Here is a 144179-nt window from a genome sequence, read left to right as displayed (position 1 = left end):
TCAAATATTCGCCATCGGCTTCCACGCACTTTGTCATTCTTCTTGACCATGCCCCTGAATGATCGCACAGACTCAGACAATGTGGCGATGCGTCTATTCAAAGATTGATTAATGTCTGCATGTGAGGAAAGACTGCGTGGACCCTGTACGACGGCATCGTCGCCGCTTGAAATTTTGATGATTTCATCTGCACGGCGCGCTAACGTCTCCAAATCATCACCTGCATGTGCGGCTAGGATGCGCCTGACTTCGGTCGGCAACTTGCCCAAAAACAATTCACGCAACAAGGATGTATTTTCTCCAGCAGCATTACCCAATAATTAATCGTCTTATTTTAGCTAAATGAGTCGAAGGCCTTTCAGCTCCCAGAGGAGTCCTGTGGAACTGGGCACTCACCCGGTCCCCCTTAGGTGAAATCAAATTCGCGCAGGAGGGCCCGTTTGAGCGTGGCATAGGGGTCGTTACAATCGACTACGTCGTCGGCGACTCTATGCAATTGTCGTTTGTTTAGTGCCTGTATAACTAAGTCATACCGTTCGTCGGAATCATCAATGGTCCTATTTCTAAAGAAATTCTCGACTAACTCGATCCAAAGGGGTACGTTCGTCTCAAAGAATTTCGGCAGTGACATGCCGCAGGGCCTAGAATGCCTACAGGTACCACAGTCCAGTGTCTGGAGGGAGTCGTCCAGACGGGGACGAAACACGTTGTCGTCACTGCTATCAAGACGCCCCCATCGCAAGCCACATGTGAGGCGACGACCAAAGACGGCGACAACGAGAAACTTGAGGAGGCTTATGGCCGCTACAACAACGTAAAAATAATACTCAAACATCATGAATTGATGTCACTTAACTTGAATCCAACGGTGTCGTCGTTGAATGGCATCCGATAAAAGACAGACTGTTGTAATCCGTGAGGTAATTCAGAGTAATCCAGTGCAACCAATGATCAGTTCACAGTTAGTCAATTCGCAGTTGACGTCACGTTGTTAATTCATAGTTAAATCACGTCGTTATAATTCACAGTTAGTAGATCACGTTAGGGTCACCGGAAATATGTAGCGGACTCAGCTTTTCAGCATACACGCTCATACGTAGCCATCAGTAGGATGGCGACATTCCTGGGCGAAGTCGGCAAGGAATGATCGGTCACGAGGTCAACTTTGCTGCTGTATATCCACTGACTCAAATCCAACCAAGTATATTCACCAGTATATTTGTTTATGATTTTAATCTTTGACTAATCTTCGATCTAGTAACACAAAAAGTAAGAAAAGAAAACACCCAAATGGTTAATGTTCCACCACCCAAAACTGGACATAAAGTATTGTCGCTTCTACATTATTAACAGTCTTGAGTCAGAAATCATAGCTGCTGCACCAAAATCATAGCATACAGAGTCTGAATATAATACTAAGCTAATTCAAACGTTATACTAGTGGCAGCAGAAGTAGAAGCAGTAGCGACAATAAAACTGATACATTGATATCTGACCTCTAGTATACTGACATACTGATATCCTGATTCTCATATCCAGATTTTTGATACTGGTGTCGCGATACTGGTTTTTTAATCATGATTTAAGCTTCTTTAAGAAAGGTTCTAGTTTGGAATAGCAAATTTTACATAGATCATACAACGCAACATGACCGCAAATCTTCATAACAATGAACCATGGTTGGAATTCGGCATAGCGCCTTACAAAAGGTTGATTACTGTATTGAATGTTCGAGACGTGCAAAGCAATTCGCAGTATGTGCTCAAAGGCCAGAACTTCCTGGAACAATTCTAATGACGTGGAACGTGGCGTCAGAGACAGAGCTCTCTGGCGCTACGTTGTGCTACAAACCGACGTTTATAGATTTTGCATTTTTTAAACAGCGCCATTAATGTTTTCAGGTTCCATATATGTGATTGCTTGACTCATTATAGCATTGCGGTAATAACTTGTCAGCTTGTCCAACATACTTTTTGTTAGCTATATTTTTCTAATATAGGGAGAAATTTTTAACAAATTTCTTAGACCTGTTCCTAGCCTTTTGTGCACATGGTTAATGCAGTCAAGCTTTTCAATTGCAACATCTGTACCATAGGGTTGTATTAGGTTGAGAGCACTCAGCGTTTTCTTATCACCATCACAAACATATACAACCAAGCACCTCCACACGGCATTTAACATAATCCATTAAAATTGAACATAAACTATAAGCTACAAACATATACATTTAGATGATTGAACATAAACATTTAGATCAGTTATTCATTTTCATTGTAGATATGATAAGCAGTTATTTTTTTGTTACTTGATAAGGGCTAACGTGTGTATGGCCGAAAACGTTTGTAGCTTATAGTTTATGTTCAATTTTAATGGATTATGTTAAATGCCGTGTGGTTGCTTGGTTGTATATGTCTGTGGTTGAAGAATGTGACCTCTTTACCAAAGTTGTACCATCACAAAGTATGCTAGTGTAACCCATCTTATGGATTCCACTAGATCTTAGCTACTTCTGTTTCCACAGATGTGCCTGGACTTTTAAAGTTTTGCAGACATTTCCCAGTACTTTTGTGTTCCAATTGCCAAATTTTCGCACACAAAACAATTTTTCGTCAGAATCACAGAATCTAAAACTCCTCCAGTATGGACACACATGACATTTTATTTGATTGCGTGTACTAGATTAAAATTACTAAAATATTTAATTTTTAAGCAATTCCTCAGTCTTGTTTTCTAACAATCCCCCTACTCACTACCACCACCTTACCTGAAACGAAAAAACAAAGTCAGACAATTGCGTAAAAAGATATTCTGGAATAGTTAACGAAACTCACTTAAGTGAATTCTATCCTCATGCCTCATGCTTCTGGAATGACTTGGGCAAACGTTTTGTCACAAAACTGTCATGTTTCTAGTTTCAATGCTTCTGCATGTGCAACCATCTCTCACTCTTTGACTTGAATGCAACACCACAGATTTCAATCAAAGTTGAATCCAACCCCTAATTACTCAAAACAAACAAATGTCATTGAAAGTACAAGTCACAAATCAAACTATCACAGAAAAATCACATCACAAACAACAAATAAACAAAAAAACAAATCACACAAAACAAAAAATTAAAAACAATCAATCGTAACAAAAGCAATACCGTAGGTAGCCCAGTTATAGTAAGTTATTTCTAATGAATCATCCGTTGGTACTGGATCTCCATGCGGAAGATTTTTTTCAGTGTGGATGGTGATGCTGTTGGCAGAGCTTGGAGCTCTTCCACTTTTGTAATTAGATCCTCATGTCCCTTACATTGATCCACCGGGTGGTTGAGGAAATCTCTATCTCTCCTGCTCTTTTTAATGCGTTCCTTCAGTTTAGTTTTCATCAATTCTTTTTGTGTTTCTGTCCATGCAATCTCGATTTCATCTTACCTCTTCATCACTTTGCTGGATGCTAGCTCACTGTCAATTGGTGCATCTTTAGCAAACATTAGATCATATCTTATTGGTTTTGCTTTATAGCGCTAAACTAAAAAAAAAAATTAAATGTGAGAAAGTTTTCCTTCAACTATTTTCAAATTGTTCTTAGATATAGAAATACTTGACGATTTCGCTTCCTCACTCGCCCAATCACTAGCTGCGTTTTTAATTGCAGTTGCTTTTGTGTAGGCGGCTTTAGCTTCAAATAGTTGGTTGGTGTTTGAAAGTTATTCCCATATTATTATGGCACTTTCCATTAATTGAAAACTGTGAGGAATTTAATTGCTTGACGAAAACAACTCGTTGGCTAATAGGTATCACTTACAGTTAAATAAATCTTGCCAGTCACAATGCATTTATCTCATCATAGCGTTTATCATTGCGCCAAACCATAGGGATTCCAATTCTCATAGATTTGACTTTGCCTTTAGTCCATAAACGCAAAGTTTCAGTGCAATGCTTGCAGACCATGTAAGGTGCCCAGCATTTATCTTGATCTAACTTCGTGCCAAAGTGCACTTTGTAAGCTCTCTTGGTGAAATCTCGCACATTGAGTCGCTGCTTCTTCATCGTGTACTCGCCACAGATGTAGCAAAACACATCTGGGTCATTACGACACTTTCTCCGTCTAGCTGTACTACTCATTTTTATAACATATACTTAAAACACCCATGAATTAAAAGTTCTGAAAATATTAAAGCATAAATGAAAGTCATGGCTTAAGGTACACTATCTATATCTTGACTATAAAAACATGTTAACTTTGAGCCTACTAATGGTCGGTGATGAGATACCTGTCATTTGACATAATTCTTCATAGTGAATTGCCTCCCCTCGCAGCGTCGTTTTGCAGGACATTGCGAAAGGTGACCGAAGGTATTTCGTTTTTCCATGGACTTCTTATACCATAACGTTGCTAGCTTATATCGAGTACAAGTAACCTAATCCTCACCTAAATCTAACTTCAATTTAACCATAATTAACTAAAATCAGCTTTCAGAAATCAGAAATTAAACTCCTCGCACCTCGTGGCCAATCGTTGAGCGGTGACAGGTGTCTGTGACGTAACAATGCAACGAAGATTGCGCCATCAGTAGAAATCGAGGCAAATCGTTACAAATTGTATAACAATGCACTAGGACTCGGTGTTTGTTAAAAAAAAATTACTTTTACAAATGTACTCAGTACACATAGAACAACAAACCCAATTTCAAATTACCCACTTGAAATCCTCAAATTCCCCGCTAGTGGGTAATTACCCACAGGTTAAGAACCCCTGCATTAGATGAACAGTTGATTAACATGGAGCGGGCCTCAGACTTCTTCTTATACGTGTTCGCCCAATTTTGAAGGACGACTTTTAGTTTGGTGAAATTTGAGACCTCTTCCAAGAAGAGGTCTTCATTTTGTAAAGCAAAGAAATATGTTTTTTTGTTTAAAACTAGATTCTTGTTAAAAAACTAGTTTTGTTTAAAACTAGTTTCTTAAAACTAGTTAAAACTTGTTACCGCACACTAAATGCATTTCTAATGTGCCCCACTGCTTCCTTAGATTAGGCATCAGTGGGACACTTTAGTGCGACATTTAAAACTACAAATAAATATTGAAATATCAATTTTTTGTTTGAAATGTTTTGAAAATGTGAACAATGGGTGGCACTTTATTAAAAGTGTGGTTCGGTACACATTGTTCGTGAATTATTTTAGTGATTAAACAAAAGGCTATTTTTGTCCAACTGCTATCTGATCTCCCCTATGCACTCACTAGTACATGCAGTACAACGTGGCGTAAAATGCAGCACTACTTTCTAAGACTAACTGAAAGTTTAACTACCGTACTGTTTTTTTATTTTATTTTTTTGATGATTGCATCACATGTTTGGCTGCATTGTCGTTTATGAAAACTGAACTGACCAATTACATTTCATTACCATTTACCACCAGATACAAGGTATGCTGCAAGTGCATTGAACAATGCATATCAACTTACATTTAGCTTGTGATATCTCTGGAGGTGTTGCGAAACCCTCCCCACTAGTTTGGCACATAGTGGGCATTGCCTTAGTGCCTTCTTTTTGTGGTCGATGCGCGACATGGCGCACAGCTTCCGCCTCTCCTCGCCATTGTTAATTTTGTCGGCTTTTATGAGGTGCTGCGCGATGTTTCTTGTAATCTGAACACGTTCAATCAGTGTTTGAAAAAACTAACACTGTTCAATCAGTGAGACACTGTCAGGCATTGTCGGCTGCGTGGCCGAGTGGTGAGAACGTCTGCGTGACGTTCGAAAGGACGTAGGTTCGACACCGCTCCAGAGCACTGAGCTGTGCCGCGGCGAAAGACACTTAAATAGCATGCTAAAACAAGCGGAATGGCCCGTTTCGGTGAGTCCGATCCCTTAACGGGGATTTTTTCAATTTTTTTTTTAAATTATTGGGTACCGTAGCCTAATTATCATTGACGTTTTAGGGTTAGGGGTTAGAGGTTTGGAACTCACCAAATCGGACTCACCGAATCAGACTCACCGAATAGTAGCAGACCCAAAACAAGGGGGGCAGCGACATGTTCTTTCGCTGCTTCCTGTTGTATCGCAGTGCGCTGTATGTTGTCGCAATCAGCGCAAAATAAAACAAGATTACTATTAGGCTGCATGCGTCTTTTATGCCAATAATGACTTAACAAATTACAAAGAAAGGCAATTTTGCAACGGACATAAATAATGAACAATGTTGGTTACATACTTTTCTCTTACACAGGCAGCATTTACCTTTTCCCTCCTCATTCACATTCTGTATAACTTCAGCGAATGTAAACATTCGCTTTCGTTTTTGCTTTATCGGTGACCTTCCTAAAAAAAAGCAGCATCTATTAGCCCATACGTAGAACTAATCAGACCACCACATTATCAAACTCAGTCAAACATCGTCAGAGTACAAAGCAACGCAATGCCCATCGCAATACCAATTTCTAAATTGGCAATTTTCTAAATTAAAAAATTCATAAATTTTTCCATTTTCATGCTTTAATATGAAAAAAAGTGTTTAACTCTTGGTAATTGTTTCGCAAAGTTGTAAATATTCTTTTGCTTTGAGCTATAACAGTGCAAATGTTGAGTACGGTAGACAAAGGGATAAAGGAAAGTGATGAAAACTTCAAGCTCATAGGAGAAGATTTAGTGAAATATGTCAAGAATGAGGGGGGTTTCCCGTTTCTTAAACAATAGCAGTGACAAAAAATGCGATCACAACAAAGACAGACTTCTTTGATTCTAAACCAGTGCTCTTCAACCTTTTTGTCAACGCGGAACCCCTCATGTACTTTCGCGTTTGTCACGGAACCCCACTAAAAAAATTTACAAATTACGAATTGCTTGGTCAGAAAATTAAATATTTCGTTATTACACTGTTACACTTCAAAAAATAATTAGACATTTCAAAACATAGACAGTTATTACAAAAGTTATAAAGTCAGACATTTAATGACTCTGTTGTTGCTTATCTTTTATAATCTTTTTAAATCGTGGTTCAACGTTGTCCCAATGCGTCGTACCATTTTCTAACCTTGACAATTGAATTACATTTGGTCCGCTTTGGCGGAGGTGTCTCTGTTACAACTGAACTACAAGGCTCATTTCCGCCCACACCTTCGCTGTTGCTATTCTTTGGCTTCATATAAGAAAATATGCTATTTTGTTTCATCTGGCTTGACTAAACAATAAAAATTTGGTTAAAAACTGTTTTTACTTTATTCTCACAAAGGATCAACAGCAGCTCAAGTCTCTACTCAGTCTGCTTGTACTTCTGTGATCTGTACACCGGCTACATCCTATGACTGTGATGCAACAATAACGTTATTGTTAATAGAATAACAATGAACAGCCAGTGACGCAACAATTATAGCAATGTTTTATTCGGTTGGTGACTGCAGTCAACCCCTCGTTTAACAAACTGGCCTACTTGAAGTGTGAATGCGGTGCAGTGATGTAAAAAATCGGAATGACGCATCAAAATGCTGAAGCAAAAAATCAATTTCCCTAAATAAAACGAGGAACCCTTGCGGAACCCTTAAAACTCACGGAACCCCACTGCATGTTCCGCGGAACCCCTGTTGAAGAGCACTGTTCTAAACCAAACCAATGGCAAGACAACATTCAGTCATAGACCGGACTCATGGACCGATGGATGCTGGCTTACTGTCGATTGGTGCATCTTTAGCGAACATTAGATCATATCTTATTCGTTTCGCTTAATAGTGCTAAACTAAAAAAAAAGAATTAAATTTTAGAAAGTTTTCCTTCAACTATTTTCAAATTGTTCTTAGATAAAGAAATACTCGACAATTTATCTTCCTCACTCGCCCAATCACTGGCTGCGTTTTCAATTGCAGTTGCTTTTGTGTAGGCGGCTTTTGCTTCAAATAGTTGGTTGGTGTTTGAAAGTTATTCCCATATTATTATGGCACTTTCCATTAATTGAAAACTGTGAGGAATTTAATTGCTTGACGAAAACAACTCATTGGCGAATAGTTATCACTTACAATTAGATAAATCTTGCCAGTCACAATGCATTTATCATAATTAGACACAGTATGAAAAGTAACAAACACTCTAAAAGAAATACTCGACGATTTCTCTTCCTCACTCGCCCAATCACTGGCTGCGTTTTTAATTGCAGTTGCTTTTGTGTAGGTGGCTTTTGCTTCAAATAGTTGGTTGGTGTTTGAAAGTTATTCCCATATTATTATGGCACTTTCCATTAATTGAAAACTGTGAGGAATTTAATTGCTTGACGAAAACAACTCGTTGGCGAATAGTTATCACTTACAATTAGATAAATCTTGCCAGTCACAATGCATTTATCATAATTAGACACAGTATGAAAAGTAACAAACACTCTAATAGAAATACTCGACGATTTCTCTTCCTCACTCGCCCAATCACTGGCTGCGTTTTTAATTGCAGTTGCTTTTGTGTAGGTGGCTTTTGCTTCAAATAGTTGGTTGGTGTTTGAAAGTTATTCCCATATTATTATGGCACTTTCCATTAATTGAAAACTGTGAGGAATTTAATTGCTTGACGAAAACAACTCGTTGGCGAATAGTTATCACTTACAATTAGATAAATCTTGCCAGTCTCAATGCATTTATCATAATAAGACACATTATGAAAAGTAACAAACACTCTAAAAGAAATACTCGACGATTTATCTTCCTCACTTGCCCAATCACTGGCTGCGTTTTTAATGCAGTTGCTTTTGTGTAGGTGGCTTTTGCTTCAAATAGTTGGTTGGTATTTGAAAGTTATTCCCATATTATTATGGCACTTTCCATTAAGTGAAAACTGTGAGGAATTTAATTGCTTGACGAAAACAACTCGTTGGCGAATAGTTATCACTTACATTTAGATAAGTCTTGCCAGTCACAATGCATTTATCATACTTAGACACAATATGAAAAGTAACAAACACTCTAAAAGAAATACTCGACGATTTCTCTTCCTCACTCGCCCAATCACTGGCTGCGTTTTTAATTGCAGTTGCTTTTGTGTAGGCGGCTTTTGCTTCAAATAGTTGGTTGGTATCTGAAAGTTATTCCCATATTATTATGGCACTTTCCATTAATTGAAAACTGTGAGGAATTTAATTGCTTGACGAAAACAACTCGTTGGCCAATAGTTATCATTTACAATTACCGTAGATAAATCTTGCCAGTCACAATGCATTTATCATAATTAGGCACAATATGAAAAGTAACAAAGATTTTCCCAAAGAACACCTTTCAACTTGCTCAACCGTATGTCAACGAAAAGAAATTGGCAGCAGAAACTGAAGTACTTGCCGAAAAGTTAGAGTTCGGACGAAACACGGACGTCTTCTTGTTTTAGTTTCAACCTGACATGTTATTCATGCAAAAATAGCAATCATCATTGGGATTCTTAGGCTTGCGCCAAACCATAGGGATTCTAAATCTCATAGATTTGACTTTACCTTGAGTCCATAAACGCAAAGTTTCAGTGCAATGCTTGCAGACCATGTAAGGTGCCCAGCATTTATCTTGATCTCCTAACTTCGTGCCAAAGTGCACTTTGTAAGCTCTCTTGGTGAAATCTCGCACATTGAGTCGCTGCTTCTTCATCGTGTACTCGCCACAGATGTAGCAAAACACATCTGGGTCATTATGACACTTTCTCCGTCTAGCTGTACTACTCATTTTTATAACATACACTTAAAACACCCATGAATCAAAAGTTCTGAAAATATTAAAGCATAAATGAAAGTCATGGCTTAAGGTACACTATCTATATCCTGACTTCAAAAACATGTTAACTTTGAGCCTACTAATCGTCGGTGATTGCCTTAATGCTATTGCCTTAATGCTGAAGTTCAGTGCGGTATAATGCTGATGTTGGTGCTTGGTGGGAGATGATGTAAGCTAATCTAAGGCCTTATTTACCTCCCAAGCGAGAAATTTGTGGCAGACAACTCAGCATTAGGGCAAAACTAAATAGCTGCTTCTTATGGCTTCAGTTTTTATTAATCCATGTTACTCACTAGCATACATTTCTAACTTTGCATTGTATATGTAGGAAGAAGCAATATCTCAAAAACTAAAGCCAATTCAGCAAAAGTGATGGCATTTTCGGATTCAGCGTCCCTTGATATACCCCTAAATCGTTCTAACATATCATGTCTTTTGAAACATGTCGATAAATCTATTTTGAATTGGAGCTTGACATTTGACAAGTTGATAAGACATAGCCTACAGAGATTTATTATATACAGTATTCAAAATTGTCTGTCAATCAATTTTAAAAGTGGTTTTCAACCTAGTATTGTAAATAATCAAACACATTTCAACTAACAACATCCATCTAATATGTTTCAAATACCCGCAAATGCTTTTGAGAATGAAAACGTACTGTCATGTAGCCACTAAACCAGGCACGGTAATATAACTTTCTCTGATTTTTGAAGTAAGATGGTGCCTGCAGTTAATTCAGACTAAAGGATTTTCACTTATGGCTCTAGAGTCTAGATCATTATGTTAGAAGATATTTTCCAACAAACTCCAGTTTTAGCCCAAAGCTTAAAAATCAGAAAAACTTATACCATTTTAACACATGGGTCATTTCATTATAATTTTAAGAGAGAAAATACAGGGTCCTCAAAAATTTCTCTTTTTTATATATGCTAATCAGTGTAAAAAATGATGAACAATAAAAAAAATTTTTTTGAAATTTGTTGAGTGGTTTTCGAGATATAGTCGTTGGAAGTTTTCACCACTAGGTGGCGATTTTATGACCGAGCGAGGTGGTCCAGCAAGTCTTTTTGTTAATATATGATATGTTAGTGACATTTTGAAGTGTAAATATATGTATCTCCCTATTTTTGGGGTCATGGAATCCAATTCTGAGGTCTAAAATGCATTTAGATCAACCTAAGTGGGTCTAAATAGCATTTCAAAATCAATTTCCAGACTTTGCATATGCCAAACTTCTGGAGCCCTTTTTGGCATGTTTGGAAAAGTTTGGGAATTTATTTTTTTTTTAATCATGATCTATTAATCCTATTCTATTAGGAAATACATGATTTATAATTTAGTATTGACCATAGAGAAAGTTAAGAGTCTTACAAGTAATCTTGTAAATTTCATGCAAAATTTATACAAGTATCATACTGTATAATTAACAGATGGATTACTTTTTAACATTGTTAAGAAATGTGAAGAAAGGCGTTCTTCCCGGCTATCAGCACAAGGCTGATTACTCACTAGCACAGCGAGCTGCAGTGACGCTTCGCTAACCAGAACGGTGTAGCTTCCACGCCAGCCATTGAGACCTCCAATTAAACGTTGAAGTTATTTTGGCAGCCGATTGTAGCATTGAATAGACAGCGATAGACACGTGTTTCGCCCATGAGGCTGGGCTCATCAGTATCGCACCGTATTCTTGCCACTTGAGTAATCGACCGCCGCTTTACCAGTCAGTTTAACTCAGTTTAAGTCAGTTTAACTTAAATTGTTAAGAAATAATTTTTTTTTTATTAACTCATCAAATTTATAGGCTATTGCATGAATGATGTATATACCTGATGCCTTATTCACTATTTAATCATTAATTAAATTATTGTGACAGTATATATTCACTATTTAATGCCTTATATGCCTTATGTATGCACTATATGCTTTATTCACTATTTAATCATTAATTAAATTATTGTGATAATACCAAGGTTTTGTGTAAATAGCGGTCATCAAATACTAACCGAAAATACAAATAATGTCTTATTTTCATTTCTGCTATCTTAAAAAGCACACAGCTGAATATGAAATGTTAAAACATTTTACTATTGTCATAATGAGTTTCATACCTGTAGCTGTAAGCCACTGTAAATCAATGATCTTGAAACAAATAACTAATACAAGGTCCCGGTTCAAGCAGACAAATGAAGAAATTGTTATTATTTTGACAAGGTGCAAATTAATCAAAATTAGCAACAATGTTACTCCGGTCACTGTCACTGATTCGAAAGGTACGTCCTGTTGAAGTTGCTGCAAATGGTATTGAAATTATGCAGATAATTTCTGTAAATGGAACCCAACATTGGTCTTTATCAGTCGGCCATTTGAAATCTAAACTTGGTCCAGGTGGATGCATGAACATAACGTGTGCATCCATTTCTTCTTGATTAATTTCGTCAACAAGACCTATCCACCATTGACCATCAAACTTACAAGCAACATAATCATTGACATTTGTATCCAATATATTAATAACATTTGGTACAGCATTAAATGTGTGCACTCCAGCAAAATGTTCATCCTCACTTGTTCTCTTGTATCCAATAGAACAGTGGTCTCCAACCTGTGGGTCGCGACCCCAAGTGGGGTCGCCTTAACTTTTCCTGGGGTCGCCACAACTCACCATATTCAATTTGTTACCGTTTCAATTCATTACCGAAAAAAAATACCGATACTTTTTGTTGTAGTTCGCATCCTTTGCCGGTGTTTTGGAGTACAGCTTGCCTTCTCATGTCACAAATAAACCATTGTGGTGCAATAATCAAAAACAGAATAGTTGCGACAAGTAGGACAGAGCAAAAGCATTCGCGATGCTAGTTTAGACTAACTTGTTATTATTCAAGGCATGATTCAAGTTGACTCCAGAACGAGCGAATAGGTATTTATGCACGTGCAGTGTGCAGACATTTCATCGGCTGCTTACGGTTTGCTTTGCAGGTAGTAATAGTAATTTGTAGCTGGTAAGTATAGCTAAATATTATACAAAAATAGCAGCAAAAAATACCAGAAAAAGAACTTATGACGAGGCTTTTTCAAAACTTGGTTTCACTGAATTTAATGGCAAACCAAAGTGTGTAATCTGTCTTAAAGTTTAGCGGGTTTAACATAATGTATTAAACACAAAACAAAATGTATAACATAATAACTCAAACGTTTTCGACACGTACGTGTGTCCTCACCAGGGATTCAATCTGCAATAATATACATAAATGAAAAATTGTAAGATAAACTTGACTTTGCACTACAACTGTAAGGACACTCTGGACTGAAAAGCACCTTTTCAGTCCAGAGTGTCGTTACAGTTACAAACAGTGCAAAGTCAAATTTATCTTACAATTTTGGGAAAAACAAAATGGGGTCGCAAGTAAATGTTGAAAAACATTTTCATTTAAATTGGGGTCGCTTCTTAAAAAGGTTGGAGACCACTGCAATAGAAGAACAAGAAAGGGGTTGAAAATGATGAAAGGAACGGGTACCAGGAATTGTTGATCCAAGTTCAAAACGCTTGGCCATTACAATACGTTGTTTTTTCAAAGTAAAATGCTCAAAGAAAAAGAAAGTTATTCCTGTCATGTGTGATTTGCAGTATTTAAACAATGATTCTGCAGTTAAAATTTGGTTATGACATGGACGTTGTAAACTTGCTCTGGCGGCCGTACGCTTAACAGTACCTCCTATCCCATCACAAGGAGATTTGCCGTGACTTGTGGCAAAAAAGCTCCAAGTTGCCTCAACTTTGAAATCTGATTTGTGAAAACAGAGATTCATCATATTTTTATAGTTTTTGTACTGTCCACCACATCCATCAGAGAAATATTTCAGAACTTTGACCTTGTTATGAAATTGCGTGGCAACATAAGTTGACAATTTCTCCATCAATTGATACACAAATACGACATCATGATCCAAATCATCAGATATAATACACAGGGATTGTTGTTTAATCTCACCATTTTCCAAATAATACATAGCCACCGGATGTAGTGTACACTGACTTTGATTCCAGTGATACGATTGTATTTCATCTTGTATCACAAATTGATAATTTTCAGCAAAATCTAACAAAAGAATTGCAGATTTGTCATCAAGTTCCTCCTTCTGTTTTTTGAGAAATCTTGCTTGGCATTTTGCCAGAAACGAATGGGAAGTTAAGTCATCTATTGCAGTCACTAATGAATCAAGGAAGTTAGAACGAGGCAGAATTAGTGTATCAAGGCTACATCTGTCTGTTGATTGCCACCTTTGGAACTTAATCTCTTGTTCTTCATCAGAATCTTTGGCAAGTGGTGTGACCTGTTCCAAATATTCTCGAAGACATTCCTTTCCAGGGCAGTTGTCACACCGATGCATCATGCAAACTCTATTATCAACATTACACACTATCTTTGCCATTAAGGACTTGTAGTCATCGTTACCTGATGTGTGTGCAGCATTAGCTAATAGCAAAGCATTCTGATGATGTACACATACACATACTGAATGCGTTCCACTGGACGAAACATTAACACACCACTTTGGTCTCAGGGAAAAAAATTTGGTAATTCCTATTTGTTTGAAGGGATGCTTTTCCAAAAATTTGGCATGCAGTTCCTTCACATTGCAAAGAAGCAAACGTTTTTGTTCATAGATATTTTTACCAATGCTAACACAGTCTTTTTTTCCAGGCATTATCCTGCTATTCTCATCATCTTGGTAAAACTTCAATACAGCTTTCACCGTTTCATCATCAATTCCAAACCTTGTTTTGCATGTTGGATGTCCCAGTATGCCATGCTCTTTTCGTAATAAATTTGCTTCTCTGATTAGATATTCAGAAACTTTAAAATAAATTGCAGCTTCAGAAATTGTCCAGTTTTCCGGTATTAATGTGAGAATGTGTTTTTGCTCATTGTAAGATTTGGTGGCTTGTAATTTATCTCTTATCAGTTCATTTAATCTATCATGTGCAGCAGCCTTTTTCTTCAACAGGGCAAGTTCTTTCATGTTAATGACACTATCTTCCTTCATTGAAATCTCTTCTACCTCAAGCAATCCACTGTACAAATCCCCTAGCTTCTTCTTAACTGTGTTTATTTTTTCTATCCCTTGATCTGTTCTACGGCGTTTTGAGAGACCATGTGAGCTATGCATTGGTGATAAGTCAAGTGCATCCAACGTATTGTTAACCTTAGCCTTACTGACTATCTTTTTCAATTCACTGGAGTATTCAGCATCCACTGAATCGTCTGAGGTTATGCTCTTGTCATCATCTGATGAAGCTACACGTGGTATTTCCAGTGCTGAAATGGTCTTGTAACAAGACGCACACATTCTCCATCCTGGTATGACAAATAAGTTTTTCTGTTCCATTTTTTCAGCAATTTTTATTGATATTTTGTGGGTTCCTTTTGCTTTGTTTTTGTGTGCATTAAGTATTACAACATTTAGAAAACTTTCTTTCGAAGACAATTCCAAGAAATAATTTTTCATGATGGAGACAAATTGTTGATAGGTCTGACTCTTTGTGAGTGTATCTGAGTTCAGATCTCCACAAAATTAATTTTTTGTCACTATCCCCATACTCGGCAAATGCTTTTAATTCCATTTTCCTCACATAGCTCATTTTGTGACAATTTTCATCGTCCAATATAACTCCAAGACTGCAGGGTTCCATCTTCCTCAAACTGACGTTTGCAACACAATTTAATACAGAATAACAGAATATATATTATATATAAATTAATTCATGTATCATGTAAGACTTAAATTCTAGAAAAATACAATATTATATAATACTGTCACAATAATTTAATTAATGATTAAATAGTGAATAAGGCATCAGGTACATTATTCATGCAATAGCCTATAAATTTGATAAGTTAATAAAAAAAAAATTATTTCTTAACAATGTTAAAAAGTAATCCATCTGTTAATTATACAGTATGATACTTGTATAAATTTTGCATGAAATTTACAAGATTACTTGTAAGACTCTTAACTTTCTCTATGGTCAATACTAAATTATAAATCATGTATTTCCTAATAGAATAGGATTAATAGATCATGATTAAAAAAAAAATAAATTCCCAAACTTTTCCAAACATGCCAAAAAGGGCTCCAGAAGTTTGGCATATGCAAAGTCTGGAAATTGATTTTGAAATGCTATTTAGACCCACTTGGGTTGATCTAAATGCATTTTAGACCTCAGAATTGGATTCCATGACCCCAAAAATAGGGGGATACATATATTTACACTTTAAAATGTCACTAACATATCATATATTAACAAAAAGACTTGCTGGACCACCTCGCTCGGTCATAAAATCGCCACCTAGTGGTGAAAACTTCCAACGACTATATCTCGAAAACCACTCAACAAATTTCAAAAAATTTTTTTTTATTGTTCATCATTTTTTGCACTGATTAACATATAAAAAAATAATGAATATTAAAGAACCCTGTGGAAAAAATCATGAATTCTCTTAAAATTATAATGAAATGACCCACATCTGCTCTGAACCCAATGTGGCATGCCATCATTATCAATCGCTAAGAGGCAGTAAGATACTAACCCGGTGTTTCAACAAATTCTGGTCTTCCACCTTAGAAGTGACCCCACTCTTGTTTAACAAAGTGTTACATTTGTTACTACTAGCAATCCAACCTTTTATTTCCGTTTTTCTTTTTTTTTAGTAATAAAATGATAATCTGCTATTCATCACAAAGTACAAGCTGAAATTCATAGCCATTTTCCAAGATGTTACATTGAAAAGCTTCGCATATACACTCTTATTTTTTGTTTTACTCTTGATAAATAAGTAATCTATTGCCCAGTTGGAGCCCTCGTGCAAACATCTAATATGCCCCCCCATTTTTTCTGTATCTACATTTCATGATAATATAAGTAGCAGGGTTGACAGGAAATACGATTCATTCAAACATGCATGGTGAATAACATACCGTAACTAACATCTTCATAATTTTAGACCTGATTGTGTTAGGCTATACTGTAATAGAATGTGTAATACTGTTGAAAACGTAATACGTATAGTCGTATAGTCGTATATGTGAAACGTATATGTAATATGTATATGTAATACATACTTCGTTGCCTGGTTACAAAATAATTGAGTATCATTTTATCAGAGCCTGTTTTTGTAATACATATACGTAAATCAAATATAGTTATTACTATCTAAACCCTTGACAGCCTGTTTCACCTAAACGGATTGTCAGAAGGTTCTTGAAACAGGCTGTCAACGGTTTAGATAGTAATAGCTATATTTGATTTAATTCGCTCTGCTTTGCTTTTTTGCTTAGCATTGGACACTTTTTGTAGTAATAATAGTTTTCATTGTTTTAATACATATACGTATATCAGGGATTCCCTGACGTATCTGTGTAATACGTTGAAAACGAACGATGAAAGCGTAAGAGGGGGTGGATCGCCCCTCAAACACAGAAAAATGACTTTATTCACAGTGTACTTGACGTTTTATTCGGTATCAATAATTTGCATCAGAGCGAAATGAGTCAAGCCAACATTAAATGGCTAGAGTGGGACCCTTCGTAAGCTACGACAAACACCTCAAGTAATAAACAAAAACTCTGCACAAAAAGTGTTATGGACTACTTGTAGATTCATAACAATACAACAGGTTTGTTTACTCTTGTTTTTAACATAAATATTTCACAATAAAATTCATCAATGCGGCACCTTGCTCTGATGCACTGGTATGTAACGATTGTAATTACGGTCCTGCAATTGTTCCATAACACCGGATTTTGTCCTACGCATTCTACAAATTTGTGCAGTGCTAAGAAATAATTTTTGTATTTATGGAAGATTGTATCTATTGAATTTTTGTATGTAGGGTAGGTGCGGGACTCATGGGACAGGTTTTTTCATTTGTTAATAACGACTCCAATATAAATGCTACGTCTTCCATTTTTTCATAGTTTGTAGATCCAGAGACTTACGAGGTATTATGCAAAAATTATTGAAATGTTATAATTAGTTGTTGAGTTATTCGAAATTTTATCAATGTTGTTGGTTGTCCCATGGGTCCCATACCGATGGGACAGTGTTATGGGACCGATGGGACACATCTATAATTGCACAAAAGAAGTACAAAAAAATGATTGTAAGAACTGAAATTGGTTTATTTACATTAAAAGTGAAAGATCAACATGAAAGGTCAAGTTCTTTTGTTATTGTTCTCAAGCAATTGCAATATCCATGTGTAGATTGTCTATACAGACGAAACATTCTCTGAGAAACGTAGAATGCCGCTTAGGCGTGTTGTTGTAGAAACTGGTTGTGGCAAGGATAATTTTTTTACTATATCTTTTTGAGAAATTGAAGCAACATCCTCATTGTTTGGAAAGACAAAACCGTTTTTGATCTTTCGCGACCTCTCCAAAAAACTTATTTTCCAGTCATTGTCATCGTCTGGACCATTACATATTTTTCCAATAAAATGTTTTGGCTTGCCATTTCGGCCTGTAGCATGAACTTTGGCAATCACAAAATCACCAACATGCACTTCTGAGACTGACTCTTCACAAACCGAATCTGACGAGTCAGTAAACACTTCACTGGAATCATCCTCAGAGTCCATGAGCTTCACTTCCTCTTCTTCTGAGCTTGACGAAATATCACTAATAAGTCTTCGTCTAGGAAAAAGCCGTTGCTTTTGCGGTGTGTCTGTGATCACCGCCGAAATAACCTTTTTTCTATTAGATGGTTGTCTCGGCTTAGCTTTCGGCAAAGAGCGAACAGCTTCTAACAACATGGTATCAGATTGTGGTGTTGAAGAGCAAGGGTTGACGCTGGTGGGGCATTCACTTGGAACATCAAGTGGTTCAGTATCGGTAAATGCACTATGCTAAGTGAGTGGCAAATCTTTTTGTGAAGAATTTTCTGCACTGATGCCGGTCGAAGGGCTACTGATTTGCTCAGTCACTGTGGATGGCAAAAAATCTTCTTCAGTGAAGACCTCACTGTTAAAAGGATAAATACCTGTGCGCCTGAAAGCAGATGTAACATTCTCAGGAGTGAATGATTTCATCATAGCTTTGGAAAACAATTCTGCCACGTAATATATAGTTAGCCATTGCCCTGGGTGTGCTGTGTGCCATTCATCGCACATTTTACTGTAAAATTTTTTAAATGGTCCAAAAACTCCAACGTCCAACGGTTGCAGCTTGTGGCTGCAATGCGGGGGTAATGTAAGTAATGACAGCCCATTTTCCCGAGCAAGATCTATCACTTCAAGTGATATATGACTTGAATGATTATCCATGATGAGCACTCCTGGATTTTCTTTTGAAACACTCATGCACGAAATGAAGTGACGTAAGACAGTAGGAAAACAATCAGACTTCATCCAACCGCTACGATTGGCCAATCCCAGACTTCCCGGAGGTGCTCCACGTAGCATTTCATTTTTAAAATTGACCCTAGGAAAGAGGAAAGCCGGGGGAATATAAGCACCAGTGGCATTAATACAGCAACAAACGGTGACGTTCACACCCCGTTCAGCAGATCGAATTTGGCCAACTTGTCTCATACCAGTTTGGCACAAAACTTGTCTGGAGTTAGGTACAGTATTAACTCCAGTTTCATCCAAATTCCAAATATTAACAGCAGAAATATTTTTTCGATCAAACAGGGTTTTCAGATTTTCAAAAAACAGTTTTACATTACATGGGTTAAAGGACATCGCTCTTGCTAAACTAGTTGACTCAGTTTTCCTTAAACTGATCCCACCAACTCGTTTACGGAAACCACGGAGCCAATCTTCGCCAGCCTTTTCATTATTTTTCCACGACTCTGGAATTTTTTTTTTCTTAACAACTGCAAATTCGTAGGCCAAACGTTTTGCCTGCGATTTGTCAAGACCATAGAATGTCTTGGCCGAATCGATCAAGTACTTTTTCAAGGTTTTTTCTTCCTCTTTGGTGAAAATCTGTAAAACAAGCAATTGAATATTTAATAACAATAACCTGCGGTAATGAATGGTCACAGCATCAATCGTTAAATTGGTAAGCTACAGGCCTATTCTACACGAAAGTACAATTTGTGAAAAAAATTTGCAAAGAACAAGATCTTCTTCTTGCGTTTGAGGCCGCCACAGATCACGTTGTTACATCCAGGCACAGCAGCCAATGGATTGTGTATTCATCGAGCATTGTTAGGTCCACATGTCTATCTTGTGGTCGGTATACAGGACATTGATAGATAATGTGGTGTGCAGTTTGAAAATCTGAGCCACACGCACAAGATGGTGAATCGGCGAGGCCCCACTGGAACATGTTGCTGCTGAAACGGCCCACTCCAGTCCGCAGGCGATTGAGCTTCACCCATTCCTTCCGGGGTAGTTCTGCTCCAGGTGGGGTGTTGGTATTGGGAAGGACTGTGAGTTGGGTTGGTCTCGCAACTTCTCTCCATTCACGGTTCCAAACTTCGGAAATGTGGAAGTTCGATTTGCAGATAGCTGCAGCATGTCGGGAGAACGGGCGTCGAGATTTCAAGTGCTGGGGCTTTTGGGAGTGCGAGTTTAGGACAATCTGGTTGAGGAGGTGGTCATCCCTTGACATAGCTTGTAGGACCAGGCTGTGTACGTGGTTTTCCCTACGAAGTCTACCTGGGGCGATGCCTGATAGTACCGGCAGAAAGTCAGTGGGAGTCAGTGTAAAGAACAAGATTAGGCCATTAGTCAATTTATGATGCTCCAACTACCGTACAGCATAAACAAATCTAGAAAATGCAATCTGTTACTGTATTGTAGTATACTATAGCCTAAAGCTTACTTGAGTTGTGACAACAGACAACTTGGAAACCCTTGCATCTTCTAATGAGGATTTGCAATAACGATGGAGAGTAGATTTGGGTATACCATACAAATTAGCAGCACTTCTTATGGTTAATTTCCCTTCTTTTATATCAGATAAAGCATCATTTAGTGTACTTTCAGAAAACAAACCTCTTTCAGACTTTCTTTTCTTAAATGTAGGCATATTTCTAAAAAATACAAATGAAAAAGCCTATAAAGGACCGATGGGACAACTTGTCCTATCGGTCCCGCAATCAGCCATTTTGAGAAATATTCTTCTGCTGTCCATACTGTTGACATCTGAAACTCCTTAGTAACACACACCTTGCTTCTTACATAACTGATTTAAAACAACTTTATTGTCAATCAATGTTATTTCTGATATTTTCTACAGATTTTTTTTATTCGTATAGCTAACATTTACTTTAGGGTCTTAAAATTAATATTTTGCCGCCATTGCTTACACAGTTGAGCAAGATCCTTTTCCTTTCACGTGCGCAACACGAGATACATATCTCGTGTCCAACATTAATATTGCCAAAAATTATTCACTAGGGGGCAAGATATCGCGCTGTCCCTTCGGTCCCCGTGTCCCATCGGTCCCGCACTTCCCCTATCTAAAAAAAGTTGATCGGTCTTAATATCCACCTCTACTCAATTGCTCTACTCCCTGCCTTCGCTCATGTTTTGAGCTTGCTCGGTTAATTCCAGCCGTTGTAACACACTTCAGCGTGTTTATGTTAGCTGACGTTGCCTGCTTTGAAAATGAGCACAATCTTGGAACAAATCTGGTGTGATATGTATCGTTGTTTGACAGAGCTGACCGCATTCAGTCGATTCACCAACGTTGCATTATTCCAAATGTTGATCATGTTTACAATATCATACTATCGCACGTATGTCGATGTCAGTGTGCGTACAAACTGCCTGGTTACAAAATAATTGAGTATCATTTTATCAGAGCCTGTTTTTGTGGAAGGCTGGTTCATCCTCAGCTTGGTTCTGCTTGCTTTCTTTATTGTTTTATCGGTACTTGCGTGCGTATGAAAACGCGCGTTTACCAGTAATGCTTCATTAAAAACACAATGCAAATCGGATTTTGCGTTCTTGTTCATTGTGTTTCAGCGGTAAGTTACCGGTGGATGTAAGGAATCAGGAGAGATAATAAGAAGCGCTGAGAACAATACATGTCTGATGCATACAGCGGTAGGCGTGCATCGTCGTCGTTGGTCGACAAACGTCCACTTCAGGCTCTCATGCACAAACGTGGCAATGCCGTGCTTCCTGCTTAAGGTAGACCCGGCTAGCGTGTAGTTGGGAATGGCTAGCCTATCTGCAGAAGTGCAGTGGGTCTCCTGGAGGAGGATGACGAGTGCCCGGTTGGTATGGGCAAGCTGCTCCACAACTTTGGTCTTGCTTGTTGTGTAGCAGCCTTCTATGTTGAGCTGCAGAATGGTGGGGCGTCTGAACTTGCTATCAATTGCCCCTTGCAGCTGTGCCGTCCGGGTGGAGGCTCTTTGTTGACAAATTTCGTTTCCCATAAAGGCATATTAGTATTGTTATCATCAGTGTTAGGACTTAGGCTATCGTTTACTTATCTACTGGTGATTGTGGTGTTAGCTGTAAGTGAAAGCGGAAACATAATCTGTCACTACTTCAATTCAATCAGTATTGTATTAAAAAGGTTTTTACAACATTTATTGTTTCATTTGGACGAAAATTTCGTCGGTCTCATTTCAAACCATATTCATCTCGTTATTTAGGCTACTCGAAGTAAAAACGAAATGCATGAAAATCTTAGAATTCAGAAAGCGTCATGAAGCTTAAAAGGGGAGGCCTTGCTAAGGCTATTGAAAGCTCGGACAACATTTACAAACTATTTAGCTTACAGCTTAATTGATCTTTTAAAAAACAGTCGGCCTATATTTCAATATTTCGTTTTGGCACTAAATTCTCACATCTTGTGTTTCTCTTCCAAGTTACGCTTTTGAATGAATAAATTCCTTCCGACAATAATTTTTAAGAACATTTATTTAGTAGCGATTTGACCACGCTGTGGCAAAAGCAATCAATCTTTGTTTTAAAACAAATATCGCAAAATTGTAAATCAGTGAGCTCCAACTTGATCCCCGTATATTCGAAAATGCGTCTCAGCAATCAGAGTTGCCTAAGTCTTGTGCTGCTGGTTAGTGTGACATCTACTGTATGGTCGAATTGCTGCATCATCTTTTCTTATTACGCTGCAAGTATTTAGGACAACGTTTCTGCGATGACGTTTTCCAAGCTGGACCCCCAAATTACCTTTTGAGCATTAGCCTATGCAGCATTTTATGTTATGTATCTACAAGTAAAACACCATATTAAGTCAGCACGCGCTGTCCGCATTGATGTGGTAACATCACTATGGTCAGGGCTTAAGAAGAAAGTGGAAGGAAATTTCCTCCACTAAAAAGTTTTGCTCTCCAATTGAACTTTTTACCCCTCCCCATTTTTTAGCAACTTTTTTCACCTCAAGTTAATTAATATCAGTAACAGTCGCTGCAATTTTTATGACGAAAAGATAAGTACCGTAAGTAGTCTACTACATCTTTAAGAATTTCCTCTTATAATAATTCAGCATTGTACATTGGCGGTTAAAACACTTATCAGACGAATAAAAACTGTCTTGTTAAATCACAATCACATCAGTTTTGTTCGCGCTTACTAGTTGCCACTAATTTTGACTTCCCAGGCCTTCTGCACAGCCAATTAGTATTCGTTTTCTTATCAGAGACGCAGAGAGTTTATTCATCAACGAATCAAAACAAAAGCTGGACAAATAATATTGCTTCAAAGTGAAAGAAAATAAAATATTTCGAAATTACGAAACAAAATTTTGAAAGATGAGTCAAAGAAGTAGCAATATCAACAACAAAAACGCTTTGGATATTCTTCAAAGAAACAGCGTGATAATTCAGAAGTTTGAATTTCATCTTCTGAAGATCCAAGTCGAAAAAGCACAGAATGACTTTTAGAATTTTAGAACAAAATGAAAGTGTAGAGACACAACAAAAATTTAATTCTGGAATCTGGTAATTCAAGAAATGAATCTAACTGCATCACTGAAGAAAGTGATGGTGTATTCTTGTACGCAGTTTCTTGACATAGCCTACTTAACTCGCAACACCTCAATATAACTTTTACAGTAGAAAAAGCCAATCAGACCATCCCCTTTCTCGATGTTGAAATCAAAATTAATACCAACAAATTTGATACTTGGGCTTGACGAAAACCAACCAATAAGTTACTAACATCCTTCTGAATTTCAACGCTATGCGTCCTTTTACTGTAACTACAAGTCTGGATTGCCTGCTTAAGCAAGCACGAGGGTTTTTGAATTTAAGTTCTACTGACTCTGACGGAGGAACGTGATCGCAAATTAAAAAAACTTTCTCACTGTCTCTTTTATTGGTAAAGAATCTAAACGTTTTGTCAAGAATGTGTCTAGTTTCATGAAATTGAAGTTTAACAGTGATATTATTCCCGTGTATAAAACATAGTTGGTTATTTTAATTTCAGCATAAATCTGAGACTCCCTCCTTTTTTAGTTCAAATGTCGTGTACAAGTTCACTTGTTTCCATGACGCTAACTGTACTAGGGATTGTAGATCATAGGGATGCGAAACTTCATCCGCTTTTGGCTTATCCGCAACACTAGAAGGGTTACGTTTTTTTGTAATTTACAAAATATTTTACTTTTTATGGGTTATATAACAAGAGTGAAGTTGGTTTTAAAGTAATTTAAGGTTTTTAGTTGAAAACAAGCCAGCAGTAAAGCGTAAAAAAAATGTCAAGTTGGCAATTGACCCTTCTAATGTTGAAGGAACAACGGAGTTGCGCGTCCCGTAATGTACCGTCCCTATAACTGTACGTACATTGGTATGTCCACGCGACATTTGGCCATGAGAGTGAGGGAGCATTTGAATTTAACTGTTCTCGACAGAAAAATTGCCATTAAAGATCATTTACTCGACCGCCAAACTTGTTAAAACACTAAGTAGGCTAGTAGCAGATGGTTTCCTTGTAAGATAACTTATGTAAGATATGCCAATGTGATGCCTTTTTATCATGATAAGTATTATCAACTTTGCAGCGCTGTTTTAATAAAACTCTCAAGTTTTATAGAACAAGATGACATATGGAGAGTTGAGCCATTGGTGTCTAGGAGAATGTTGAGCCATGGCTGTCCTCAATACCAATGGTTTGACCTAGGCAAATGACCACAATATCGTGAATGATCATAAGACTTGCAGACAGCACGGCCAGAGGGGAATTGTGAACTCAAAACTTCCCTTTTGAAATGTGTGTGACGTCATGATAATTGAATAGAAATGATAACAGTATCTATTAGTCTATTACTACTATTGATTCAATTATTTTGTTGTCAAATAATTTTCTAAGGGGCACTTTCTCTTCTATAGGCTACTAGCCTTTCGCTTGAAGCTAACTGCTGGAAAAGCGCTTGGATTGCAATTTGAAATGGGTTAAAACTCCTTTTTAGATGCTACTAAGTTGGAGCTCATTATTGATGGCGGATAATGTTCTCAGAGTAACACCACCATTTTGAATTAGATGGTGAAAAAATACATCTAACAAGTGACATTGTAACACTGCGTAGGCTACTGAATAATATTGCGTAATTTATTTTGTATTAGGCTAGATGTTTAGTGTTTATGTGGTTTCGGTAGGCAATGGCTCAACTCACCTTGAGACTATGAGAGTTGAGCCAATTGACTTTTTTATTTCATCGGCAAAATACACACACCTATTATGTAATGATGTTGGATTAATTTCCTTTTTTTGTGTATGAACGTGAATTGTTACGCTTCAGTTTACCAAACAAATTGTTAGTATAACCTAAAAGTTTCGATAAATATTTACCAAAGTGGAAAAACCAGCTCAATTCTCCTGGGTCTCCCCTAATCATCCACACTTATTTCTTTACATATAGCTCGTAGAAACAGCAAAGCACCTTGTAGGACCTATTCAGCTGAGCCTTGCAATCAGCGAACAAACCTTCTTTTTTCCGTATAAGACAATATTTTGAGGTTGTAGTCTAATTTGTCTTCAATGCGCACCCCGGATGTTCTGAATAGTTTCACTTCCTTGCGAACTTTTGCAACTGAGTTTGTCATAATCTCAGGAGCTAATAAGCACACAATTTAACCCTTTATAACTGCGCGACCTACTGTGCTTTTTCAACAATTTAAAGTCGTATCGTCCCCATAAACATTGGCTCGTAAAAACACCAGAAATATACGTGTATTACACGAGTTTCCTCAGAATTTCACCTGTTTTTCACGACCAATGTTTATGGGGGTAGAATTGGTCCCAACGTGATTCTGCATTGCTGAAGCAGCATGAGACAATGTTGTATGCTGATATACTGCATAGCTAAATGCAATAAATAGGCTGAAAAGAAAAATAGTTGGAGTTTTGTGCCATAAATTTGGTTGTATATATTTAAGTTTTCTACTTTGTGAGCTAGTTGAACGCAGGTGCCATTTCTCGTTTGAGCGTAATGTAGGCTACGGACACGAGCTCAGTAATTCTCTACGAGTAAAACCTCGCCTGAAAGTCCGAATAAAATTAACCTCAGCTTTGTAGCATAGCATAGGCCTACCGTAGTTTTATTTAGGCCAAGACGAATATTTTGGAAGTTGATAAATTTGGATAACTATACAATAACGATAACTGTTTCACAGGTACGATTAAAAAAATTGATATATAGGCCTAACATTTCAACCGGAGCTGTGATGCATGACTCTGTGATGCATGACTCATGATGCATGACTGATAGCCTGCAGGCAAAACTTCTAAACCAACACAGGCATATGAAACAAAACAACACTGTAGGGAGGCTTTATATGTTCGTTGTACAACAAAGTATAGTTTTCGCCTTAACACTAATATGCCAAGGTCAAGTGCAACTTATCTTAGCTTACATTTTTACCACATTGCTGTATGTTAAAATGGTTATAGGCAAGTTGTTCGTAAAGCAATTGTTCGTAAAGCATTTCTTCGTATAAGTTACATCAAATTTTAACTGCATGCACGAAAAAATGCTTTAGGAAGAATTGTTTTACGAAGAATTAATTTTACGAACAATATGGGACATCTGATTCTAAAGTGGCCCAAGTTAATTTGGGCCACTTATGAGGTTTTGATGGAATCTTGCACAAAACGATATAAGGTTGTTGCTGACAAAATTTGGAGTCTTTAGACCAAAAAAATTTTTTTTTATTAAGTGTCCAAAAGTAAACCAAGTTAACTTGGTCTCTTGGATAAAAAAAAATGTTATTGCAAGAAAGGCCCAAGCTCACTTGGGCCATTCTTGCATTTACGATACTGCAATTTTCACCAAATCAATAGAACCAAGTTATAGCTTGTAATGATAAATTGATTGGTTGGTAATACTGTACTGCGTATTTTTTTAGTCTCTACTCCTTTGTTAACGAATAAGCTAACATTAAACTTAAACAATGCTGAAGAATAGTTTCATTGTTACCTAGAATTGTCTTTTAATTTGCTTTTGCAGCTGTAGCCTGCTTTATAGTAGGGTCATTTTCAGAGGATCCTTGGCCGTGTTTAGCATACCAAAGTTTCTCAGTGGATTTAACAAGGGCAACTGATACTAAAAAAATAAGCTCCCATATACCTCACAAAAATGGCGGGAAAGTTGTTATTTTAGACGTTTTTCAAAATGGCTGCCACCGCCATCTTTGAAAACTAATAAAGTTCTATTTCTTGACGTGGATGGCCAAAAATGACAATTTAGGTGTCAATTCCCACTAATTTTGGTGTCAGAAACACAATGGGATGACATATTTCATGATTCAGAGTCCCCTTAACCTCAAAATCCAAGATGGCAGACGTATGTGGTCGCCTACTGTATTAGATTCACTATCACTGCAGGACAAATATGATGCACAGCTGTCAGAATCACTTCTGCTGTCATCATCACTGTTCCCTATATATAGATGACTTGGAGTTGTTGGAAGTTCCAGGGATCGTGGAAGTGCAGGTTGGGTATAGCGTACTGGGAGGCATATGCCATTTGCAAGGTGCAATCCATGGCCAATTGGTGACGGATGATTCTGAAGCTGGAAGTTCTTCTGCCGATATGTGAGGTAATTGGTGCGCTATAAGTGTGGTCGTAGACTGTCAGAGTCAGGTAAGCCTACCAGTCTGATGACCGTCTTTTTCTTGAGTACTGACCACTTTGCTGCTCTCACCTCTCACCGACATCAGCTACGATTTGCGTTTCAAGCACAAGAGTCCTGATATTTGCCGAGCCTTGCAAACATGCCACTCTCCATGAATTGTGCTTGGATATGGGAAAGACTTTCCAGGACTGCAATGAAATCTGGAAGACATATTTGCCGATCTGTGCAAACATGCCACTCTCCATGAATTGTGCTTGGATATGGGGAAGACTTTCCAGGACTGCAATGAAATCTGGAAGATGACGTCCATATCTATCATCATAGATACGCATCCAAGAAAGCATCAACTTCAGTGAGGACTTGAACTCCATCCAGTTTCTTGTCCTTATAGCATGGATGTTTTGAGAAAGTATCTCTACCATCTCCAAGAATGAAATCCAGAAATCTGCTTGTGGAGCACCATCTAAGTTCTCGAATAGAGAGTCAACAAGCACCTTGAGATAGGCATTTGCATCATTAAGTTCTTGTTGGTCTACTGAACAGCGTTACTTACTGAGAGATTCCTGGATCTTTTCAGACAGAGTGGAACCTTCCAAAGGTTTGTCTAGTGCATGGTGGACTAAAGCTTCGTAGAAGAGTCGAAGGCAACGCACACTGCGTTTGAAGTGTTTTCCACGCAGAGCTGGATCTATGGATCCATTTGCAATGACACCTGCAGCCACCAGTACATCTGAAATGCTTGAGCCTTTGAACCTCTTGTAGACCGCATTGATGAAAGGCATCTGAATATGAAAGGGTCCCATGCATGGCAATATGTCAGCAGTCATGTCTGGATTCTCACTTTTCAATTCTAGCAGTAATGCGTAGACAGGATGATCACCGACAATAACTGCAAATGGCATCTTCTTGTCATCACTTGCCTTTGCAAGCTTGCGCAGGACTTCATACAGAATGATCTTTCTTGGTGGATCAGGATAAGTCATGTGATAAATTGCTTGACTTTTCCGGGTTTCTGGTGATAGCTTGGCCTGGAAGCCAGAAAAGGCTGGTATGGTCTGGTCTTCTGGCTTTGGTCTTGTTGGGTCTGCCTTAGCTCGGGCATGGCCACCTGGAGATGCGGCCTGATTTGTCACATTTTGCAGATTTTGATTACAGCTACTGCCAGTGCTTGGCTGATATTTTTTGAGATGTTTTTACTTTTTGCGGTTTTCTAATGACATAAAACTTTTTTGTTGCCTTGGGGAAGCAGTAGCAAATGAGAAAAAGTACGTTGAAAAACGCAAAATCAGACTGTTATTGAAAATTAACAGTCTGACTAAAATCTTCGAAATCAAATTTTCTTTGTTTTTCAACATGTGAGGATGTTAAAACCTATTGTGTCATCTGGGGAAAAGAATAAAGAAAGCGTAAAAATCTAATTTTTAGAAAAATTTATTTAAGCGTTTGCCCAAAGTTAGAAAAACCTGGAAATTTCTGCAAAATGTGACAAATCAGGCCGTATCTTTAGGTGGCCATGGCTCGGGCCAATGCATGGATGACACCTCTCATTCTTTGAGGAGCTGTGTCCAGATGTTCATCCGTTACCCTTGGTCTGATGGGTGGTTCACCACGCTTGACTGTTTTGTATGGTTCAACTCTTTGCATCTGGCTCCCAAGTTCTTTGAGACTAGCAGAGAAGTGGGAAGTCAAGGTGGTATTTACAACTGGTCTATCCTCAATTAGGGTAGGTAGATTTAACTCAGGCAGATCTGGCTGAACAAATATGACATTTGTACGATGTGATTGGCCACTTCCAGTCAAATTATCACTTTTGAAATCATCGTTGTCGACTTGACTATACATATTGCGGGTGTTCTTTCAGAAAGTTCAAATGGACACTCAGTTGAATGCTTCAGGTCAGTAACTGACCTGAAATCTCTAAGCATAAGTACATCGTTGTAACTGATTCCCAGGCCATCCTTATGTAATATGTCTACCATTTCTCTGCTCTTTGCCATACCATGTACCAGTACAGCTAGGTTTGTCTTAAATGCAGTACGTCTTCCAGTGATATAGCTGGTCAAAATAGATGCAATTGATCTGACTGGGGGGGTGTCATCGACTTCAGACTTAGTAGGGTGCTTTAACCAAGTGATGAGCTTCAAGAGGAGATCATGTAAGTCTCCATTTTCTAACTCATGTATGTATGGAGGCCAAGGAATAGTTTTTGTTTTGATCGGATCTCTGAGTCTCCCAGCTACATTCTTCACCAGATTATCGTCACTTACACCTAGAGAGGATATTGCAGCCTCAAGATATGAGCCTGCAGCTCTCGTATCATATAGGCTACCAGTTCACTCACATTCTTCTGACCTCTTTCATGAAATGCTATGTCATTTCCGAATTCCTTGATCAGAATTTCCTTCAAGAAACTGGACTTTGCTGTGGAATAGTAACCACAATTTGAAGTAATGCGTTTGTAATCCATTAGTACCCCTTGCAGTGTATGGATTTCATGACTTTCAAAGATAACTTGACGGACATGATGAAAGAAGATTGCTTGAGCCTCTCGAAGATTAACCTGTTGCAGATGCTCTGTACTTTCATCAGACAAAGATTTCTTCAGAGGGTTGCTGACATAATTGCGCCAACATCCACGATGATAACGAATTTCCAATCCAAACGCCATTCGACTGTCAGGGATAGATGCGAGTAGGGTATTCAATCTTTCTCTTATAAGCTCATCTGACAGACAAAATGTATGCAATTGGATTCGGCTTCATGCGTCTTCTGTTGACAGCAGCAAAAGTTTGGATTTCCCAGATTTACTGTTTTTTATGGTCCCTTCATACATCACAAGACGCTAAACCACTAACCACAAGAAGCTTGATGCAAGACGATAAACAATAAAATTTTTGTTTGCATTTTTTTTCAAAATATTGTTTCTTGTTTTCTGTATTAACTTTACCGACAAATAGAAGTGTTTGTTCTTGTTAGTACGTGAAAGTTGCCATTTCGATCGCAATTTAAGTTAAATTAAATGAAAAAAAATCTGGCAACACTGAAGTCGGAATCAGCCAGCAGCTATAAATCGAGTGGGAATCGCATATTTTTTGCACGCTTCTACAGCCTTGGTTTTAAAGTTACGTTTCTTTTATAGCCCGTATTGTTGTTAACCGTTTGTTCTTTCAGTATTTTGTTGTTTGCTGTTTTTTCCTTATTTTAATAAAAAGGTATTAAAAGCTCTGTTTTTCGTGTAACATAAAAACAGGCAAAAAATATTTTTTTTAAACGCAAAATTTTTGACTTGGGCCACTTTTCTGTTATAAGAAAAGCTTTTATTATCTGTACCAAGTTAACTTGGGTCGCTAGTTTTGACTTATCTAATCATAGAAAAGTGGCCCAAGTTAAAACCTACGTAATAAACGAAGATGACGTCATCACTCAGTTAAACCAAGCATCACAAACAGTTTCTTGCTCACTCAAGTTTTCTCACATGCAAGATGAAGATTGCAAACCTTCAGTGACAATTTTTATCACAGCATGAATCTTTAAACTCGATTATCTCAAAACCACTTTTTTTGACTTGGGCCACTTTAGAATCAGACGTCCCAATTGTTTTACGAACAATTGCTTACGAACAATTGCTTTACGAACAATTGCTTACGAACAATTTGTCGGACACCGTTAAAATGATGCAATATCACAGTATTCAAATGGAAAACGAAATAAAACAGTGGGAAAAATTCACAGAAATACAAGTTGAATTCGTATTAAAACTTATAAAAATAGCATTTTTTCTGAACTTAAGCGGATTTAATTCTCCTTTCTCGTTCACTGATGACCCCGTAAATAAGATCAGCAACTTTGGGGTCGGTGTTCCTGATGAAATCGTGGTAGCATGACGTGGAACAGGAGTTGAATATGAAAGGTATGCGACGAATGCCCCATATTTCCGTGCACGGCCGAATGATTCGGAGCCCTTCGCCATACATGGGCCCACGGCAGCAATCGCATCGCGTGTAACTGCAACGAGAAATTATTTCTTCACCCAAAGAAAAAAACAAAACAAAAATGAAACAAGGAATTTGTACCTGAATTGAAATTTATACCGACGCCTGGAAAATCCGCGTTGATATTGAAAGAAAATCCCACAATGAATGAGGTTCGAGTCTAACATCTTTTATATGCAGTTCTTTATTCAAATAAGAATAAAGACATAGAAACGCTATTGATTTTAGAATGAATACTGACTCAAAATGGTAATTTTAGACTAAAAACAGTCGTTTGCCTTTTTACTTTTGAAGATTGTTGAGCGGGAATTCTCTCAATTTCATCATAAGGTTCAAGATCATTGTGTTACCTGGACAATTGCTGGGCAATGGATTTTGGAAATTGTGAGTACGTTGCCCCATTTTTTTGGATAAGATTCTTTTCTATGAAATGGCAGCACAGATCGGAAAGTTTTTGCGGTGTATTAGTTGAGTTTTCTCTCCAGAACAATGGGCTCAAGTAATTGTTTCGCAGCCGAATTCGAAAGAGGTTAATTTTCAACAAGCCGCATGGCAACCCTGTTATTTCATTTCCTTCCAAGTTCAAAAATCTGAAAAATAAATGCGTTGCAGCTCTTTAGTTCTGTGACGCCTAATCCCGATATCACCGCTTGCAACGAGAGAGAAGTTTCAAGTTTCACTTTTTACAAAAACTTTGCTGTTTGAATAACTGTGAAAATATTTATCTTCAGGCTGACAAAGTGCCTCTTCTGACACTTATTTGAGCTAGCAGCTCCGCAGCCTACTTGTAAGTGCAGGACTCAACGATATGTTGCAAGCCTGGCATCACAACAATCTATGTTTGAAGTGTTGTTATAATAAAAATATTCCATTTAGGGTTATTCCATTTAGCCTACATGACGACCTGTAGGCTATATACACAGGTCATGCCAATGTGTGAACCCATAAATGTTCCCCTGGGCTGTGTGACTCACCATCCTGCACCTGTGACGTAACCTACCTCATGCATGCTGTCTGATGACATAATGGGGTTAGATGTGTGGATATCACACACACAATGCTGCAATACTAACATAATGCCACAGGAATCGCTGCATCAAAACTGGGAGAATAGCTTTAAAACTTAATTAAAATATAAGCAACAAATAAAATCAGTGATAAGTTGATCATGATTTAGTGGTTTTTCAACTTGAAAGTCAGCTTAGAATTTGAACGTCATTACCTCAGACTTTCCAAGTTTCTTACGTTGTTAGGAAGGAACGAGAGGAGGTTGTAAGATACGTCAAGAAACTCGAGAGTTGTGATGGAAAAGATTTCCAACGGGAGAGATGTAAGGCAACAAAATGATAAGATAAGAGTTCGCAAACATTGCAATCTGTGAATAAGAAGTGAGTTAATATCTTAGCCTGTTTCACCTATAAATTCAATGAAGCTGAAGATAACATTCTTGAGTGGGTTTGTGAAGTAACATGCCTGCAGATATCGGATGGTATTTGCTTGAGAGGGTTATCTCTGAACTTGAGCACATGGAGGTTGGTGCAGTTGAGCACATCGCGAGGGAATTCAGCAATTTCGTTGAACGAGAGGTTGAAGTATACAAGTGTTTCGTGAAGAGGAGAGAGATCCGGAATTTCTGAGATGAAGTGCGCCTGGAACAAGATAGATTCATCAGACCTTTTTTAACTTTTTTATGTCTAATCCAGGCTTCAACATGGACAAACCAAAATTTTGAAAACTCAATAAGAACTATGGACAATCGATCGTTGTGGAGACTCACGGTAGCCGACGCCTAATTCAGGCATGGCCGATGATGATGATAATGAATCCAGGCTTATGTTCGTTGGTCGAAGATTTAGATCAAATGGATGAGAAATACATGAAAGCCAATCTTGGTGCCAACCTTTAAGCGATCTGCCAATGACACAGCCTCATGTTCTTGAGCGGTGTCAAACCGGCGCTTTTTCGAGCATTGTGCTCTTACAACTCGGCTAATATATGTAACGGTGTAGTTAGCATCAATTTCAAAAGTCAAAAAGAAAAGCATTAAGTTGAAGTTAAAGCTAGTAACGCAGTTCACATTGAAACAAAGGTAAGATCGGTTATATTCGTTTTACCTTTAAACTCAAGACAAAACCTCCCTCCATAAGGCAATTGAGGATGCTCAGCTCAGCCGGAGTGATAATGTTCTCATCCGAATCTTCCGAAACAACCTGTTTCAGCGATCCGCGAAAAACCTTTTCCGTGGCTTTCGTAAAAACATTCATTTGGGATTTAGGCCCGAGACCAATGGAGCCTTAAAAACAAAATTTTACTGCTTGGCCTTTATTTTGATCGTATGTTTAGCAGACCATTTTGCTTACAATCCAGTAGCTTGCATTGGCTAGGTTGTAGAACAAAAATCTTTAACTGCAAATACAACCATTTGCATGGCGATCTATTTCATCATCCTCATTATCAGGCAGTCAGGCCACTAGCCTACTGGTAGATAACCTCCACATAATATGTCTCCACACCATTCTGCTTTTTGCTGTTCTCATCCAGGTGATATCAATGCCAGTAACGTTTAATTATTGTATCAAAACGTCTACTAAAAATACAAGCAACACTAGCTAAAGAAAAATCCGCTTAAACAGATCACATTAGTGACACCATCTGTCTGTAATTGAATGCAATTTACTGAACTATTGGTACACATTTTTTTGTAAAACTCACATCCTATTTCTCCCACTTCCTCCAGTACATCATTTAATTTTCCTTCTTCTCTTCCCATCCTGCTGGGAGATGTTATCCCAAGCTCTTCCAGTCTCTCTTTGACAACCTTTTTCAGCTCTACGAAATCAAGTCAAAGAGAGTAAAGGCATTTACAAAGGTGAACGAACTGGAGAGGTAATTGGCAAATGAATAGCTGAACCTTAAATCAAATCACCGCCTAGAAAACCTTCTTTGATGACTAGGTTGGCCATTGTAAAATTTGTAGGTTGCGCAAACTTATCTTTGCTCACTCGTGCTGAGAAAACTGTGTCAGCAAAGGTAGTGTGTATGGAAAGTTATCAAATATGCATTTCTGCTAATTTATCAAGTAATTCCTCGCCTGAGCTTCCAAGAATTATGTCAGCAACAAAGACAGGAAAAGACTACAAGCCGAGTTGCGATAATAAAGTAACTTACAGATCTATCTATATCACGGGTCGGCAACCTTTAGCATTGAAAGAGCCATTTGGTCTCGTTTCCTTCAAACTAAAACCTGCTTTGAGCCGCACCATCTAATTGATTTAGCCATTATTTATGATTAATTAATACAAATCTGTTCAAGTAATGCTGAAATTAAATATTTAGCTATATACTGACTAGCTACAAATTACCATCACAAGTTGCAAAGCAAACTGTAGCTACAAAGGTAAAGTGTTGCGCCTCCTTGTCGCAACTATTCCGTTTTTAATTATCGCACCACAATGGTTTAATTGTGACACAAACTAGTACAAAAAAAGTATCACATGAGCCAGAGCCGCATGCGGCTCCGGAGCCGCAGGTTGCCAACCGCTGATCTATAAACTTTATAGACCGATACTGCACTAAATATACTACTATTGCAACTTGCTATTACAATTTATATCGTTAGAATTTCCAAAACGCAAGTAGACTACAATGTAATTCACCAAGCATAATTTGTGATTTCGGTGTCTTCTTGTGCTTGGCTTTCGGAATCTTTCGGAATTGTTCGGTCATATCAATCGTGGATAGTTCAAGCTTGGGACTCCTACTCGCCACTTCTTGCAATACTCTGCCAAAAGTGACCACATTTATTTGAATTTAATTTCTCTGTGACATTCTTAAAGCTAAGGAAGATAGTTCGTTAATTTTTTCACGCACCTTCAAATTACACTCTGGCATTTTGACAAGCATTTAGAGTCCGTGGCGAGCACTACGTGATCATGTGCTACCTGAATATTATACCTGAAGATCAAATTTAGCCCGGGAAAACCACACCCAACTCAATAATCATATACTTAGTAAGTTTCTTGTAATTTGACTTTGAAAGAATTGCTTTATGGAAGGTAGGTCTTTTTGATTTTGGCATCGTTTTGGCGGAGAGAAGAAAATCATCTAAACTGCAATAATAGTTTACTGTGAGGACGCATAAAAATGCTACTGAATAGGCTAGTTAGCAGGTATTGTATTGCAGGAAGTCTTGTATTCGAATAGCAGTTAATGGATAAACAACAAGACAGATACAAATGGTATTCATAGCCTACACTAACCGCTGCCCGTAAGTAGGCTACGCAGTAGCCTACTGACTTCATTAGCAAATTCCTTTCTGCACCATCACCAGCAAGTAAGATAGTCAACAAGCACATGCTGCAAGTTTCTAGGTTCCATACAGCAAAGACCGCACACATGATTGACATCAGTACGGTAGACTACAAAACAGACCAAATTTCTAGCACTACAGCAATTTAAGGCATCTTACCAAAAATCTGGTTCTTTGATGTAAAAGTCGTCATCCGGGAGCAAATACTCTGGTTTCACCTCAAGGGGCTGTCGAGGCTGTCGGATGATAAAGGGGTCAGGTCCACGGGGTTTATAGGGTAAAACATGAGAGTGTTTGCCCCAGGGTCCTTTCAGGTCATCTGTCATATGGTAGGTTACTTTTGACAAGACTGCTTTTCAGCGAAAAAAAGTTACAATGAAGTTAATTTCATGAACGTGAGTTTTAGTTGTTAAAAACATTTTTGTAGCCTACAGTTTACATTACAAGTCGAGAGAAAAGTTACAAGTGAAAAGACATTCATTGCTTGCAAGCGAATACTTCCTCATGGGATAACAAATCCAGAGACCGATTATTGATCATTCTGTTTGATAGAAAAATAAAGAAAAAGCACTAAAATCGTTTAATGTATTTGACAACTCTTAGCTTGATGGAAATAGATTAAATTGTTTTATTTCTATTGTTTCAAGCATTGCAACTAAACAACGTATTTGATTGTCTTGCCAAACGGTACTTTCCTTACCAACACGATCATTAGTGTTCATGCTAAATATCTGTGCAAATAAAATTTTCTTTATTTCCGTGTCCGAGACAAACATACGTCACTATGAAATCTAAAATGAATACATAAGTTTGACTTACCACTTCTTATGGTTTGATCATCAGAAGAATTATAAGGTAATAACTTTTTTTTTACAACTTTTCGTGAAGTAGTTCTAGCTACAGGTTCATATTCTGATTGCATAGTCGGTACAGGCGATAAGATTCCATCTTGAAATGAGCTGGAAATCATGTGAATTTCACTTGAATTGTCTAAAAAAAAAATATGCAACATGAAGTTCAAAAAGTAGCCGCCTGTGAGTGAGCAAGTGAAAATTTTTTCTGCATGACATGAGTCACCATTTAATGTTGTTCATAGTTATTATCTTACACATATACTTTCCCTTTAATACTGTTTGTTGCTGTACTTTTATCACATTTATGAACCAATCTTTGTCCAAGAGCTGAGAAACCCTCTTTGCAGCTTAATCCTATCAGTTTTGCATAGCCTACTTATAGAGGCTTTGAAACACCGATGCAGGCCCAGTCATTGTTTGTATAGCCTACTAGGGAAAAGTGGGGCATGTTGTCACAATTTTTACAAATCAGCATATATCTCGTTTTGTGCCAATGGTATCGAAATGCTAGATAGTGCAATTGAAAGAGGTATCATTCGGCTTCTTTTAGCTACAGTTAAAGTTTTTCTGGATTATTTCGTTTTTACATAAATGCATGTTTAATGCAAGTGAATGGACTGTGACAACACGCCCCACCCTGGGGCGCGTTGTCACAGAGCATGGGGCGTGTTGTCACAAAATTTCTGCACATGCTTTATGACTAAAATATGACAGAAACCAACAAAAAATGGTTTTAATACAGGCTGAACGAATAAAAAATATGCAAAATGCAAAAAAATTTAATTTACAACATATTGGTAAAAATTTTATGCCCATTATCAAAAACAATAAAAATGTCATCTTGAGAATTATGTGTCACTATCGAATATATGTGTGTATCATTATCTAATATTAATTTTTATTTCCTAAAAAAGCGTTGTATTTTAACAAATACGCGTATTACCTGGTTGTATAAGCACAAATAATTTTTTATGTTTCTTAATATCAAAAATGCACACTTTGGGGCGTGTAGTCACAGCTGTGACAACACGCCCCGTGGTATGAAATCAGGTGGTTTCAACAACCATGTGCACATCTCTACTTGCATGTCTTATCTGTTTGGTATGATGAAAAGAGCAGGCTTAAAGCTAACAAATGGTATCTTTCCTGATCAGTTATGATCATACCTTAGTTTGCCAGACCATTTTTTAGTTTAGTTATAAAACCTGATTTTGCCCAAAATTCAATGGCACTCCTCATAATTTCTGCTGTGGTAACAAATTTATTAATCTTCACTGTTTGTAGGAAAGAGAACTGAAAACTATGCCTTCCATTGAAAACTCGTGGTTATACGCTTGGGTTATCACATGGAAATCGTGCTGTGACAACATGCCCCACTTTGCCCTATTCTATGCACTGGATATTTTGGAATTCAGAGCTGTCCATAAAATTTGTTGCTCAAATTTGCGAAGTTAGACTCTTATTTGACAGCTATCGGCTATCCCTGTGAATAAAAATTGTAATTAGGCCTACACAATTTAGATGTGTCAACAAAAATGTGTGAAAACACGAGGTGTAAAATATAGCAGTGAGGTCCTCTTTGCCCATCATGTCATAATCTAACTATTAGCTCAATATTTTTTCCATACTTTGATGCTGAAACTCTTTAGTAGAAAAGCTACATTTTAAAAACAATGAAAAAGTGACTTAGCCTACTAAGTTTGGACAAATAGCAAAAGTGTCAACACACATGTAGGGGTCTATTTTAATTGCTTGTCAAATTAGTCAATACAATTATCAGTCAATAAATTGGAAGGATGTTGTGTGAATTCCTTGAAAAGTCACAGACTCTCAGGGTCCACGGTCTTCAGTTTAGGAACTGATGTCCCAGGTTTTATTGACATTGATGACAAAGATCTTACAATTACACTAAGTAACAAAAAAAGAAAAAAATTTTGTCCTTGCGAAATAATTGCTATTTTCTGTTTGTTTTTGACTAAAAAATACAAAAAATCTTTATTGTACCACAATAACTTCAGGTTTGTGTTCCTCAGATTAGTTTGAATTTTTTCTCATTTCTTATGAAAATAGCCATATACATAACGTTGAAAATTTACTGTCAGCTGCTTCCAGCAATAGTTACCTAATAATGGGTAATTAGGTATAATTAAGTAACACTTGGATTCTGTTTGCACACAAAGCCTTGCAAGGTTTTGCTTTTGTAATGAAACAAAAAAGGCTGAGCATTTTTGCAGTCGCATACTTTTCTTGAGCTATTTATTAACATTTACTGTTTTGCGAGATGCAACCCTACACGATGTGTTTGTCTTGTCTTCAACTCCAAGTTACTGGTGAAAAGCGCCCTTACTACCGTCATTAAAAAGATATAAACGATAGTGTCGGAAAATTGTCATTGATATACAAATCCAAAACAAGTACTAGCCTATCTTTATAAGTCCACTGCTGAGCTACTCATTTTTACAATAGAGCAATGGGACTTAATTGGATGACAGTGTTCAACTGATTTCACAAAGAAGTTTTTCAGTGTTCTACACATTTAAAGACAGTTTATGCTACTGCCATGATATTGAAAAACTTTTTCAGGCTAAATTGGCATTTCCTGCAATCCTTGAGTGGAAGCTCTTCACCGACAGCTCATCTAGAAGTCTCACAGCTGTATTGTTGAGTAACTCAGACAAGTGTCCCTCCATTCTTCCGGCTTGCTCAGTTTATATGAAGGAAGAATATCAAAACATCAAAATCGTGATGAGTGCATTGAAGTATGACCTCTACAGTTGGGAGGTTGTTGGTGATTTCAAGATGGTGGCCTTCATAATGGCGCTTCAGGGTGGTTCTATCAAGTTTCAATGCTGTCTTTGTCTCTGGGATAGCAGAAACACAGCTTTTCACTACAAGAAGAAGAATTGGCCTCCAAGAACCAGCTATGAGATTGGACCTTATAATTTAAAACAACAACCTCTGGTGTCTGAAGTTTAACAGACAGCTTGGACCTGTTTCATGTCTGTATTTAACAGATTTTTGGGCAATCACAAGACAGAGAATTACAGGGTGCTTTTTAATCAACTCAGAGATGCGTGTTAGAAACTGGGATGCAGGAAGGCACTGAAACTACACGCACTACATGCTCACCTTGATCAATTCAAAGATAAAAAGGGCGACTCCTCAGAGAAACAAGGTGAAAGATTTGCTCAAGATATAGGCTCAAGATATAGGCTCAGATTTGCTCAAGATATAGGCTCTATATAAAGGCCAGTTGGCCTACAATGAAAGTATGATGGAGGACTAGGCCTACATATGAACCGTTTACGTGAAAGAAAACTGATATATCATTGCCAACCTCAAAAAGAAAATATTTCTTTGTAATTATGTTATAAGTTGTAAGTGCTTTACGTGATGACGTGTAAGTTTGCTCCGTAATAATTTTGACCACAGGCCTGTAGCAGGGTATTCAGGCCTTTAGGTCTTCTATCGTGTTTGTAGCCTAAATTAAAATCGCGTTCTATTTATGTTTTTGTCTTGTTTATGTATTTAAAAAATCTCTGAAACAACGTTCATCGTCATTATTTTAGAATGACAACACAGACAACAATAAGTAATCTTAGATTTAATTTTTTTATATTGATTTAAAAAGATATAGGCCTAATGGGAGCCATTGCATTAAAAAGGCACAATTAGCCAGAAAATCCAATAAATGAATCTCATTAAGTCAAAACCAAAGTTTGAACTTTATGAATGCTCATTTTTGTTGATTTAGGCCATATTAAATCAGAAAATAATAGTTTTAACTCAAGGACAAATTTTGTGTTACATAGTGTTATTATTGAAACTTTGTAATTTAATCAAACTGAGGCTAGTGAGGTAAAACAAGACCTGACAGAAAGAATTAAATTAAAAAAGAATGTGAGAAACACATGTGGTAGGCTATCCACTATCCAGACTACCTGTAGCCTTCTATTTGTGGGAAAATTTTAGAAACATTTGTTACATCGATGATAGGCTACTGTTCTCATTGCAATATTACAGAAATAATTGTAGCTTATAAGCTCAATGAACAAGTATGATTTGTAGGTAGTTAAAACTACTATGGAATGGACATTAACAAACACAAAACAGAATAAAAAATCAAAAAAAATTCCAGCTTGTGAAATCAAATATGATGGAGCAGTTTTTAAAATAAGTTATACATGGCCTTAATTAATAGTAAGTGATGCAAGACATCATAAAAATATATTCTCAGGAATTTTCATTGCTAAACAAAATTTAGATTTACCGTACTTAGAAATGTGCTATGAAAATCTTTCAATATCCATTCAACTTTGGCACGTATGGTTATGAATCAAGGATTTTGTCAGCTCCACAAAGCTGTAGATATGTGGTTCATTAGAACAAATGAACAGATTTTTTGCAAGGGTATGCCTGTCTCTTGACCATCAACACTCTTAGTAACACACCATGGCTGACCAACCTAGCAATTGTCTATCAATTTTTTTAGGCCTATGGTCTAGATACCAATTTTTAATTTTTTTTTTATATTTGATCCAATTTTTACATTGATCAAGGTGTAGACTGTAGAGCTGTGCTAATTTTTTTTTGTATATAGCCTAGTAGGCTAAATCCTTTCTCTAGCTTCAAGCACACTTTAATATTTACGTTTTATCGCTTTTATCTTTTTATGCTAGTCTAAGTGATATTGATTTTTGCTTTGAAGAGGGGAAATAAAGAAACATGATAAAAATGGTATTTTACAGGCAATTGGACTTGACAATGTACTGTCGTTCGAATGAAGCAGAAAGTTTGTGGTCAGCAGAAAGGAAGGGCTTGGAGCCAACTTTTCGTCAAATTGTCAAGTGTGCGGAGGCCTGTTCTTCCATTGGGAGGGAATAGATAGGACATCCAAAGATGATGTGATTGGCTGTTTGCTCTGTCACACTGCGCTGACACGCGGAATACCTCATGCTCCAGAGTGTCAAGCAAGCATTGAAGTGGCCAACTCCAGTTCTTGGTGCACTCTCATTCTTAATGTACTGTAAACTAATGGAAAGCTTGAGCTTGTTTATCATATTGTCCTATTGCATATAAAAAGAAGTCAAGACTTGAAAGTAAATTAATACTTGGTACGATGTCGGCACCGCATATTACAAACTCATAGAAGAGGCATTCCATTATAATTCAACAAATCCAAATAACCACTAAGTCTTCAATTTTGATGACTAAAGCATATGTCATAGTGTGCGAAAAATGCATCTCGGCAAAAAAAAAATTTTGAAAATTGGACAAGCGGTTTTCGAGATATCGCGTTCTAAAGTTTTGTGGCTGTCACTAGGTGGCGCTGTTGATGTTCCCAATGTTTTTTGATTTTAGGGTTATATTTGAGGTAGAAAGTCGGTTGAAGTGTCTATTCCACCATTTTTCATGAGGCAGAATTCAAAAATGATGTCAATTTTAGTCTACAAGAATTAGCTAAGGAGTTGTGTGGCATTTAAAAAAAATTGGGGGACCAAATGCCAACCCCCAAATTGTCATGTGGGTAACAAGATATCCCAAATTTTTTTTTTGTTCTTTAAAGTTTCTTGCGTATACTTCATGATAATATACTGTTTATTTATGAGACTTTTGTCCTTTTTGCACAATGCAACCTTTTAGCAAAGACTTGCATGAGAAGTTATATGATCTATTAATGCAATATTTGAATAATGCATGCTTATGATGTCACAATAACAAATTACAGATTTTCCAAAAAAACTTTTTTCATAGTGAAAATTGCTCAGGAAAACCAGCCCTTGTTTCAAAATTGCAGTCAAATTTTGTTTTCCCGAGCAATTTTCACAATGAAAAAAAGTTTTTTGGGGAAATCTGTAATTTTTTATTGTGACGTTATAAGCAAGCATCATTCAAATATTGCATTAATAGATCTTTGATATAAGGTTGCATTGTGCAAAAAGGACGAAAGTCTCATAAAAAAATATTATACTATCATGAAGTATTATTATGCAAGAAACTTTCAAGAACAGAATTTTTTTTCGGGATATCTCGTTACCCACATGACAATATGAGGGTTGGCATTTGGTCCCCCAAATTTTTTTAAATGCCCCATAACTCCTTAGCTAATGCTTTTAGACTAAAATTGAGACCATTTTTGAATTCTGCATTATGAAAAATGGTGGAATAGACACTTCAACCAACTTTCTACCCCAATTATAACCCTAAAATCAAAAAACATTGGGAACATCAACAGCGCCACCTAGTGACGGCAACAAAATTTCAAAACGCGATATCTCAAAAACCACTTGTCCAATTTTCAAAATTTTTTTTTTGCCCAAGTTCAAATTTTGAACACAACAAAATATATCAAAACCAACACCTTTTGAAACCTAGTGGTTACATTTCTTTCTAAAATTTGTTGAATTATAATGGAATGCCTCAGAAACAACATAATATAGGATAGAAACAACACAAGATATATATTAACATCAAAATACTTAAAATTAGATAAGATTTGGTTTAGGATTTCAGATTTTGATAAAATAAAATGATTGATACGTTTAAGCAGTATGCGCTTAACCGATTTCGTCTTGTAGTAAGTCAGAGCCCATGGCTGATAATTGTGCAGGCCAAACCTGGTATGGTAGCCTACTTTAAGAACATGGTAAAAAAGGCAAAACACACGTAAATTATACTAAAAAACAATTTATCAAAAATCTTATCCTAAGGCTGCACTAGTTAATCACCAACAATAAAGAAAATATCTCACAATTTGAAATTGCCATATTGTGAATCTTCATCATGGTAGGCAAGGGTTGATCCACTCTTGGTGGCCTTGGCCTTCTCAAGAGACTCACTTTTTCACTCATGTTGGAAAATCAAAAACTAAATATTACTATGTGCAAAGGTTTCTTTCATCATCTAGTAGAGTTATTGGGACTTACAAGTCTGAACTCTGAAACAATTAAAAATGAAACGAAGGAGTGACTTCTGATCAAAATCATTTCGCTTTCCTTGTTGCTAGCCGACTTCCCACACATGTTGCCATTCTTTTTTCTAAATTGTGACTAATTCCATTTTTCTGGATCCATTTAAAATTTTTCATAAGTTCTCTCTCATAAACGTATAACAATCAAAATTTTAATCATTTTTATTGATATATCTTAAGCCTGTTTAATTTTTTTACTGTCATATAGAGAGTGGTGTGGCATGAAAGTCTTTAAGATCGTAGCCTTTATAACCCAACGGTCTTAAAATAGAAAACCATTTCATTTTTCATTCTATGGTAGCTTAAATATTTGAATTTTAATGTTAAATTCTTCTGAAGCTGCTGCGACCAAACAGATTTGTTTAACAAATTGTTCCAGTCTCAGAGTTTACGTTCTGTCGCTTCTACGCAGTGGCGTAACTACCCATTGGATCTTGTGGTCGTGGATAAATCCAGGGGCGGCAGGTTGCTAGAGGGCGGAAAAATATGATAACGTTTTAAAGTTTAAACGAACAAAGACAGTCACATTAATTTATTCTCGGAGAGACTCAAACTTATACGACCTAAGTTAACACTGATCTAAGTGAAGCCAAAAAATTAAGCAAGTTATGCCTATAAATTAATTTGCAACTTTTTAGATTGTGCCTCGCCATGTGGTATTTGTGTCGATTTAATAATACTCGATGCTGTTGAAGTAATGATAGAATGTCGATGGTAACTTGTAAGCTATATCATTGTTGAGTCAATTTAGCTTTGGTAGTTAAGTTCAGATTAGTTTTCAGTTTATGTCACTTTCGGGAGGAGACAGGAATGGACCGTGCATCATCGAGTCAACTGCCTCCTTTATCATCGGTCTGTGGTAGATAAACGGGATTCCTCCATCTTCATGTGTAAAGATGGGTTAGGTTTATAAAAGGTTTAAAGTTTCAGGTCTGAAATAGATCACTTTAGCTTAACTCAGCATGTTTGCAATTATGGTTATTGCTTTAACTTATGTGCTGCAGATTCCAGAACAAGATTTAAGTTGCAATTTTTTTAAGTTAATTTTTGCCTATTACGAGAGTAAAAGAAAGTGAAGATTTTTTTAGAAATAAAAAGAAAGCTAGAGAAGAGGAACTAAAAATAATGAAGGAGCCACTTTGAAGTTCGTAAAAATTACCTCTGCTAAAAAAACAGAAGAGATTAGCACAGTAAATCTCTACTTAAAGTTGAGACGGAAGAAGAAGAAGTGTAGGCTACCTCGAGCAAAACAATAACAAAGTAGGCCTAATCATTGAAGGAAGTCAGCCTGTGAATGAAACAATGTCAGACAAAGATAAAACAGATGCTATCTATTATTCTCATAACGATGTGGCTACTTGGCCAGAAACATTAACTTATAACATAAGAGTTGAGAGGATCAAACTAGGGCCCGAAAGGTTTCAGAATAAAGAAGGGCCATTCAAGCCAGCGATTAAAGTAATTAAAGGCGACAAGGATTCCTTCAGCTGACTGAGTAAGAAGTGGTTTTATTTTGAACTTTCAATAAAATTAAACAAAACTGCTTTAATTCTTCTGTTATGTGGAATTTTAATCAGCTTTTACGACGGTGTCAAGGGGGGTAGGGGCGGCGTTTCGTGCAAAAATCCAAGGGCGGCATATTGCCTTGCTACGCCACTGCTTCTACGTTTATTTAGGTTCTACTATGTTGGCATCCTCATTGTATTCTTTTAGCCTTGGTGCTTAGAAATATCTCAGCCCACTTTATAGGGAAATCTGTAAGAAATGTAACAACAAAATGCTGGTATGATCATGAACTCAGTGATCTTCACAGAATGAAACAACTGGCATACAAAAAATATCTTCGAAAATCTTCTGAAAAAAACAAATCTAACTACAATGCTCTAAGAAACTTTTATACCAGGTCGCTAAAGCTGAAAAAACAAAACTATTTTAAAACTTTACTGTTAAAGCACAAAAATAACCTGAAAAAAACCTGGAACATTTTAAATCAATTATTAGGTAAAACCAGACGCAATGAACAGTCCCATCTTGTTAAAGGTGATGAAGTACTTATACAGAATATTGATAAGGCTAACTACTTCAATGAATATTTCTCTTCAATAGCATCAAATCTGGTGGATAAAATTCCTAAGGGAACGTTCAAATATTACGTAACGCCTTCGAGGGGGAGGGGGGGGTTTATGTAAAGCGTTACGTTAGCGTCACATCGGGGGGGAGGGGGTTCAAGCAAAACGTTACGTAACGCTGTCGATTACGGAATAGTAGTTTTTTGTGCTGAATTCGTAGTGAAAAAGCGTTACATGGGGGAGGGGGGGATTGAAAAAAGCGTTACGTTGGCGTTACATGGGGGAGGAGGGAGTCAAAAATTCGGAAAAAAAGCGTTACGTAATATTTGAACGTTCCCTAATACAAGTAGGCCTACCAAATTTTCAGATTATCTTTCAAATCCTATCAGTCAATCCATTTTTTACGCCCCACTTCTGCTGATGAAGTCAAACAAATTCTTTCTTCTTTTCAATCCAAACTTAGTTGTGGAATAGATGAAATACCAACAAAGATATTAAAAGTTGTACCACAAAACATAATCATAGCACTTACCCACATCTTCAATTTATCCTTAACTAACGGTGAATTTATAACGGCATTTAAAACATCTAAAATAATACCCATATTCAAAAAAGGCAAAACTGAAGACTGTAGTAATTACCGCCCCATCAGTCTATTATCTTCCTTTTCTAAAATACTTGAAAAAATAATGTATAACAGAGTGTATAATTTTCTTGAAAACCATAACTTTTTCTACCCCCAACAATTTGGGTTTAGACAAAATCATTCAACTAACCTCGCAGTTTTGCATCTTGTTAGTAAAATTTCAAATGCATTTGAAAAAAAAGAAACCACCCTTGGTATATTTTTAGACCTGTCTAAAGCATTTGACACAATTGATCACAAAATTTTGTTAAACAAGCTTTACTATTATGGTATCAGGGGGGCAGCCCATGACTGGCTCAGTAGTTACCTACTAAACCGATTTCAAGTAGTAGAAATATCTCAATCAATGTCCACTAAATGCAAAATATGTTTCGGAGTCCCTCAGGGTTCAATTCTAGGACCTTTACTGTTTTTGATATATATAAATGATTTCTGTAACAGCTTACAACACTCTGAATCTGTAATGTTTGCTGATGACTCCAATTTGTTTTTATGTGGTAACAGTATCACCGAGCTTTATGAACTGGCCAATATGGAAATGTTAAATGTAACAGACTGGCTGGCAGCAAATAGGCTGTCGTTAAATGTAAATAAAACTAAGCACATTTTATTTAACAATAATAATAATACAAAGTGTTTTAACTGCACCCATACATTATCTGTGTACAATCAACCCATTGAACGTCTTAACACTGTCAGTTTCCTAGGCATTTTACTGAATGAAAATTTGTCATGGAAATCTCATATGATTCACTTGCTACAAAAACTGCGACGAAATTTCGGAATAATCTGCAAGATTAAACCTTACTTAAACACTGCGAATTTGATTTCTCTCTATCATTCTCTCATTGAAAGCAATCTAAGATATTGCATTAGTGCTTGGAAGCATGGTCATGTTACCATTGTAAACAAACTGCAAAAAATTTGTAACAAATTCTTAAAAATGATCACTAAGCATGAACCACAATGCAATGTTGACAGTTTTTTCACAATTGATAACCTTTATACCATCGAAACTGGCAAATTCATGTTTAAACTAAAACATAATCAACTGCCTAAAAACTTTAACTCACTATTTCAACTTAACAGCAACTTGCATCACATATCAACTAGAAGTAGCAATCGATTTTTTCTCCCCTATTACTCGAAAAAGTTAACCCAACAATCCATCCAATTTAGTGGAGTTAAAGTCTGGAACGATCTCCCTAAACACATTACCGGTACTGAAATCGAAACCTTTTCATTATTCAGCAGCAAGCTGAAAACCCATCTGCAAACAAAAAATCAAACCGATTAGCATACGTCCATTGTGTAATAGGTACCACTTTTGTACATTTAATCTTTCAAGTAGCCTACTACTGTTTGACATCTAGTATCTGCTTAGCTTATTACAGCTGTCACTGTCGTACATCTGCCATCACCACCTAAAACTGTCCAATTTCAATAGGCTGCTATTAGATGCTAATATGTTACCAATGCAATACGCCTTTAATTAGCCGAACTACGTATAATATACTTGTTCACAGAATCTTATAACTCTCTGTTACTTTGTTGTGTAGATTTGTTTGACAAGAGTACTTCAACAATGAAGCTGTATGACTCTCCAGAAGTTTGGTTGGAAATTCATTTCAAAAAACTCCAAAGAAACTCCATCCCGCTCCGATACCGAAGTCACCCGCATGCCATCTAGACCATTTTCATATCATCTTCACTACATTTTTCATCATTCATGATCATCAGTTTAATATCATGCTCAAATAATAAGTTAATTAATCTAAATTCCTGTACCCATCAGTTATCAATTCCTATTCAACATCACTCCACTGTCGTTGCTGCGAACACTCCATTTCACTTAAAACGATACACTGTACATAGTATTTTGTATGTGTAATATGTTTAATATGTAAATAATAATATGTAATATGTTTAATATGTAATAATAAGCCGTATGTTCATTGTTTATTCTTAAATGCTCGTGTTGTTGATTTTTCTTTTTTATATTGGTTGTAAGGTTCAGTCGTCCCCGCATGGTTTCATCAACTGGCACACCTCCAGTTGCTTTAGGTATGTGGAGCCAACTGGTTCTTCCAACTAATTCATCTACTTTAAACTGTTAGGTTTGGTGGCCGTGCTTAATTTACTTTCGTGTACGTAACCTTTAAATTTGCATCGCATGCACGTTTTAAACTTTTGTAGTTTTGCCACCTTTTCTTTTTGTTGGTTTTGTTCCCGTTCACTATTTGTAACTTTATCATTACTGTTGTTTTCCGACAAAGAAAAATAAATTGAATTGAATAGGCCTATTCGCCAAGAGTGAATAAATCACTCCAACAAGTTACATAGACTTGTTGCTGTAGGGGAGAGTGGGGCTAGTCGGAAAGTTTTTTTTTTAAGTGAAATTTAAAACAACTGGTGCATAACCTGGCAACTTGAAGCGGCTTAAGTTATTATTTATGGTGTCCTCTATCATACAACTAAAAATAAGTAATGGGTCAATTCAGCTTTTAATGAGAATTTAAAATAAACAAACATAGATTTTTCAACTAACCCCATGCCTGAGGTTAGTTGAAAAACGCCAGTTTAATGCCCACTAATGAACTGGATACTCTTTTTTCAACCAACAAACATTTAGGCCTACATGGGGTTGTAAGCAAATATGTTTACTTGGTTTAAAATCAAAATGCAATGAATTCTACACCTCATCACCGTAAAAACACTTTTCAATAAGCGCATTGTTGAAACTTGTGGTGCCGTATGTATAGGCTAGCACTGTCCAAGTTATTAAAATTTTACAACGTATGTCTGCTTTAAACCAAGTACATTGGAATGTATAGGCTACTAATTATTGTCATACCACGACGATATACTCGTATCATACTCATACTACATAGTCATACCGTTATCAAAACATTTTCCAACTAACCTCACTCACTATTTTCCAACTAGCCCCATTAACATATGACAAACTATTTTCCTAAAATATTCAAGCATGGTGCATTGGACTAAAATTTCTTTATATCTTAGTGTTGTAAAACATCTACAGCTGACACACACCAAAAAACTTCTGCCTATCTTTAACGATATCGACGCATAAGATGTTTTTTAATAAGCCAAAGATTTCACTTCGAAAGTAAGAAAATACAAAATTGTCAACCAAACAGATATACTTTGACTCAACAAATCGAAACTAACATGGATTATGTGTTTTTATAAACTACTTCACATGTTGGCAGTAAATATTTAAAAAAGTTATCGAGAGTTAAAAAAATGATCACTTTTCAACTAACCCCACTCTCCCTTAGATCATTATGTTAATTTAGATAATCTTTTCAGTGAATTATTGTTTAGGTTGGTTTGAAAAAGATGTTTGAAATAAATTGGGCTACAAAGACATCCCATCCATCATCAGGCTTATCAAAGGTCATCCTCTTCTTATTAACGCTGCCAAAAACATCCTTCTACAGTAGAATTCGCCTATAACGGCTTCGTTTATAACGTTAATTCGCCTATTACGTCACATTTCGCTCGGTCCCGGCAGAATTCCTATCTTTTACGTACGGTACATTAGGGTGGGCCAAAATTGAGTGTTTTTCAAATTTATCTTCCAATCGCTTCAATAAATTGGTAAAAGTTGCCATTTTCTATATGGTTAACAATGGCAAAAAAATTTTTTTGAATAAAACAGTTTTTAGGGTCCCGCAAACGCCCCAAAGTGCTCCAATTTTGTTAAATTTCGCAAAAAAACGAATTAAAACGCCAATTATACAATTTAAATTATCGCCAATCGTTCTTATACTTGACAAATATATGTAGAAACTTGATACACAACATGTAAAAAAAATTGATTAACATGGCTCAAATACTTAGTGAGATATTTATGTTTAAAGTTTTGAAAATTTTAACCACATGGTGGCGCTATAATTTTATATTTCTTTTAATAACTGGTGACACACTGAAGCCACCGACATATACAAGGTATCAATGGAAAGGTAATTAGCACGGCTAAGCGATTGTGTATTGAACTTGGTCATGATAATGTTTGATGACGTCATTATGACGTAATTTATTGGAAATTGAGTTCATATGAACGATTCATTTGCCTTTTACAGTAGGCTATATCGAATTCTTAAAGTACAACTTTTAATTAGTGATATTTTCTTCCCAGTTTAAAGTAACATTTTCTTTTGGGTGTAAGTAATCGGAAGTACGTGGTGTGTAATTATACACTTATACAGACAGTAATTGATACCAATGCACAACACTATAAGTCAAGAAGTCAGCCAAAGTTTTTTTGGTTACTCGTTCAGATGCAGTAGCTGCAGATCGTTGGAATTTTCTAACTGCACCAATCACTTTATATGTTGCTTGTAGCTGCTTTTCATTTTTTGGCTTTGTAGGACCATGAAGAGATGTTGCCATGCCAAGTGCTCTTTCGGCACAATCATTTACCACTGACAGATTCTTGACAACAGATACGGTATATTGATAGTCTGGTAATTCAGGCCATTTAAACGCTGACAGTTTTAGCAATTCTTCAAGGAAATGTAGAAGATCAAAAGTCTATATGTGTCGGCCCCAACAAAATCTTTCAATTGCTTATTGGAGAATGAAGAGCATTGTGGCATCTCCTGACTTTTTTGAAGAGTTTTTCCTTTGTATTTCAAGAAAGCTGAGCGCATTGCTTCTTTGGTTGAATTATCCACTGATGTATCGAAATGAGCAAGACCTACCAGCCGTTCACTCAAGTAGGCCTACCAAGTGTGATCTTGAATCTTATCCAGAGCAGGTTGGACAATCTTTAAAAGCTTATAGGGCAATATTCCTTTAGCAGATTTCCTCTAGTGCTTTGATGAAAGCCAAGTCATTTCAGGGAGCTTTGGAAGCAAACATGCATGTTAGCCACGCTTTGGCATAGTAAACGCTTTAGAATGTTGTCAAACTCCGGAGTCTATGTCATGGGCAAAATATGGCTTAAGCATTGTTAACTTCATAACGTAGAGAACTTTTTAGACATCCATCTTGCATGATGGTAGGCAGACGGTGCCCGCAGCTTAAATAGCATATATTTTCGTGGAAGAATACCACCAAGATACACGTAGCAAAGTTTATAAGGCCATTTCTAAATAATCATGCCTTAACACTGTGTCATTTTCCAACCAACTTTTCAAAAATTGTTTAGCTTCTTCAATGTGGCGGAATAAAGTGCGTGAAAGTTTCTTCTTATTCAAAAGTTCGAGATTTTGTGTATCTGTATTAATATCATTCCAAGCAAAACACAGCTTCTTAAAAAGTGGTTCATAAGGTGCTGTGGTCTTCTTCTTATCTCCAGTTGTAGACAATTTTCCGAGGACGGATTCACTTGCTGCACCACAAAGCAATTCGTAAACATGATGCCGGCAGGCTAATTCCAACAGTGCATGGGATAAGGAAGTTTCCTAGCGTTTCACAATGCCAAATTTTACACCAGTATTAACTGCGGTAGTGTCAAACACGCATGCGATTATTTTGTTTAGTTCTATGCCCTTTTCTATCAGCAGATTAAGAATTTTGGAGTGCTCTTCAGCTGCAGATCCATTTTTCACAGGTATTATTCCAGTAATATCTCGTCTCCCTCAGAAGTGGTTGGTAGCACGGCCACTCGCTCCTCCTTGTCAGCACAGTGAGTGAGAGCTTTGAATATTTTCCCGTCCCAGTGGTGAAAAAATCAGTAGCTGCAGCAAGTTCATTAGCTAAGAGATTTCTTTCTGCTTCAGTAGAAAATTTCATCCGCTTTCGGCGGACAGTATTTACAGAGAGAATTTTGTATTAAGACTACTTTCTGCCGTCGCGGCACCTACCATTTCAAACACTTGCCTGTTCGACAAAGAATATTTGGCTGCCAGGCTGCAAACTTGGAGTGTAAGAACTTGCTTTTTCTTGGTTTCCGTTGTCTTGCTTGTTTTTGCAGACAAATCCCCCACATAGGTTTGATCCAGATCTTCTCCAGTTTCTTCTGAAGAAGTAGGGGAGACTCAGGTAAGTAGGCCCAACAGGCAAGTTGGCCCACTCTAAATATTTTTTTAACTACAATAGTTATTGTTACGTATCGTACGCATACTGAGAAAGTGCTGTTGAAACTACCTTATCACCAGGTTGGGAGGCTCTAGCAAGCAGTATAAACATGTGAGCACGATATTTGTATGAAAAATTAAGATTTTTAAAAATTTTGGATTTTAGAATTTTTTAGATGTCGAGTGAGTTTTTTCTTACTATGTAAGAAAGGTTATTATATAGTGAGTGCAGCGCTAGAGTGGGTATTAAGGCTCATATTGACGGTGAAACCGTTGTTAGAAGCTCAATAGTTTGACATAACTTTTAATTTTTACAATATGGTTGCCATGCAGGGAAGTTGGCCCATTTCGTGGGTGGGTACGTTGGCCACCATGGCCAACTTGCCTTTATGAGGTATTATATAGAATGATAATAATTGACTAATTAATACGATGACTTATTTTTGCAAGATTGAAGTAGCCTATCATCAAGTATCCAAAGTAAGTAAATCGCGGTTTTACATCGGCTTTAAACGATCAATAGCAATAATACACTTCCTAACATCGTTTTTATGCCACGAATTGCGACAACTTATTGCTAACCCATATGGTAATAATACAATAATGGTAAGTAATCAAAAAATACAATCGCGGAAATGTGTATCAACCACTTCTCAAGCGATAGTCTAAAACGTACCTCGTTTCGGAGATACATTAAAAAATGTTCCGATATTGGTACCCATGCAAAAATGGGGTTTGTAGCCTATTGCAAACAAGGTCCTACCTATCAGTATCGTTAAGGTGACCAGATCGTTAGGAATAAAGGCATGCCGTTCCAACTACTTGATGTTTGATGCAACCTTTGTTATTTTCGAAAGCTTATTTGGTGTAGGCTACTCATGTAAAAAAAGTTTAATAAGGTAAAATACAGCTTTATAGCCTAATAGTAGATTATATTATAAACGATACATGAATGCATACCATGTATGTATGCCTCTATAAAACCAAGGAATAATTAGAAAGAAAATAAAATTGGAGAGAAAGATAACTTTTCCATTGTTTAATATACCGTAGAAGGCGTAGATGGACATGTTGCCCACGTGGCCAACTTACCTTCCATGGTGGGCCAAATTACCCGCACAGGAAGGCAAGATGGTCCATTTTATTTTTTTCGGAAAACTTGAAAAATTATATACCTAAGAATGTTTGTTTGATGCAAGAATATGTCCACTTCTAGAGTGATAAATTCTCTACTCTTCAATAGCATTTGCTTTAACATATGTTTTGTTATTAGCTCACAAATTCAATTTTTCATTTTGCTGGGCCAACTTACCCGAGTCTCCCCTACTGGATTGCAACAAATCTTGCGGAAGTGGTGTATCTAAAGCATCTTTAAGTTTACGTTTTATACCTTGATCTTGTCTCGTTTTCTTTCTTTTCATTTTTATTTGCTCTTGAATATCTAAAGAACCCAAAGTGGCTTTTCGATTTTTACCTCGGATTGCTTCAAAATAATTCCAGTCCTCCATTTTCTTAGGGTTGGTAGACGTTCTCAAATTGTCTTCTACGTTTTTCTTAACAACCCATAGCGTATCTTGCAGATCATCAAAAAATTTCTTTCTGTTTCTCTTTCTTTTCCTTCTCTGCGTTTGCATTTTTTTAAATTTTCATACCGGTCTGTCAACTTCTTGACCATGTAAGTTATAGCATCTGTGGTTTTAAGACCGATTCCTGTTTTCTTCCACCATTGTTTAATATCTTCAACAACTAAAATTATTGCTTCTCGTTTCGGGGAAGTACCTTTAGATTCTTCTCGCTTAATTGTGTGATAACCATGGAACTGAAGCAAGACTTCTTTCCCACATGGAGGATACTTTCCAATAAATCCATGTCTATGGACACCAGCGTTGAGATTTAGCAAAGGTGATTCGTCAATTAGCCATAGTTTTTTTTTAATACATTTTATTTGATTAATTGCAGAAAGGCAATTTTAAATAGTATGACGTCATAGTGACGTCATCAAATATTAGTTTGGCCAAGTTTAATACATGATCGCTTAGCCCTGCTAATTAGCTTTCCATTGATACCTTGGATGTGTCGCTAGCTTCAGTGTGTCGCCAGTTACTAAAGTAAATATAAAACTACAGCGCCACCATGTGGTTGAAATTTTCAATATTCAAACATCTTTTCCACATGAATATCTCACAAGGTATTTGAGCCATGTTCATCAAATTTTTTTAATATGCTGCGCATCCAGTTGCTTCATACGCGTATCAAATATGAGGAAGATTGATGATAATTTAGAAGGTCTTATTGGCGTTTTATGTCGTTTTTTTGCAAAATTTGACAAAACTGGCGCAATTTAGGGCGTTTGCGGGACCCTTAAAAGTTTTTTAATCAAAAAAAAATTTTTACCATTGCTAATCATATAGAAAATGGCAACTTTTTCCAATTTATTGGAACGAAATTCCAAAGTCGTTTTTTTTGGCCCACCCTACGGTACATTGTAGTTCGGCTACAACAGCATCGCCTATAACGTCAATTCGCATGTAACATCACCCTTTATTGGTCCCCAGACGTCTTTTGTTCGTTTATAACGTCACTTTAAGCCATCACCTTCACCACGAACGGTCAGTCTTTTAATCCAGTTAGCGCTGCTGCTTGCAAAATGTCTTCCCTTTATTTTGCTATGTCGTTCGCAGCAGGGACTTTAATTAACTGAATTAACTTTTTTCCCCGCGTGAAAAACTATCATGTGTAAAAAGCAGCTCTACAGCTGACCTTTAAACAACTCAAAGCAACAGTTGTACGTGCAGTACTGTATAAACTAGAAGCCGCAGTGTTACACAGTACAGTTGTCGAAAGAGATCTCTGAAGCTTTCTTTATCTCTGAAAGATTTCTTTGTTTACTGCATTTTCTGCGTGACTTTTGTCAGTTTGGTGGTACACAGTAAACCTGACTGGATTATACACCTCTTTCTTTAATCAAAAGACAGTTTTGGAATAGTTTGCGGTAGTTCGTCTATAACGTCAGTTTTTGCAATCCCCTAGAAGTGCCGTTATAGGCGAATTCTACTGTATATCATTTTATGCTCCTACATTATGCAAACACCACCTAAACATGTGCAGATATTTTTTTAAACGTTAATTTATCAAGTATTTTTTTAATAAGCTGCTATGTTGTGTAGGCCTAGTTATCTTCTGCAATTTACTCTAATCTACAGTAGGCCTATAGCCTTATAGGCCTACCCCAGCCAGCAAGCCCATATGGGCCCCATATACTATTTTAATGGGCTTGTGGGCATGTGGGTTTTATGTGGTTTTTTGTTTTTGCCATATGCGCCCAATATGGGCTTTCTTGCAGAATGTGTTGCTAAATGACAAGGTGGAATATAAAACTTCCAATCTTCAAATGCGTGATCATATAAATGCATTTTAAGAAATTTAGCCACATAAAATTATTGATCATGGGCTAAGCATGAAATATTGATGGGCTTCCCACTTTGTTTATGGGCAGACCATAGGCTGCCCACTTTGTTTATGGGCAGACCATGGGCTGCCCACATTTTTTATGGGCAGACCATGGGCTACCCACATTTTTCATGGGCAGGCCATGGGCTGCCTACATTTTTTATGCGCAGACCATGGACTGCCCACATTTTTTATGGGCAGACCATGGGCTACCCACACAGTGATTCAAAGGTTTGTGGGCAACCCATACTAATATGATATACACCTCGATCAGCATTTGTCTAGACTTTGAGATTTTTTAGTTGTCTCAAACGACTTTTGTTGATCTTTTAAACAAACACAAAATGAAATTGAACAAGCAAAATTACTGGAGGCACCTTGCTATGCATTGCGCAAAGTTCACTGCTTGCAGTTTGGCGCTTTGGCATCTGTCTGCAGTTACCTGATATACATATGGGCAGCCCATATTAGATTTGTGGGTTGAGTGTGAGCAACCCAGATGAAACCCATAAATGAATATGGGCAGCCTATATGGGGGCAATGTGATGCCCGCGGACACAATGTGTATGGGCCCCATATGGACATCTCACATGGGGCCCGTACATCAGCCCATATGGGTCCCCATGTGGGCAGTGCTGTGTTAAACCCTTTGTGGGCCCCGGGGCCAAAATAATTTTGGGCCCTCTGTCGTCAAGCAGACCTATATAGTATTGTGTATACTTTCACTGTACTGATATGGAAATGTGGTTCACTTCAATAGACTTTCTCACCAGTTTAGAAAACAACACAAGTGTAAGTAACCGCAAACACAGGTCTACCATTTCTTAACTACACCTTTGCTCGGAATGAAAGCCAAAAGTGTTAACAATTTCTAATAAAAAAAAATACTGGCAATGGAGTATAGTGATTAGTGACGACGCGGTAATACCACCGTACCGCGCAGAATTTTGACTGTTTGAACTTTGCGTCGCGGTACCGCGATAAAATCTGGGGATAAAACCAAAACTGAAGAAATTGTTAATTTTCATTCAGATTTGGTCATCTGGTCTGGTAACATTATTGTTTTTCACCATTTTTATGGTTTATCTGGCAACACTACTTGTTCAGTCGACCAAGGTAAAAACATTGTGATTGTAAATTTTAATTTGTATATAAACAAAAGCCAGTGTCAAGAGTTTTGAGAATCAGGTGTTTAATTATTTTTATTTAACATTATTTCATTCCAAGGCAAAGCTTTCATTATTTTATGCAGGCATTCAAGTTAATTAAAGTTTTTAGGGTATGGTAGCCTTGGTTAGTGTCAAGAATAAACACTTAAACAGGTCACTTGTGAAAGAATGATTTTTATTTTGGATCAAAGCAATTTCAGTGGGCTTACTGGGCTACCATACAACATGTGATATACCAGGCCTATAAGGTATTAGAAGATAAGAAAAATTTTAAGTTACATGCATTACTGTATTCAGAAAAAAGTAAATACAGAAGAACGTTTCTGCTAAAAGTATGAGCTATAAAAGATGGATAACAAGTGGTGCAAGTTCCTCAATTACCTAAATAGGCCCTAAATTTTTTCCAAAATTTGCTTTTGTTTAATAGATTCCCTTGCATTTGATGTGCACTTGCACTCTTATTCTTCATGGTGCAGACTGCAGAGGCAGTATGACATTTCGAGATGTTTTGCGTTGTAGTGTACGGGAAGACATGTGCAGTGCGGCAGCGGACAGGTTTTTTCTGCTCGTGACATCACTAGTCAAGGATATTTATAATTACGGTAGTGTAAATGTTAAAAATGAAATGATAAATCATAAAATAAATTGAATATATAGGTATGTGAATTCACAAAGGGCCCAACTCCATTTTTTTTTCATTTCACTTTTTGTGCTTTCCGATTTCTTTTAATCAAAAGAAATTGAATACTGGTATGTGAATTCACAAAGGGCCCTCTAGTATTTTTTTCATTTCACTATTTGTGCTTTCCAATTTCTTTTAATGTCTTGTAAATTATACTAAAAAAACAGCCAAATTTTTCAAACATATCGGTAAACACATAAAAATACCCTATCAATATTTCCATTGATTTTGAAATGGGCCCAACTACATCAATTACACTTCAACTTCTAAATAGTTTCTCAACAAAATCTTCACCGAGTGAACTTATTAGGTATGATGCTTCTTACCAATAAGCATAAAATCATTATCGAAGTTTCACCACAAAAGTAAATGACCAAAATAATTAAAACGGTTGTGCAAAAACACTTTGTGGCAATTGGGCCCTTCTTGAATTCAATATTCAATTGCATCCCACCTGTTATATATATGTTAAATATATTTCTGCAGATCATGTTACCGGAACTAACTGGTCACAGCGGTAAACCATAATCTCTTCGTGGGAAAATTGTAACGTAAGATTCCCAAATCCGTTCGTCTGCATGCAATGACCCAAAAATAAACACACTTTCGAAACGTCTATTCAAACAGTGTATTCCAGTAAAATTAGCCCGAGGCTATCGAAAATAGGTGCAACGCCTACACCTCTAAAAAACTGTCACTACAATACAGATTAATTGGATAAAAGACGGAACTTTTGTCCAGCTAGCAAGCACTAAGCCAACAGTTAAATGTGCGGCCAACTTTCAAACAATCATTTTACGAATGACCAGAATAGATATCAATATCTCAAATTCACGTAGAAAGTAACTGTGACGCAATAAATGAAAGACAATTATGAAGTCATTCCAACAGGTGTTTAAGCTGATGTAATATTTCCTGTTTAAACAGGCCCAAACAGGTCTTATGAACGAGGGTGCAATTTTGGCACATGCTTTAGGAATTTCCATGACGTAATATTCAGTAGACTTGAACGGTTTTATATGACGTTTGATTTGTACAGAGATTGGCCGTAACATAGCGGCCCCTAGTTATGACAGTCTAACATGGCATAACTAAAAAAGAATTGAAGGACAATCGTGAGCCAATGAATAAAAACACATGATACACAAATTGTTTGAATCACTCACGTTTAAGTTAATACGCAAATACAAAGGGCATGCAAAGAATGAACAGCAATACGAAATAATACACGATACATGAAATTGGTACCATAGGTACACGCTAAAATGACGCTATATACAATGGTTGCGCTAATAACCGACTGTTCCGGGCTCAGACAAGGGTCGGCCACCGCAGACAAAACCAAGCTCAAACCCTAACACTTAGGTGTTCTTTACGGGGGCGAGGCACGAAATATCCCTCAACACGTAGTCTACTTTTACTTTCCCCGTACTCTCATCATAGTTGCAGACGGCAACTTTGGCTCTACGAACCACAGGCTTCCCTTTCCTAATTTGTGGAACTACCTCATGCACCCTCCCAAGTTGATACTTCCCACGTTTACCAATGTCTTGGAGAGAACCTACCACTACAAGTTGACCAGGCTCCAAATTCTCGGCCATTTTTAGCCATTTTTTCCGGCCCTGAAGACCTGGCAAGTAAAAATCGATCCATTTACTCCAAAACTGCTGAGAAAGTGACAAATTGAACCGATAATCCCTTCTTAATTGGTCACGATCATGTGGTTGCCCAACAGCACAGTATGGGTCTAAGTATGGGGTCAAAAGTGAGGCAGGGGTGATGACAGTAAAATCCCTAGGGTCGTCACTCAAAGGTACCAAAGGGCGTTCGTTCACGATCCGAACGGCACTGCCTGTGTACGTAAGCAGTTCAATAAAATTGGGCTTACGAATTGAAGAGTCCAAAATGTGAAAAAATGCAATTTTAAATTGTTTAACCATTGCCTCCCAGGCGCCACCTTGCGCCGGAGCATACGGAGGTATAAATTCCCAGTTTATCTCTCTCTGTCTCAGGGCGTTGTGAAATTCAGCTGATTCTATCAACTCGGGTAACTTCTTAGATGCTGCCTGAAAGGTACTTCCATTATCGGAATAGATAGCATTAACCTGCCCACGTAAATCTGTAAACCTTGTAAAGGCAAGTAAAAAATCACTCAGCGACAATGACGTAACCAGCTCAACATGAATAGCGCGAGATGCCATACATGTGAATAAGAGTCCCCAAGCTTTTTTGTGACTCCTACCTTCAACAAAGGTCAATGGTCCAAGATAGTCCAAGCCGCAATCAAAAAAGGGTTTCCTATGGGCAGTTGTGCGAGACAAAGGTAAATCAGACATGAGCTGCCTTATAGGCCGAGCTTTCTCAATCGCACATACACCACAATCATTAAGATACCTCTTCACGGAAGCATTACCATTAGCGATCCAAAACTTCTGTCGCGTAGACAACAAAGTGTGCTGTACTCCACAGTGCGCATTTCGATTATGATGCGACAGTACAACGAGCCTAGTGAAGGGGTGCTTCGAAGGCAAAACAATCGGATGCTTTGCTTCTAGAGAAATCTCGGGAGAATTACTTAAGCGCCCTTCAATGCGGATTACACCACCATCATCTACACAAGGTCTGTACTTTTTAAGTGAACGCAATCCTTTCAAGCGTTCCTTCTCACGTTGCGAAGCGCCAACACTACCCCGCTTTATCACTTCCTCAAGTGCATCCGGCGATCGTTTGGTCATTAAATGTAACACATCGCCATACACGCTTTTCTGAACAAACTTCACAGTTAAGTCTAAGGCTCTATTAAGATAAGAGGCGTCCAGTTTTGGCTTCATAAAGCTACGCTTTCTCGTTTTACAGCACAAAAATTCAACAAAAGCAACCAAATAAGCAATTCTCTTTTTCATAACATACAAAGAAGGTGCGGCCTCGATCAATCTGTGAAGGCCACCCTGTCCAACGTCAAGCGACCCCTCTTCGTCACGAAGATATAGGCTATGGACAGGTACTGGAGTGGGGTTTTCTACAGATGGAATTTCTTCACACTGATAGAGAAGACTAGAACCATTTAACCACAACTCTCGAGACTCTTTCTTTGTAATAAGATTTGGCCTTGTGCCAACATCAGCTGGGTTCATATCGGTAGGGCAAAAACGCCAATCCTGGGCTCCAGACAACAATAAAATATGCTCAACTCGACGCGTAATAAACTTATTCAAACGTAAATCAGGGTTCTTAACCCACTGCAACACAGTCCGAGAATCACACCAAAAATACTTACTGCAGTCGGGCATCTTCAATGCCTCGTAGGCCTGCTTCACGAGTCTTGCTGTATTTAAAGCGGCAACAAGCTCTTTCCTAGCTATCGGCCAAGAAAACTGATTTTTTACAACAATGGTAGATTTACCCAGAACGAAAGACACACTCGGAACTCCGTTAACCAGTCTACGTAAGTAAACAACAGAAGAGAAAGCTTGATTCGAAGCATCACTAAACCCATGCAATTGATATGAAACAATATCATCAGGACTGCACACACCAGAGTTTGCAAAATACCATCTCGGTAACGAAAAATCCTTAAGCAGGTCCAAAGAGCGAAGCCACGACTCCCACTCTTTAACAAAGCTATCAGGGACCTCGGTGTCCCAATCAAACTTGTCTATCGCCAATTGCTGAAGTATAAGGCGTGCTTTTAGAAAAAATGGCGCTCCAAAGCCTAGCGGATCAAAATTTTGTCCAAGCTGACTGAGCATACTTCGGCGCGTGTGTTTAGCTAAGGGCTTTAAGGAACATGCGATACGCATCTCGTCAGACTCGGTTTGCCACACACAACCCAATGTCTTCGCTGATGGCAAAGTCATATTTTCAGTCTGAAAGTCAATGTCACGAATCAAAGGTGAAAGCATCTCATTATCCAAATTTGACAAGACAATCATAGACTCCTTGTTAGCACTCCACTTAACAAGTTTAAACCCACGGCTATCAAACAAAGCAATTGATTCATGAGTGATTTGCTGAGCTTCCTCTAAGCTATCAGCCGAAAATATAAAATCATCCATGTACATATTATTTGCAATATTGCAGAGAGTCAATTCACCAGCACTGCTGGGATTCTGCTCGATCATTTTCTTTATAGCCAAGCAAGCGATATACGGGCTACTCTTTATTCCCCAAGGGTGTACACAAAAACGAAATGGTACAATCTTTCCACTTTCAAGGTCATCATCTTCAAACCACAATATGCGAAACAAATCCCTTTGCGACTCAGGTAACTTTATTTGAAAGAAGCATTTAGTCACATCAGCCATGAGACCAAATCTACCAAGCCGAAATCTAGCCAAGACATCTACCAGAGGGTTTAACAAGTCAGGACCCGAAAACATTACATCATTAACACAAGTTCCTCGAAATTCAGACTTGCCATCGTAAACAATGCGCTTTTTTAATTGTGACGTCACAAAGTATGGTAAATACCATTCAAATCCCTTGACATTTCCTGCTTCACCAGCACGCTCAATATAGCCATTAGATTTAAGATCTTTCATGGTGTCAGTAAGGAAATCACGAAGTTCAGGTTGTTTTAAAGCCTTCTTTCTTAAAGCAGCAGCTCTATCTGACGCCAACACAAAATTGTTAGGTAGATCAATATCTTCCTTCAACGGAACAGGTATCTCAAATCGACCATCTTTCAACTCAATATTCGGTTCGACAAGTTCTCTAGCCAAAATATCATTGCGAGACAATTCACAGGTTTCATTTTGCAAAGTCAAATCCTGAATGACTTTATTCAGGTCTGCTATTTCCATATCGCGAGACTCAATTTTACGCTGAAAGCCAGAGATGACATCCGACTCTGAAGACGTCTGCACTCTGCACACTTTAGCAACGCTTTCAACTAAGGGTGACTTACCACCACAAGCCAACCAACCGAGAGGAGTGAGCAAAGCATGCGGTTCACTACGATTGTCACCAACACGCTCTTCTTTTGCACACATCAAATAAGCGTTGTCGTTGCCAATCAGTACATCTACAGTACTACAATCATTCAAATGAAACATATTCACGTCATGAAAATGACGGAAACTACTTAAATCCTGCTTATGTGGTAAAGTCTTAACATCGTCAGCCCAAGCTGGGTTAACCACCGAGGTTATATCACAAAACAGTTCATCAGTCTCTAACGACTGGATGTTGAGTTTAACAAGGTCAGCACAAGTAGGTTTCTGACCAGCCAGGGTATCCATTTTAAACGACGCTTTATCATACGGTTTAAGACCAAGTTCGCACACCAAGTCACTCGAAACAAAGGTCAACTGCGAACCAGGATCATGCTGACAATACACCAACTTCGATTTGCCAGTCATTGGATTCAAAACACGAGCAGCAGTAACGCGGTTAAAGGCTGCTTTAACATTTCCAATCTTAACATTACGCACAGGAACTCTGGCACCAGCATCATCTTTACCGACCAAATCCAGAGAATCACGTGACGTCACATATAAATCATGCAGAAGAAAATAGTGTTTCCTATCGTTGGTAGGTCCACACTTACGACAGTTGTTTGCATGATTACAGTCTCTAACCATATGCTGGCGCAAACAGTTCAAGCATTTTCCAGCTTTCACAATGACATCTCTCCGACGTTTAGGTGTCAAGCGCAAAAATTCTTTACAATTAGACAAAAAATGATATTCAACTTGACCACGTGACGAACAACAAAAACACGCCGGTATGTCACTGTGTCTGGCCACACCGCCGCGCGGTGCGCCAACAGCAGTCGAGTACTGCGAACTCCCTGAAATCACATTATCATGGGGTTTTACCGACGTCTGCCTAACCGGACATGAAGGCAATTTTCCTTTGCCAAACTTTTTAAAATGCTGCGACTCACCAGAATCGCCTATTAGCATAATGCTAAAATCAGTCGACTTGCGCGTTTCCTCCCGTACTACAAAATCAAACAAACTCTGAAAAGTAGGTTCCTCAGTGCTACCATACTGATCACCTAAAAAGTCAAGATAACGCTGCTTAGCGTCAAACGGGAGTCGCTTAGCCAAATCCAAAACAAAACGTCCTTCTAATTTATCACGCTGACCATAAGCTTTCGCGTAAAGCAAACACTGCGACAATTCATCTTTAAACTCTTTCAAATCACTGGAAGAGATAGAAGTCAATTTGCTACCATAGCGATACTTTCTAATTTCTGGTTCTGCGAAAAGACCTCCACGAACTCCAAAACGTTGGGACAAGCGAGCTAACGACATTTCTATCCTGTCTTCCTCTGACAAGCCAGGAGTGTCAGAAACCAAATTAGCAATCGTTTGTGCAGCTGTTCTAACACAAGCTGCTTGCAACAAAGTCAAACGAGTTCCCTTAAAGGGCGAAGCTGCCATCAAGGCCATAACACGATTTTTAAAGAAGACAAATGGCATATTATTACCATCGTAACCAATCAAGGCCGCCTTATCGAAGAACGTCCTACTATTTTGGTATTCAAAAAAGCAATCCTGCTGTTGAGAACTCGATTTAGCGGGAGAAGACAAGCTATATCCCTTAAGGGGCTGAGTGGGCTCAGTCACATGCAGTGCAGGGTTAAGGTGGATGCTATTGATGCTGCAGCATTAGGCCCATTCCTGAAATAGGCCCAGACGAAAACAGACGTGAATTTTCCGGACGCTGAACAGTTTTCCTTTGCTTAATTAACCCACAAATAACTCTTATTATGAAATTTGTAGTCCGACTTTCGCACGCCTAGGCACAGTGTTACGCCTAGGCACGTAAGATAAAGCAAGATTTTGGCATAGACTACTTATTTAAGATGAAAAATTATAACACTTTTTGAGCTGTTTCAGGGCCCTTCATTACTTCAGCCGCAGATAAGATGCACGGCTTTATTAACTCTTCCCCAATCGTGTATGCTTTTTTTGGTTTTAACTATTCGTAGAGAAACTAGATAGGATTCATGAAGAAAGGATTTTTCGGTAGTCGTCATCTTTTCATTTGCTTTTTTTAATCGTTTATATCAGAGAATATTCGTCCAAAATATTCAAGTGGCTTGCCTTCAAGATTGTTGTGCTTTGAATGAAAGTGACGAACAACTTTAGAAGGTTTCATAACGTCATTTGGCAGAATTTGGGAGCACACCAAACATTAGGGCCGTGACGATTGTTCACTACCCGGAACTATTGTAAAACCAAGCTCCAAGTATTCAAGGTTCAAGGTTCCTGGTTTATTAAAAGTTTATTAAAAGTTTTATTAAAGGTTCAAGGTTCAAGCTCCAAGGTTCCTGACATTCTTGCCTATGATGAGACACACCGCTACGCACATGGCTAGCATACTTCTGAACTTTCTGAAGGAAAATGGCTTGGATGTTACTAACTGCAGAGGCCAGACGTATGACAATGCGTCAAACATGTCAGGACGGTACAACGGTGTCCAGGCAATTGTGAAGCGAGAATGTAAATATGCTGCTTTTATTCCATGCTGCAACCACAGTTTAAACCTGGTAGGAGACCAGGCTGTTAATAGCTGCGCTGGCTGTACCAGGTTTTTTCATTTTGTCAATGGACTATACGTTTTCCTGTCTGAATCGACATATCGCTGGCAGAAACTGAAGAATCGCTGCACATTAACGCTCAAAGGTTTGTCTGGAACCCGATGGTGTGAACGTGCAGATGCTGTCAAAGCGCTAGTAGAAGGGTAGAAGAGCATTCAAGAAGTCCCGGATGAGCTTGCGGCAGATAAGGAGCAGAAGGCCGATACGAGAAACCAGGCCGACGGATTTTCGCGCAGGATGGACGAACTTGAGACAGCAGTTATGGCGACTGCCTGGAACGATATCCTATGCCGTCTCAACAGTACGAGCATTAGCCTCCAAGACCCTACAGTCAGTCTGAATACGGCAACTAGTTTATTGGCATCACTGGTCGACACGATTCAATTTGCACGGGACAGATTTGACGTGTATGAGCACATGGCGATCGAAAAGGTTCCTCACGGCGAATACAAGGCTGAAGAACGTCGAGGCCGTAAGCGAAAGCGAATGCCTGATGAAGGAGCTGCAAACGAAGAAAACCTCACCCCTAGGGAAACATTCAAAACCCATATATATCTGGTCATGATCGACAGACTGTTAGCTGAACTGGAAAAGCGAATGAAGGCGTATGAGGATATATCTACAACATTCGGATTTCTTTCGGAGCTAACGTCATTGAGCATAAAGCAGATCGAGAATAAAGCTCAAAATCTCGTTTCCTCGTATCCAGATGACTTGGAAGACATGCTGGTGGCTGAGCTCATACAGTTTGTTGCATTTATGCGCACCCAGAAATCGGTGAGTGTGAACGAGTCAGCAGAGCTTACCATGTACAAGCTTTTGTCGTCGTTGAACCTTTCTCAAACATTTCCAAACGTCGAGATTGCTTTGCGCATCTATCTGTGCTTGATGGTGTCTAATGCCTCCGGCGAGCGGAGCTTCTCAAAACTGGGAATAGTCAAAGGAGAGCTGCGGTCCTCGATGAGGGAGGAAAGGCTAAACATGCTGGCGCTTATGAGCATTGAACATGAGGTGCTGAGCAGCCTTGACTGCACTGACATGATCGAAGATTTCGCGCTTGCTAAGGCTCGAAAAACAGTAGTATAAGTAAGCAGCACTAGCGCAGCATTGACAATATGCCAACGTTAAGTTGATCTGGATTAGCCTTTTCTTCATTAACTCCGCTTTTCAGGCAATATTGGTATTGAATTGTGTTGGTGTTACATAGCCTGAAGTTACTCTCGAGTTTTTACGATAACACGTCGTTATTATTGTTCATGTTCATTAAAATTTGGCTGACTGCGTCGAAAGCAATAAAGGCTCTTTGGTCGGTCTGATTACGCGTGTACGGTGGAGTCAGAGTGTCGAATGCATATGTACCAATGCCTAGAAAAAATAGGCCTGTTTTTGCGCTGCAGCATCAGGCCCAGTTTCGTCTTAATCCGGCCCTGGTCACATGCACAGCCCGATCACGATCCTCACACACGTTAAAATCAGGAGACGCGATACGCCTCTCACAACCACCCAAATTACGTGTAGCTGGGCGATCAAAAACTAGCGGCGCTGAAAACTGTGAAGGGGGCAAAGCATTACTGCTAATGGCGGCCCCGTGACCTGTACGCTCTGGGGGAGGAGTTCGGTTGTAATTTGCAGGCCTTGGCTCTACAGCCTTCGGAAGACCCTTAGCCGCGGCCCCGAGACCTCCTGAAACAGCTGGAAAACATGTGGATTGTACAGGTCCACTTACGGATTGAACAGGCGTCTGGAAAAGGTTAGGTAAATTAAACTGCGATTGATGTTCACTTCTGGAATGCCTAGAAGAGCCCTTCCTAGAACTACGCCGGGAGCCCAACTCAGAACGATATTCAGCTAAAACTACCTCTTTACGTTGTTCGGCCCTCAACTGAGCGTCTTTGAGTGCGAACTCAGCAGCTCTAGCTTCGGCTCTCGCGGCGGCCTCAGCAGCTCTCGCTTCGGCCTCAGCTCTCGCGGCAGCCTCTGCTCGTGCGGCCTCAGCAGCTCTCGCGTCGGCCTCAGCTCTCGCGGCAGCCTCAGCTCGTATGGCTTCAGCAGCTCTCGCGTCGGCCTCAGCTCTCGCGGCAGCCTCAGCTCGTATGGCTTCAGCTCTTGCGATGGCCTCAGCAGCTCTTGCTTCGGCCTCAGCTTGGATCTGGAGCTCCTCTTGTCTTAACTGTAGGTTAATTTGTGCAACTATCCGTGACGAGCTCTCAGACATCCTAGTGCTTACATTTGAGGCGCTATCCTCAGGATGTATGTCAGCATCCAACCTATCTGAGAACTCACTTTCTTTTTGTTCGAAGTTATTTTTTAACGAGTTAAATTCGGGATCTACCCTATCACGAAGTTCTGCCAAGATTGCAGAGTTAACAATTTTACTCAAAAGAGCATGGAAATGCCGTAATTCCTCTTCTAAAGTAGATAACTTAGATCTAAAAATTAACAGTTCCTGCTTATCACTCAAAGAACCTAGGGCTACAGAAAGTTCCCCAATTTGAGTCAAAATATCCCGTCTAAGATGCCGGGCCTCTCGAACTGACTTAGCCTCATCGTTAATGGGTCCCTCCCCAGAATGGCCTGCCCGACCGCAAAGAACATCATCAGGCTTAAACTCAGTCGAGTCGACGGCGGTCGAGTCCCTGTCACCACCGAGTGTAGACATATTAAATGTTAGGGCTAAATTTAACAATTAAAAAATTAAGTTACACAAACACACAAAATTACAGTAGTTATAAAAAACTTAACTGCAAAGACCGTAAAAAATACAAAAAAGAATTTAAATGCACGATACCGTAGCTGTACGAGTATGTGAAGTCCAAACGTCCACAAAACTTGCTTGGATTCTTCCACTTGAATCTTCAAGCACAGATGGATTGCCTTTAATCTTCTTTCTTGCCAATAAATGTCAAAGTTATTTTTTTTTCTGTACCAAACTGAGAAGAAATGTCTTTAATTTTCTTTGCTTCTTTAGACTACCAACCAATAAGATCTTCTTTTATTATTTCTTTGCTTCTAAGTGCTTCTTGGCCTACCAACTAACTAACTTCGTCTTTTATTTTTTTGCTTCTTGCCTGTGCTTCCGTACAAACACTAGCCAGAAAATCGTCTTTTATTTTTTATGGTCACAGCGGTAAACCATAATCTCTTCGTGGGAAAATTGTAACGTAAGATTCCCAAATCCGTTCGTCTGCATGCAATGACCCAAAAATAAACACACTTTCGAAACGTCTATTCAAACAGTGTATTCCAGTAAAATTAGCCCGAGGCTATCGAAAATAGGTGCAACGCCTACACCTCTAAAAAACTGTCACTACAATACAGATTAATTGGATAAAAGACGGAACTTTTGTCCAGCTAGCAAGCACTAAGCCAACAGTTAAATGTGCGGCCAACTTTCAAACAATCATTTTACGAATGACCAGAATAGATATCAATATCTCAAATTCACGTAGAAAGTAACTGTGACGCAATAAATGAAAGACAATTATGAAGTCATTCCAACAGGTGTTTAAGCTGATGTAATATTTCCTGTTTAAACAGGCCCAAACAGGTCTTATGAACGAGGGTGCAATTTTGGCACATGCTTTAGGAATTTCCTTGACGTAATATTCAGTAGACTTGAACGGTTTTATATGACGTTTGATTTGTACAGAGATTGGCCGTAACACTAACGTTGTCGCATTTTAACTTTTTTTTAAGATAGTAATGGTGCTTTTAGAGAAGTTTCAGTGTAGTAAGGGCCCAAATTTGAGATGTTTTAGTATAATAAGACCTAAATCATCTTTATAATGGACAAGTACATGCAGTAAACTTTAGAAAATCAAAAACAGTTCACTGAAACGCAAATGTCTGTTATTTGTGGGCCCCCTGAGATGGTGGGCCCGGGGGCCGGGCCCCCCTTAACACAGCACTGCATGTGGGGCCCATATAGGCTTGCTGGCTGGGACACTACTAACTATCGTAGCTGCGATCACGCATTTCAGGACAAAACAATGACTTTATTGTGCATTTGCTATATTTCCTATGGCAGAAATATATCGAATCAGATTCGATGTAGGCCTAGGCTGCTCTAAACTTGTTTATTTTTCCGGACAACAAGCATGACCCATCAGAGCTTCCCAGCGGCCAAAACAAAAATTGTAGGATTAAGTTATAAAAATCCGTTAATTGATATCGTGTTTTTGCGTTCAATCGAAGAACAACGCACACAAACACCTGAAACATATTTACAGTTGTATTTAAACGCACTGCTTCCTAATCCTACGTGCCGTAAGTGTAGAGCTAGTCTTCGAGTTTGTATAGGTCGACAGCGACGCTCGTACTTTACCTTGTTGGTGAAAAATTATTGCGAATGCGAGAAAATGATTTGGAATACCAACGGAATGGAGAAATGTTGGCTCGTGGAAGACGACCTACCGGCACTGTAGTTTTGAAGGCCATTTAATGTTTGATAACTGTTCATTCTTTTCGAGCTGAGACTTTTTCGCTGACACTTTACTTAGGCTACTTACTGTTTGACCATTCCTTTTTTTGAGTGAAAGTTTATTTAATTTTATCTATTCTTCGAGGGTCGAGGGGCTCTGTCTTTTACCACCCTTAGGCAGTGGCGGCGATGCGGTCTAGATGTTTGGGCAGGTGTCGCGCAGCCATTTAATTGATTCGAAAGAAGTCACCTTCACGCGGTCCCCCCTGTAAGTAGCATTATAAAAATGCGAAACGAAGACTGTCAAAACCGAACCTCGACTCGGAACGCTCAGCGCAATTTTATCTCTAGGCCTATTGTTGATTGAAACGTCGCTGGATAAATGTTTTTTTCTTCAGTTGAGACTTCTTCGCTGACACTCTTCACTTTACTTGGTTAACCTCCATTATAAGCTAATTCCTTTGAATAAACAGACGCCGCTGTGGAATTTGAGATTTCTTCGGAAAAGACTTTCTCCAAATTTACTTCTCCGAAATGGATTCTCCAAATAGTAGCAGACCGGAGTTTTTACTTGTTTGCATAATTATTAATTGGTCACTCTTGTCTAATTCCATTGAAGTGGCAAATTAGGATAATTTCATGGTACAACAATACAAAACTTACCAGTACATACTGTGACACCGTACATCTGTGGTTACAGTGAAATAGCCAGAGATATCTAAAGAAGGGGATGAGAAGGCTCACAGCGATTGCCTTATTCTGATGACACTAGCAGGGCGGTAGTTTGTAGCGCGTGAAACATGTGGTTCTTTTCAAAATTGCAGAAAGTTTTGTAGTGTAGCTGGTAGGCTACAGTCACCTACAGAAGACAGTTAGCAAATGTTACGCAGAGCATATTTAAAGAATACTTGCTTGGAAGACAGTTGAAAAGTTACCAGTAGGCTGTTTTTCTTAACAAAGCCTTTACAGTAGGCTAGATGTAAAGCAAGTATTACGGGTAGTTGAACAAGTAACCATGAGCATGCAGTGAGTATCCAGGCCTGATGCTAATAGCGCAATACAGGTTATCATAACAAGATTTATTAAACTACTATCGGTGCCAATGTCATTTTACGATAAACAGAAGCTCTTCTACTGTCAGACGTATTAAAAGCCTTCGTATCCCCTTCTTTAGATATCCCTGGAAATAGCTTAATTAACTGACTATATTAAGGTGATTAACTGACTATATTAAGGTGATTAACTGACTATATCTATAATCAAGGTGATCAGATTAAATGGAAATGGTGGATGCGAAAAAGCTGTGACCAAAAGAGCAAGGCTGGGGGGTCGGGCAACGTTCAGGGAATGAGCAGAAACGCAATATCGAAGAAAAATTTGGGTTAAAATATGAGGGAAAGTCTATTGCAGTTGTGCGCGCCTGCAATATTGTACGGTAGTGAGACATGGGCACTAGCAAAGAGTGAACTGGCTATTCTGAGAAGAACGGAAAGGGAAATGGTGAGAGCAATGTGTGAGGGAAAACGAAGAGGGAGCAAAAGACTAAAGAACTGAACTGAAATATTAAAAATGGGGGAGACTATAGACAAACTTGCAAATGGAGTAAGATAGTTTACAGAGCTCGTGCTAAGCAGGAAGGAAGGTTTTCTACAAACGGCATTGACTTTGAAACTAAATGGGAAAAAGACGGGGACGTTCAAAAGCACAAGTGAAGGACAATGTCGGACAGAAGAAAGAAGATGCGATGGACAGAACGAGATGGAAAATAGAAGCAAAAACAATAACTGCAAGAAAAGAATCGGCCACCCCCCACTGATGGGTACAAAACCGAATGAGGATGATGATGAACATAATACTTAACTAAATAAGTATAACGTAAACGAAAATGTCAATTAAACTACAAGAGAGCAAAAATAAACTTTTCGTACAAATAAGAAATACCATCGCATGTGCGGATTGTGCGCTGGTTGGTTGCACCTTATAATAATAGTAATTATTCTGAATCAAGAAAAACATGCTGCCATCAACGCTTTGACAAACGCCCAGAAATCATTGAAGTGCTAGTGCGTGCCTGTCATAACACAAAACAACAGTAACATGGAACTGTAAGAAAATTGTCGTCTACAGAGTTGGACCAATAGAACACCACTAAACGTAACAAACTTACATGAAACAAACCGTAGTCGTATGTCGCAAAATACACACCCACATTACACAATTAACAGTGACTTACAACAACAAACCAAGGATTGACTTATTCGTTTCATTATTCTAACACAAAACAAAATTAACATTAGCGCTGATGATATGATCACACTTGATGGCGGTCACCAGAGCCGTTGAGGCTACTTTGGCCTCGCTATCAATGACACTTTTCGCAAACGTCATAACAGCAAAATTACCAGATCTACAAGAAAATAATGTTGAAAGCTAATGTCTGGATGGGCAATACATACCCTTCACCAGATGGTTGACGGATAAGCTGCAAATAGTATCCGGATAAACATTGACTTTAAAGCAATAAAATTATACAGGCTTCAGCTGTTCAGGAACTTTCATATGAAAACAGAAATGATGTTGAGAAGGAGCGATCTTTCTGACGCCAGCACTAGCTGACTACTCACTATAAAACAGCAAGCATTGTGCTTCGCTAACCATACTGGTGTAGCCTCTACACTAGCCATCAAGACTTCCCCAAAAACGCTGTCAATTCTTGCTACATTCGACTGCCGAAAAACAGAAACGCTCCCACAACTCCTGCCACCTTCTTCACAATGCATCATTTGTTTGTATCATATGTCACTCACCAGTTCCTGGTTATCATCAAATATGAATATTAGCTAACCTCAACTGATGTGAAGTGTCTATCATTGCATCATGGTTCATTGGGAGACATGGTTCAGACATGTCGCAATTTAAAATGAAAAACTACCAAACAGTCACAAAGACTGCCAGGTTGAGTCTTCTTGAAGGTGTAACGTTTTCCCGAGATGTCTCGATCTTTCCGCGGCAAAGACAACACCATGGCTGTACAGAGCATGCTCCGGTGTGGATCGTATCAGAGAAGGGTCGTTAAACTAGAAAAGTAAAAACTGCAGTGAAGAAATTGGTTTAAGTGATAGACACCCAAACTTTTAGATATATATTTGGTTATCAGGCAACGCAAACTTAGAAACCATTTTAACGTCAAACCATGAACAGTATTTTATAAACATGAATTAAAGCCAGTTAACCTTCAACGAGGCAATGGAAACAACTTCGCGCACACATCAGTACTCGCACAACTTCACTTCACTGTGACCTCAGCACAGTCTTTTATCATGCTTTAAATTGGACGCTTTAAGAATTGTCTCATTCGGGCGTTATTTTTGCAAAGTGTATCCAAATATTAATTATAATTTGCCGTGTATTTGCGAAAGTATGTGCATATGAAATTAAAAGTTCAAATGAACAGTAATAACTGAATGCTGAGACCTCTTTTTCGGCTATTAGCACAACGTTCAAAGCTCACTATGGTAGCAGGGATTGCACTTTGTTGACAATACCAGAGCAGATTTATTTGCAAAAGCTATAACCAAACCAGCACTATGCTTTCAAACATATGAGTGTATTTTATAAACCAGTTCTCTTCAACTTTTTTTCTCATGGTAGCGTATACCTTTAACAATTTTTCAAAACCTTTGTTTACTTCACAACCTAAAATGTTCAATTGTGTTTAAAAAGAATTATAAAAATGAAAACTAGTATTAGGTGGCTTGTCAAGTTGTAAAAAGTGATTGAATTAGCTTGTACTGGGCACTACAATTAATCAAAGACAAAAGAACACGGAATAAACGTTATTTCAAATCAGTGGAGTCAAAAGTAGATTTTGAATCGTTTGGACATCGGAATCTAGATCTTCCCTGGTATTAATACGTTAGCAGTAGCAGATGAAGATAAAACAGCTTTTAGAAGGCACCGAAGTTTTATCGAGACAAAATTTTTTTAAGAGAAAATAGACAATGTGGAAATCCTGCAAAGCATCGATTGATAGGAGGTGTGGGGGCAACTTTGAAATATTCATTTTGATTTGATTGAATCTTTATCCTCGGACCTCGAACTGAAAGTTTCAGATTGTAAAAGTGCTGTTGGCAGGGAATTATTCCATTGATTAGTTACCGCTGAATGGAGAGCAGTCCTTCACGTGCGTTTCCACCACGAGAGTTTTGGAAACTTTTTTTGGGTAGGCTATTTAGTGGCATAGATATGTTTTTTTCTTAATGCTTACACTTTGGTTTTGGCGGAATTCACCAAAACTAGATTTGTGTGGAAGTTGGAGTTATGACAGAAAGATTTCTACCACTTTTAGATTTTAACGAAGTTTGTATGACCTTGTACACTGTTGTCGGTTACAGGTTGTCGGGTACAGGTATCTCCAATTTCTTCTATAGGTCAAGTAGAATATACAAGAAACATTTCATTCCATTAACGCTGGAATAGCCTGGGTTAGTTTAACGGTAATCCAGTTGAGCAAGCATTGTGTCTACTTGACTTCGCAATATTTTCTCAGTTATTGCGGCAAAATGATTTCTTACAATCCACTGCTGAAAGCGCAAAGGCCTCATGCAATCGAAATGTGATTGAGCGAGCGTGACGAACAAAACAAATTTGAGAAGACGGCATAAAACCAGGCTTCTTTGAAGCAAAAGAGAGAGAGAGAAGTACGGTAGTATAACTTATGTTTGAAACATCACGTAGAAGACTTACCATGACAGCTTTTATAAAAGCGTCAATTAAGTGGAAATCTGCTCCACTGTGCCCTCTGACGGTGGTTCGAATCTCATCGGCAGCCTTGCATTGGTGTGTGACAGTTTGTCTTGTAAGAAAATCAAAATGGGAAACTTGTGAGCCACCATTATATGTGATTTCCCCCTGCAAAAGTGAAGTTAGTTGTATAGACAAATACAAACTTAACAACCAGACGGCATGTAACATAATATAATAATATACTAAAAATTACAAACGTTGCTTTATTTTCATGTTATAATATTAAATTAAATGCCGTCTGGTTGTTAGGTTTTATTTGTCTATGGTTCAAAAAAACTACTTCTTAACCAAAATTGTAGTTACTTGTTTCGAATAAAAATAAAAAGATAAAAAAAGTTCGATACGTATCAGATTGTTATCGGAGAGCAAAGATAGTGTTGAATTTTTGCAAAAAATATTGACAGCAGCATGAAAAAGCATGTTGGCTTTAAAAGCAACAAAACGACTCCAACAAATGTAGTAGCTGTGAAGAAAGGGGCGTTCTTCCCGGCTATCAGCACAAGGCTGAGCACTCACTAGTACAGCGAGCAGCTGCGATTCGCTAACCATAACGGTGTAGCTTCCACGCTAGCCATTCAGACCATCCAATCAACAATATGTTTCTCGGCAGCCGATTTGTAGCAAGAATTGTCAGCGATAGACACAATGTAGTAGCTTTCAAGTCTTAATAAATATGTCAGGGTAGGTGTGTGAAACTGATCCGATTTAGCTCTCAAAGATTTATAAAATATGTACTGAGTATTTCTTGCTTCAAGCAACCCCAATGTGCACAAACCCAGTAAGTTGACTAAAAATTTAAACTGAAAGATGGAGGAAATCTTCTGGGTATATAGATAGCAGCCGGAAGCCAAAATAAAGGAAAACAATTCTTACTTTGGTGCCGAACACTCTGGTTGTTCTTTGGCAAACAGCTTGAGAGTAAGCGATCATAGTGAAGGATGCAGTTCTGCCTCCTTCAAATGCGAGATTAACAACCTGAAAGTAAAAACTGTAACGTAAACGTTCATTAAAAATATTCCAAAGTTACATTTAATCAAAAAAATGAATAGACTGATTTTAAAAGTTGCATTATATTTAAATGTAACAACCGTAACAGCGAAGTATCACCTATAAAGTTTCAAATTTATTAATTTTGTTATAATTAGGGCAACCAAAAGTCAATAAAGTCAAAATTTTTCTGCCTTGCTCAAAGTTCATAAAACGTCCACAAACTAAATTTCAGGCTGACACGAAGAGAAGTTTCAAAGTTATTAAGTAAAAAAAAAGTCAAAATTCATGGTTAGGTCAAAATTTTCTTTTAATGTAGTTTTTTTTCTCTCTATTGATATTTTATTAAAAGCTACACAGATACTGATTTTTTGTTGCAATTTTTGTTGCTATTCTGACGTAATAATCGATTTGTTGCAATTTCTGAGGTAATAATCTTGTTTCGCCCACTACTGACGATTGAATATTAGCCAACTACCCTGCTGTTGATCAGTTGGTTGCCAGGGTTAAAGCAGTGACCATTAAAAACAGGTCAAGAAGAGCTAGTTTTACTTCCATTGGCCAACCACCACAGCCAAATGTAACTAGATGGGTTACTTGGTTGAAAGCTGCTTACTATTATTCAAGAAGTCTACCAGAAGTAAGGAATATTGCGGAAGACTTCCATGATGGTGGTGTCTTGCTGCGGCGTGCTTAAGATGCTGTAAAAGCTCCCAACTTAGCTACTCACCTTGTAGAAATAGAGGAGCAGTACAGCGCACTGTTCGATTCAATTCAGAAGATGGAAGACAGCCGATACACCATTCAAGAAGCTTACCAGAAAATGAGGTCCCTTAACTTTGGTGTTGATGACTGCCGAATTGGAAAATATATTCAAGCAAGAATCTCAAGGAATGACATCAAGTGCATTGTGAAAATGGGACGAGATGATATTTCACTACATTTTTATAGCCTACTGAGGAACTCCCAAGCAACTTCTGTAGCCTATTTCTCTATTTTAGGAAAAATTTTGGCGAGAGACAGGTACTTCAAAGGCGATAATGTGAAACATTAGTTGATGTTGAAGTATAATAGTGCAAAACCCTCTCAGTAATTTCGGGATATTTAAAGACACTCCATATTTATCTTTTGCAGTTTTTCGAGTGACTTTCTTTATAGCCTACCTGTTCGCTGTTCGATAGATGTGGTGTCCTTGAGTCTTCCACATTTTTCTCATATTTCATTAGAAAAGAAAATATCCTTACCTAACGGTTTGATTTCTAATATGCTTTGTATTTCGCATTTGGGTTGCAAACGCAGAAAGCTATTGGTCAAAATTAGGTCAAAATTTGTAAATTATAAAGTCAAAATTTCAAGTTTTTAGGTCAAAAAATTGGTTGCCCTAGTTATAATAATAACTTTTACATTTACTACATGGTTAGCCGTGGTTAGCATGTTAACTAGCAGCAACAACTTCGAGATCCTAAACACATGTTTCTATTTCTACTTAGTAGTAATACATTTGTCTCAGTTTTCAAACATGTGCAAAGCAAGCGAAGCTGTTTAAGAATCTATCAAGCCTGAATTAATTCTTAAACTGTCTCACAACAACAAATCAGAAAAAAATAAGAAAAATCTGCTACACACAAAGGTTTTACAATTAAGAGAACAAAAAATAAATAAACTGTATGCGCCTTGTACCTGATTGTCACACACATCGTTGTCACACTGATACACGCATCTTCCATAAGGACCAGTCCTCAGATTTTCAGTGAGCACACCAAGGTCTTCTACATCCGTCACAACTGAAACAGGCCAACCATAATGGCCTCTCTTTGCAGAGTCTAAGTATATCTTGACTGCTGAATATGGGCACTTTGTCTCAATGGGACATTCCAGGCACCTTTCGCCGGCATTTTGGGGCTACAAATACATATTACACATGAATAAACAATAATATCTGTCAACATTACAAAAAGTGCTCAGAACAAAGCAAAAAAGTCAAATAGAACGAATTATGTCGAATAGACAGTAAGATATAGTCGCTCCTCACCGAAAAACCTTTACTGCCTGTTTCACCCTAATTGGGATCACCACAAGGTTGTTATTCAAATAGAATCTATTTGGCGCGGCTTGCCATTTAAAACCAACTTTCGATAGTCATAACACTATTTCTGTGAGCATAAAAAATCAGTACAAGCAAACCTTGTTACTAGCTTTGAAATGATTCAATGATCCAAACGAAGAAACAGAAACACACTTTCCTGGCATCCAATAACACAGTAAGTCGATGTCATGGCAAGATTTTGCTAAGAGAGAATTGCTACTTTCTGCCTCATTCCTCCAGTTTCCTCGCACGTATGAGTGAGCAAAGTGGTAAAAGCCAACCTAAGATGAAAACAAAAAATTGTTCACTAATATACATTATCACAAAAAAGCCATCCAGAACTCTGCTGTAAACATCGAGTACATGGTTACATGTTGGCAATGCATCAGTGTCATGCTAGAGCAGGGGTCACCAACCTTTTTTGCATGCGGGCCACTTTGGCACTAAGGAGAGCTGTGGCAGGCCGCACTAATAAAATTTTAGGTAGGTTGACTCTTATCCTAGAAAAGAACGCATTTCGTACCCCATATCCAGCGTTACATGTTGTTACTATTTATCTTAGAATACCGCAGCAACAAAATTAGTCGAACAACGCTACTGCCAGGCCAAGCTCCTTTAACAACAGTTTTGACTTCTTTAACACGCCTAATAAACGAGGCCAATTGTTTTGCGCACTTGTAGCGAGGGGAAAGGTTTCATTGAACATTCATCGCCAAGCAAGAGTGGTGTTGTCACTTCGCTTCACAAAAGATATCTTGCAATTAACAGTTTCAGTAACCAAAAAAATGTTTAACACATTGCAATACAGGCAACAACAGTGACCTGCTAACATATCAGCGAAAAATAGGCTCCAATACCAGGGAGAAAGAAACCAGGCACCATGAAACAAACGCTTGTGAAAATCACCGAAAAAACGTTTCTATCGTAACTCATGAACAGTGTTCCCTCTAAAAAAGCAATGAGTTGGTTTTTCATCCTTTTTGTGGGAGTCTATAAAATCGTTTTTCTTTGATTATTAGACAACTGTCACTTGCGGTGCTTATCAGCATGGCAAGAATTGTTGATTAACAACATTTTGCAGTACTAAGCTAAATATTTTCATAATACAACCAGAAGTTGTCTTATGAAAATACAACCATAATACAACCAGAAGTAATACAACCAACACCTGTCAGCAGATATTTTCTTTTCTTGATACAATCAGAAAAAGTCTTTAAATTTATATATAATATTTGGCCAATTTATTATAAATTGAGTTGGCACACCGACCTACTTTGCTAACAAAAACTTGCTTAAAGGGAACACTGCTCGTGAAACACAATAACGGTAAAACGCTCACTAGTGTTTACATGACATTTACAAACTTAAAATAAGCAACCCTATGCTCACAGGACAATTTCGAAATTCGAAGACAGACGTTTTAATCAACCACTGGGACGGTGTGGCTGGACATCGCATTGAAATAACTTTAGGCGACCCTCACCTACAACTACAATCTGATTGGTCAGTCGGTGAAATCGTATGCAAAGCGCAAATATGCTTCCCGGAAAGTATTTTTACCTTCATGCTCTTTAACTTCTAAAGAAAAGTATTTTTGGTTATACTTGTACGCTGATACCTTCTGCGGGCCGCACATAACAGCTTGGCGGGCCGCATGAGGCCCGCCATTTGGTGACCCCTGTGCTAGAGGATTGCAAGAACCAATCATGACACAGAAATGAATTTTTTTACCTAAAACAAGTATATACACTACACAGGTAATTACGTGTTTTTCAGTCAATAGGAAAGAATCTTGAACCAAACAAAGCAACACTTTTCATAGAAAAATAAAACATTTAGCAAATTTCAGCTATGTTATGCACGTTTACTCGTTTAGGGTAACTTTTACAAACGGTTTTGTTTTTTGTATGCACCTTTCAACAGCGTGTGGCTGTGTCTTGACCAGACACAGAATGCTGGAATTTGGACAATGGACACAAAGATTGTCTTGTTTGTTTTCCCATCAAAGTAATCTAAACTTTCAACCACACAAAGCGAGATACTAAATTAAAAAATTCCCCAATTAATGCTTTTTTCAACATATGCCTTCATTAAGGATCAAACATGAGATGGTTTTGTCATTGTTTCACCAACACGCAGATGCAAGCTTGATGGGTGTCGAGCTGTTGTCCTTTAGAGTGACATCTCACCACTCAGTCGGCATATATTAGAGTGAGAAACATAAAAATTATGCATGCCTATGAATGGACTCTACATTCTACAACGATACATGGCGTTAGACAAAAATTTCAACCAGGTAACTTATCAATCTGCTTTGCTACTTTCTTCAGTTGAATGTTCAACAACATACGAATAAAGCAACCTTCCAAATACCTAGGTCCTAGATGCACTACTCACTGGTTCAATATGCTGAATGGAGACCACATCTCCAATTTTTCCAGAATGGATCAGTTCTTTTATTTTTAAATTAGGAGGATAATATTGAAGAACGTGGCAGATGGAGAGCATGACGTTGCTCTCTTTTGCAATCTTCACAATAGCACTGCAGTGTTCAAGCGTGGTCTTGAAAGTAAACAAGTACTGATTCAATGTATATAATGAAATCTTGGTGCAAGTATCAATCATAGTCGGGATGAATCACAAAATATAGTCATATAATCAATGTACCACAGCCTACTGACAGCCGAGCTGTTGTTTGAACATTACTTTTACTAAGCATCTCATTACAAAACGCTAACCAAGCTTAGGATGCTACATGGCAATGCTTAGGATCCTTTAAAATGATCCATCAAACAGCAACTTTTTGGATTGTTTTCAAATTTGACAATGTTTTCCATCAACCGATTTAGTATTGTTTTTAGCTGAATGTTGAAAAGTTTGGGTGTTCATCATAGTAAGTATCGTTTCTAGCACGAGTGCAGTATATAGCTTTGTAAATTTTATTTTGTATGATATTCACTCTGAGGAAGCGCAATGCTATGGTAGGTCAGCGAAACGTCAGTTAAGCAATAAATCAACTTGTTTGTCATTACTTTTACCAGATGAATGTTGCAACTAGTGCTCGAAATGATATTGTTCTTAGGATAATGAAGATTTTTGATTGACTTTCTTGATGCTATTTTGAACCATACATGTAGCCTACATTTAAGACTATGTCACAAGCAACATGTGTTTGTGTAGATCCACATCACGTACTACAATACCACAATCATACAAAAGATTAGATTCACGTAGGGTTGTGATCTTAACCACAGGTCACTAAGATACAAATTGCTATGATACCCGACTAGGTTTTGCTAAAGCTGATCTGATACAATCTGCAAACTTTACTAGGAATAGCACCTAAGTGAATGGGCGCCACAGTGCTCCGCACCTAAATATCCTGACGCCACAGTGTGCGCGCCTAAAAGACGTGGACCCCTGATTAGATTAAGTCTTTAAGTGTAAGTAGAAACAAGATGGAGTCATATGTTAATTGCTCACAATCGCGGGTTGTGCAGTGTGCACTGTGCAACCCTGGTTTCGATTAATAGCAAAATCTGACTTTTCACATTTACCAAAACTAGACAAACTACAGTTAAAGAAAAAAAAAAACTCTATCTTACGTGTAAAATAGAAATGTTGTGTGCCTGCTTCAAACAAGGGAAGAACATACTTTGAACAACAAAAAATACCTACAATCCTACATGGAAGTATAACGAAATCTTTTGAAATTATTCTATCTCTGCTGTCACAAAACAAACACACTCGTTGACTGTACAGTTCCTGTTGTTTGTTTATCAAACAATCGTAATCATCAGGAAATAACAATAAACACTATAATATTGAAAATGTTATAACCAAACAGTACACAAATAAGCTTTATCATAGTTAACATTTATCAGCACTGATTCATCAGAAAATCCTTCTTAATACTGTGATAGAGAGATAGAATACTGCCACTGATACAAAAATCTTAAGGAACGCTTGCTAAAGAGTTTAAAAATATGATCACAGCTTCACACATTTTGATATTAAACTTTGGTATATAATACTTTTTTCCACAACTTGGACATTGGTCTAGGTTTTAAACAAGGCTATGAGTTGCAACCAGTTTCTTTTGTGTTCACTCACTTTTTTGTTCAACTTCTTGTGCAAAAAAGAAAGCAAGGTGTAATAATATATAATAATTCATTAATCCTGTGATATCATACCAAAAACTCTATAGGCTACTTACTGCCATCGGCTTTTCCAACAAAATGTGATATCCTTTTTTTGCCATTGCAATCGCAGGTTCAAAATGAAATCTGTCTGGTGTGCAAATTATAGCAAAGTCAGCCAATTTCTTTTGGTCCACAAAGCTGCTCCAATCTAAAATACAAAACAAAAGCATTTAATTACTATTTTTCTTAGCCATATGAAAAAAATGACACACAGAAGAGGATATTCTACAAATCAATACTGTATCTTGTTGTAATAATACTGCAAATATGCTTACAGTATAAAAAACATAAAACTTATATATGAGATTGACGTTACTTCACAGTTTATAGAAGGCTATTAAATAATTCATAATAAATTACTTTTGTATTATGGTTAATGAGTTTAAGGTAAGAAGAAATTTCATAATTGCAAGTGTTTTTTAATTTTGTTATTGTGTGTCTTCACCAATATGTTCCAGATGCATCACAAGTTCTCAAAAGAGTCCTGACCTGAGCATGTCACATAAAAAAAGTGGAGAGACCATAGTTTTAAAGGACAAAAATTTGCAAAAAAAGATTGCATGAATGAGCAGCCAATCGATTGTCACTGAATAGGCTTCAATACAAATTTAACACAATTTAATTTTCTGTACTGATATATATATCTACAATCTACATATCGTTGAGGTAAAACCAAATAGTGTAATGTCCAAAATCATCAAACTGAGATAAACGCAAAAAAACATTTATATATTACCATAGCATGCTCTCCTTGGTTTGCACACAACTAGATGTTTTTCAAAATTGTGTGGCACACCCCATTTTTTTTACACCCCTTTTTCGGACATAGCCCAGTAAGGTTCTCAAAGTAACAACCGGTTGTAAAACACAAACTGGACATAGCCCGTGGGCCGTTACACTGCCAGGTTTGGATTTGACGTGGTGCTTTTGAAAGAGCATGGCATTGTTTGCAATCATGTAGTCATCTGCAAATGGAGTTTTGTAGCCTATTTCAACAATTTGTGTATGTGGTGAAGAACTGGTGCCTTCAAACAGAAATATATTGTATGGTAGCATATCACTTTGTAAGTGTAATCCTCGGCAGATTGCAATAATTTTGCTTTGTTTTGAATTGGATAAATGATATAGTGATATTACTTTTACAGTGTTTAAATTACACTAGCCAACAAACTTTTATTTTTTGAGTGCCGAAGATATTTAAACGGCTTCTGGGCAATTTTTGCCACTGAATCCAAAATTAACATCTGTTTCTGTGAATTGGCTCCAGTTTTTGAGATATCAATATTTTTAAATTTTGGCTAGAAAAAATTTGCTAAGCTTAACGTTTGCTAAGTTTTAAAGTGAAACTTGGTGACCAAGATAGGCCATGGGCACCTCATATTGTCTGCAAAGCATGTGTAGAAAGCCTGAGAAAGTGGACTAAAGGTACACTTAAAAATCTTAATTTTGGTGTACCAATGGCTTGGAGAGAACCAAAAAGGCATTTCAATGACTGCTACGGTACTTCTGTTTAGTAGACATACAGGGGTTTAATTGTCACAAGAAAAGCACTTGGAATTACCTAGATTTACAATCTGCTCAATGACCTGTGCCTCCCTGAAAGGAAGTGCCAGTGCCTGAACTTAGTGATTTATCTGACATAGCCATGGAGTGTGATGAGTTTCATGAAGAGGTAGAAAATTATGCAAGTAACAGCGGTGGAAGTGTGTTTGAAAGTAGTTCAGCTATTCCAGAGACATTCAACAGGGAGGAGCTGAGTGATCTCATCAGGGATGTTCCCCTATCCAAAGAAGCAGCAGAAATGTTGGCATGTCGACTCAAAGACAAAAACTGTCTTGCAATCAGAGCTTCCATAGCATTTTACCGTGCTAGAGAAAAAGAATTGCTTCCATATTTTTGCCAACAAGATGAATTTGTTTACTGCAAAGACATCAAAGGGCTTCTGCTGAAAATGGAAGTACCACAATATAGCCTAGAGCTTAAGAGTGGCGCTTGTTCATAGACACTTCGAAAAAAAAGTGTCGACTGCCTTGCTGTAGGCCTACTAGCTTCTTATCAAGGAGAAACACAGCTTCTATCAATATTATACCTAAATTGCCATCTGGGAAAGGTGAAGTTTTTAGTGTCAATACCATTTCACAATTGACAAAGAAAAAACTGTTTGATAAGTTATATTAAATGTCGCTTTGTATCAGCAAAGTCATGTAGCAATAGGTTTTCTGTCACTCTATCACAAGTGTGACTTGAGAAAGAAGCGAACCATGAGCACAGGAATATCAGTACTGCCCAGTGCCCAGTATCAGTACTGCATCAGTACTGCTCACTGCCCAGTTTGGTAGTGACTGTCAACCAGACTGGTCATTAACCACCTGACCAGAAAAGGAAGGATTAACAATAACACGAATGCACGATGATACACCAGTTATCATACCATATTAATTCAGGTGCACTGCACAAGTTATTTTCACACAAATGTTGTTTGGCAATTCAAATAGGCTACAGTTCTATAGCAAGGACTGAACCTTTTGCATTTTTTTTGAATTTGCATCATGACCTTAATGGAAAATTTGACATAGATCTTTGGCACGATTCTATAATAAGGGGGTTATATCCATAATTTATGGTAGCATTAGACATAGACCTATTTATACTATCAAGCTAAAAAAGGGCTATGTCCACAGAATTGCAAATAGCCCAGTTTTGTGTTCAAAGTATGCGAAATATTTGAGAGTATGTCCGTAGCTTCACCTTGAATTTGGACCACTCGGAAGATGATGATGGCGTATGAGCGATCTTTCCAGGCTAGATTGGAGGACAGGAAATCTTCAGCCACTCGGTAGTCTCGTCGTCCAGGATTCTCAGACCATACGCACCGTGTGGAGGCCGGTGGGTTAGGCAGTGGTGGATGACATGGTCTGCGGTCTGTTCCGTGGCACCACACTCGCATTCTGATGAAGGAGCCAGGCCCCACTTGTGCATGTCCAAACGAAAGCGGCCGACGCCAGTTTGCAGGCGGTTAAGCCTGACCCACGCAAGCCTTGCGAGGGACATCCCTGGTGGACGGGGATCGGCGTTGGGTATGAAGTCACGGAGCGTGGAGGTGTGATTTTGCCACTCCGTGTTCCACATGTGGTTCGTCCAGTGTGCCGCACTTAAACTAAGTTCTTCTGCGTTCTTAAGGAGTTGTTGTGCGGCAGGCACAAAGGGGCGTCTTGATTTCAAGCGCTGCTTTATAGGTGGTGGTCTCTTAAGTGTTGCATGGAGGAGATGGTCGGGGTCCAAAGCGCGACGAGCGAGAGAAATCGTGGCTCCTTTACGGCGTAGCTCAGCGGGTTGGATGCCTGCTAGGATGGGTAGGCAGTCCGTTGGAGTGGGACGCAGGCATCCAGTCACGGTACGCAGTGCGTCGTTAATGGCGGTATCAATCTGGTGGGTGTGAGAACTACGACACCAGACCGGCGCGCAGTACTCAGCGGTGGAATGAACAAGGGCTAGGGTAGCTGTACGAAGAGTTTTAGCACCAGCTCCCCAGCCGGAACCCGCCAATCGCCTCAAAAGTGCGAGGCGTGTAGATAGTTTTTTGCGCAGTGACTTCAAGTGCCGGCGGTACGTGAGTGACCTGTCCAGGGTTATGCCGAGGTATGTAGGTTCGGCACAGTAGGGCAGGCGTTCCCCATCAATCTTGATGTTTATCTCACGCTGTGCCTCCCGGTTGTTAAGGTGGAAGGCCGCCGACACTGTCTTTGACTTGCTGAGCTGTAGCTTCCATTTCTGGAGGTATGCTGATAGTGTTTGCATGTCTTGGCTGAGGTTCCTCTCCACTGACTGCCAGTTTCCTGCTGAGTGCAGGAGTGCCAGGTCGTCTGCGTAAGCATATTTCCTGGAGGTGGTGGGGGGCAAGTCGTAGGTGTATATGTTGAACAGGAGAGGAGCCAAGACTGAGCCCTGTGGGACGCCGTTTTTAAGTCGGCGTAGTCTGCTTCGACGACCGCTACCGGTTGTGAGGGTAAAACTGCGGTTTTGCACAAGTTCCATCATCATATGGACCATGTGTCTGTCAGGGAGCAGACGGAGTAACTTGCAGGTAAGGCCGCTATGCCATACGGTGTCATAGGCAGCCGTGAGATCAACAAACACGGCGCCAGCCTTCTTCTTAGCCGAGAAGCTGTCCTCAATGTCTTGGGTCATAAGTGTGACCTGATCTACGGTTGATCGTCCGTGTCGGAAACCAGCTTGTTCACGGGGGAGCTGCGGATCTATTATTGGTTCGACACGGGCGTAGATGAGTCTCTCGAGGATCTTGAAGGGGATGCCTCGGAAGAGAGTGGCTGCAACAGTTCATGTCATTCTGCCTAAAGAAGTTGCTCTTCCCAAAGATCTGGAGGAAAGCTAACATCATAGCCATTAAAAAGCCCAACAAGCCAGCTGATAACCCTAAAAGTTACAGGCCCATTTCCTTGCTCTGTGTGCCATACATTGTACAAGTTACTTGAGCGTCTCTTACTACTGAGCAGACTCGGACCAATTGTTGACCCAAAACTGCCAGAAGAACAAGCTGGATTCCGACGCGGCCGATGCACAACTGACCAGGTTGTCAAGCTTACTGATGACATTGAAAGTGGTTTTGAAGCCCGTGAGAAGGTGGGTGTTGTCCTAGTGGATCTTACAGCAGCCTATGACACTGTGTGGCACCGTGGTCTTACTATGAAACTATTACAACCTTGAATTTGATTACATACAAGTTTGAAACCTGGAGTGCTTGAAAGAGCTATGTTCAAAAACCGAGAAACTGTAATAAAACAAAAAAACCTAAAAGTGGACATAAACCGGTTTGGTTTTACCTCAACGATATACTGATAATAGCTTATACTGACCTGTAAACAATTGATCATCCCTTAGTGCATGAACCCTTTTAAACTTTTCCCGAACATTGAGCTTTGGGTCAGCAAGTGCAACCACTTTAAGCTGAAACACAGCAAGGTTTAATATCATAAAAATTTCAAAAAGTTTTTTTGCAGTCAATCGTAGCCACTGAACTTGCTTTTTCAATATCTACAGTCTAGGGTGGTCCTTATTTTTTTACTTTTGAAATTTTTAGGTCTCACCCTCCCAAAAGGTTCCATTTTGGATAAAAACACCCTGTGTGAAGTATTTTTGAAAAATATTAATGTTTAGAGGTTCCTCAAGGCCCTAGAAATTTCCCCATACACTATGTGTAGGGGGTGTGATGCGGTATGAAATAAACTTTTTGAAACCCCTCTAAACAACTTTGTGCAGACATGAAAACACCTGAAAGCACTCTTAATCACAGTATTTTAACAGCAATCACAAGACACAATTGTTCCACTTTAAGACACAAATTTGTATTGCTTAATTCTCAAAAGACATAATTGTTCCACTCTACGACATAAATGTGTAATTGTGTATTGCACAATTCTCACAAAACACAGTTGTATAATTAGAAGACACAATAGCAGGCCTCGAAATGCATGGCGGACATTTCCGCCGTCACAGCATGTGATGTCCGCAGGAAGTACCATCTAAATCGGTCATATTCAACGAGCAGTAAGAGTACATAGCTCAAGAGAATTATGAAGATTCTTCCACTGATGAAGAAGCTGCAGCGGGTGTTAAAGATATTAAGGATGACCTTATTCAGTTCATTCATGTAGTATTGGCCAAGGAAAAGCAACCTCGAGATGATTATCGTGAACTAATGGAAATCTTATTGCTTTTTCTTGGAGATACTACACTGGGGCAAGCTAATTTTAAAGCACCTGGTGCAAGCCATCATGCACGGTGGATGATGAAAGTGATATACACCTTTAAGGTGTGGTTATTTCGAAGTCAGTTTCACCTGACGGGCCGTGAGCAAACGGTCTCCATGACCTATGTGTGTTTTTTACACGTATCTATATCAAGGCGTGGATAACAGCTCCTTTGGCTATAAAAGCTCCCAACAACGATTTGTCCTGATATAACGAATTGGAAGCTTATAAAACTATTAACAAAGGTATCTCAGAAGCAACAACTGAAAAGATGGGTGGTGATCTGTGGTATCTTTCGGAAGAGCTTGTTGCCCTTTCTCTGTTTGATGATGATGTTGCAGCAAACATCAAAGAAGAAATAGTGGAAGTGATGAGAATTGGAGAAGAAAATTTGAAAGCACCCAATAAAAGAGTCACCATGACACTAAACAGCTTAAAAACTAAGACACTATCTTCATTTGCCAGTACAAACACAAAGTTGTTGTTCAAAAAATTAAGCCTTCCAGATTCTTTTCTCCATCTTCCTGCATCAGAGTGGGAAGAAAACAGTGCTTATCAGACTGCTCGAGAACTATGTAAATCTCTAGCTGTGACCAATGATCATGCAGAAAGAGCTATAGCACTTATCCAAAACTTTTCTGGGCGACTCACTAAAGATGAGAAACAGTTGCAGTACCTTCTTCAAGTAGTTTCACAACATCAAAAATGCATTTCTGAACCACTTAAAAAGGCTTTGATGTGACATTTTACCATTTTTGAGGCGTTGACCATTATAACCATTAACCAATGACTATTAATTTGCATTTAGCAAGTTTGTTTTAACAGGACCGCAATATCGCATGAATCCCAATTTTTCTAAGTTACACATCCAATATATATCTATTCAGCGTGTATTGTTATTTTTATTGCAACTAAAGGCTCACTTATAGCTATTGCTTTACACTGTTTATTGCGCAATATTTCGAAGCAATTAAATTTGCTTCATCACTTTCAAACATGTGAACATTATCATTTTTTTTTATTAATAATATTTATCATCAAGATCACAAAAAAGAACTTTTGTCTTAGGTATACCAAACTGGGTTATTATTTATGCCATGCTGATGAAAACAAGCCATAACACTTGTGCATTTCAAATCCGCATGGCAAAACCAAGCTTACAGAGGTATGACATATATACATACATAAATACATAAAAACATACATACATAAAAACGTGAAATTTTCAGAGGCCTCGAGGAACCTCTAAACGTTAATATTTTTTAAAAATTTTTTCACACAGGGTTTTTTGTGGTAAATGGAACCTTTTTGGGGGGTGAGACTTGAAAAATTATAAAAAAAAATTTTTAGCCCCAAATAAGGACCGCCCTAATCTACACTCTACAGCAGTGGTTCTCATCCGGGGGTCCGTGGATCCCAAGGGGTCTGTAAAGCGATTTCAGGGGGTCCGCGAAAGTTTCCGAGTTTTCAACATGACGGATAAATTAAGAAATTTAAAAATTATTTGTGCTTGTTTATGTATTAGCCTAACAGTGATTCTTAAACTGTAAGTCGCAACGCACTGGTGCGTCGTTTGAAATTTCAAAGGACATTGCACAAAGGTTTGGTTTCTTAACTAAAATATCATATAAGTTACTTAAACCTTTTAATAAGGCTATGTTAGCTATGGTCAACTAAATTCTTTTAAGACAGCAGATTGTTGATCAATGCTTAACTTAGAAATGCAAACGTTAGTCAGCAGTCTATCACTACTCACAGTTTTGCTATGACTGTGATTATAACGAATTAATATTGATTTCAAATGAAAAAATAGAGAAATTCTTAGTAACAGTCACAAGTATTCTATTAACTTTTGATAAAAGTTATAGAAAAACATCAAATGAGCATAATAGCTTACCGATGTTTGATCCTGTCTGCCAACATATAGCTCATAAGTCATAACATAATTTCGTCAATCTCATCAATCGTCAAGTGCGTTGCGATTTCAGCAAATTCTTTTAAGTGTGTTGCTTTGAAACTTATGTAACATATGATTCCATAGGGAAACGCGATAGAGTCCGCGACCGCTTCGATGACACCAAAAGGGGTCCACCAAAACAAAAAGGTTGAGAACCACTGCTCTACAGGCATTGAATTAATGCAAAAAGGTGTTGATTTGCTGACTGGTTTTTGTAATTAACACATGCCAAAAATTTGTGTGGCAATTATAGGTTCCGTCAACCGGGGTTACTTTGGAGTAACCGGGTAACTTTGGACAATTTTTAGATTTTGTTTATTTTATTATAAAATCTGTTGTAAAGTGCTGAACTTGCAGTAATTGCATGGAAACGTCTTCAAAAATTATCTGTGTTCATATTTAGAGCATTTTATTGAATTGTGGGGTAAGTTGATTGGTGCAAATTTATAAGAATAGCCACATCATTAAAATATCATTTTTTCTTTGTCCCCAAAATTAGCCGTCAAGCTGACCAATGGCTAGTAACATCATCATCATCATAATCCATCGTCGGTTTGTTCCCCACTAGTGGGGGTGGCCGATTGTTTCCGCGCAGCAATTGTTTTAATCCCTTTTCTCCATTTCACCCTGTCCCTTGCATCTTCCTCCTTCAGTCCGACTTTTTTAAATTCATCCTTCACTTGTTGTTTCCACGTTCTTCTTGGACGACCGCGTTTCCTCTTCCCATCCACCTTTAGATCTAGTGCCTTTCTAAGAAAACTTCCTTCCTCCCTCCTTATCACATGTCCATACCATCTTACTCCATTTGCCCTTGCCAGTTGGTCTATGGTCTCTCTCATCTCTAGCATATCCAACAATTCTTCAGTCCTTTTTTCCCTTCTCGTTTTCACCCCACACATTGCTCTCACCATTGACCTTTCCGTTCTTCTCAGGATTGCCAGTTCACTCTCTCTCAATATCCATGTCTCGCTACCATATAGCATTGCAGGCCGCACACAGCTCCGATATACTTTCCCTTTCATCCTTAGTGAGAATTTTCTGCCATACAACATTTCCCCACATTCCCTGAACTTTGCCCAGCCCAATCTTGCCCTTGTTGTCACCGCTGCTTCACATCCACCACTTCCATTTATCCGATCACCCAGATAACAGAAGTCTGTCACTGTTTCGATGCCATGGCAGAACTCATCATCATGGCCTTCCACTTCATTCCTTCCTTTACTGCATTTCCCACAAACAAAACACTTCGCCAATCTTGTTGCGGCTCTCTTGCAAACAAAATTAAATGTTACCCATATGTTAGTAATATCTTAGCCTTCATGTTGCCCCAAAACAATGATTATGTGGGAATGTGTTACAAAAAATATTATTATATTTTTGTGTGGTGCTGACATTTCAGTCGAAACTGGGTAACTTTGGACAAGGTTTACAGAATTTTTCCATGTGTTTTCCCAGGTTATTTATGTGAAGGTTATTTATGCAAAAAATGCTATAAAAGTGCTTTAAAAATCAGGTTATTTATGCAAAATGTGTTTTCCCAGGTTATATATATAGTTCAGTTCAGTTGTTTTTATTTCTGACCATCATATCAAAACAATACACGTCAACATAGCAAAGGTCGAGAAAAGGGTAGAAGCGACAAAACGTGAACGTTAAAACCTGCTTGTGACCGAAGTAAGGTATTGAGTTGAAAAAAAAATTTGGCACGGTCGCAACACCTTCAGAAAAATTCAAGTATAAAGGGAAAATAAAAAAAAATAAAATGTTACAAAACAAAAACAAATAAATTTAGGCTATAGCTTTATTAGCCCACATAGCTTTAGCTGATATATTTAAGATTTGTATGGACAGTTGCTATGAAGATAGGCCATGGTGCGTTATCAAGAGTGCTGATGGTCGTAAGGGGAACACGTCTTGAGGCGTTTAGCTCATAGCAAAGAAGAGCAAGGCAGGCAAAGAAAACCCCACAAAGAAATCCTACCACGGGCAAAGCCATTTCAAGCGCAACGCACCATAGGCCTTGCACGACTCACAAAATAGATAGGCTATAACTTGACGACATTGAAAACAATGACAAAAACAAATAAAACAAACTAGCAAGAACAACATTATCATCTTTCGGAAATTCATCTATACCCAGGGAAGTTATGTCTTGAAGATATCAAGCGTGCTTATACAATACATAGTGTGGTACAAAAATAGTGAATGACAGCAAGCTTATAATGGTAAGGACATATAAAAGGAAGCCAGGTTCGAGAAAGTACCAGGATTACACTGAGGAAGGTCTGGAAAAGGCTGTTGAAAGTGTTAAAAGGAAGAAAATGTCATTGAGAGAAGCTGAGAGAAAGTTTAAAATTCCCAAATCAACAATAAGTAATAAAGTGAAAGATATACATACAAATAAACCAGGAAGGCAAGCGGTGTTTACCATCGAAAAGTAAATAGTGGAGCATTTAATAACATGTAGTGTGTGGGGACAACCCTTTTCACCACTAGAAGTGCGCATGTTAGTTAAACGAACACTCGATATGGAGGGCGGTCACGAACCAAGGTTTAAAGATTACTCACCGGGCTACGATCGGTATGCTCTCTTCACGAAGAGGCATTCTGAATTGAAGGTTTACAACACGCCAAACATAAAGTCACAACGAGCCGCGGTAGATTGTGAGTTGATGAAGAAATATTTTGAGAACTTAAAAGAAACAATCGAAGGAGTTAATCCAGCATGTATCATCAACTACGATGAAACAAACTTTGTTGACGATCCTGGGAAGAAGAAGTTCGTGCATAAACGTGGGACAAAATATCCTGAAAGCATATGCAACTACTCGTGTGGAGCCGTATCCATAATGCTTGCAGCTGCGGCTGATGGCACTGTTTTACCGCCATATACAGTCTACAAGGCAGGGCGACTGTGAGATCTTTGGACTATAAACGGGCCATCCAATGCTCGATATGGTACTTCCAAGAGTGGGTGGCTTGATTCGCATAGTTTTACAGAGTGGTTTAAAACTATTCTTCTCCCATACTGCAAAAAGCAAAATGGACGATGTGTCGTTATTGGAGACAACCTGTCCAGTCACTTGTCCCTTGACGTAACAAAGTTGTGCGACCAGAATGACATCCAGTTCTGCTTTGTACCTCCAAATAGTACAAATCGTACTCAACTGCTAGATGTCACCTTTTTTCGACCACTAAAGGGAAAGTGGAGAGATATTTTACGAATTTACAAAGAAAAATCAAGGAGCAAACTGGTTCAAAAATCTGAATTTCCCATGTTGTTGAAGCAGCTACTTACAGCGGTTGGAATGGACAACAACAGCAATGTAGTTCAAGGATTTGAAACATGTGGTATTGTTCCTTTTAATCCAAAAGTTGTATTGAAGAAAATGCCAGACTACGAAACCACTAAAACTACACCTACCTCTGTCAGTAAAGCTGTTCTCGAACACCTTTCGCAAGTGAGCGCAGGAAAGAAGGCTCAAAAACCATGCAAAAAGAAGTTGAATATTGAACCTGGTAAATCCGTATCTTTCGAAGACCTGCAGGAAATGAAGGCAGGAACAAAGGGGAAGGACAAACAAATGAAGAAGAAACGAAGGAAAAGTAAGCGAGTGCCCTCAGAATGTTCAGAAAGTGAAGAGGAAAAAAAAACAGTGACCATACATAATGAATGACACTTTGGATGATGAGGATGAAGTAAATGAAATTGAGAAAATCAAAGTTGGAGATATCGTAGAAGTCACGCAAGGAAAATATGCCAACTACGTCGCTAAAGTTTTGGGAAGATCCTTAAGTGGAGAATGGGAAATTCATTACTACGAGAAAATTTATGAGGCTGGCAGTACAAGAAATCTGCAACGTCATTTTTATCAACTTCGCCCACATGATTATGATTCAAGAGATGATTGCAAAAGAAGGTCCCATTTTGGATTGCTTTATTACCCTATCTACTGCATAGTGCATATATATATATATATAACAAACAAATTGTTCAGTTTCCAACACGTTTTGTTCTCACAAAGCTCACTAAAATACATAACACCCTGCTTAATTATTCTTGTAACATTTACATAATTTTCAGTCGTCCTACTAGTACTTTACCCCTAGGTGGGCTTAACATTGATCATAATATCTGTTCGCTATGCTTTATAATGCAAACTTGTGATCAGTCCAAAGTTACGCCATAGCTGGGGTAACTTTGGACAGTCAGAAATTAAAAAAAATAAACAAACTCATTAATAGCTTCAGTTTATTTTTCAATCCACATGAGATCTATAGGTACCGTACCCTCTTAACATTCAAACACATAATTGCTTGGAAAACCCACATTACATTGAAAAAAATACCGGTTATGCCCAAAAATTGTTCAAAGTAACCCCAGTTGACGGATCACCAGAAGAGATTTAACAACAAAGTTAGTGCAGACGGTCAGAAAGTTTTAAATTTTATTAGGGACAGGGTTTTGGGTCTAGGACTCTAGGTGAAATATTTGCTGATTGCTGAAATCTGAAAAGCGGTTTTGGTCCAATTTTTAGTGCAGAAATAGGGATATGATCGCAATCTTCTTACCTGTGCCATTTCAGTTTTTGAGTTTGTTTATCTTTATCTTGTTTGTTTATCTTTATCCTGCATTGCGGGAAAGCGGACTTGAGCGCTATGCATCGGTGTACGCCTTCCGACATACACCTGACCCACGCTGCAGCCGACGGCAATGTCAGTTTCCGGTTGTCGACTCTACTTATGATTTAAATTTGGTACTACCCATTACTCGAAATCGATCACTAGGTAGTAGGGTGGAGTGAAAAAATTTTTTTCTCTCAAATCAAAAAAGAGGGGTTCTAAAAACTTGTCATTTGACCCAAAATCACCATTAAAATTGATTTTGGGGTGTGGCACTTTTAATTGGCCGTGCCACCCGACCCTAGGGGTCGTGACGAGGTCAAACTTCATGAAATCCGCATAACTTTACAACCGTACATGCTAGAAACTTGAAATTGGTCTTAAAAGATTCAGAAGCTACATGTTTCTATCTGCTCTAAGAGCAATTTTTACCCTAAGTGCAACAGAAAACGTTTTATCAAAAGAAAACTGATATTTGTATTAAACAAGCATCAAGCATTGTGAGACGATGAAATGCATGCAAAAAAAAGCACTTTTAGAAATAGGAGAGTGGAAATTAAACAAATTTCTTGACCTAACGTAGTAAATGAATGTATAGCCCAGTCAAGAATATAGAACACAGCCATTTGACACTTCAGGCATGTTGATGAACTGAAATTCAAAGCCATAAACAGACATAACTCAGCAACAACACTACATTTAACATTATAAAAAACAAAAAGCGAAAAGAAAATTTTCTGAACATATAATTAATTTTACCTCTCAAATACTTGACCCGTTGTGCTGTGTAATCTTAAGTTATCAATTTGTGTGAGCGAGGCAGTTTCTCAAATGTTTAGATTTGACCATATTTTTGCTGTGATACTGTATGATTCTTTAGCATTTCTTTTAAAATGTATTTTTCTTATAGGCTTGAAAAGGGCTGTATGACTGGCCGAAAACGCTCGCTTTTTTTTTATAATGTTAAATGTAATGTTGTTGCTGAGTTATGTCTGTTTATGGTCTAAAAGAGTTACCTCTCTACCCAAATTGTATGAAACTCAAAGGTACAGCAACAATATGTAACTCTGTATGGTCACTGCTCAGTATTCTATGCCTGTTCAATGTTCATGAAGCAATTGTTTCTCTGTGTCAAAGCGTTTCATCAGACGTCTAGATTTAATTTTCTATCTGATCAAACTGTCACGCCTGTCATACCTTGCTACAGAGGATGATGCATCTGTCACCAACTTAATGTGCCGTTCAACTCTTTGATTGTGGCAAGGATGCTGAAGTCGCAATGGACTATCTCAAATCTCCTTAAGTGTGGATCGACTTAGAGCTTTGATCAGTGAAGGTTCACAAATCCCAGGGTCATTTAGATTGATAAGCTTGTAATACTCCTTCGCCTTGATGTTGATTTTAGGAACAAGAAACCAACGCACACTGGAACTAACATTTGTACCAGTCTTCTCATCTGATTGTTCCAGGTCACCTCCTTCAAAGTTGTCATTCGGTGAAATGTTGACTCCATGTTCCTGTAAACATCCTCTCATCGCCAATATTTTGTTCACAGCAATTCTGCTAATTTCTTCACTGCCGTCTCACCAAAATATTCTCCGGATGTGCAAAGAATGCATTTCTTTGCACAACCTTTAACAAAATTCCCCTCACTTTTTTGGACGGGAACTGGACGATTCAACTCTGGACAAGATCGAACAGAGTCTTTGGCCCATCAGATATTTTATCTTTGTGCTTGATTTAAAACCATGTGGAAGTATATATATATATACCTTTAAGCAAAATTCAGCCAAAGTATGCCGGTTTGCGAACGGCTTTGATATTGAAGTATAATACTGCAGGATTCTGCATGCAAGTGTGAGCCACCTCGAGTGGACAATTGGCCCTATCTCCAACATTGCTAAATCATCATCCACATGACCAAGGAGAGTTTTCCAACAAATCCTGTAAGAATAATGCTGGTCTATGCTGAGGTTAGCGACAACTTTATTGGGCAGTAATGGAAAGTTCTGGTTTGAAATGGGTTTCATCATAATCCATCGTCGGTTTGTTCCCCACTAGTGGGGGTGGCCGATTGTTTCCGCGCAGCAATTCTTTTAATCCCTTTTCTCCATATCACCCTGTCCCTTGCATCGTCCTCCTTCAGTCCGACTTTTTTTAATTCATCCTTCACTTGTTGTTTCCACGTTCTTTTTGGACGACCGCGTTTCCTCTTCCAATCCACCTTTAGATCTAGTGCCTTTCTAAGAAAACTTCCTTCCTCCCTCCTTATCACATGTCCATACCATCTTACTCCATTTGCCCTTGCCAGTTGGTCTATGGTCTTTCTCATCTCCAGCATATCCAACAATTCTTCAGTCCTTTTTTCCCTTCTCGTTTTCACCCCACACATTGCTCTCACCATTGACCTTTCCGTTCTTCTCAGGATTGCCAGGTTTGAATTTTTGAATTGGCCAATCCGAAACACAACCACTTAGTTTTGATCCAATCTTTCCTTGGAAAGTATTATGTGTTGTCCCATCTATAGCTACAAGCACATGTCGCAATAGCAGTTCATTGCAGTGTAGAAGGCATATCAGTATCACCCACTGCAATGGATGTTCTACCTTCTCTTCCAATGCTCTGATTAAGCCATTGTATGATCCGGTCATTGCTGCCGTGCCATCAGTTCCTACAACTACAAGTTTGTCGCCCAGTTCAGTGTACTTTATGGCATCATTGACGGTATTTGCAGTTGTTCTTCCTTTCCCATCCTCAGGTGTGACATGGGTCAAATAATACTCGCCTGGTACTCCAACAATGACATAGTGCTCTTCCAGGATTGATTGTGATTGTGAATGGATTTTGAAATATAGTCTATTATGTTGTTCCTCTATGTAATAGATTCTAAAATGGACGATTCCACAATGCACACAGTACATACTTAATACTTATTATGGTTGAGAGCGAAATGATAAAATATCAGTTTTTTTTATTTAAATCATTTTCTGTTGCATTTATGGTTAAAATTGCTTTTAGAGCAGATAGAAACATGTAGCTTCTGAATCTTTTAAGACCAATTTCAAGTTTCTAGCATGTACGGTTGTAAAGTTATGCGGATTTCATGAAATTTAACCTCGTTGCGACCCCTAGGGTCGGGTGGCACGGCCAATTAAAAGTGCCACACCCCAAAATCAATTTTAATGGTGATTTTGGGTCAAATGACAAGTTTTTAGAACCCCTCTTTTTTGATTTGAGAGAAAAAAAATTTTTCACTCCACCCTACTAGGTAGAGGCAATTATCGTTAAGTTTCTTGCCCAGAGAAACAACAGCAAGTGCGGGTGGCTGGAGTCGAACATGCAGGCTCTCGACTGCGAGCCCAACGCGATAACCACTCGGCCACGGCTGCCGACGAATGCGGTTTAAACAAACATTAGCCTGTTTTATCCGAAATTCATGTTTCAGGTTATTTTACCAAAAATTTGTGTTTAGCGGAATGAGCATATAGATCAACCCTTGCTTTCAGAGGCAAAAATCCCTTGTAAAAATCTTGACCTATATGAGTATGTTCAGTTCAGTTGGTTTTATTTCTGATCGTCACAGCAAAATCGCATCACATCACAGCCACAATGCATGTACATAGGCGTAGCCGGGGGGGGGGGGGGCGAAATGGGCCATGGCCCCCCAAATTTTCAAAATTTGGATTCCGAAGTTGAACCCTTTGTTGTAAATATAATATAATTTGTATAAATTTATATCGTTTTCCAAGACATCTGGCTATTAACACCCACCAGGACTTGTTTTAGACACACAGAAAGACACCAATAAATTTTGCAAATCGTAAATCGCGCAAAGTTTAAATTTAAATATAAATGTTTATTAAAGAATTTGTACAATGATCACTCCTGAAACGTATCATCCGCTTATTTCTCTTCACAATATTTTTTTTTATGTTGCCCTGTGTTATTCCATTGTTAATGTATTGTTAATTCCATTGTTAATTTTTACAAATTAAAGTGCTGGTATTGTGCTATTTATTATATACCGTATGTGTTAATGTTCTTAATTTTGAGTCTTTTGTTTAAATGTTTGGGTGGCAGCTGACTTTGGTGACCTTTTGGTCTTTCGCTGCCATCCTTGTTGTGCGAATTATTTGTGTTTTTGCTTTTTGTGTCTTTCTTTTTCGCCAACAAAACAAAAAATAAACTGAACTGAACTTCTTTTAACTAATCTGTGGAAGCAATTTCAGAATGGCTTACTCTGTTGGGTTTTTGTGTAGTATTTGTGTAGCTGAGTTTTTTGTGTTCTCTAATTTTAGCCGCAGTTTTTGCCCGTTTGTGTGTAACAGCTATATATATATACCTTTAATAAGTTAATAGGTGTTTATCTGCTAATAAATTTCCTACAAATATTACCCTGAAAGTGTTTCCAGAAAGCGCTATACTCCATTATTTGAGTGCAATTTTGCAAAAATTTTCCGGGGGTGAATGCCCCCGGACCCCCCTAGAATACGCGTGCCTTTGGCACGCTCTAACCTCCACCAGTTTTTTTGCTTCCCTTGCTTAACCCACCAGGATACGTCACTGCACATTAGGGTGGTCCTCAAATGTATGGTAAAATTTTGAAGTTGGAAAAGTTTGGTTCTTACCCTCTCATTTGGTTCCATTTCACTAAAAAACAGTTCACTAAAAGTTTGAAGTATTTTGATAAAAGTTTAGAGGTGCCACATGACCAGTGAAAAATGACAAAAATACGAAAATTTTGTCAAAATACGTAAACCGCCTAAATAAATGTCTTAAAAACAAAACCTCAGCAATATACAATGCACTGCAGAGTGCAGATACAAATGAAGAAAAATAGGCAACAATCTTGCCAAATCTGGCAGTAGCAACTACTCCAGTCTGTAGTGGGCTATAAAATATACTGTAATGATATGCTGAATATGTTTATAAGTTAGATCGCACCCACCTAGAGTGGACACATTTACAGGTCTCGTATATCAAATATGATTCAGTCTGTGGACTTTAAGTGGTTCTCAATATTCATATTATTGCACTTTCGAAGATGACGCAGAATATACTGCATTTGATTTTCATCTTTTGTCAGCAAATTGTTAAAATTTTGCATCAATGCAACACCTCTTTCAGCAAAATCGTTGATCACATGAAGACTAACTAACAACGCTTTTTGCTCTCTTATAACTTTCATCCAAATCCCATGCTACAACTTCCAGCTTTAGAAAGTCAGATGGCAAATCCAAAATCTGGAACAATCGCATGGTGTTGGATGTGACAAAGTCTGATAAATCTTTTGAAAAGACATCATCTGGCAATGAAGAAATACGCTTCAATGGTGGACTACTCATACTTTTATGGGTCAAGGCAAAAACCATAGCTTTTTTTCCAATACTTGAAACACCTTCATCAAAAAATACAAGGCCAATAAGTTCTTCACTTAAAGTTAGGGTTAAGCGGAAACTCCAATTCGTGTGCTATTTTGGCTTTTTTTAATTTTTTTCTCGATTTTTTAGGATACAAAATGAGGGTACGAATGGTTCAGGGTACAAACGGTTCAGTATATAGAATTAGGTTGCATCCTCACTTATGTACCATAAGTGCCTTGAGAATGTTTTCATTGCTTCCTTGGCTACTGCTGAATCATCTTGCTGATATTCCTTTAGTCTTTTTATCTGGGGTTGCAGATCATTCCGTGGGTCGCACGTTGTTAAAGAAGCAGTAAACCAAGATTAGAAGTTATAAGCAATGCGTCTGCACATTGCAATACAAGAAAGAAATATACTTTTAACACAAAAATGACAAATTTTTTGAAACCACATTGCTCCTTATTGGTCAAATCAAACTGCATTCTGAACAGCCAAATCTTCAATGCATATATACTAGCAGTGGCCATCCATCTTGTCTGATGAAGGGCGCCAGGATAACAAAACCGAATGCCATGTGGTGGTGCTCCATTAAGAATTATGATAGATAATTCAAGGAACTCTTGGTCATCTCTTAATTGAGTTTTTTCCAACTGGTCTTTGCAAAAACTAATGATCTCATCAGCACAGCAGAAGTCATCATTTTCTAAGGTGACATAACAATCTTTGTCAAAACTAGGCTATCCCACTTTGCTTTAAATCACCTGAAAACAAGAATATCCTGTCCAGATGATGGCCCAATGTTGAGAACGCTCTTTGCAGCACAAGTTCTAGAATCTAGAATATGGTGACAGCAAGCCAAATGGAGCAAGTCCTTGTTTAATTCTTTTGCAATTAAATACAGGCACCAGACCAAACACCAGTGTTGCTGGATGTCGTGTCAAAACACATTGCTCTTACATTGTCAACACTCAACAACACCCAAATCTTTAACACATAGGCCTACCATTAGTCCAGTAGCTTGCGCACTTCCTGATGAAGACTGCAACTTTAGCACTCCAAGCAATGTGTTAGTAGTCATTCCAGTGACAATTAGTGGTAACCGTTTAACTTTTTTTGTTACCAGTTATATCTGGAAGGAGTTTTCCATTCCGTGAACAATGGGCAGTTGAAATTAAAAAGGCTGTTTCAGCAATGATTTCCATTTCTTTACATATCTGCTTGGTAACTAAAACACCAACTTTCTTAGCCAAATAGTGAACAAGTGCCACTGCTATGCCTTGTATTGATACTAAATAAAGTTATGGAAAGCTGAGGAATAGAAGCCACATGGTTGTGTGTCATACTGTGATTGGAAGATTAACCCCGTATATAGGAAACTACCTCTTTAATAGGTGCATTGGTGCAATTAAATAAATGAATACAATTACAGCAACAGGTAGACACATACAGGCTGCCTGCAGTAAAGCATACATAATTCACTGAAGCAACATAGGGCGAAAAAGTTTGATTTTAACCCTATTTTCAGTTTTTTTGGATTTTCTCAAAAATTAAAGCAGTTAGAGCATACTTTCCTCTTGAGCACAGATAGGAATATGGTTGCTTTGCATCTTTTGACACCAAGCGCAGTTCTCTATGTCATCTGGTTCTGGAGTTATGTAAATTTAAGCAAAAATTCCCTGCGACCCCCCAGATCGATTTTCAAGTTCATTGTGGCACCCCTAAACGTAATCCAATGGGTCTCAATTTTTTATAGGTTTAGTTTTAAGTCATTTAGAGACTTTTCAGAGGGTAAGACATAGCAATTTCAAAAATTCGATTTTGGGGACCACCCTACTGCACATTAGGTGGCGATGTCTTAAATCAAACACTTTGTCGTTCTCTTCAATTCATCAAATATTTGGCCCCCCCCCCAAATTTTTTTGCTGGCTACGCCACTGTGCATGTACCGTATGGTACTAAGAGGAGAAATTGATTTCAAGTCTGTTGAAATGTGGAATGTCTACCACTTATGTTATGCTGCTTAATAAGTATATAATTTTACAAACCAAATGTGGAAAATCTTTTGCATATGCACTATATCCGTATCCTCGATTTCCACCTCCAACAACAATGCATGTTAGTTGACGAACATCTTTCGCAAATAAAGGGTGTTGCAAATTTTACAACCTATGTTGAAAATATGATTTTCTGACCGGAAATGGCGTGAAACGACACCAAAAAAAAATTTTTTGAAAAATTTTAAGGTTTAGGTGTCCCACACTCACCCCGAAAATTTTGCGTTTTGCCGCAAATGAACATATTTTCAAACGCATGCAATTTCTACATTTTACATCATAACCACACCATGTTGGGTATCATTTTGATCAGAATTTTATGGAGAACATCACTAAACTATCAAAAGTTAATTTTCTGCAAGAATGTAAAAATTGAAAATTTGGCCTGGTGTAATATTTTGACAAAAATCCATTCGAAAAAGGTGGAAAAATTGGAAAATTAGACACAAAATGTTTTGAAACATATGGTTACTACGATAGTCTTATCAGTTAAATGCCAAACAGTGTCAAAACTAAGTGTCAAAGCTGATTGGGGTTGTCAATCATCCTTGAAAATCACCATCTCATCCAAAACTTTGAAGCTATCCAACTCTTGTATCATCGGCCAATCTAATTGATATTTGCTGGTACACCTTCTCTTTTTCTTTGAAGTGTCAAAACTGTGTGATATCCGAACATATTGATGTGACATAAGCTCGTATTTTGTCATTAGTTTCTTTTATTTTGTCGTCTGACATTGCATCGTTTCTGTCTTCAACCTTTCGGTTACTCAAACATCTGGTGATGTTGCCAATCAGCCTCTCATTCGCCATCTGGTTGTTTTTGAAGGACACCCATTCAACCAATCATTAGGCTGGCCTAGTGACAAACAAGGAGAGCAAACAAACCTTGCCTGAAAAACGGCGTCCCACAGCAGGGATCGGTACTGGCTCCACTTCTTTTCAACATCTACACCCACGACCTGCCAACTACGGTTTCCGCAAAATATGCTTATGCAAACGACCTGGCAATTCTCCACTCTACAAAGTCGTGGGAAAATCTAGAAGACACCTTGAGCCAGGACATGAAAACTCTCTCAGCCTAACTCCAGAACTGGCGACTGAAATTCAGCGAAACCAAAACTGTGGCAGCAGCTTTCCACCTCCATAATCGGGAAGCTGATCGTGAGCTACACGTCCAGAACAACGGAAAATCTCTGTCCTTCTGCCCCGAACCAAGATATCTTGGGGTGACACTGGACAGATCGCTCACATACCGCCACCATTTGGTGTCACTGCGCAAGAAACTCACATCCCGCGCTGCGCTACTCAAGCGCCTGGCAGGCTCTAGCTGGGGGGCGAGGGCTGACACTTTGCGTATAGCAGCCCTAGCCCTTGTCTACTCTTCAGCAGAGTACTGTGCACCTGTTTGGTGCTGCAGTGCTCACTGCCATAAACAGCGCCCTGCGCACAGTGACCGGATGCCTGCATCCCACACCATTGGACAATCTCCCCATTCTCGCTGGCATCCAACCCACTGAGCTTCGTCGCGAAGAAGCCACTCTGTCACTCGGTCGACGGGCACTGGAGCCTAACCACCTTCTCCACTACAAGATCTCTGCTCTCCCAAACGAGCACCCCCGTCGACTGAAATCAAGACACCCATTCGTGCCAGCCGCTCAACTTCTTATCAACAAAGCTGATGTACAAGACATCTCTGCGGCTGCTTGGGCGGACCATAAATGGAGTTCTGAATGGAAGTCAAGCGCCACCAGACTCTATTCGTTCATCCCCGACGCTGACACACGCCCCATCGGTTTAACACTATCAAGACAGGCATGGGTGCGCCTCAACTGTCTCCGTACGGGCGTCAAGCTTTTTCACTCAACCATGCATCAATGGGGAATGGCCTCTTCCTCTTCCTGTGAACGTGGTGCCGAGGAACAGACCGCAGACCACATCATTAATGACTGCTCCATCTTCAAGCCACCTAACGGAGTGGAAGGTCTGCATGTCATGGATGATGAAACCAAAGACTGGCTGCTCTCTAGCAGCCTTCCAGTGTAGTCTGGCAACATCGTGAATCTGGGGTGGTAAAAGGATAGACCCTCGGCCCCAGACGCTCACACGATGACGACGACACAGTTTTGACACTTCAAAGAAAAAGAGAAGGTGTACCAGCAAACATCAATTAGATTGGCCCATGATACAAGAGTTGGATAGCTTCAAAGTTTTAGATGAGATGGTGATTTTCAAGGATGATTGACAAGCCCAATGATCTTTGACACTTAGTTTTGACACTGTTTGGCATTTAACTGATAAAACTATTGTAGTATTGTGTATACCATATGTTTCAAAACATTTTGTGTCTAATTTTCCAATTTTTCCACCTTTTTCAAATGGATTTTTGTCAAAATATCACGCCAGGCCAAATTTTCAATTTTTACATTCTTGCAGAAAATTAACTTTTGATAGTTTAGTGATGTTCTCCATAAAATTCTGATCAAAATGATACCCAACATGGTGTGGTTATGATGTAAAATGTAGAAATTGCATGCGTTTGAAAATATGTTCATTTGCGGCAAAACGCAAAATTTTCGGGGTGAGCGTGGGACACCTAAAACATAAAATTTTTCAAAAATTTTTTCTTCTGGTGTCGTTTCACGCCATTTCCGGTCAGAAAATCATACTTCCAAAAAGAGATTCAAAAATTTTTTGAAAAACGCAACACCCTAATACAATTACAGCAACAGGTAGACACATACAGGCTGCCTGCAGTAAAGCATACATAATTCGCTGAAGCAACATAGGGCGAAAAAGTTTGATTTTAACCCTATTTTCAGTTTTTTTGGATTTTCTCAAAAATTAAAGCAGTTAGAGCATACTTTCCTCTTGAGCACAGATAGGAATACGGTTGCTTTGCATCTTTTGACACCAAGCGCAGTTCTCTATGTCATCTGGTTCTGGAGTTATGTAAATTTAAGCAAAAATTCCCCGCGACCCCCCAGATCGATTTTCAAGTTCATTGTGGCACCCCTAAACGTAATCCAATGGGTCTCAATTTTTTATAGGTTTAGTTTTAAGTCATTTAGAGACTTTTCAGAGGGTAAGACATAGCAATTTCAAAAATTCGATTTTGGGGACCACCCTACTGCACATTAGGTGGCGATGTCTTAAATCAAACACTTTGTCGTTCTCTTCAATTCATCAAATATTTGGCCCCCCCCCCCAAATTTTTTTGCTGGCTACGCCACTGTGCATGTACCGTATGGTACTAAGAGGAGAAATTGATTTCAAGTCTGTTGAAATGTGGAATGTCTACCACTTATGTTATGCTGCTTAATAAGTATATAATTTTACAAACCAAATGTGGAAAATCTTTTGCATATGCACTATATCCGTATCCTCGATTTCCACCTCCAACAACAATGCATGTTAGTTGACGAACATCTTTCGCAAATAAAGGGTCATAGAAACACATGGCATCATTGTCTTTACTTTCTAGGCTGGCTGCAAGATTGGTATCAGATGTTGGCTGAGACATAGATGTATTCTTTTTGGTTGTTTTTATTAAAGCTTCTTTTAGCTTATTCATTTTATTCAAGTTTTTTAATAAAATGTTACAGCATTTATAATCTGTTGAAACAAGCTTGAACAAGAAGTACTCAGTTGGTTAAGCGCTAGACATTATGAAAGACAAAACTTCACTATCAAGCGACGCTGATCTAGGGGTAGGCAGTAAAAATGAAGGTATTCAGATTTTGCATAGGACTCTTTTTTAAACAATAATATGATATGACAATGCAAAATCAGCAAAAAAATTTGAACTTTAGGTGTTTTTGGCGGTTAGCACCACAAAAAACTGAAAATTGCATTTTCGGATTGTGAATTTAACAAAATATTACAATTTTCCGGAATAAGTGGTTTTCAAATGTATAATATATACTGCATAAACTTGTCATTTTTTTATGCAAATAGCTTTGTGAAGATGGAATAATAACTCAAGACTAATTTGGAATTTTATTAGTAAAAGAAAAGTCCAAAAAACACAAAAAAATGGTGAAAAATCATCAATTTTTTATGATAAAGTGTTCAGGAAAGGACAGGCCTATTGCAAAGCCTTGGACACTAGAAAAGATACAGTAGAAGAATGGTGGGGTATAAAATGGTGAAGCTTTCAAGGTTAATGCATTTAATGGACTTCTTAAACCGAGGGGAGGACATTTCTGGGGGGAGGGGGTATGAAATAAGGATTTGAGTAACTGATTCCAGAGTCATGCCGCTGAGGGAAAATACCTAAACGGATTTTATTAAATACATTTAGTAGGCTACTATGATTATGTTAATCTTGTTACTAATACTATAATTGTTTTTTTCAGATGACAGAAAATAATACAATATTTGTGCTAGGGGATGTACTTCCCAAAAATTATGATGCAGCAATTGCTATATTTAGTGTTGCCTAAAAACTGAAATCAGAGAAGATGACGCTTTGCATCAGGTTATGTTACTGCTTTGATAAAAACATGGACAAAAGCATTCGGAAAAGATTACATCATTGACCGGAAATGCATCATGGAGAAAGTTCAAAAGGTCATAACCCACTACCACAATCATGTTTATGCCGAACACAACCGCACAAAACCAAAAAAGATAGGAATGGCTTTCGTGAAAAAGAGTATTCGGCATCTCCACAAATCCTGGAAAAAATGTTATTGATGTTCAATTGTTCATAAAGAATTGCAAGACGTATACACTACAGTACCAACCAATGGTCTTCTTGAATAGGGAAATGGACGATTTAACAAGCGACGAAAAGGCTTTTTATATCGACCAACTGGGGTATCAAGTCATGCGCATCAGTGAAGAAATTGAGTATGGCATAGAAAAGGAATCAGAAGTAGCTGAACAACAGGCAATCATTGAACAAGATAGGATTGAAGAACAATACATGCAAATTGAAGACGAAACCAACCTATCGAATACATTAAGTGATCAACTGATTGGTTGTCATTGTATTTCACATGTGCCCCGGCCGATTAGCACTGATATTCAGTTGATCACTTAATGTATTCAATAGGTCGGTTTCGTCTTCAATTTGCATGTATTGTTCTTCAATCCTATCTTGTTCAATGATTGCCGGTTGTTCAGCTACTTCTGATTCCTTTTCTATGCCATACTCAATTTCTTCACTGATGCGCATGACTTGATACCCCAGTTGGTCGATATAAAAAGCCTTTTAGTCGCTTGTTAAATCATCCATATTCTTCCCTATTTCAAGAAGACCATTGGTTGGTACTGTATACGTCTTGCGATTCTTTATGAACAATTGAACATCAATAACATTTTTCTCCAGGATATGTGGGAGATGCCGAATACTCTTTTTCACGAAAGCCATTCCTATCTTTTTTGGTTTTGTGCGGTTGTGTTCGGCATAAACATGATTGTGGTAGTGGGTTATGACCTTTTGAACTTTCTCCATGATGCATTTCCGGTCAATGATGTAATCTTTTCCGAATGCTTTTGTCCATGTTTTTATCAAAGCAGTAACATATAACCTGATGCAAAGCGTCATCTTCTCTGATTTCAGTTTTTAGGCAACACTAAATATATCAATTGCTGCATCATAATTTTTGGGAAGTACATCCCCTAGCACAAATATTGTATTATTTTCTGTCATCTGAAAAAAACAATTATAGTATTAGTAACAAGATTAACATAATCATAGTAGCCTACTAAATGTATTTAATAAAATTCGTTTAGGTATTTTCCCTCAGCGGCATGACTCTGGAATCAGTTACTCAAATCCTTATTTCATACCCCCTCCCCCCAGGAATGTCCTCCCCTCGGTTTAAGAAGTCCATTAAATGCATTAACCTCGAAAGTTTCACCATTTTATATCTCACCATTCTTCTACTGTATCTCTTCTAGTGTCCAAGGCTTTGCAATAGGCCTGTCCTTTCCTGAACACTTTATCATAAAAAATTGATGCTTTTTCACCATTTTTTTGTGTTTTTTGGACTTTTCTTTGACTAATAAAATTCCAAATTAGTCTTGAGTTATTATTCCATCTTCACAGAGCCCATTTGCATAAAAAAATGACAAGTTTATGCAGTATTGTACATTTGAAAACCATTTATTCCAGAAAATTGTGATTTTTTGTTAAATTCACAATCCGAAAATGCAATTTTCAGTTTTTTGTGGTGCTAACCGCCAAAAACACCTAAAGTTCAAATTTTTTTGCTGATTCTGCATTGTCATATCATATTATTGTTTAAAAAAGAGTCCTATGCAAAATCCGAAGTTAGTGGCTAAAATCCACCCTGTACTGCCTACCCCTAGCTGATCCGACTCTTAGGATGTGTGCTTAAGCAGTGCAATCTCAGACTTGATCAAGCCTGCGTTAGTGGTTCAAATCCTCTACCAGGAAGTAGTTTTTAAGGGGGCGATTTAAAAAAAAACACAATGCTGTGTAGTGTGTGAGGTCTACATTAATCTGACCTTACAAATACACTATGAATAAAAATACTTTTCTGTGTTTTTTAGGGGAGAAGGTGGGGGCAATTTCCCCCTACCCTGGCCTCTACATTCTACTAGTATAGTATGCAAAACTTTCAAGAGTAAGCTTTAATATAAAAGAAGCTCTCTTTCTGAGGAAAAAGATCCCCACACAAATAAAAGTGAACACTGAGCAGTAAACACAGCAACAGAACGTACATCTAGAATTGCCAAGTGAAAATTGGAAAAAATGCTACACAGGTAAAAAATTTTGAAAAAATTAAAAAAAAAATTGTAGAAAGAAAAAAAAAGTCATTTTTTCCGTCGTAAACCGAAACTTTACCAACATTTTCAAAGGAAAAGACTAGAACAGCACACGCCCAGGGCGAAAGAGAAAATTAAATTGAGTCCTGTCTTTTGTCCGATACCCACCCCGATAGCTCAATTGGTTAGCGCGTCACTTCTGGAACGAAGAAGCTTCAAGATCAAGTGGCGCTGGTTCGACTCTTGGGGTGTGCGCTTGAGCAACGCACGTTAAGGACTGCTCTCCATTCAGCGGCATCTAATGAATGGAATAATTCCCCGGCAACAAGACTTCAACAATCGGAAACTTCACTCTGTCAATCTCGGTGACCGGGCCTGCGTCAGTGATTCAAAGCCTCTACAAGTATGCGAAACTGCCAGGATTAAGCTCTGCAAGAAGCTTTCCCAGTCCGAGGATAAAGATTCAATCAATCAGTCATGAGTTACCAAGAGGGGTGGGGGGGGACTTATATACCAGTCCCAGGTATAACCTGTCTCCCCCCACCCCCCATGGTAACTCATGACAAAGACAGGACTCAATTCAATTTTCTCTTTCGCCCTGGGCGTGTGATGTTCTAGGCGTTACCATTTTCAAAGGCTCCTTAGATGCTGCCAACTTTTCCAATTTTTCCATCTCAAAATTTCACTGCCAAACAACTTAAAATTCGACCAAATTTGTCGAATAAATGGCAACACTGGAACAGCTGGTCACTTGACTGAAAGTCATTATCATTACCAGTGCGGTACTCAAAATGGAAACTGAATGCTTTATTTGTTACCAGGAAGAGGAACTTACCTATAGCATTTAAATCAGATAGAATTTATTTTAGATAGGCAATATTTTGTGGCGAAATAATTACTTAGAATGGTTTATTCAGCTTGCGATTCCTATAAAGTAAAAATGTACCGATTTAATCATCAACAAACTTGAAATAAAATGCACTGTCCCGAGTGTTATTTTTCCTTAGTAAAATGCTACTCCTGATGGTTTTCACCAAGCACAATTTATTGTTTTGATGAAAATTGATTGGAATTGATTTATTGTAATTATTGATTCCTTTTAAAGTTTTGCCACCTTTTTCTGTTCATTAACGTGCTGATAGGTATATATCGATTTTTTTTAGTTAGTATCTTTTTCGTCCCGGACGCGTTAATGACGAAAAATAAAATATTTGATTGATTCATTTAGGGCAGGGCTCCCATTCCTGGGTTGTGAAAAAATTCCTTACAAAATTCAAATAAATGTTTTTGGCAGCTCTGGGCAATGAAGGAAAACAATCATGCTGGCGGCCCAGTGTTTCCACAAGTGAGGAAATTTCCTTATTTTGAGGAAATTTGCATGGTTTTGTGTTCTGTAAGGAAATTTGTGAGGAAATGCGAAAAGTAAGGAATTCATCATCTCATCCATTCCAGCGCGTCACTTCTGGAACGAAGAAGCTTCAAGATCAAGCGGCGCTAGTTCGACTCTCGGGGTGTGCGCTTGAGCAACGTACGTTAAGGACTGCTCTCCATTCAGCGGCACCTAGTGGATGGAATAGTTCCCCTGCAACAAGACTTCAACAATCGGAAACTTCACTCTGTCAATCTCGGTGACCGGGCCTGCGTCAGTGATTCAAAGCCTCTACAACAGGGGTTCTTAACCTTTTTTCCCTTATTACCCATTTCTGTCCAGATCAAAGTCCGATTACCCAAAATCTAATTTTATCTATTTTGCCGTATTAAAAATATAGAACAGCGTTATTCAACAAAAATAACATTTAATGCAAAGAACGACATCAATAGTGTCAGTGAGACATTTGTTCTTGTTTTTTTTGTGTACAATCGATGCAATATTGGGTGCGATTTTGGATACTGCACAACTCAAATCTGACTCCAGATCTAACAGCTTGTTTCGGGATTTTGATTTCAAAAAGCAACAACACTTGAAATTGCTGATTCACAGAGATAAGTAGAATATATATAGGCTACATGGTCAACAATGTTAGTGATTTTTGGATATGCTTTCCCCAGAATTTTTCCAAGCTTTCATCTTCAAAAGAATATAGCTCGCTCGTCTCAACACTAACTCTAAATGTACACTTAGCTATACTACTTCAAACAGCAACGCAGCCATCAAGCTTGCTCATAAAACAACTGTAACTGAACTGATTATTATACAAGAAAAATCTTATTATTATGTCACAAAAATAAAATACATAAAACCGGCGACAAAACTGATGAGAAAATAAATTACTTGAGGAAGTGTCATAGTACCTGATCACCTTTACCAGTTAGTTTTTCTCACTTTTGAATAAATTACTATGACGAAACAATTTTAAAAATGATAAAATATCACTGTGCTTGTTTGGTTGTTTTGAAGGGACTCAAAACATCAAAAAAAGTGTAAGTAATAAAGCAACTTTACCACTTACAGCTGTGACATTGTTTGTTACATCTAATTCTATATATTCTGGTTCAGCTGATTACCCACCTGCTATCTTCAAATTACCCACATGTGGGTAATTACCCATAGGTTAAGAACCACTGCTCTACAAGTAGGGGAAAGTGGGGCTTTAACGATCATGCTCTCGTGTTTTCTTTAATATCAAGAAATGTATAGGTCTCAGGCTAAAAAAAATTTTTGTGTGAGATCAGGACAACCTTTTTTAAAATGTTTTCAATGATCATTATAGCCCCAGTAGTTAAACAGGCCTGCTTGTTACAATGGTTTTTAAAAATCTTTTTGGTGATTGGTATAGCCCCTATGAACTGGGGCTTTAACGATCACTATTATGTTTTTAAAAAAATGTGCGATAATCGAACTAAAGTTGCAACAGTATTGTGTAGAACATGTGACTTTATCAACACAATGTGCCCACCTAAATAATATCCACACCATTGAACAGTTGAACATAGTCAGACCAGAAGGCTAGTGTTTGTTTGTTGCATTAAAATGTTCAATAATAATTTACTGGGTGCATGATGGGTGCATCAACAGCAGTCGACAGGTTGCGCACTCGTGCCTTTGATAACTGCTCTCCTTTCCTTTTGCTTATAGCTGGATGTCTCCTCATGAAACCTTGAAACCATTGCTGCCCTGGCACTCCTCCCTTGAAAGGCGTAATTCTGTCTGTTTTGTTGGATAATTCTGCAACATAGGAGCCAACTACTTGACATGTCTCAAGTTGTGTGAGTCCATACCCCCAATCTGATAACACTAAAATGCATTCTTCAATCTCAGCTTCTTCTTCTGCTGTTAATGCTGTAGGGTGTCCTGGATTTTCCTGTTTCAACTTATTCTTTACTCTGCTTTGTAGCACTGAGTAGCAATGGAACATCATACATTTTTGCTGCATTTCTTATGCTACCACTATGGCATGCTTCCATTGCCATTTCAAGTCTTTTTCCATGTAATGTTCCTTTACTGTAATTTCTTCTCATATTTACATTAAGTCCACTTTTTCTACCCTTACATTTCTCTTTTTGGTAAAAACGAACCATAATTCAAAGTGATCGCTAAAGCCCCTGTAGTACAATATTGAAACAATAAATTTTAATACACTATAAATCATATTATAACAGAGATAATCTCAGTCAATAATTTTGCTTTGATATGTATTTGGTACAGTTACTCTACCATACATATACAAACAATTATAATATTCAAACAAAATTGTATATATAAAAAATTGTAAATAAAAATAGCACATGAAAAGTTTTGCGAGCCGTTTTTTCTTAAAAATATTGTATATGTAGAATCAAGGAAGCACAGAGTGGTTGGTGGTGAGTAATTGGCAGCTCAACATGCTTTATAATGATGTTTAATACAATAGGAAAAAATGTGTAAGATGTTTTTAGGTGTCACATAATTTTAATGGGGCGGAAATATAAAATAAAATAAATGAACGTTATAGCCCTGTAATCGTTAAAGCCCCACTTTCCCCTATGCGAAACTGCCAGGATTAAGCTCTGCAAGAAGCTTTCCCAGTCCGAGGATAAAAATTCAATCAATCACCCACCAGGACAAGAAACAATAACTTAAACTGGATATCAAACCTCAATCGTCTTAGGCTACTGTGTGATGTGCAGTCTAACCATAGAAAGAGCTCAACACCTGCTCTCCTAGGCCACATTGAAACGGGCTTTTGCATGAGGATGGGTTTCTTTTATGTCCGGTTTTTTTTCTCCATCCTATTATTATTATTATGACTGCTAATCCACATCAATATTGGAACTGGCAAATTCAATCCACAACACTTTTCATTAGGCTGTCATTAGGTACTATATGTGTGCTCTCTGTTTTTGTTTTATTTTTTGCTATTTGTTTTTTGGGTTTTGTGGCCGTGCTAACTACTGAAACCTATATAGCAGGGGTTCTTAACCTTTTTTCCCTTATTACCCATTTCTGTCCAGATCAAAGTCCGATTACCCAAAATCTAATTTTATCTATTTTGCCGTATTAAAAATATAGAACAGCGTTATTCAACAAAAATAACATTTAATGCAAAGAACGACATCAATAGTGTCAGTGAGACATTTGTTCTTGTTTTTTTTGTGTACAATCGATGCAATATTGGGTGCGATTTTGGATACTGCACAACTCAAATCTGACTCCAGATCTAACAGCTTGTTTCGGGATTTTGATTTCAAAAAGCAACAACACTTGAAATTGCTGATTCACAGAGATAAGTAGAATATATATAGGCTACATGGTCAACAATGTTAGTGATTTTTGGATATGCTTTCCCCAGAATTTTTCCAAGCTTTCATCTTCAAAAGAATATAGCTCGCTCGTCTCAACACTAACTCTAAATGTACACTTAGCTATACTACTTCAAACAGCAACGCAGCCATCAAGCTTGCTCATAAAACAACTGTAACTGAACTGATTATTATACAAGAAAAATCTTATTATTATGTCACAAAAATAAAATACATAAAACCGGCGACAAAACTGATGAGAAAATAAATTACTTGAGGAAGTGTCATAGTACCTGATCACCTTTACCAGTTAGTTTTTCTCACTTTTGAATAAATTACTATGACGAAACAATTTTAAAAATGATAAAATATCACTGTGCTTGTTTGGTTGTTTTGAAGGGACTCAAAACATCAAAAAAAGTGTAAGTAATAAAGCAACTTTACCACTTACAGCTGTGACATTGTTTGTTACATCTAATTCTATATATTCTGGTTCAGCTGATTACCCACCTGCTATCTTCAAATTACCCACATGTGGGTAATTACCCATAGGTTAAGAACCACTGCTATATAGCCTACTACATAATTTTTCATTCAGGCACCTTTTAAACCTTTCAAGGTTTCGCCACCTTTTCCCGTTCGTTAACGTGCTGGTAGGTTTATATCGATTTTTGTAGTTAGTATCTTTCGTTCCGGACGCGTTAATGACGAAAAATAAAATGATTGATTGAAGGAAATTTGTGAGGAAATCTTGCATTTTGAATGTTTAATGAAACTTAAAGCCTATTTTTATTTATTTTATAGAAAAGAAGTATACTGTACATTCAATAATAGTAGGTACAAAATTTATGCAACATGCACTATTCACTATTCAGAGTATTGAAAATGATGTAGGAAAAGACCACGAAGACGTGAAGTTGTTCTTCAGTCACTGCCGTGATTTTCTCATTAAAGCAAATTTTAACAAGATTTGCTACTGTAAATGAGTTTCGTTTTCTTTCATGCTTATCTCCAACTGTTGCATTTAATCTGGAAGTAGCTTCATTGTCTGCTGCTTATAAAAAGTTGCCATTTTTAATTAAAGTGGCAAAATTGGAAAATGTTGATGCAGAATGGAGAGCACATGCACTGCATGGACAATTAAGTCCAAGCATGGCTTTTAGCACATACTGGCAAACAGTATTTAATAATAAGAATACACTTGGAATACGGTACCTCTGTATGAAAACTTATCAAAAGTGATTGTTGTGCTTTTGTCATTTCCATTTTCAAATACTAGTGCTGAAAGAATATTTAGCCAACTGAAATTGATCAAAACTGATCACAGAACTGCACTCAAACATGAGAGTTTATTTAGTTTATACAATAAGCAAATTTTTCAGATCTCACAAAAGTTATAAACTTTCCATATTTTTAGACTTTATCATGCCCAGATGTGCATGCATGATTGCATGCAATTCATCTCATATTTTTCTTTGCAAAAGTTTTAGTACTGTAAGGAAAATGTTTTAAATGTGATGTTCTGAATAAACTTTTATGGTGCTAATTTGATTATTGCAATTGTATTAGCCTATATAGCCTACTATCAATGTTATAGTACCACGGTAGTGCTTTTAAATACGACTATATTTTGTAAGGAAATTTAAGCTCTGTGTAAGGAAATTTTTAGCCGATTTGACTTGCTTGTGAGGAAATTAAAAATTAAGTTGTGGAAGCACTGTGGCGGCCAACAGCTGGCCGCAAGGAAGGATGCCAGCGCTACGTTTTTCCACCTAGATCTGTTTTTTTTACTACATCTGGGTTTTAAATTGTTTTTTTTTATCAAATTTGGATAAATCTAGGTTTTGGTTTGTAACATTTCTTTGATTCAAAAAGTTGCTGATAGGCTACAGCTTAACATAAAATTTCAAAACTTGCACAAACATGATGATGGGTTAGCATATGAGAGTAGGCCTCAGGCCTCGAAACTGAAGGCGGCCGTGGCCGCAATTAACCTACAAAAACCGACATTTTGTCCGTGAGATCTTGCCCGTTCGTCGGCCGCATTTGTCCGCCATAACGTTGTGAGAAAATTTTATGCAAGCGGCCTTGTGAATAAAGTAGCCTACTTTGCCACTTATAATCCCAAAGGATTAGAAAGCAGTCAAAGCACCCAATAAATCAAAATGCACACTCTCTATGCTTAAATTGTTCACATTATTGATTGATCAAGCAGCTAATGTCTGACGATAAGCAGGATGCAAGTGGCATCACAATACACTTTATTGATGTGATAAACCAATAGGCAGTGGCTATTTGACCGGCGCCGGTCTTTGAATCTGAAACACTATTTGACCGGATGCAACCTAGTTCGTACCATGAACAGTTCGTACCGCCAGTTCGTACCTTGAAAAGATCGAGAAAAAAAATTAAAAAAAGCCGAAGTCGCTGATCGCAGTTTCCGCAATCATTTTTAAATTTTTCCCTGAAAAGATTGAGAGAAAAATAAGCTCAGAACCGAAGTCCGCTGATCGCAGTTTCCGCAAACATTTTTCCGCAGTTTCCGGTAACATAACCATTGAGTAATCTATGCTCTAACCCTATCAACCCTCGCTGATCGCAGTTTTCGCAAAATTTTTTATGCAGTTTCCGTTAATCCTTACTCTAATTCTAACCATAGAGTAATCTATGCTCTAACCCTAACCCTCGCTGATCGCAGTTTCCGCAAACAATTTTCCGCAGTTTCCGCTAACCTTTACCCTAACCCTCGCTGATCGCAGTTTCCGCAAACGTTTTTCCGCAGTTTCCGCTAACCTTTACCCTAACCATAGAGTAATCTATGCTCTAACCCTTGCTGATTGTAGTTTCCACAAAACATTTTTTCGCAGTTTCCGCTTAACCTAACTCTAACCATAGAGTAATCTATGCTCTAACCCTAACCCTCGCTGATCGCAGTTTCCGCAAAAATTTTTCCGCAGTTTTGCAGTTTCCGCTTACCGTAGTTTCCGCTAACCCTAACCCTCGAGTTTGTTTCAAATTGTTTGGGGAAACTCCGATCAGCGACTTCGGCTTTGTGCTATTAAACTGCGATCAGCCACTTCGGTTTTTTTAAATTTTTTTTCTCGATCTTTTCAGGGTACGAACTGCCTGTACAAATGGTTCAAGGTACGAACTAGGTTGCACTCATTTGACCGGTCATGACATCACTATATAAGCATTTTTTCTTTTTCTCTTTCAAAGCAAAAAACGAGAAGAGTGCCTTTATAAGTTCTAAATTCAACACCTATGTTCAACTGATTCGGTGGCGCGTGGGATAGTATCAGCTGGTGCTCCAGAGGGAATGAGTTCGATACTACGCGGAAGCGTTTTTGTTTTTTAATTTTTAACTAAATTTTGTATTCTGTTTGCTTTTGCTTTCCTTCACAATAGTACTGTCACTTAATACATAACATCATAATAATTATGATTTCAAGGTAAATTTTAATGGATGCCAGCAAGGATCTCGTCATTCAGATGCTTTTAAACTTTTATGTGTATATTATATATAGATGCATACTCCTCTACCAGTGTTATCAAGTTTGCAAAAGATATCAAATCCTGGTATTTCCAGTTCTTGTTGTGTCTGACAGAATTGATAATTTTTTGGTTTTATTTCTACCAGATCAATTATATCAGCTTTGGAAGTGATAATTCTAGCAAGGAGCTCATCTTTCTTATTTGTCAAGGTGTCCATATTTATGTAGTGTTTTTTATCCATAAACTTTATTTTTGTACTTTTACCACTTTCATTCCCCTTATTTTCCAAGATAGTTTTTCCTCTTTGCTTGTGCAAGCATTTCTTTTGGCATTTGTTTCTTGTATCAGTTTTTTCCAAAGCATCATCTCTTGTTTTGTCCGATCTACATTAAATTGAAAGTTTTTTGATTGACTGATTTTATATCCATTTTTTAGTAATGTATGTTTGTCATCCAGTGATTGCAGTGTGACTAGTATTGGACGTGTCTCTCCCTCCTTTTTTTTCCCAACCTTTTGTTGTTAACCACTTCATCACGGCGTATGGCGAGCCGCGATCGTAACCCGCGACGGCATTTTTTTCTTTTTTGCCTCGCATTGCTGTTTTATTGCGCAGCCGCAGTGGTGTCTTGTTTAGAGCTAACATTGTCAGTGATTGGCATTTAATTTTCAGTGATTGGCCTTTAATTTTACATAGAAATGAAACAACACTTTGAAAAATTAATGCAGCAATGGTGTTTTATACAAAAACAAACACGGTCAGTGATTTTACACGGAAATAAAACAAAACTTTGAAAAACAAACGCAACAGTGGTATTTTGTAAAAAAAGAAAACATTGTCAGTAATTTTACACGGAAATAAAACAATACTTTGAAAAATGAATGCAGTGGTGGTGTTTTGTACAAAAGAAACATTGTCAGCGATTGGCATCTAACCACCCTAGTCTTTTACACAGAAATACAATAAAAACAACACTTTGAAAAATCACTCAATAATTTATTTTGGTATGGTAGTCTTTGAAGCATGTTGAAGGGCAAAGCGTCACCTCGCACTTATCACATCGATATTTCGTTTCTCTTCTTCGACCGTTTTTCAAGCACACAACACACCTTTTGTAGTTTGAATTTGATTTAGAGGGTGCATTCAACTCCAAAAAATGTCCGTCTTTAGCTCTGAGACGGTCAGGGGTGGGAAGGGATCTCTTTCGTCCGGGTTTTGGATATTCCGGAATTACTGCTGATTCCAGCATCTGACGGGCTAGCATAATTTTAAAATTAGCCAAAGTCATTCGTCTGCTCTCTGGATGGAGATTCTTGAATAATATAAATGCATTCACCAGTGCAATGTCCACCATGTAAAAAAACAATTTTTTGTACCACCTTGTGTGCTTTCTCACAGAGCGGCAGGTTGCTGAAAGCTGATCTGAACGATCAACTCCCCCCATGCTTTCATTGTAAGAAATAACACAAGTGGGTTTTATGATTGGGGTACCTTGAATTGTATTTTTACTAGTTGGACATAGCTCTGGTGAATGCCATGTGGAGAGCATTTTCACATCTTTTTTATCCTTCCATACCATTGCCATCACACCATTTGCAGTCTTGTGTACATGGTCTCCTTGCTTCAACTTTCTTCCATGAAAGTCCCTTGGCATATTTTTTCGGTTTAGCCGAACCGTACCAACTGTGTGAGTTTTGTTGTGCAGCAGCATGGAAAATAACTGAGGACTGCTGTACCAGTTGTCCACGTACAGGTAATGACCTCTTCCAAGTAAATCATGGCATAAATCCATGACCACTTTTGTGCTGGCTGGTACACTACTGTCACGGTCCTGGCCACTGTACAGTTTGAAATTCCATGTGTAGCCGCACATATTTCCAGTGGATTCACACAGTCGGTACAATTTCAATCCAAACCGTGCCCTCTTGGAAGGATTGAATTGTTTACATTTTAGTCTACCATGAAATTTTAGCATGGACTCATCAACAGAGATGTGCCTCTGTGGACGGTACACTGTTTGGAAATTACAAAGCAATTGGTCCAGGATAGGTCTAATTTTGAAGAGACGATCCGTCCCATCATCAAGATCATTGTTGTGGAAGTGAAGGTTCCGCATGATCTTGTTGAATCTATCCCTCGGCATTGTTCTTGCGAACAAGGGCACATTGATCATTCCATCCGTGCTCCAGTACATGTTTACTTCTGGAAGATTCACCACCCCCATCATGATCGCTGTAGCTAAGAACACTTGCAGTTCTTCTACTGAAGTGGCGTAAAACGACGTGTCATGTCTTCTTCTGGAGGTCGTGGCTTCCGGATACTGTGTGGCATACAAGTTAGTCTCCCTTTCCATATTTTCAAGCGTTTTGGGGGTAAAAAAACGTTTAAAAATTTCCAGAGCCGAAGTATCTCCATCTATGTTCACTAGAATACCACTAGCACCAACAAAAGGAAAACTTTGGGGATCAAGCTCATTGTCACTCCAATCCCAAGTCAAGTTTGGCATTACTCCCGAATTTGGTAAACTGGCAGTGTTTTCTTCCTCACTGTCACTTGAGTCCAAAGAAAACGTGTCAACCAAATCCAATTCAGAATTATTGTCATCATCGGAACCGGACTCACCGGACGATGCAGCAGCAAAAATTTGTTGAACAGCATCAACAGTAGATAATCTCGCAGCCATTTTTCAATTCGATGTAATTTTACTATGTAAAGCTTGTATATATATATCTGAAAGACAAAAAACAAAAACGCATAAACTACATTAGTATCTGAAATGTTCTTTCAATATATCTGCAAAGTTTAGATTAGATTACAAAGTTTAGATTACGAATGTTATCGGTAAGAAAAGCGGGAAAATACTTCAGCTTACAACAAAGGAAAGTTCTCGCTGCCACGTTTTACTGAGCGGAAAATACTTCAGCTTGCAACAAAGTAAAGTTCTCGCTGCCACATTTCACTGAGCAATAGCTGGAATGTTTGCCACTCCCATATGCGAAAAGAGAAGCTCAGAAAGCTTACGTCATAGACAACTCTCTACCTAAAGAAATGCGGCTGTAACGATGATTCATTTACAGCTAAGTCAGCAGAATCATTGCCTGAAGAAAAGAGAACCAGTAGGTGATTCCCCTTTCAAGCTAGCAGCAATGAGCGGCTAGAAACGCTTGCCGTTGTCAGGACAAGAAAAATTTGCGTCCATACACGCTTGCCGTTGAATTGGCACAGATACAACTCGCGTCTATCAACGCTTGCCGTGATGAAGTGGTTAAACCATACAAATCTTGTGTGAGATAACCTCTTCCACCGCAATAAAAAAGGTTGTCTCCTTCAGACTCACGCCGCTGTGATTCAGTCTCATATGTTGATTCACCGACTCCAAAAGCCACTACATTGAGTTGTCTTCTTTGCTTGTCCATATCTTCCTTAACATCCAGCTTTAGCTTTTGCATTTCATCATGCAATTTAACAGCTTGAGAGTTTTTTCACATGGTTTTTCTACAACAGTTTCTATCAGCGAATACAGCTTGGTTACTTCACATTCTAGCAGTTCTATTTTTTGTCTCTGCTCCTGTTAAATGTTCATAAGCATGGTTATTGGTTATAATAATGATCCATAATCTTTTTTTAACCTCTCTGGCATCCAGGACATAACCATTGTATAACTCGATTGCTACCAGTTGCACTGCTGCTGTGACTTGACAAAATTTGTAATGCATTTTTTTGTCAAACTCACACATTTAGCATGAAACCAACAGTCACAAATGTCACAAGCAATTCCATCCACTGTAACTTTTTTACTGCATTTTGGGCAACTTTCTTTTTCTTCATTCAAACACTTAGTCAATTTCAATGAATCAATTACAAAACCAATTTGAAAGTAAATCTTATTCAAATAACTACTTATTTAAATAACCTTGATTACAAATAGAATAGAGTGCAATTGTACTGGACATTGTCTAAGTATATTATATCTGTTTCAAATTCACACTAACGTAGTTCCTTTCCTACGCAGCATGCTACCGCACAATAACTTCTGAGGTTTAGGGTCCATTAATACCGGTAACCGTACAGTGTTGTCATTGGAAAAACGCAACAATGTTGTTAAACTTCATGAAGACGACACCTTACCAATCATGTTTCCGAATGCTTCATAGGATTGTACTTGACTGTACCATGCATGACATTGCATGTCTTGCAAGGTCAAACGTTCGTTCAGCACACTCAGACGGATCAAGACGTATTTCAGGTCAACAATGACCTAAACCAGGCTTAACCACGTGTGTGTGCTTATAGTACACAAAGAAAAAGTCGATCGTCTCGACAGAGAAAAGCTGATCGAAGATGTCGGCTTCATGATGTTGGTTTCCAAAATGTTGGCCAACTCTTTCAATTCACACCATTTTTTGGGAAAGTTGCGGTACAAGTAGTAAACACTTGATAACATTTCATCGATCTGACATGAAAAGATAAACATTACCCTATATGGGTCATTCCACATCAAATCACCCAAAAAAAATGAAATTTTTAACACCACCACCTCCGATTTTCTTCAAATTTGGTTTGTGTGTGAGTTCTGGGTAAAAAAGCATGAATTTTAAATTTTATCAAAATCCGGCCAGAGGTTTTGGAGATATGGGCCTATGAAATTTCGTATTTTGGGGGAAAATAAGGGTACCCGGCTTATTTCAAAATGCCATTTCTCCGCAACCACTGGGTGTATTTTAATGAAATTGGTGTCATTTTGCAGGAAATTGGTCAAGGATTTCATTTCTGTGGTTAATTTTCAAAAATAAGCATGTTTGGGGGTAATAACCTTTTAACCTTTGCTTTGACCTTGACTTTGACCCTGTGGATCACGTGATACAAAAAACTTGTCTACATGAAAAATATTCTTTGACACTATCTCTATAACATATGAAAAAATGGGAGAGGTAATATTTCTATTTTAGCCATAGTTTTCACTCAAAGTTTGCATGTCTCATGATTTTTCAACAAATTTTCTTAAAATCACTTTTAAAAATAGTATGGTATGTATATACAAATGGAACGATATGCACATTGCATCATCAGAAAGAATAGGTCCAAAATGATGATGGGGGTGTTTGTTTTTTGTAAAATAAGCTTATAACATTGGGAAATGATGGCAAATGGGGGAGGGGGTAAAATATCTCAAATTCTGATGATGTAATACATAAACGCTCCCAATTAATACTGCATAAAAATGAGTTAAATGACACAGTTTAGTCAAGACACAACAGACAAAATGTTAGGTTCTGAAAGTTTTCCACAGACAGCAATCACTGAACTGACCAGTTTTTACACAACCTGTGAAGTTTAATTGTATCGTTTTTGGAAATAGTGTAACGACGTAGATAGTGTAAGTGTAAATAGATAGTAGATAGTGTAAATAGTGTAAACGACGTTGTTGTAATAGTGTAACTAACGTTGTAATCGACGTTATTGAGTGAAATTTTGTATGCAGACGACCTGGTCTTGACAAGTAATAGTATGGAGGGAATGGAGAGAAAGTTTGAGAAATGGAAAGAAGCATTTGAAACCAAGGGTATGAAGGTGAATCTTGAAAAAACAAAAGTGATGGTGAGTGGAGCAGAAGGAACAGTTGTTGAGAGCAAAGTAGATCCCTGTGAAATATGTGGCAAGAGAGTGATGAGAAATTCAATGCAATGCAAGGAATATGTGGAAAGTGGGTACATGCAAGATGTGCTAATGTCAAGAGAGCCGCAACAAGATTGGCGAAGTGTTTTGTTTGTGGGAAATGCAGTAAAGGAAGGAATGAAGTGGAAGGCCATGATGATGAGTTCTGCCATGGCATCGAAACAGTGACAGACTTCTGTTATCTGGGTGATCGGATAAATGGAAGTGGTGGATGTGAAGCAGCGGTGACAACAAGGGCAAGATTGGGCTGGGCAAAGTTCAGGGAATGTGGGGAAATGTTGCATGGCAGAAAATTTTCACTAAGGATGAAAGGAAAAGTATATCGGAGCTGTGTGCGGCCTGCAATGCTATATGGTAGCGAGACATGGGTATTGAGAGAGAGTGAACTGGCAATCCTGAGAAGAACGGAAAGGTCAATGGTGAGAGCAATGTGTGGGGTGAAAACGAGAAGGGAAAAAAGGACTGAAGAATTGTTGGATATGCTAGAGATGAGAGAGACCATAGACCAACTGGCAAGGGCAAATGGAGTAAGATGGTATGGACATGTGATAAGGAGGGAGGAAGGAAGTTTTCTTAGAAAGGCACTAGATCTAAAGGTGGATGGGAAGAGGAAACGCGGTCGTCCAAGAAGAACGTGGAAACAACAAGTGAAGGATGAGTTTAAAAAAGTCGGACTGAAGGAGGAAGATGCAGGGGACAGGGTGAAATGGAGAAAAGGGATTAAGACAATTGCTGCGCGGAAACAATCGGCCACCCCCACTAGTGGGGAACAAACCGACAATGGATTATGATGATGATGATGATGACATCTGCCAGATGCAATCATGGAAGGAGTTTCAATGATACAAACAATGTTATTAATATCGATCCAGCATTTATCAGCAGAGGAAGGCCAGTAGAAGATTCTGGCTGGACCATGAAGATGCATAAAGTTTACATGGTAGTCTCCAAACTCATCAGAAATGTCTTCCACCAAACCTATCCACGGTTCATAATCATATATACAGCACACATATGTCTGTGTTGCGATGTTGATAGGTTCATTCAATGCTTCAAGTGCAAGGGGTTCATCTCTCCCTCCTCTCACTGACACTATTTCAGGCAGATTTTTTTGAGCACTGAGTTTGTACGCGAATAACTTTGTTTCAGAAATCGGAACAAATCTATGGAATTTTAGTGTTCCTTTTATTGTCTTTGCCAACGAGAATCTTTTTTTCAATTTTTCTTTACAAGCTTCAGTTCATACCGGTCAGGCTTGACATTGAAAAATTGAATTCCTTGTATGTTAGCTTTGCAAAATGTCATAATTGACTCGGTAGTAAGGATAGCGTCACTGTAAGGCCTTTGCAAACTTGCCTTGGTTAAGAGGCGCTTCACTGTCCCCCCTATACCATCACATGCACACTTTCCATGTGAAGTAGCAAAAAATTGCCATTCTGCCCTGATGCCAAAATCTTTGACATGATTACATAAATTGATGAAATTTGACTTGTTCTTGTATTGGCCAGCACAGCCGTCTGTAAAATAATAAATTTTTTCAAGTTCACGAAATTCAGCTTTCAAATAATCAATAAATACTTGTAAAAAAGCATAAACTGTGTAGGTGTTGTGTTCCATGATATCGCTTATGATGCATACATTGCTGTGTTCAAGAGATCCATCTGCCAGTCGCCGGTATGCAATAAACGGATGTAAAGTGGCCTGCTTATTATCCCAGTGGAAGCTTTGCACTTCATCTTGTACTACATATGAGTAATTTTCTGCAAAGTCACCTTGAACAATGATTTCAGTTTTTGGTTTTATGGTTGTCTTCAAATTGTTCATATATATAGTTATGTTGTGCCTTAGCAGTGTAAGTTCTATGTCTTGTCAATTTCATAATCTGATATGAAAGCTTTTCTGTGAATTCAATTTTTGTTTCAACTAATGTGATCAATTTAGCCCGATCTGTACTAATCCATTGCTGGTATGTTACATCTTCTGGTATTTCATCACAGCTAAGGAGATGCTGCATAAGCACATCTTGTCCAGGACACTCTTTGCAACTTCCCATCATACATGCTTTATTCTCTGTTGAACACACACAAACTGCCATCAGGTCATCTAATGAACATTTCAAACAAGATTCAACCATTAATTTAGGATTTTGGTGATACAGTTGCGTCTGTTACGTCACTGATATTAAACTTGCAAGTTTCGTCCCGCAACCCGCACATACCAATCACAAAAAATATGCGGAACTGAATTACCAGGACCAGACGTTGTTGCGTACCAATTATATTTATTACTTGTTTCCAAATCGTGTTAGAGAGGAGACATAAACTTAAATGTACAGTAAAACTAGGCTAGCCCAACAACCTAGCAAAATCGCCCTTTTAAAAACGCACAAAATAGCCTTTATGACGTGACAGTATGTGTTCGCCCGCCCAGCTATTTTGAAAACTCGGCACCTATGGATAACGATATACCTCATCAGACTGACCAATGACCATGCTATAACAGTATGGCAAAATTGATTTCTGATTATTAAAAATGAAGCTGGTACACTGTTGTTGCAAGACTCAAGAGCAGCAAGACTTATTCTACAATATAAGGTTTAAGCTAAACGGATTTTATGAAAATTTCACAGATATCGTCCTCTTTGAATGAAAACTATGGCTAAACTAAAAATATTACCTCTCCCATTTTTTCATATGTTATAGAGATGGTATCAAGAAATATTTTTCATGTAGACAAGTTTTTTGTATCACGTGATCCACAGGGTCAAAGTCAAGGTCAAAGCAAAGGTCAAAAGGTCATTACCCCCAAACATGCTTATTTTTGAAAATTAACCATAGAAATGAAATCCTTGACCAATTTCCTGCAAAATGACACCAATTTCATTAAAATACACCCAGTGGTTGCGGAGAAATGGCATTTTGAAATAAGCCGGGTACCCCCATTTTCCCCCAAAATACGAAATTTCACAGGGCCATATCTCCAAAACCACTGGCCGGATTTTAATAAAATTTAAAATTTATGCGTTTTTGCCCAAAACCTAACCACAAACCAAATTTGATGTAAATCGGTGATGGTGGTGTTAACAGCACTGGGTGAATTGAGCTGGAATGACCCATATATATATATACCCTAATCCAGTGGTTTTCAACCTTTTTGGTGGAACGGAACCCAATGAAACATTCCAAAAGCTCGAGGAACCCCTGTTCAATAATTTAATTGCCTTATGCAAAAAATATTGTTTGATTGTAGTAGTAGTAGTAGTCCAGTTTTAATCCGGTGATGTCTCCGTTACCGAGGGTGGCCGGATTCACTTTTTGATCTTTTTGATTAATAAAATTAAATTAAAATACTCATGTTCAGATTTATTTATGTCCAATAAAAATACAAACTGTAAAAAATTATATTTATTCTCATAAAAAATTCAATGGGAAACTTGAGCCTGGTGTTTCTTGCACGTCTGTAATATTGGGTCGTGTGTTTGACAGACACACACGAAGTTCATCTTCCACAGACAGTATTTGTGCTCGCCTCTTTTGCTTGATGGTTGTCAGAGCTGAAAATCCAAAGTCACACAAGTAGGAGGTTGAAAACAGCATAAGAAGACGAAGCGCTTTTTGAGCAATTGCAGGATATTCCTTTTCAACCAACAATATTTCCTTCTATTTCATATTGCTTTTCAACCAGAAACCAACAATATTTGATTATTATATTTAAACAATATGCATATAATAATAAAATAGACTCTCAGATTTGAATGTAAACTTGCGGAATCCTAGACTTACTGGTGGTACCTTAGGGTTCCGCGGAACCCTGGTTGACAACCACTGCCCTAATTCTTATCTAATGATTGTTTCACCATATAGGCCTAGTAGACTTAGTTAACATACTCTATTGCTATTTATAATTTATTGAAGACTACATATAAATTAATTGCAAGGCTTTATCATTTCACAGGTTTAAGTTAAAGAAAAAAACAAATGTTTGTGCCAACTTACTTGATTAAAGAAGGCATTTCTTTGATAGCAAATTCTAGCCTTTTAGCCTAGCAAATTCTAGCCTAGCAGAGCCTAATTCTAGCCTAGAAAATTCTAGCCATTTCTTTGATAGCAAATTCAGGCTGGAATTTGCTATCAAAGAAATGGCTAGAATTTGCTATCAGTGCAATGAATTGACACAAGCCACGGTACGTTTTTTGTAAAGGAAGCCTTCCATACCAAAGGATTCAAACTTGTTTTTCAACGCAGCTTTGATGCCATCAGCATCATCAGCTATTAAGCATATTCAAAGAACAGTGCTCAATAAGAGAATACTTTCACTATAAATTCAGTGCTGACTTTGCCTTTGTGAACGTCTTTTATGCAGAAAATTTCCCTTTCTGAGAACGATTTGTCCGTGCTTCCATCGAACATCATAGAGAAATATCCATTGTATTTTCTTGATTTCTTGTCTAATTCATGTGATAAGGTATCGCCGATATAATGAATATTATTAGTGCTTTGTTTGTCGTTTAAGTACATCACACTTAATTCAACGTCGTTTTTCCCCAAGGCCACAAGTTTCAGATAAAGCGTAAAGGGTAGTTCTTCCTTAACAGTGAAATAGACAATTTCAAATAGGCGTTTTATCTTCAGTTTCAGATTTTTGTTTAGGTTAAGGGCCCTGATGTGCAGATATTCTATGTGCATTGAAAGCTTATGCTGACGAGATGTGTAGTGCGGAAGAGTCGTAATCTTTAACAGCACTTAACTTAATGTTTGTAGTTCCCTCGATGTATGCATTCTTGTCTGTGATGTTACCGGAATCGTGCATATTTGCTGCCAGTGTTGCAGGATAAGCCTTGCAATATCCACACCAAATTGTGTGGCATTGCCATCATTTTCTTCGTAGCGCAGCCACTTGAAGTCGTGTTGCATAATCCACTTTTTAACTGTCATTACACTGCAAGTTCTAGACTTTTTCTTTGGAATGCTTTCCTGATCTTGCTGCTGTGCATTGGCTTCTTCTCTTACCGGTAGCCTCTTACTGCCTGGTGCCCAGAAGCTAAACAGATATTTCTGCATTGTATTCGATTGTTTGTTGACGCTCTTGCTGTTAAACTGCAACAGTGCTAGTCTCAAATAAAACTTCGATTCACTGTCATTGGTCTTATTTAAGGTACTGGCAATTTTTTTCTATTTTCCCCTTGATAGTGTTGATAGAGGATCGTTATTCATTCTGACTCGACATTGACAGATTCTCAAATAGGTTTGTCACCAGAAATCTCATTAAATTTCACAAGATGCCATAAAATTACACCAGATTTTCAAATCTTATAAAACGTAGCTACAAACCTGATCTAACACATTATTATGTCATCAATAATAATTTCAGCGGAAATTACTCTGACATATCCTCTAATACAACACTAAGAAAAAAGTCTGCAAGCCAAACTTGCTCTGCATTAGCTTCACTACCATAATCATCATTAGAAAAAATATCCGAAGTTCTTGAAGCTGCTAGCAGAGTTTGCTGCTGTAGCAAAATTAAGCAGCAATGTATTTTCTATTCAGCCAAAAGCAGCTGCTTGATTGATGCTTAATGGCATGAACATTGAACATAGGATTTCTTTTTTTCTCTCCTGAACAATATTTTCTAGGCTTAGCATATCTGCACTATTGTGCTTCTTTCTTTGACCTCCACAGACTGTACAGTGTACAGTTTCTTTGATCTCTTTAAAAGCAAGTTTTAACAGACATTACTTTCCAAATGTTGGTGATAAAATTGATGTATCGAGCAGTTTCTGAAAATGTTAAACAAGCTGTGCTGTAATGTTCCAAGCCACGAGCAGTTGATTCATTGAAAACACCTGCATGCCAAAAGATAACTGGTCAGTAATCACGCAAAAATACTAGTAAAGCAATGACATGAACACAAACACACACCTTGCACATGAATACCGGTACATAAAAAGTATCACCAACATTGTGCAATGCAGAATTAGGCTCTTTGCACTTGATTCCTACATGTTTTTCAAGTTTTTGAAGAAGTTACATTGAATGCATTTTGTACTACTGGACATTTGTACAATAATACATTTATAAGAATACTAACTAAAATCTCACTGAGAGCATGCAGTGGAGATGTTTTTGAAATGCTTCTTGGATTTAATGGGGATTTCTTTACTTTGTTAGCAACCTTTAATGCCTTGTCTTCTTCCATAACATACAGGCGAGACAAATGATGAAATTTTGCAATACATGACTGACTACGCAGGTGCTCATGGCCAGCACAAGGGAGATGCACCCGTTTTCTTTTTACAAAATTGTTGTAAATATTCTTCAGATTATGCGTAGTCTCTTTCCTTGATAATTCAGCAAGGGCTGTTACTGCATACCATTAGAATTGTCCAATATATACATTAAAAAAAACTTAAAAGGTTCAGCGATTCAAAAGATACTGCAATTTGAACTTTCTTCATCACTTGGTGGCAGCATATGGAAAAGTCTTTAAAAATCAATATTTTGGGCTTCGGTGATGATAGTGAGCCGATGAAAGGGTCTGATTCACCATTTTTGGGGCCAAGGAATTTAAAAAAAGTACTGTTTTGCTCTAAACCCAATGGAAAAAAGTTATGGACCAAGAAAATATTTTTGGGTGGTGGGCTGGAAAATCACGCCATGCAACATTCTGATTTTGCAAAAAAAAGTAGTGATCGATGATTTCGCATTGAAATGAAGACTGACATATAGAATAATACTCAATGGCCAAAAAGAGTATTAAAGCATATCCTTTTAGAACAAACAAAACTTCAATGACTGAATGTTTTTGGTTCTGCTCATTTCAAGTCACGAGGTTGCAATGTGCATCCTTGGGTAAGACGCTTTTCACCACTTTTACAAAGTATCTATGCATGCTTGACATTATCTAACAAGTCGTACTAAATGGGAAGGTATTAAAATCAATTGGATAACTTAGATTAAAGGCTTCAATGGGGGGGATTCGTCTTAAATATAGCGCCAATCCCAGTTATTTGAACTGGAGAATAACACGGGATGGGACAAACAATGTACAGTTGTACACTTAAGTCTTTTGTCCTTTGCCGCTTTTTAAATACTATTAAAGCTTCTTTTCTGATGTTAATGACGATTTTTTTGTGCTAACTGACTGCCCCAAGTAGAGTGAGCAGCGCAAGTAAAACATGCATTGGGTTTGCAAAATAGACTGGGCAGCAGCACAAATTAGTGTGCTTGGACATTGTTGAAGAAAAGTGTCAGTTGAGTTTAAAGCAGTGAGCGACATATTGTGCGAATGCTGTAGATGGTACTGTGAGGCCACCATGTGACAGTAAATTGAAATAAGTGTTCATAAGTCTTCATACATAGCCTGAAGACAAGAAAGCAGGATTGGCAGCTGCTTTTTTCTTTGATGTTCTTGGCTATGTAGCCACCAAAGCAACATCTGAAGGAATATTTTGAATAGATGATTAAACGCTGACGCATTGGCAGAGTGGTTATATGTGACAACTCTGCAAAAGTTGAATCCAACTTTTCTAAGGGATTCTATGCCATCAGACAGTTCGGATTCCAACCATTTTCCATTTACAGTTACCTCTGGGGCAGCTTTCATAACAATGGGAACCGTCTGCTTCAATCCCTGCACCATGAAAACTACAACTCCTTTATACAAGTTTTCGTTCATATCTGCACCAACATAAGATCCGCCTAAATATTGGACCAATTTCTGCACATACATCTTATCTGCCATTAGTAATATGTCTTTCGATATGGCACCTCTGTCTTGAAGCAACTTAGCTGCTTTTAGCCCGTCCACGTTTCCTGATTTTAGTTTTGCCAATAATGCCATGGATGGAAGTAGAAGTTTTTGCAATTAAACCTTGTATGCTTGAGGCGATGTGTAGCGTAGCAGAAAAGTCAATCGTATCATTTCGGACGAGTACGGAGGTTGACCTTTTGGCTTGTAATGTTGTCTTCTTTGCATTTCGAGTAATAAATCACCATCTCCACCTTCTTGCAAAGTTTGTTAATAATTTGGGAAATTTTTAACATTGAAATGCTGGTTAGTTTTGCATTTCGACTTTGTTTAGACCATATTGGCCATGGAACAGGGTTGCCAATAACTTGGAGTTAAACATGCAGATCACTCTCAATTTTGATCGCTTTGCCCAAAACTGGAAAATCATTGAATTCACTCAAAACGAGATGATAATAAATAATGCAACTCTTTGTTTGGTAACAGGAGTAGTTTGTTGGACAATTTTGTTCTGATAATTCAGATCACTGATAGCATCTTTTTTCTCAAAACTATCAAGCACTATCTACTTTAAGTAGGCCATTGGCAACGTTTTGATCACTTACAGATATGCTCAGTTCATGATCTGAAAAGTAGGTGTGTATACCAGCATAAAGCTCATCCTCAGATGTCCGCTTGAAGATAACTTTTCCAACCGATACTGGTGTAAAATGGTGAAACGATTGACCAGATTCATATCGCTTATCAAGCATAGCTCTGATGTTGCTGAGATACTATGGATCCAACAAAAAAAATTAAATTTCTTTGATGCAAAGAAATTCATTTTCACACGAGTCAGTTCCGTCATATATAGCTAAAAATCGATTTCGATCAGCTAGAAGCTAAATCATCTTCAGTTAAGCTGAAAGCAAACAGCACAAAAATCAAATGATGAACTAGAAACCCATCAACAATACAAAAAATATTGGTTAAAATGACAAAAAGTATAAAGTCTGTGCTTGAATCGATAATGACAAACAGAAATAACTACATCGAATGGTATCCATGATGTAACCTGACAACTACCTGCACAAAAAAAGTTTTTTACTGACTAAAATTGCAAGATATAAAAGTAGATAATATTATCCTACACGTCCTACAACTGTACCTAAGATAAATTCAAATTGCAGAACGGTAAAAAAACAATAATTTTACATCATAAGTAAATGAATAGACTACAACTAAGCAGTCTACTAAAAGTTGAAAAAAGAGGGGGTGACATGGTTTATTTAACAAAAGGTGTGATCATTCTTTTGAATATTAATATTTGCTTTGGTAATTGTTTGCCATTTGTTTTCATGCAGGTCGAGTAAATCGGTAGATGGTTGTTTTGTGAAGGTGACATCGAAGCAATGTTCTAGCTTAGGTCTGGTTTGCAAAATGTTGTTGTGGAATTTGGAGTAGTGTTTTAGTAGGGATGCCTTTGTGTTATTCAAGTTTTTAGAGTAGTTTTTCCACATTGTTCGGTGACCTGTCCATCTTTTTGAAAAAGAATTAATAGTTTGGCCAACATATTTTCAGATTAATTCCTTTGATCTTGTGTTTACAGAAAGCAAAAACTTTTTCCATTTTGAGAAACTCTGTTCCCAAAAAGGCTGCATCAAGCTTGTTCGCATATGCGTTCGCTTTACAGTTCCACCAATACCATCGCATGGTTATTTGCCATGGCTATTGGCTAGTGGCAAAAAACACGATGAAGCGCCATACCCAAAATCCTGTGTGTGAAAGGTCAAATTTAGAAACTTTGAAGATAATGCACTAACTTACCCTGCAGTGCATACACAAACATAGTGTCATGACTTAAATCAGCAGACAGGAAACAAAATGAACATGGTTGAACTGTGTCATCAAGAACAGCATACAAAACAACTGGGTGTAGACTGCATTGCTCCTTGTTCCAGTGGTATAACTCTGTATCTCGTTTTGAATAATGTATGAATAGTTCTTGGCAAAATCCCCAAGAATTATTGCTGCGTCTGGTGAAAGGTTTGCTTTATGTTGTTTCAGATAATGGGCTTGACACTTTGAAATATAAGAATGAGAGGTTAGGTTATCCATCTTTGCTGAAGCAAATTCAATAAAATCAGACAAACACATTGTTAAATTGTTGAGTTCTGTCAAGTCTGTTGACCGCCATTGCTTGAAATAAATGTTTTCAGAATTTCTTCCATTGAAGTGCTCGTTTAGTTTTGATGTTAGTCCTTCCTTTCTTGGGCTGTTTAAACGATGACCGTACACATCCTATCTTCTAAACTGCACACAATTTCAGTCATTATTTTTTTGTATTCTAAACCACAGGCAGAAGCAACCAGTTTGGCATTCTGATGAATAGCACAAACACACACCGAATGACTTCCAAAAGACCCCGTCTTAACGCATCATTTTGAACGGAATTTACAAAACTTCTACAAGCCCATTTTGGTTTCAGGAAATTGTGATTTAAAGGCAAAGTACAGTTCCTTCAAATTGCAAAGAAGAAGTTGCTTTTGCCGGTGCATTTTATTCCTCAAGCTGACATAGACACTGGACCCTGGCATTAACCAATAAAACTGGTCATCTTCATAAAATGCTAGAACCTGATCTGAGTCATTGACTATCACTAATACTCTGTTTAGCAGATCTCACAGTTTTTGATAGTAGGCCGTGATCAGATTTCAGCTTCAAAGCCTGACATACTGTGCTTGGACTTTAGGAAATTTTAGGTTAATGTTGCTAACTGTTGTTGCAGCTGGTTTTATTGTCGAATAACTAGACTTCGTTCAGACGCTGGCAATAGTAGCTTACTGGTAAAATAACATGATGCGTTTTACTGGTGCAGATTAAGCTAAACTATCACAAGATGTATAAAGTGACAATTTGCTTTTATTTTGATGTTTCATCACTCAGACACGACTGACTTCTTCAGGGAGCTAGACCAGGTAGTGACTACCTGTTTAGCATGGCAAAACACAAGACCATGTTGCTGAAATGAAAATTCAACTTCTAGGCAAAAAAATTTATAGGTCGAAGAGGGTGTGGTGTTAGTGAATTTTGGGCAATCCATATATTTTTGAAGTTACACTCTTATTAGACTTAAAACGATGATAAACTGGAATAGTGGTTTTTCGTTGTGTTGCAAATCGCCAAACTAATTGTTTGCATATTTTTCAATAGATACAATAAGATTAGTCCTATGCCTTAAAATTTTATATGTAGTATTGTCATTTAAAAGTTCAGATAGTTTGTTATGAAAAGGTACACAGAACTGTCCATAATTACCGTAGCGTTCCCTTTATCGGCTCTTATTATTTTGATGGAGTTGTCAGATTTCAATTCTTTTAAAGCTGTCTGTTTTCTGGAAGGTTGAGTGGAAGGGGGTCTTGCCAAATTCAGAATTTGAGTAATTTTTGATCTTGCCATTGCGTCATTCACACTTCTATAGCCTTTTTTGTTGCCGCTACAATGTCCAATTTTGGAAGACCTTTTTTTCAACACTTTGATTTAGGATTTAGTAAGTTCCTTTTGGCTTAGATTTTTTACCCATTGGTTTGTCAATGATTATGTCTGATGTGTCATTTCTTTCTGAGTGCTGTGATTGTCGCAACGCAACTAACTTTTTTCATGAATTTCTTTTGTTATTATTGTTTAAAGAATGTTGCGTTTTAGTGGAGTAGTGCAGTAAATCTTCAACATGGCCTGACTTTAGCTTACTTTTCAAAAATTCATAGTTGATTATAAATTGATTTTTACTTAATTTGAATGTGACATTTCGTGATGCGCAATTTAAAAAATTCAAAATCGTGTTTAGACGCTAATCGAAAACCATGAGATGTGCGAATAGGTTGAGAAAACTGCAGACTTTTTGGAAGAACTCTTTCTCGCAAACAGCAGTGATTAAACTTGAGATGCTGGTAGTGGTACAATTTGCTGATCTTTAAATTTTCATACACAAGTTTCCTCACTTTTCTTAACATGTCCTTGCCATATTCTTTTCTGATTATGCTGAAAATGGAATGAGGCTGTTTAGTGTTCACCAAGCATTTAGTCAAATAAACATGATGCGTTCTAATGATTTAACTAAACTGTTTACCGCAATGTGGAGCAGTCATGAAAACTTCTCATTAATGATGTGTTGCCGTACAGTTCGTCCGGCTACTGTTGCTGGTAGTGCGGTTGTACCCATATCGTAATCGTTATGAAGGAGTGAAGTATCTTTATCTGGCATTGGCTGGCTTCTTTCCATCAGCAAAATTATGCAGACAAACCACAGCTATAATATTATAATAAGGGTTAAACAAATTTCCAGTTTTGTTCAAAGTGGGTCAGATAAGCATCAACAGCGCATTTTCAGCACCCCAAACATCTTTTCAATACATGACTGAGTATGATTATGTGAAGAGTTGTACCGTCCATCTCCCTATAGCAGTGGTTCTTTTTAGGTACCTTTTTAGTCACGGACCCCTTTTAAAAATTATCAAGCTTGCGGACTCCTGAATTTTTAAGATTGTCTCTAACTAACCATCGATTTTCCACCAAGGAAGCTTTGAGGTTTTTCTGTATCATTGCGATCCAAAGTAACGGTAAACCCAATGATATGTATTCTTCATCATATTTTCTTTTTTTAGCTGCCATTACAACCTGTCCTTTTCTTAAAGTTTATTGCAAACTGTCATTTTGCTAAACAACCCGTCCTACTGCTACCGGTAATGTCTGATTTGCTGCTAATGCTTGGTATTTTGAACCAGGAGAAATTGTGACATCATAAAGAGTATGGTTTCGCATGTAATTTCAATCTCTAAGTTTGGATAAACGTCATAATCCGCAAAAAAAAAAACAGAAAGCAAAATCAAATCTCTTAACAAATATGGAAGAAATTGACGGCGCTACATTATTTTCATACCTACAAGTTCTTGCCTTACATGCACGATTGCACGTGAAATTAATCGAATATTGTTATTTAATTAGACTGTAAATTTCCGGGGCATTTACGGACCCCCTGATAACTTATCACGTACCCCTGGTTGGGAACCACTGCTCTATGGGATTAAGCAAGGGCGTCATGAGATATTTTCGGCAGGCATACCCATTGTCATCCAATAGGATTCCATCAATTTCTCCATTCTCAAATTTATCTCGAATGTATCTCGCTGTTGTTAAAAATCCACGTATCATGCGGTGATCCTGGCCATTTTGCAACAGTGTTCGACTGTTCATGATAACTCTATTGCCAATTGCTTGGACATTGGTGGAAAAGTTGCCCATTGCGATTTCAAAAAACCTCTGGGCTTTGACCTTCGGGTGATATAATGCCAATGTGAGTGCAATCAGTAGCTCCAACTACTGCTGGAAATCTGGTGATATTGTAGAAGTCAACTTTGGTCTTCTGCAAATCTGACATTGGAAATTTAATGAACAGTGTCTTGTGTCTAGCTATGCACAGAAAAATACGTGCTACAATTCTGCAAACAAATTTTGACTAAACGCGGCCAAGTCGCCATCGCTTCTCTTGAAATGGTATTGTATGCAATCGGACTGTTAACGTTTTGCTATGTTTAAGCAATTCAAATAATTTCATAGTTGCAGTTTTGCTAAGATGAAAACGTTGACAAAACTGCTCTCGTTTTTCACTCCACCTTAATGAACATCAGCTGTGAACGTGGAAGGGAAGCGGCACGCATTTATTCATCGAAATAATAATCCATCTTTTGTCGGCTTATGTGGATTATATTGCCGAAAGCTAACTTGAACTCACATGGACAGATTTTTTTGTATTTTTATAGATGTCGCAAAGGGCAGTGAAGTGATCATGTTGCCAGCGCTGTTCTCTGGTTTCATAGTTATCAAACGTACTGTGTGAGAAGAGAAATTTGAGTGCGTTTTTTGACATTGTTGCAGTAAAAACTGGGTTTTCTTGGAGATGATTGAACAGCATTTCGGTTGTGTGATTTGCCTGTCCTAGCAGACCATGTAAATATAACAAACCGATGAAAGCATATTATACCTCTTGTCCATTTGTTTTACATAAATATGTATACCGACTGTCCATGAACATAATATGTCCAGGAAAGTTTCTCAAAAATTCTGTTATCTTTCTGTTCGTTTCGGCAACAATCCCTTCAACCATTTTTTCCTTAAAAAAGAGCTCCCAAGGGTCTCTAAAAAGAGCTCTCCAAAAGAGCTCCCTTTCACCATCCACATCTTTTACAATCCTTCTAACAACAATGGAACTGTGTAATATATTAGCGCTACTTTGTCTTCCTGTTGCTTCCGGTTGTATAAGTTTGCCATTGAATTTTGACACCAGAGTCTTTAGGATTTTTTTGGCCTTTCCAGAACTCCATGCAGCATTTCTTTATTGCTCGGGAGTGAAACAGGGTCATAATTGCTTTCTTCCAGAACAGAATCGATGCTATTTACTATTCTATTAGGAGTAAGCAACTTTCTTATCAAAAAAGGGTTGATATGCTTGGCTCATAGTCATCAAGTGCTAAAGGGATTCCAATTTTTCCCAAATCATCTTCAAGCGGACAAACCGTCGAAGGTGCAATCTCACTTTCGGAATCGGATAAATACAGCTCATCCGAATTGTCATCTTCGTCATCTGAATTTTCAAAAACTTTTTCTAAAGCTTATTCTGCGGTCATTGCTGTTACTCTATACATCTGGCCAATTACATATACTATCTATCTGTAAATGAAAATCTTATTAGAAAAATATAGTTTCGAGAGAGAGTTTGCTTTCTTGTACCAAAGACAGGCAAGACACAACAATACAACAGGGTTGAGCATTATAACAATATATTTTACATATTTACAAATAGTTTTAACAGTCAAACGTTTTCGGCTTAACTTAAGCCCTCATCAAGAATTTGAAAATATTCATAAAAATGCAATAAATTTCAACTTCTTGGAGGTAACTAACTAACTGACTATAAGTATCAAGAAACAAGCAGAGATTAAAAGCAATAGTGTGGAAAACAAACAGACAGATGGAAAACGAATGACATTAGGAAAGGGCAACTACATAATCCAAAATAATTTGGACCACAGAGTACGTGATACATCTAGTAAATGTTAAGGAGAATGGACACACCTCGCGCAAATAATTGTTTGTTTAAATTTGGGTTGTGGCGTTTGATTAGCAGCGTTTCCTGAATTTTGTGTCAAATTGGGATTTGCCTTTGCGTAAAATTTTCAATGAGTCAGTGCAGAATTTTCGATCTATGCAAAAAGAACATTCCATGATATGGTCTTTGATGACACTTTTCTTTAAGTCTCTAGAGTTCAGATGCTTCCGTACTCTCGTGGTCAAATGTATGGTGGACATACCAATGTACATCAATGCCGAATCACACGGACATGTAAAACTGTGTATGACATTTGAGCAGAGAGACGAAGGCGTCTGGTACTTTGGTTGTAAATTCGAACTAATTTTCCACATCAAATTTACTTTTCATAACCTGTCCGATTTTTCAAGCAAACGTTTTTAATTTTTTTCCCACAAACGCAATGGACAAGCAATGCTTCATGTTTAAGTCATTTTCAGCCTTTTCTTTATGGTTGTTGTGCTTCATTTCTTTCATTACTTTGTGCATCTGATAACTTTGTGAGATTCTTGTCTCGATTTACATGGTAAATTTCAGATAGTAATAAAAGGTTTCTGCAGACTCTTAACCTCAGTTCTGGCTTCTTGGTGTTTTGGGAATTGCTAATCATAAATAATTGTAGGATCCATGTAAAAGGATTCAACCAAACGTATAATAATCAATAAAAAATCAACCAGGTTTGGTAACTACAAAAATACTAATAAATTTTTGTAGTTACCAAACCTGGTTGATTTTTTATAAATTTCAGATGTTTGAAATCCCTTAATCATATTTTCTAGCTTATTTTCAAAGCCAAGTCGTTTGTACAACACATTTAACAGATCAGGAAACTTGTAATTTGAAACTGATACTGCTCTGTGGTGTGTCAACTTGAAGTTTGTAAGAATTGATCTCCATATTCTTTTGAGAGGGGCAAAATATACAACATCAAGAGAGGTTGGGTCAGATGGGTACTGTATCCTGGCAAGAATACAAATCTAATGTTATTCTCTTCACATTTCTGTATTATGGATTTATTCAGGTGAGAACTCAAGTTGTCTTCAATCAACACTTTTGGACCATCAATTTTTCTGACATATGGCAAAATTATAGTGTAAAACCAATCAATCAAGCAATGGTTTATTTTTCAATAACAAAAACATAGTACATGTTTGAAATATGCAAGTAATATACACAATGCAAAAGTTACACAAGTTCCCATACCGACAGGGAGACAACGAGACGACCATACGGTCTACTGATCAATTGCCACCCTACGGAAATGACAATTTTGCCATTTAAAATACAAGAGAAAAACTAAAAACGTTCCCTCGCTTCAACTTACGCACCAAAAAAGCGTACATTTAAGATAACGTAAACACAAAATTCCAAGAAGCAAGCTGAGATTACTCAAGTTTCTGACTGAGCATGTTATATTGCATAATATGAAACTGACAAGGTGATTTCTATAAACCATTCGAGACAACAAACGTAGTGGTGCATGCTTATTTAAAGTTTCATTAAATGTGTCAATGAAATGACTAAATTTGTCATAAACTGAATAATTCCTTTCTGTGTAATAATCAAACTATTTTCAAGATCACAAACGAATTTATCAGCAACAAAGGTTTTCATAATCCTTACTTTATGTGTATATTTTTCTTGTTTGGGTTTTATAGAGTTTATCACCACTACAATCGGAAAGTGATCAGAAACTTCATGTATAAGAACATGGCATTATATATATTTTGTTTGTTTGGTCATTGCTGAATACATGATCGATTAAAGTTGAACTTGTGGAAGTTAAACGGGTTAGGCATTGCACTAATTGATTGCAGCTTAAACTGAGGAATGCATCACAATAATGTTTTACAGCTGAATTTTTTGTCTTGGATAGCATATCAATATTGAAATCGCCACATGTGTAATATTATTTTTTGAAATTATTCAACAAATCAATACACTCACAGAATTTGTTTTGAAGCTCATTTAACTTATTTTTGGGATGCATCATGCCTGTTTACTACACCAACTCTGCGTTGTCTACTGTTTGATAAGGTAATATCCACCCAGAGATCTTCACAATCCTGTAAGTTTAAACTTACATATTCGAACAAAAGCCTTTTTTGCCAGCTTGCTCGAATTGAACTGTTTGAACGCTATTTTCGTACGCATCATAGAGAGTCTCAGAAGTTGATCAGAAGCAGTTCCTGCAGACATTACACTAATAGCTTCTTTTAAATGGTTTTCAATTTCTTGAGAATATTTAATACCACGTTTAAACAGCAATTTTTTGGTTGCTAGATCATCACAAAGTTAGTTACATCATATTTCAGTATGTTGTTAACTGTTAGTTACAGTATATTCTAAATTGTAAAAACAGTCAGATATTTCCTTATAGCCAACAGTTGCTCATCCGTACTTATGATTTTGGCTCAGCCGTTGTGTTACTTATCTAAATAGGTGCCTACGGTATCTACTGGTTTCTTGGCATGTTATCAGTTTATGTTTTTACAATTCCTTGCTTATCGAGATAATGTTTGAAATGGCACTTTACATCTAAGCGTAGGGTTGCAAAACTCCCAGGAATATTCAGAGCTGAAACTTTCCATGGAAATTATTGGGAATTAACAGGAATTTGGGTAATTTTTGGAAACTTCCAAAACAATCTTAATTTGATGTTGAAACAGCAAAATCATGGCCAGAGATGGGCACGTTACAATTTAAAAGTACCGCGGTGCCGGTACTGGTCAAAAATAGTACCGCGGTACAGGTACTTTATACGATATTTACAATATTGTTTTAAAATCACAGCAAAGGTTCTTATTTTAACAAGTCTATAAAAATAAAAACTATATCGTGTAGCTAGTAGCCTAGATAGGCCTACTAACAGACTGATACTGTATTAAACGAAACATTGATGGATTATAAAAACGTAAAACTACCGGTACTAAAGAGAAAACACATACCGGTAATAATAGGACGACTTACTTTTTTTTCATACAATTCTTGAGAAACTTTTTGTGGATTTTTTCGTGGTGGAAACAATTTTTTTCGCTTGTTTGTTTCATCTGACTTTTTTGTGTCATCATCAGTACTTACCGGTAGTACTCTTTTCGATTTTGTCTTGCATCCTTCAAGGACTGATTACACTGCGGAAGCTTAAATGTGAATGCTACCTTACAACATTTTTTTTAAAGTTATTTGCAGATGCAATACTGGTTGAAAAACTTCTTTCCAAAGGATGGCATAAAACACATTGAAATTCTAAGTTTTTTCCATCTGATTTTTTGCCAATGAATGTAAAAAATTCATGTAAGTAAGGCCAGAGATGACCATCAATGACATTGGATTGCTGTGCTGTTGTATTGCTGGTAGGCCTAGGCTAGGGTGAGTCGTGTGCCCCAATGTTCATATTTTTTGTATTATTTTTTTTAATGGTGAGGTTTCACTGAAACAACAATAATATGAAGTTTCAGCAAAAAATATTAATGTTTAGGTGCTCCACATTGCAGTTAAAAATACAGGAATTTCGACCCCCATACTCCATAAATACCTTGTTTTAACATAACACTGGTCTACACGATTTTTACTCTATGAACTTTGAAAACTGATTTAGAGTAATTTTGGGGTGCTGAATCCAAATCTTCCCTCAGATTTATCCTATCATGTCAGGTATATATGTGAGATATGATGACAGCAAATTGTTACTTTTGTCAAAAGTGGAAGATTTGACGTTGCGTTTATTGCACATACATATTTTGCTAAAACAATGAAAACTATTAATACTACAAAAAGTGCTCAATGCCAAGCAAAAAGGCAAAGCAGAGCGAATTAAATCAAATGTAGTTATTACTATCTGAAGCCTTTACAAATTGTTTCACCTAACGGATCATCAGAAGGTCTTATTCAAATAGAATCCTAAAATCGGATTCTATTTGAATAAGACCTTCTGATGATCCGTTAGGTGAAACAATTTGTAAAGGCTTCAGATAGTAATAACTACATTTGATTTACATATTTTGCTATATGCAGAAATCCAGGCCATGTCGTGCATAAATAGCTGAAATACACCAAATATAATTTTGATACCAATTTGTTTTCTAAGCAACATTATTAACCATGCAGTAATAACAATCTAAAATGGAGGCTAAAAGTATAACTGGCCCCCCCCCCCCCCCCCGTCAAAGGTTTGCATGAAACCACAAAGGATTAAGTAGGCCTGTGGCAATGCTTGTACAGTAACCTTACTTAGGCTGTTTTGGTCTGTCTAACACTAACCATTCGTTATAGCACTGCATATGTTGGTGGTGAACGCAATGCCAAATCTTCCACTTTTGACAAAAGTAACCATTTGTTGTTATCATATCTCACAAACCTGACGTGATCTGAGGTTAGATTCGGATTCAGCACCAAAAAATTACTCTAAATCAGTGTTCAAAGTTCATGGAGCAAAAAATAATTCTTTTTTTGTTTACCAGTGTAATATATGGATTATGCCTGCATTGTGCTTGGGCATGTTGATGAAGACTTGCAGTTTTGTCAGTCGGGAACTAATGTCATTCAAGGTGGCTAACACTTGCTTGTAGGCTACTTCGTAAATACACTCATGCAATCAACCTTCCAAAAGTTTCATGAACTTGTTTGAGTACTGCATCAAGGTTTGCTTCCCACCTTGGTTTGAAATAAAACACCACAATTCATTATCTGATGGGTCAAAAAACTTCTTCAACATGTTGCAAAGAAATCTTCCCAAACCAAGAAGTAAAAGATTTCCAAGAAGGTTTTGGAATGCAATGCATTATTCGCTCACTCTGAAAATGTCATTGTTGGAATGCTAGGTGATGAAGACTGCCAAGTTAGAAAAGCAGCAGGCCAACAAATCTATTGCTTATGTGCACAAGCACAGGAAAAGCAAAGCAAGAATCATGTTGGCTCCTCACAAAAAGCAGAAGATGAAAATCGAAAGCTGAGAAAGGAAATTTCACCAGCCGTGCCACCTGCAATATGCAGATTTCTTGTGCCACAGCTTAATACCTAAAGCAAAATCATACACCAACTTGTGAAGCTTGGCACAGTTCATAAGTCTGAGCCACCTATCATGAGATCGCTAGCAGATCAACAGCTTGACAATGTCATCGACGAACCTCTGCGGCTGGATTATCCTTGCCACAACCAAGCAGTGGAGTGTCACGTTAAGCTAGTGACTGTTAAAGCAAGCTTATATGCTGTAGGTTTTGAAAGAAGGGATGGACTGATTCGTCAGAAGGTGCGATCTCGTCAACTTATGAAAGAATTCAACAGCAAGAAGGAATTCCCACTAGATTGACATGTCCACCTTTTTGTGCTGGTTGCTAAAGTCTCAATGTAGTACAGGTAGTCTAGCACAGGGTTTCCCAAACTTTTTGGGCAATGGACCCCTATTTGTCAAAGTGTTTTTTCGCGGACCCCAATCTTATGTTTTTTTATGTTAATTTTCCGCCTAACCAGTGATAAATGTTAATACAAATTAAAAATAAGTAACACTGAATCATGTTTATTAATCGAAATGACAACATCAATGGGATGGATGTGATTGCTTCTTACTGCACAACTTGTCAATTCTTGGAGCAATTTGTGACAAGCAAACTCGCAATTCAGAGTCTACGATAAGTCTGGACCGGTATTTTGTCTTCATATTTGTAAGAGCTGAAAATTGTTGTAGGCCTACTGACTTTGTAGACTACCGGAAAAAAAGCTGCGCAGAAATATATTTGTAAAAAATGTTGTCAGCTGCAGTGCCACCTTTGCCATTCTACTAAAAGTTAACACAAATGAATCATCTGATAACTTCGATTCGTTACTATTCTATCGTCCCTTCGCTACTGCTACTCTTATACCTAAACACCGCTCCTTCGCATTGAGTTATTTCTATGTTTTTATTTATTATTTTTATTTTATTTTGAATTATTAAGCTAGGCCTAAGGCCAATTCGAACAAAAATTGAAACTTCAGAACTTCATAACCTTACCACCTATGGGGTTATCTATTTTAATGCTCGGACTGCATAGACCTACAGGTAGCTAACCGAAAAACAGTTTAGCCTTGTAGCTATATAGCAAACATTCCCGACTGCTATACACCGTACGTTTAATTGTTGCATCATAGACGCCGAATGCAATTTTTAAGGTAGAGCAATTACCAAGACGTACTAATTCATTTCAAATATTTAAGATTGACACGGCCTAACATTCATTAAATAATTCATTTTAGTTACAAATCACGGCGGCATTCATCTGCGACAATGGAAGTACGGTACCGTACAATGTCAAGCCTGTTTTCGCCATTTTGTCATATCGTCAGGGACCCCCTGTGCAGTCTTTGCGGACCCCCAGGGGTCCGCGGACCCCACTTTGGGAAACCCTGGTCTAGCACATGCAGCAGTATGGAGTATATCAATCTGTGTGCTGGTATTTCCTTGACAATGATTTCATGGCAGATCACAGTCTACCCATCACCAATTGTCTACTAATTACAGTATTTGTTTTATGCACCTACACTTTGAACAGTCCAGTTAGTAACCCCCAGGTCGTGCAGTAAAGTTGTTACTTGCTACTGTGTAGTGTGTACACGTGTACATGACACGAGCACTATATTGTATTTCCAGTCACACTACTGTACCGTTAGACCACTGCCCACATGCTCTCGATTAACCCTTGTATTCTCTACATCATGTGTGGTGTGTACTGTATATTATGCATACTATGCTGTATATTTATTGCAAATGCAATAAGCAAAAGTATCCAAATCATCTGTGACCTGCATCAACATATGCAGTACAGCATGTGCATTTACCCATTACCTTGTGCCTGCGCTACCGTTTTGTCCAAATATATTGTCAAAACAACATTGTCAAATATACGCTTT

General features: G+C 37.8%; 3 protein-coding genes and 1 pseudogene across 4 annotated transcripts; 2 read left to right on the top strand and 2 right to left on the bottom strand.

Moving 5' to 3' along the window:
• Positions 1-31260: 31260 nt before the first annotated feature.
• On the bottom strand, positions 31261-43947 carry LOC145777325 (uncharacterized). The gene is made up of 11 exons (XM_082588680.1): positions 43692-43947; positions 36906-37076; positions 36246-36405; positions 35785-35886; positions 35434-35558; positions 34490-34606; positions 33892-34070; positions 33251-33426; positions 33000-33152; positions 32128-32367; positions 31261-31790 (listed from the first exon to the last, which is right to left on the bottom strand). Exons 1-11 carry the CDS (start codon positions 43789-43791, stop codon positions 31571-31573), a joined length of 1743 nt encoding a protein of 580 aa, XP_082444806.1. The 5' UTR covers positions 43792-43947; the 3' UTR covers positions 31261-31570.
• Positions 43948-65765: 21818 nt separating this feature from the next.
• LOC145777464 (uncharacterized) lies at positions 65766-66614 on the top strand. Its single transcript, XM_082588840.1, has one exon. It carries the CDS (start codon positions 65766-65768, stop codon positions 66612-66614), a length of 849 nt encoding a protein of 282 aa, XP_082444966.1.
• A 3905-nt stretch (positions 66615-70519) lies between these two features.
• On the bottom strand, positions 70520-105323 carry LOC145777180 (putative oxidoreductase YteT). 2 transcript variants are annotated; one of them, XM_082588496.1, is made up of 9 exons: positions 105137-105323; positions 86904-86994; positions 82044-82177; positions 80225-80389; positions 77926-78108; positions 77422-77643; positions 75628-75729; positions 74695-74859; positions 70520-73025 (listed from the first exon to the last, which is right to left on the bottom strand). In XM_082588496.1, the coding sequence occupies exons 1-9, from the start codon at positions 105314-105316 to the stop codon at positions 72888-72890; spliced, it is 1380 nt and encodes a 459-aa protein (XP_082444622.1). In that variant the 5' UTR covers positions 105317-105323; the 3' UTR covers positions 70520-72887. The 2 variants fall into 2 exon arrangements, with proteins under 2 accessions (XP_082444622.1, XP_082444623.1); XM_082588497.1 differs by lacking the exon at positions 105137-105323 and adding an exon at positions 94327-94349.
• Positions 82406-86754, top strand: LOC145777389 (uncharacterized; annotated as a pseudogene).
• Positions 105324-144179: the final 38856 nt, after the last annotated feature.

Source organism: Aplidium turbinatum, chromosome 9 (genome assembly GCF_918807975.1).
Source record: "Aplidium turbinatum chromosome 9, kaAplTurb1.1, whole genome shotgun sequence".
In the NCBI taxonomy this organism is placed as follows: Eukaryota; Metazoa; Chordata; class Ascidiacea; order Aplousobranchia; family Polyclinidae; genus Aplidium; species Aplidium turbinatum.
The sequence above is the reverse complement of the archived record's forward strand: the minus strand, read 5'-3'. Positions and strand labels throughout refer to the sequence as shown.

Bases quoted from the DNA above. Each gene is read 5' to 3' on its own strand.
- LOC145777464 (XM_082588840.1), top strand. From the start codon at position 65,766: ATGGACGAACTTGAGACAGCAGTTATGGCGACTGCCTGGAACGATATC.
- LOC145777180 (XM_082588496.1), bottom strand. From the start codon at position 105,316: ATGTCTCAGCCAACATCTGATACCAATCTTGCAGCCAGCCTAGAAAGT. The intron at 78,109-80,224 runs GTGAGTAGTGCA...TTTTCATCTTAG, and splicing joins CCATTCAGCATATTGAACCA to GTTGGCTTTTACCACTTTGC. The intron at 75,730-77,421 runs GTACAAGGCGCA...TTTTACTTTCAG, and splicing joins ACGATGTGTGTGACAATCAG to GTTGTTAATCTCGCATTTGA.
- LOC145777325 (XM_082588680.1), bottom strand. From the start codon at position 43,791: ATGAGTGAAAAAGTGAGTCTCTTGAGAAGGCCAAGGCCACCAAGAGTG. The intron at 35,559-35,784 runs GTATATGATTAT...CACTTTTGGCAG, and splicing joins AATTACAAGAAACTTACTAA to AGTATTGCAAGAAGTGGCGA. The intron at 34,607-35,433 runs GTGAATTACATT...TTGATTTCGTAG, and splicing joins GAAATCACAAATTATGCTTG to AGCTGAAAAAGGTTGTCAAA.